At 37.4% G+C, this 141,333-nt stretch overlaps 4 protein-coding genes across 7 annotated transcripts in view; all 4 read right to left on the bottom strand.

Annotated features, from left to right (window-relative positions):
* LOC306870366 (kremen protein 1-like) overlaps positions 1-28,330 on the bottom strand; it is a 61,409-nt gene extending 33,079 nt beyond the window's left edge. Inside the window, exons 1-2 of one of the 2 annotated variants that reach the window (XM_079417599.1) lie at positions 28,067-28,330; positions 1-11 (exon numbers count right to left, since the gene is read on the bottom strand). The exon at positions 1-11 is cut by the window's left edge and continues 152 nt beyond it. In XM_079417599.1, the coding sequence (XP_079273725.1) occupies positions 1-11; positions 28,067-28,142 (87 nt within the window). In that variant the 5' untranslated portion in view covers positions 28,143-28,330. The remainder of the gene's footprint in view (positions 12-28,066) is intronic. The other variant, XM_079417598.1, reaches the window with a different exon arrangement.
* Positions 28,331-50,978: 22,648 nt separating this feature from the next.
* susd2 (sushi domain containing 2) lies at positions 50,979-79,748 on the bottom strand. Its single transcript, XM_079416710.1, has 15 exons — positions 79,577-79,748; positions 79,248-79,446; positions 77,869-78,017; positions 77,574-77,741; positions 73,445-73,619; positions 71,900-72,101; positions 71,626-71,711; positions 70,544-70,812; positions 68,075-68,218; positions 67,846-68,004; positions 66,880-67,128; positions 66,116-66,394; positions 65,072-65,248; positions 58,440-58,536; positions 50,979-52,553 (listed from the first exon to the last, which is right to left on the bottom strand). The coding sequence occupies exons 1-15, from the start codon at positions 79,653-79,655 to the stop codon at positions 52,493-52,495; spliced, it is 2,493 nt and encodes an 830-aa protein (XP_079272836.1). The 5' UTR covers positions 79,656-79,748; the 3' UTR covers positions 50,979-52,492.
* Positions 79,749-80,852: 1,104 nt separating this feature from the next.
* slc39a14 (solute carrier family 39 member 14) lies at positions 80,853-111,052 on the bottom strand. Of its 3 annotated transcripts, none has more exons than XM_079417793.1 (9): positions 110,878-111,052; positions 97,478-97,772; positions 95,043-95,214; positions 89,233-89,402; positions 87,526-87,648; positions 86,805-86,990; positions 84,925-85,144; positions 84,637-84,821; positions 80,853-83,501 (listed from the first exon to the last, which is right to left on the bottom strand). In XM_079417793.1, exons 2-9 carry the CDS (start codon positions 97,745-97,747, stop codon positions 83,349-83,351), a joined length of 1,479 nt encoding a protein of 492 aa, XP_079273919.1. In that variant the 5' UTR covers positions 97,748-97,772; positions 110,878-111,052; the 3' UTR covers positions 80,853-83,348. The 3 variants fall into 3 exon arrangements, with proteins under 3 accessions (XP_079273919.1, XP_079273921.1, XP_079273920.1); XM_079417795.1 differs by having other exon boundaries at positions 80,860-83,501; positions 86,811-86,990; XM_079417794.1 differs by having other exon boundaries at positions 80,860-83,501; positions 110,710-111,030.
* A 1,485-nt stretch (positions 111,053-112,537) lies between these two features.
* On the bottom strand, positions 112,538-137,658 carry LOC306869554 (piwi-like protein 2). Its single transcript, XM_079416310.1, has 23 exons — positions 137,569-137,658; positions 136,505-136,963; positions 136,176-136,272; positions 133,400-133,511; positions 132,813-133,013; positions 132,264-132,374; positions 130,310-130,427; positions 130,108-130,232; positions 127,205-127,285; positions 126,841-126,954; positions 125,164-125,352; positions 124,887-124,971; positions 124,119-124,208; positions 123,510-123,650; positions 122,415-122,528; positions 120,604-120,792; positions 120,365-120,466; positions 119,349-119,465; positions 118,715-118,803; positions 114,956-115,061; positions 114,582-114,835; positions 114,321-114,428; positions 112,538-112,901 (listed from the first exon to the last, which is right to left on the bottom strand). The coding sequence occupies exons 2-23, from the start codon at positions 136,934-136,936 to the stop codon at positions 112,745-112,747; spliced, it is 3,132 nt and encodes a 1,043-aa protein (XP_079272436.1). The 5' UTR covers positions 136,937-136,963; positions 137,569-137,658; the 3' UTR covers positions 112,538-112,744.
* Positions 137,659-141,333: the final 3,675 nt, after the last annotated feature.

The following is a 141,333-nucleotide window of genomic DNA, read 5'->3' as shown; positions in this document are numbered from 1 at the left end:
TGTATAACACTCTGAGAGACATGAGAGAAAAAATCCTTTTAATCCAAATGTTCAGACGTAAATGCAACACGTTTTATCCAGAAAACTGTGGGTAGCAAGTAGAAACTGACAAAAATATTCAGAAAACTTCTTACATAATTTGATAGAGATCAATTTATTATGATTTTATAGAAACAATTCGGAAAATACAGTATGTTGGCAGACATTGCGGTTATGGTAATCTTTTGAGTTTGACACTCAAATTGTCGTAATCAGATGTTAGTGCATCTGTTAGCATGCGAGTCATGACGCTGCGGGAAAGGGGTGCGGGTGAATAATTATAACGGAAGAAATAAATCAATTATGATTCAGGTTAGTGATTCCAAAATTACATTTGTTTGGTATGACCTGTCTGCAAACTAATTCCATAAGCGTGCCACACTCAAGTTCAAAGACGATATTGTCACTAAACCCCTAGCAAAAAGCTAAACTGCAAAAAGGAACAAAAATTCTGGACGGCATATGGACCTTTTTCTCAACCAAAAACAACAGAGACCCATGACTTATGCACATTCAAAATAAACAAGAGGGTAACTATTCCATCAAAGGGTATCTGCTGGTATTTCTAAGCTCCAGACTTCAAAGCATTTCATTTGGACTGAGTTCTGGTTTGAATGATGGAAGATGGTATGTGGCGAGAGCGTGGATTTAAACCCTGGCTTTCATATGTGAGGTACCTCAAAATCTGATAACATCTCCATTCTGATCTACTCTCCAAGATCTCCAAAAGCCAACAAAATGAAAATGTGCAAAAATAGCATCTCATATGAATAATAATAATATTAAGTAACCTAGATTTTCCATTTCCATTATTATGCGGCCATGATGTTCTGGATGGTTGCTTCCTAAAAGCCAAGTCAAAATTAAGAGCCCAAATTCTTGTCCCCAGATATTCTACACTTGAAAAATCAAGGGGAGTCACAGAAGAACATTTTTCTTAGTATAAAGAACATTTAAAAAATCTAAAAGAACCTTTTTCTACTAGAAAGAACCCTTTGAATAATTGAAGGGTTCCATGGGTGTTAAAGATTCATTATAAAATGACAATAAAGAACTTTTGTTTTTAAGAGTTTATGGACATTTTCACTCATTTTATACGAATATACTTAAAGGGGTCATCGAATGCAAAATTCAATTTTCAAGTTGTTTGAATTCTAAATAAATAAATGTGTGTTGGAAGTGTGTGTACACATCCATCCTATAATGATAAAAATCCACCCAGTGGTTTTTTTTTAAATCCCTGTTTTAAAATCCCCTTTCTCAAATCAGGCTGTTCTGAGATTCCTGTCAGAATTACGTAGTTCTGTACAGACCCCTCCCACGATATTTGATTGACAAGACCGTCTGAGTGAGCTGAGTGAGCTGAGAGCTGTCCACCATTGTGTCGACTCCGGTGCAGGGGAGGACAATATGTCTCAGATTAAGCGACTGAGGTGTTTAGATGTTGGATGTAATAATGAATATAGCAGTCGTCATTTACTCACGACATCTGAGCCGCTGAAGACACAGAGGATTAACGTTACTTTCACTTTGAAGTGAATGCGCAGATCCCCGACCTTAGTGATCCAGCTTTATCTACAGAAGAAGTGAGTAAAAGGGTTTTTATGAATCTTTGCAAATCGCCTTTCCTAATAATGTGCTAGTTAGCCAGTATCGCAGCTGAAGTTTGGTATGCTCCATAGATATACTGTATATACATAGATGCCTCATTATCGACTGTTTCTATGGGCTGCGATACGTAAGCCATCTGCCATTTTTGGAACGATCTTTGAGTGCATTTACTGTGTGCGTCTTCAACAGAAAGTTATACACTATCTTTGAATATTCATTGATTATTATGGTGAATGCGAGATGGCTGACAACATATCTGGAGCGGTCGAATAGGAATCTACACATATCTATGGTCTGCTCGTCACTCCACAGATAAGAGGGGCGGAGTCAGCAGAGCTCACTAGCATTTAAAGCAACATGGACTAGAACAGCGTGCTGAAAACAGAGCTGATTTTGACAGGGTAAAGAAGGGTTTTTACACTACCATTGAGAAATTTTTAACCAAAGTATGTTATAGCCTTTTCATTGAGACCCTAAAGCAGCGGTCGGCAAGTAAGTCTGGCATCGGGCCAAAAAAAAAAACACCACTAAATGGCGGGCCAGAACATAATCAAAGGATAATTTAAGATAGGCTATTAATTGATGAAAAATGCAAGCAGAATTGCCTGTGACTGACTGTTACAGTGTATTTTGTAACTGGTAGTGAGCTGTTACTCTGTGTAAAATCCTGCGACAGTCATTAAGAAAAAGCCACATTTGTGTGGCGGTGTCCGATCAGAGTATGTGAGCGGAGTGGAGCGTCAACAATTTCCCCTCCGCGCTCCAAGCATTTAATATTCACTCCGCTCCCGCTCCACTCCACGCTCACTGATATCAGAAACACCGCTCCGCGTCTAAAGTATTTCAGTATGTTTGAAATATCCCAGTTCTATGGAAGTCCGTTTCTGCCACTGAATAAAAAATAAAAAAGGTTATTGCGACTCTTTATCTCACAATTCTTTTTTTTTATTTTTATAAATGTTTAATATTTTATATAAACTCGCAATTCTGAGAATATATCAGTCTTTCCCCCCCCTCAAAACTGGAGGGTTTAAAAGCTATAAAGTCGAGTTATAAAGTCAGAATAGCGAGTTAAAGTCCAGTTTTGAGGAGGGGGGGGGGGGGGGGCTGATATGTTCTCAGAATTGTGAGTTTATATCACGTAATTCTGAGAAAAAGAAAAGTCTGCTGTCAGATGAAAATATTCCAAAGGAACAAATAAATTCCTTGAGAAATATAACTTCCCGCTCATGTCCACTGCAGTCATCATAGCCTTCACATTCTTTCTGATTTGAGTGATCCTTTTCGATCTAGCTAAATGTGTCTAACATGTGAATTCTTGCTAAATATGCAGTTTTATTACGGGTCGTTGGCATGACTTGTACTCGTGATGGAGCGGTGATGGAGCGCTCTTGGAGCGAGTGAAAACCATGACACTCCGACTTTTAAAAAATCCGCTCCTCGCTCCATTCAAAATCACACCGCTCCACTCACATACTCTGATTGTGAGTAACTGTTGCTGTCATGACAGATCTATTTCAGAACCAGCCGCTATCAAAATATTCTGGCTACGGACGCGGGACAGATATTATTGCTGGCAGGGCACTTTTGGCCCACGGGCCGCCTGTTGCCGACCACTGCCCTAAAGAATCATATCAACTTGTATAAAATGGGCATCTGATGACCCCTTTAACAAATGATTGAAGTATTGCCGATATTTCCAGTGTTTTGGAGCACAGGGAAGATTCAGAGATAATAAGCCTCTGTTTTCCATGCAGAGATGTCTAGATGTACAACTGATGTGGGTCAAGCATTTCCTTCAGGGAATGAGTAGGGCATCATGTAACAAATAAAAAACCCACACAGCTTCCCTAAACAAATTTCCTGAACACCATTAATCAAATGCAATTAACATACCTCAGGCAGGACCGCCTCAAATGAGTGCTCACCGATAATCATTTTAATTTGTGTGAGGCTTGCTCGCCTCAAAAAGGGCAAATGCTTTCCGGTGGCTGGCTCTGAAAAAGGCACATTTGAGCAAACGGACGTAGGGTGCAGCAACATATGTGGTAGGGCATTTGCGCTGTTGCTCACACAACCGAAACAGTTGTATCCAATCAGAAAATACAGCCCTAAAAGCCGCAAAACACTTGGACAGTGTCCAGGCAGCACTGTGGAAGTCATGCTCGCTGGAATCAAGAAGAAAGAAAACCAGGCCTCATTAAAACGTGAAATCACAGGCTTTGCTTTTTGGGTGTCATGTAGATTTTAATTAAAGTCATGCAGGTGGCAAGACTCAGAAACAACCCCTGGGACAAGAATACTGTTTGGTTTCTGGAATTACGATGACCATAATGTTTTTTTTTGTTTTTAACTAAACAGTCTGTATGGTCTCAATATTAACATGTGGTTTGCTCACCTTGTATGAATTGATATGTGCACAACTTATTATTTTGGGACATATTTATTCATTTATTTGACCAAAGCAAACAAACAAAAACTTTAAAAGCATAATGTGATCATTTAAAATAAGTGTTTTATTATTTAGTGTCACTTTTAAACATTTTATGTTTCCTTGTTGAATAAAAGTACTCATTCATATATATATATATATATATATATATATATATATATATATATATATATATATATATATATATCATATATCACAGTATAGTCTTTTTTTCTCTAAAGATTCAACAAAAAAAATTTTTTATATTTTAAATAAACATATATATAGGTGATACATATTTGGTTAATTAAGTTATTTAAATCTTTTATAAATTAAAGTTACTCTTAATTAATTTGACTGTTTTTCTTTTTATTTGTAACTTAATGGAGGCAAACCAAAAATAAATATGGCTGTTCAAAACAAATAAGTCATTTTTGCAGAAAATTAAAGCAATAAAAATGCAAATTCAGTGAATATTTAAATATTCAATTAAATTAAATATATATTTTTAATATGTATATATATATTATTTTTTTGTGTCCGTGTGTTGGTTGGGAAAATGGAAAAGTGCAGTCAGGATATTCTTTAAGAAAGTCTTACAGAATAAATTATGGGACAATATGACAGTGTAAATGATGACTATTCCTTTACGACAACTTTATGGCAACGTTCATCCAGACACACTTGCAGTGACGGGCTTAGGCAGCAGATTGACATTCATAAAGGATGGCAATAAATAATGCCTGACTGGATGGTGTTGTCATTCCGTCAGGAGTCGGCCGACGTAAAGCTCAGGGAGTTTACAGCACACTGGAGAGTCACACATCTCCCAGAGCAATCATGATTTCCTCCTTGTAATCTTGGACAGAGTTACTGCCTGCCAAACATGCATTACTAATGGGATGGACGTCCTTCATACACACTCTCTGCACAACATAGGACTCATTATTCTTATTTATGCTCACCTGCAGAAGGCAAAAGTCACCGGAAGAGCAACTTTGCTGCCTCTGTGATGAGAAATAACTCTCTGCTGCATATCGCAGTTACATCGGGCCACAAGCCGGCAGATATCTTGCTGCTGTGGCTAACCTCGGCAGAAAAGGTTTCCAGACGGGATGGCTGAAATAAGAAGGGCCAGAGGAAGGGTAGCAATTAGCAGCAGCTTAACTTGATGTGGTCGGGAGCCATCGTTAAGTTGCGGCAGTGTAGGGAAGCAGTGAGTAGACTGGGAAGAACCAGATAAGAAGGTCCATCATCGAGATGAATGGGTAGTCAAAACCCAGTGTGGGTTGCTGAGCGACGTTCAAAGAACATCTTTTTTTTGTGGAAAAAACGTGATCATTTGCACTTGTAGGTTCCTGAGGATGAGCTTTCCCCCCTCATCTAGCCATAATCACATTACCTCCAATCGTTCCCCACTCCGTCATCAAGTTTCCCCCTGTATCGCCATGTGATGCCTTTGTTGTGGTTGGATCACAGGCCTTGATGGGAAACAGAGTCTCGGCCGCATGAAAGAGCAAATGGAAAAAGAAAACTATAAAATGCAAGTACATCAACAGAAAAAGAAGCTCGGAACAGGAGGAAGGGAGGAACCGCCCCACAGAGCCAGAAACAAGAGGGTCTTAAAAAAAAATGGACAGAAGTGGATTATGCACACAGAGTTAGCTACCCTGTTATTATATGTGAAAGTTGTTAATTGCTTCCTTATTGAGTTTGCAGATGTGCTCATCTTTGTAAGGAACAGAGAACGACTATATAGCAAAGTGATCATATTTATTAAAAAAATAAAATAAATAGACTAAATATGTTGTGTCTGTGACAGCTGAAGGCACCAGGATTCAGCAGGGACACAATTCTCAATTAAATGCAGCAGAAGTGCTGGAGGAGAATACAAATAGTCAATTCTTTCTTATTAAAGCAACAGTTCTCCCCAAAAATGAAAACTGTCATTTACTCGCCCTAATATAATTTCTAACTTTCTTTAATTTGTGGAACAAGTGTAGCTGAATACCTTAAAACAGTGGCTGGGATCCACTAGGGGGCCTCAGCAAACTCCTAAAGCCCCGTTCAGACTACACAATATGTTTTGTCGGTTACGACAGTATGCGATTTTGACTCATGTCATGTCAGACTATACGATGCTACCCGAGCATGCATCGCATGCCGTCATTAACGACGTGCATGATGTCATTGGACAAGACAGAAGGTGCTATGAGCGTAAACAAACAATGGCTGGCAAACAGGGTGTTTTGCCCTGTCTTGTCATCAGAAAAGACCAAAAAAGAAAGAAAACCTGACAATGGACACAAATCTGGATGACATGAAGATTATGGTATGGACTGTCAAAGAGAACTGAGGTAAAATAGTTTTTATTTTACCATTTTTCACTCAGTAGTCCCTCATCAGAAATGCAGGAGTATTGTTGCCGTAGCTCCACGAACATTTCCTCCATTGTAAAAATGACACCTAGCAAGACCGATGCCATTGTCTCTCTTTCATTTCGACATGTTTGAAAGCTTGTTCAAAGGCGCTTCTGTGCTCCTATTGGCCAGTGTCACAGATGTGATGGAACTTGTCGTGTATACAGCGGATTTTTTTTTAACATGCTAGTCTTTCTGTGTTGACGTCGTGAAGTGTCGCAGAGGTGTCGTGTACTATGACACACTAATCGAGATGAAACAATTGAATCGTGCGTCCTGACGCCCCTTCTCATTTATAAAACCCCACGACCCCCTACATCAAGCAGATCGTGGCAAAATCGGCTAAAATCGTGTAGTCTGAACGGGGCTTAAAGAAGCCTCCAGATGACTTAAAATCATTTGAAATAATAAACAAACATTCAAATAAGCCAAAAGAACTTGTTCTTACCCCCTCAACAACTGTGTTTGAAAAACCTGGATATATGAAGAAGCCTAATTTTATAAATCTGATTTCTAGACCTATTGGAATCCTTATAAATAATAACAAACAACTGGAAAAGTGATGGGCCTTGTGTTACTAAAATTAGTAAAATGTGAAATAAAAAAAATACTATTTATAAGAAATATAAAAAAAGCACATAAAATTACTGAAACTTTCAAATGAAAACTGAAATATAAAAATAATACTAAATTAATGGATACATAGTATATAAAGAACACTAAAATAACACTTAAGGAAAAGAGCAGTCTAATTAATTTAAATCAATTTTATATTATGTTCCACAGAGATTTTGGATGACATGAGGGTGAGTAAATGATTTTGGGGTGAACTAACTTCAGCTTTATAGCTGTTTAGTTAAAAAAGTAAAATAGATTTAAGATGTCAAAATCTTTCTGTGGTTATTTGCATATTAAAGTCTTGCAGGTATAGGCTCTGTGTCTTGATGATTATAATGCACTGGGAGGGAGGTGAGGTAATTCAACAGGACACTGTGCTTCCTTTGGGTCTCGTTCTGTGTCACACTGAATGGAGTGAAGAGACAATTGCAGAGGCTAAAACAATTTCTCACTCCGACTAGCTTTAGCCAGCCCTGGGCTCGGCTGAGAAAGTGGCAGGCCTATGAGACAAGCAGAGAAAATGATTATGTATAAAAGTGACAGTGCCAAACCATCTGCTCATCCGCCACATCATATGAAACACTCACCGAGTCTGTCTGCCTCAGGGGATGCGCTTTCAAAACGAGCCAACAACAACTGGACAAACTTCAACAACAAATAACCACTTTAGGTCTGGATACAGAAGCCTCTCGACTATATTATCAAAAGCAGATCCCATTAAGAGAACATGATTTGAAGAGATGTATGTGTCATGATGCATCGCGGCTGACATGGCCCCACCAAGGTGGCCTGATAGAGTACCTAAAAATGTTCTGACAGGATTGGAAAAAAACATGCCTAATGCAAATGATAAACTCCAAGTAGCCATGTAATCATGCATAGTTTTGATAAAATAAGTAGGTTTATTTACATCCACAGTGTTCTGGCACAAATGGTCACTTGGTAGAAGCTATACAGCCAAAGTAGACAGTTGCCAACAATGGCATTGTGCATGCATGGCAAGAAATAAACTACACAAGGTTAAAAAAATAAAGAAAAATAGATTAATAAAAAATACTATCTTCAAACGAAATATTGCCACGAGTGGCCATTTTTCTGTTAAGATTTCTGTTTGGCTGGTGTCAGAAGCGGGACTTTTATTTTGACATCACTGAGAACTTATTTGATAAACATTTAATGCAACTTTAGTGAATCCATCTGTAAGACTTTCTTATTATATGTGCATAGACTGCATAAATATGCCACAGTCTGTCCGTCTTTATTTGGGAAAAATTCTATAAGAGGATTACAGAATCAAGAAGTTCCTATCAAAACTGTCAACTATCAATTTGATTGATTTTAAAACTATTTATTTCTAAGTGCACAAAGTGACATGCATGTGTTATTTACTATTTTTAAATGAAATGGCCCTCTTAGTGTGAAGACCAAAGAGTGTAAAGACCATCGACTCTACCGGGCTAGGACACCGGCAAAGGATCGCTTTTCATTTTTTTTTTTATTTTATTTTTTTTTCCCTTTTTATGTTTACTATTGAAATGTTGTTGTATGCATTTGTCAATTTTATTTAAATGGGTGTGTATAGAGTGTTAACTTTTAGTTTTAGTTACTTTTTCTTATTTGTAAGTCACTTTGGATAAAAGCGTCTGCTAAATGACTAAAAGTAAAAGTAAAGTAAATAGCACACTATATAGGTCTATATCAGCTTTATGTCGGCTAACTGCCACCCTGCTCTCTAAGATGTCAGCACCAGCCATCAAAAAATAAATAAAAATCCATATCATTTTGTACAGCATAACTTCATAGACCTAAATCAAAATCAGTACAGGACAACTGGTGAACTACCTTTACCTAGAGCTAATAACTTCATAACTAAAATTAAGTAGCACCTTCCCAAGTAGTTTTCATTCACAAAACCCCAAACTTCAGCAGGACATCCAGTAAAATCAAGCAGGTTCAGAACTGCAGCATCTCAGCGGTGCTCTTCAACATTAACCTGGTTGAACCTTCTCTAACCTCTCCATAACTCTCTTATGCACTGCACATGATTCAATCCTGTTCCCTTTAATGGGATAAGTGAGCAGTGTGTGCTGCCATGCACTGCTTTTGAAGAATATAAATAGAATAAAAAACGCCTTAAGGCAGCCAACAATTTTAAGGCAATTTTGCTTGTTGCAACTTTCCTGGAAGGTGAGAATTAATTTAAACAGTCTTTATTAGAGGTTGGAAAGGCATATGGTTTAAGGGGATAGTTCACCAAAATAATCACCCTAATATCATTCCAAACCTGTATGACGTTCATTCTTCAAAAACAAAAACATCTGAAACATTGTCCTAGCTACTCTTTTCCAAAGCAAATGAGTTATATGGATGTTTATATAAATTGCATGAAAACAGCGACTAACAGAAAAATAAAGTCATGCATGTCTGGAATCATTACGAGAGAGAGTAAATGATTTCTGGACGAACTGTTCCTTGAATGTAAAAACGCCACAAGAGCTTCTCAGAGAAAAAAATAAGCCAAATGGATGCATATGAGTTGGCTCTGGCTGATGAATAATACAGGTCTTGAATGAGCAGTCAAAGAGGTTTAGCTGGTGTGCTGGCCAACACACACAAGTGCCTGACACTGTGAAATTGTTATTTCATGCGTAGACATCCTCTCTTGCAGCGGGAATCCTCCAACGCTACATCTGGGCCCGCAGAGTCCAGCTGAATGAAAACTGTGACAGAATCCACAAGGCTTAGCTGCAATATTTCATCTTCACATTTCGTACGGAGAACAAAAGCTTCATGGGCTGCGACGTGAAAGTGGGACCACAAGAGGTCTAACTTAGCACACTAACTTAGCACACGCCACTGACACCACCTCAAACCGACCCTGACAGGAAAGTAAACAACGGGGGAATATCACAGATGAAAGCAGAGAAAAAATGTAACATTGTACAGTGATGGAATCACATAATACCATGGTAATGTCATGCAGTATATACCACAGTCCATTTTCATATATTGTACTATGGTATTTATGTCCAAAAACATGGTATTACTGTGGCATCAAGTAAGGCTGGGTGGTATGACTGTTTTGAGGTTTTTGTTTGTAACTCAGTTGTTATAAAATATGAAACAGTATTTATACTGATGTCAGCGTTATGTATTTGTTATGAACAATCATAGTTTCCCCCCATCAAGTTCCAAACAAAAATAAAAAATTATCAAATCAAAAACGTGTACTAAATCACTCAAGTAGCCAAAAGGTAGATATTACTATGTGTTTCTTTATTATTGTCAGTCATCTGTCGTGTGTGTCATGTGTTCCCGCCTCATGTTTCCATATTTGGTTTGTTTCCTGTCCTTGTTAAATGTAATCATTGGTTAATTCTTGTCCAGCCGTGTTCGTCTCATTATCTATTATTTACCTGTGTATATTAGTCCTGTCTGTTCAGTTAGATTTCGTCTGGTCTACTCGTTATCCCCGGTGTTCTTGTCTGTGTCAGCCCTGCCTTGTCTTGATGTCTTCATTAAAGACTGTAATTATTTGAGTTACATCCTCGGCTGCGTGTTCCTTGTTCCTCCTAATTCCTCTCTAGTAATTTTTATAATCATGTGACACTGAAGACTGGAGTAACAGCTGCTGAAAACACAGTTTTGCAATCACAGAATAATATCTTGGTATTCTTCTGTAAAAGTTGTAATAAGGAAAGAGTAGTTGATTAGTTGAGGTCTAAAAGCTTCAAAATGAGTTTGTTTGGGTCAGATACATCTGAAATGATAAAGCACAAGTTTCGGCAATACACAAAAGAGAAAGAAAGCGAACTAAACAAAGAAGGAATGGTCTTATTGCCATCCTTCTCTCCTCAAGTGCCCCAATTTTCCCCACAAATTGAGTTGAGTTGACCTTGTGAGGTAACAGCTGGTTTAATTTACATTTCCTTTTGTCATGGAGGGGGTCACAAAGCCAAGACTCGTAAAATTAACAGCAAAACAAAGAGATAGCGCCCACGCTAGGGTCATGTTCACTTTCCAAAACTGCTCAAGCCAGCCTTTGAAGTGCAACCCTAACTGCCAAATGAGCCTGCATATAAACACACAACGGGAATCTGAGACATGTGTGGGTTGTGTAAGCCTGTACTAATGTACACCGGAGAGCTAAAATATGCCGTATAACTCGTCAGCTTTATCAAAGCTTGTAGATAGTTGCGGTCCAAACGTCCTGAACTGACACCGGTGTTGAGATCCCTCGTATCCTAGCTCAGTATCCGCACATCTCAGCATGAGCAGGATTTTCAAAGCCGTGATAATAAACACGACTCTCTAACACTAAAGTTAGTGGCAGCATGTGGGTGTATTCTTATTGTATAAAAGCATGCTTGAGTAAAACAACTCCTACGAAAGCTAGCATACAGAGACCTCTGATATAGACAATGTGGCAGAAAAACATGCATGAATTAGTTTCTTCCCACAGCATTCCTCCCTTTTCAGCATCATCCTCTGTCTCTGCCTCTTGTTCTCCCCATCCATTCATGGAAAGAGTGAAAGAAAGCTGTAGACTGCCGTCATATTGTAGGATTTGTCTGGGAGGACACTAGAGCTCATTGTTCCCACAGGACCTCATAATGCTTGTGTCATTTGCACGCTCTCTCTTACATCAAGACCTCTCAATGGATATCCGCCCACAGATCCTTGATTATTTTAAGCGCTATTACCAAAGAAACCCCTTCGTCTGGAGTTCAAGGACACAATTCTGGAACTAGAAGGAAGCTACTAGAATTATTCACTTAGATTCTAGACTTTCTATTGCAGTGAATTTAGATGTATTACATGGTCATATGATCATTTATTGATATAACAGTTACATGAAGTATATAGGCGGCAAAATTAATGCATTCTAAAAACACGGATTCGTTTAAGAATGAAACAAGTGTTTTTAAGAGTGAATCATTGATTCATTTACTCAATCGAATCAGTTACACAAGGTGTCCTCTCTGTGCTGATAATCACACACCTTCAAACACTACAAGCAACATTCCTTTCATTCAAATGATCATTAAAAGGGCAGATTATCAATTAATGAAGATTTGTTTGAATGCAGTTCCTTCCATAATATTGTGTTATGACCTCAAAACGCTTTTACCATGATGTATGATTTGTCCGCTTTTCAGCATTTTGACATGCATCGCTTAATTAGCTCCTTATGTATGGCTTTTCAGATGTAGTAAACTTGCTCGGAAGCTCACCTGGTAAAGCACTGCACAGATGAGCTACGAGTCCTGTGAAACACAAGTCATGATAAAAGAGTTCAAAACTTGTAGAAGCAAGCTAATATGGAATAGCTGCTTCAGGTTATGCGTTTTATCGCAGGTTTGCGTCACTATCAGTTACGTTTAGCGTAAGGTTTAATAAAGGTGGTACGTTATTTTCAAATTTGATATGTGCAACAACCATAATAAAGCATTGCCTTATTCATGTTTATCTGTTTTGAATAAACTCATTGGACATTTCACTTTGTAATCTGCATGAACCAACTCAATATAATTTTGCAGAAATCTCATCACAAGCACGTTTTCCAGTGAGCCTGGGTTGATACTTAAATTTGCATTATGTTTATATAGCATATTAGCATTAAATATTTCAAAAGATTAAAGACAATGGGATTTTTCATGACTTAAGTGTAAAACACAGGCTACATCTCCAACTTTGCCCTTCTGCGCAGCATTACAACACCCACATGGCCCTTAAAAATATTTAGAGCATGATTTATAACGGGGTGAAGCATATGTTTAAGCTGTTAGCAAGAGAGAAAACAACTGAGACGATCAATAATCAGTGCTGTCAGCTATAGATTCTGCTTAAACTCTGAGACTCAATTATTATAAGATTATCAGCCAATGTTCTCTGGCAAAGGCTGAACAGCCAAAACTGGGTTACTAGATCAAGGTTTTATGCATAATTCAAATCGGGACGGTGTCAAATCAGAATTGGTTAACTTTGAGAAATGAGACATGACTATGTTACCACATCTCTCCTCTGATGGGAGCGCAGTTGAATTATAGAAACGCAAGCCGCCCTGACTGCCTTTCGCACAGGCTTTAGGTTTGGCCAGAACAGAGCAAAGCTGGATCAAAGTTTGGATCCACTTGCCTGCAACACCTCAAAGACCTGTGTTGTATTTTATTACACATGCACACATGAACTCACACCTGTTTCGGATCGCCCTGTTTTTGCTCAGGTTTATTGGTATGGCAAGAATGTTAATTATATGTGGTTTTAGGCAGGCAGACATGTGTCGGGTGATTTGAAGGGCATGTGTGTGCAACGTTAGACCCTCTGATACTGAGAAACAGTGATTACAGGCCACACCACAGCACAGTTTCTGTCTCATGTTACTTTAGGCCAAACAAGCCCAACACACAGAAATACTACAGAACAGCACTGTTCTTCACTGTTTTTGGTAACTGTCTTCAAAGAACATGTACATATAATCAATGGTTAAATCAATCAAGGGTATATAAACAGACGTATACTTCATTCCTTCCCTAAACTCCACAATTTTGTCCAAGAGAATTTGAGCTTGAGTCTAGTTGCATGAATTACAGGCAACAGGCCACACCTGTCTATCTTTCAACAGCCCTCACATACATACACCCTTACATCCAACTTTGATATATACCACTGCACTGAATTAATATCAAATTTTACCACTGCATTTACATGCCACTCTATAAGGTACTTCAAAAAATAAAAAAAAAAGGAGAGAAAAAACATTATGTTGCATGTGGATAAAATAACAGCACTAAAATTGTACCGTGCCAAGAAAAGCTTTGTAATACCATGGTATTAGATATTAAGATTATTCAAAACTCATATACTGATGAACTGACTAGTTGGTGGGATGTCAGACATTAATCAGACAGGAAGCGTTCTTGCATTCAAGCTCAATGGAGCACAGCACAATGGAAAAAAAAGGTCTCAAGATGTGGCTTTTAACTTGAGCGTCAATGAAATATATTTGGAGTCCAAATTAACGTCTCAGAGAGGGTTTTAGCATCACAGTCCACTGGTTACTAATAAAATGCTAAAACATTCTCTGAAAAGTTGTGCCCTCAAATTCATCCACTTTAAAACATACAAAAAAACCTAGCAAACGTCTAGAAAATAAGTAGGCCTAGTTGACCATCCTGACCCAATTCTAATATTAACTTATAAAATTTGCACAAGCCTCCATTTATAGCAAACATTGAACTCTATCCAGGATTCCATTCTTTAATCTTGCTAATTAGCCATAATTAACATTAACAAAGAGTTTTTAAACATAAAAGAGATGAGTACATGATGACAGCATCTGAGAATGGGGGGTTTTGGGCACTGTGGTTTTCAATTGATGCAACATGTTCAATGTGTTCCTGGAAATGTTATATAATGTGAGAACAAAAAGTGTACATTATAACATTTAGAAGGATTAACCAAATAAAATGCAAATAAAATGTGCAAATTAATTTCTTCCTTGGTAGCGCTGCCTGCAAAGCCACTGTCAAACCTATGGAGTGTTTTCTTGCTCCACTGAAGCTCCAATTAAACATGGAACGAGGAGGTTTGGAGGGGAAATACTTAATTTCATTTTATTCCATTTTCTAACATGTCTGAAAATCGCTCCCAGCCATGTGTTTTCATTAAAACTAATTACACTGAATGTTGTGTGGGACTGATTCACTTTGTAAAAAGGAAGACAGGGGTTACCACACACAGCAGGTACAGACATTGCCCTAAAAAGCTCACGACTTTTCGCGTTTTCCCTCAGGAGAGAGTCAGCGCATGCATGCATGTTGCACAAACATCCACCATCTGTGACCAATGTTTCATGCAAGCTGTAAAGTAAGAGCTGCTCTGAGAGCAATTATGAGGCTACAACTACTTAGGATTGAAACAATAAATTATAAACAAAAAGAGATTTTTGCAAGTTCTAAAGAAAATATGAGTGGTACTTGCCTCTGTAAAACTCATCTCAAGGTTGCCAGGGTGTTGCTATGAGGTTTCTACAGGGTTTTAAGTGACTGAGTGGATTTGAATGGACTGCTGGGTGGTTGCTACATAGTTACTTATGGGTTTAAGTCAAAAGAGTTCAACTCGCAAATATCTATGATATTCTGGTGGATACACATCAATAAAGGCTCAGGTCCTTCTTTCAATGTAAATAATAAGGATTTTCCTTTGCTAGGTGAAAATTATAAAACACCATTTTTTTTCTTAACAAAACGCATAATTAACCAATAATAATATTTAACTAAGGACTGGGCAAAGCAAGGTGGCAATAGATCTTAGAATATCTTTTAGATATTCTGTAATATTAGATCTTAGAATATTAGAATTATATTTGAATATTTAAATGCCCCTTTAAAATATGTGTATATATATATATTTATATATAGTTATTTGGAAACAATAATATTTTACATGGGGAGTTCAAAATATGGAATAATGATAGAAATGAAATTAAATGTTAATTTAAATTAAATTGTTAATAATTTACCATCAAATTTAAAATACATGTAAAAAGTTTTAACATTTAATGGTAAAAAACAAAAAACAATAGCAATATCTCACAAGTGAACATTGGAAAATTGGAAAGATTAACATCAAATACTAATTACATTAATTAAAGTAAATCATTTGCCATATAGATTTAACTGGCAAAAATGTTTGGGAACCCCATCTATAAAACACTATATAACATTATCCTTCTTTACACAACATATCTGATTCGACCTGACAAGTCAGCATTGTTCACTTCACCATTTTTTCCTCTTCTTTCTTTTTTGTTGGATAGATGGTCTGATATTCGTATCATTCTCAGTTACCCCATATCAGGTCGGCTTTCTCGACAATCCCTCGCTTAAGAAACACATTATGAAATGTGCCTTTCACAATCTGAAACAAAACAAAAGCTGCCACACAAGACATAAAACATCAACATCTTGCTTTCTCCCACTGCCCATAATAAAACCTGCTCCAGTTCAGCTGCTCAAAGATACGAGGAAAAAAACAAAAGAGCAGAGAAACAGATGGAACAGCGAGAGAGACAGAAGGCGTGAGAAAGAAAGTCCAGGGCATCCCTGATGTCCTTTCTGAGAACGGGATCGCTTTCATGCATCTATTGAGGACTCGGAGATCCAGTTACATGGCACTAAGAGTGACCTGCTCGAATTGGACCTGAGGAAGCATTCTATGAGTCCGCTGTTGAATAGGCCTCATTCATCTCTAATACAGAGAAAGAGACTACGCCAGCTTTCAGATAAGATAACCAGACACTGAACCCTGTTGATTTCAAATACTCACAGAAAAACTGTAAAAGAGACCAATGCAGAAATTGAAATGGCCAAACTGAAGTATTAAAGTGATAATTCACTCAAACATCCTCATAAGCCATTGAGTGTATCTGGAACTGTCACTGTAGAGATGTGGCATAAGGACAGCTTTCTTTTGTTTTTGGACTAGTTCACCTAAAAATGATCTGTCATCAGTCACTCGCTCTCAAAGATATTCTGAGGTTTTTACTGTTTTTGTCAATATAATGAAAGTCAATGGGGCCCAAACAGAAGTGGACCTCATTCATTTTCATTACACTGAGAAAAAAAACAAAAAAACTGAACCATTTTTGGGTGAGTAAATCATGACAACATTTTTATTTCTGGGTAAACCATCCCTTTAAATCAAAAGGTCACGACTCTGAAATGAAACACGGTTGAACGTTTCCAAGATGAATAAAATAGCTTAAATCTCATTTAATTGTAAGTTAGCCTTAACTGCAAAACACAAAGTTATTTCATCCCCGCCACAAGTATCTGACCCTCCACACTGCTCTTCCTGTTGTTCCATGTCACAGTTTCCCGCGAAAAGAAAAGGGAAGGTGACAATTTGCTTCTTTGCCACAAAAGTCTTTCTGGGCTCTCGAGCAAGTGAATTCGGGGAAGGACAGCCCGACGGCTTTATTTTTTGCCTTTTTCTTCTTCCTTCAGAGCTCTCTGGCCAGTGGCGGAGAACCAAAGTCAACGTTCGCGTAAAACTGAGGGAGTTCACAGGACAGGTCACGTCTCTCTCCGTGGCAATTCAATATCCTACCATTATGATATATGGCTTTTGAAATCATAGCTGTACAAAACACCACATAAGTACATGTTTGCTTGTTTGAAAGGGTTCAGATTTGGTCTTCAGAGATGTGGGAACGTTAGAGGACTTCCTTCAGATAATGGGCAGTTTCCACAAAGTCAACTACAATTGGTAGCATCTTGCCGAGCATCTGCTGACTTTACCGCCATTTAAGAAGCCCTGGTGAATAAGTTCTAGTACTGCTGCATTTTAAATGTTCTCGGCTCTATTACACGGCCGGACAAAGATAAAAAGCCCCTTGAAGACTTTCAAAGCACCGCCTAATCTCGTTCTCCCCTAGAGAGAACTGGAACAAGCCATTACAAAAAAAAAGCGAGCATTTGCTTGGATCAGCAGTGCAGATAACTAAACTCTAGGCCTTGAGCCGCCCGACAGATGCGTTTGCATGCTGGTGGCACTATTGTTTGTTTTAGCTCTTCAGCTTTTTTCCTAAGCACTGCAGATACTGAATGCAATTTAGCCCTACAAACCAAAACACTCATTATCTCAAACAATTTTCATATGCTTTTTTGCATGTTTCCTCGAGCTCTCGCCAGGCACTCCCTATGCAAATGTATACAATTTCGATTATAAACCAATTGTTTGCTTCTCTGATATGAATTCAGTGCACACAAGACTTTTTTACTCTGTTAGTCGAAGAGAACGTGAAAGAGCGAGAGAGGAAGAGTGTGAGGAAATTCCAATTGAATATGACAAGCTCTGTCTCCAGGCATTTGCAAATGTCAGAGAGAAGCAAAGAAGCTTGTGAAGCTTGTACAAGCGTAACAGTTTTCAGCTCGAACCTGCAGAGATGTGTGTAAAAGGGAGGACAGTGACAGGGAGAACAGGAGAGCTACAGAAATAATGAAGGGAAACACTCCTCTAATTCTGATTCAGCTTCCATTAGTGTTGGTTATACTTCTTGGCATTTCTAAAGTGAATACAGTTTACAGGGGGTATAGCAATAAACCACAAAAGGCAGTGTTTTACACTGATTTTGCCATGGGTAAGAGGTGTAAAAGCACCTTTAAAATAACTAAAATGCACAGACTCCGTAGCAACAGTAATTCAAAATGGTAAAAAAAAAAAAAAAAAAAAAAAAAAAATTTCAGTGACTGTTTTCATTGATATAACAAGTAAATATAATTTAATATATAAACCCTTTCTCAATTTTATTAAATACAATAAAATATAATACATTATATCAATGAACAATGGTTTATATATTAAATTATATTTATGTTTTATATCACAAAATTATTTATATATTAGATTATATTTAATTACAATAATCAAAAATATTTTTGATATTAAATGACATTTAACTCATATCACTGAGAATCAATGACATAATAATTAAATATAATTTAATATATAATATTGATGAAAAATAGTTTACGTATTAAATAATATTTAATTTTTATGAGTGGAAAATGTTTTATATTTTAACTGATATTTCATTATTATATCACTGAGAAATGGTTAGTAGTTAAATATAATTTAATATATACTATCAATATTTATAAAATCAAGTATCATGTCAGATTGTTTATATATAATAAAATAAATTATTTTATCCCTAAATATGGTTAAATTATATTTTATCACTGTTAATAATAAAAAATGTATAAATCAAAATTCAAATATAATATATAATAATAAAATACCAATGATATTTATCATTTATATTATTAATATGATTTATGTGTTAATTAAATTGAATTATTATACCACTGTGAAAAAATCAGTGCTGTCAAACGATTAATCGTGATTAATCACATCCAAAATAAAAGTTTTTGTTGACCTAATATATGTGTGTACTGTGTTTATTTATTATGTATATATAAATACACACACATATGGTATATATATATAAAAAAAACATGTATATACATTTATATATTTAAATGATTAGATTTTATATTATATATAAATATATATTTAATATATAAACAACATATTTTTCTTAAATATATACATGCATGTGTTTGTATTTATATATGCATAATAAAAATACACATTATCATATTTTATGTAAACAAAAACTTTTATTTTGGATGCGATTAATCGTTTGACAGCACTATTAAAAATTTTATAAAATTAATTATACTAAATTATATTGAATTATTAGATCAATAAAAATCCAAAATTTCCATCAAAAAAGATAGCAATTGGCTCTGTGTGCATGAATAAAGAGGCATAGATCCACAGACAGTTTGTGACATGGATGCAGCTTCCACTGCTTCTTTGAATTAGACAGGGCTGATATGACAAACCTAACCAAGGCGTCGCTCTCCCTAGATCTCTTTCTCTCTCACTCCCGCTCTTCACATAGATATCACTCCTGTCAGGTTTTATCAGCTCATCCAAAGTCAGACAGGAGTTACTCACTTTGCCACTAGGTTTTATCGCACTGCAGGCACTGAGCAATCACATCTGACAGCTGTTTTCTGGACAGGTGACGAGTGATAGTATGCATCAGACAAGTGTAAGCCTTCCAAACTCTCCCAAGAACATGACACGTCTCAAAGAAAGCAATCACATGTGTAATCAAACACACATGTTCCAAGTTTCTCAATGCACTGATGTACTGTAACATCATCAATGGCAAACATGCGCTTGTTCCTCGAGGACCTGTAATAATCAATGTCTTCTCTCATTTACCTCTCTTAATCATAGTCTGGATTATTTTTTGCATTAATTGTCTCATGATGCCATTTTTCTGTGCCTCCGGATCGATTAGTCATACTTGTCACTCAAAAAATTACAGAATTCCATATGTAGCATTTTTCATATAATTATTTAAATTAAGTTAAATTAAATTAAATGCCTCTTTAAAAGTTAAAAGTCTCTTTACTCCCAAAAAGCTGCATTTTTTTCATTTAAAAAAATAAAATTAAGTAAAATTCAAACCTTTGTGTGAAACGTGAAGGCAAACTTTTACAATACTATATCTTCCTATCTCAGCCCTTCTACTGGAAAATTTCACATTTAATTCAATGTGTTACTTGCCGTTTCTGTTAAATTTACTAGCAATTTTTGAGTTTAAAAAGTACCACTTTTTTGTGTATGTGGGAAATTAATTTGTTACAAAAGTGGTGCTTTGATGACTAAAGGACATGAATTTAGAGATATAGCTTCTAGAGAGTGTTTTAATATGCTATGTTACTGTTAGTATGCTAAAACAGCACAAATACACCGTCAGCATGTTAAGAGAAGTTTTTACATTCACTACCTACTGCTCAAAAATACTAAAGCTAAAAAGAGGAAAATGGTCACTAATCAAGCTCACTAACGGCCTGACGACTAGTCGATCATCTCTACGTGACAGTAGATAGATATAGCTGACCTTTTGACCTGTACAGACTCCACAGGGCGCCAATCAGAGGTCAACAGGAAGTGGTGAGTGGGTGGCATGGGCTGTTACATCCTGAGCCAAAACAAATGGCCACAGACAGAAAACGGCAGCATGGGAGGCGGCTGAGGTATTCTCTCTCTCGCCAACTTTAAACAAGCACATTCCAAATTCATGTTTATAAATATGGATATTTTTCTAAACTAGTCATCTGACATATCTCAGCATGTTGGATACCGTGATGGTGGTTAAGCAGATCTCAATCTCTCTCCTGCTGTCTGTCTCTCTCGCCTCTTACTGACCTTTGCATACTTCTGAGAAAATAACAGTGTCTCATATAGATTTAACAAAACGCAAAACGTGCTGTGCAGAGTACAACGAGGGAAAAAAATGCAGATTTGAGACTAGTTTTGCCTTTTGCCCTAAAGGTGATATGTCATGTTATTTCTAACTAAACGAGTGGTAGTGAAGTCATTAACATTGAAGAAAGCATACATTAAAACTGTCATTAGGCTTGTGTTCATTGTCTATAGACAGCATGTTAAATCATAGCCTAAGTTTAACAGCCTAAAGGGAATGATTTGTGCTTTGGCCAGTAGGTGAACTGGTTTGAACAGGTCTGAGCAGGCATCAGGTACAGAACAGAAGCTCCTAACTATCCATAGGTCAACTTAGACTTGGCCTTTGACCCTTGGTGTAACATCAAACAAAATGAGATGGACACAGATGACCATCATAAATCTCTCCGCCTACCATGAGCAAACTTATTCTACTCAATCAAGCATGTGTTAAACTATAACAATAACTATAAACATTATAAGCTTAAGGATTGTGATTCACAAGATTAAATTAATCAAAATAACATTTTTAATGTATTTAGAAGATTTGATTCATTTGGAAGGTTGATTCATTTCTGAATCAATGAAATAATTCAGTGAATCAATCCAGAACGATTCAATGATTTGTCACTCAAAAAGTCACCAAATTCCGTGTGTAGGATTACAAACAAATAAATACGTAAACAAAAGGGTTTAACATTTTTATACGTTATATTTTTATTTTATTGTTTTAGAATCAAGGCTCCCAAAGGCTGCATGTATTTGATAAAAAATACGGTAAAAGTGGTAAAATATTATTACAATATAAAGCAAATATTTGAATATATTTTAAAATGTAATATATTCCGGTGATCAAAGCTGTATTTTCAGCATCATTACTCCAGTCTTCAGTGTCACACGATCCTTCAGGAATCAATCTAATATCTAATACATGATCCTTCAGGAATCAATTTTTTACGTATTCTTACGAATATAAAGTTAAAAAGAACAGTATTTATTAGAAATATAAGTCTTTTGTAACATTATAAATGTCACTTTTGATCAATTAAACACATACTTGCTGAATAAAAAAATATATATTTCTTAAAAAATTGTATTTACTTTAGTAAATGAATGAATATATATATTCAGTTCCTAGAGGGTAGCAAAGCTTGGATAATGATTTCATCTTGGTAGAAGTGGTTGAGAAATGTTTGAGTTCATTTAGCCTCTTTTGGCGCCTCACATCCCAGCCGAACTTGGCACTCAGGTATTGTCATTAACACATGACGTGTTGTCCGCTTATTTTCTGCTTAGTTTCCCATAGAAACAGAGTCAGAAACAGGGATTGACAGAAGCGACCACAGGCTGTGTCTCTGTCCAGAGGAGAAGTACGGCCTGTATACTGTGTCACTTTTGGTTACAGAGGCATCTTTGTGTTCCATGTTCCTCGGTGGTTAGTTCTGGATCGGATCAGCTGGGTGGGTAATTACAGCCTGTTGTGTGTAAATGTGAGGATATGCTGGCAGGAAATGGGTGGAAGGATTTCTGGGAAATGTAGGGACCAAAGGAATGCCAGTGCCCTCTGAAACGACAGTCTCTGATGTGGGTATTTCTGTTGCTAAATTAGAAGAAGCACTCTCAGCGAACCACCTCTGCACCACAGATACACAGAAAGATATGTGAGTGGACACATGGTCTGTGGTTAGGATTTATGAGGGCCACTGTATTGATTCAAAATCACTATCGGTTTATTTATATCAGAAATATGCATTCTAGTCGAATCAAACCAAAGTCAGACATCTCAAATGTTTGAAAACATTTAGTAACTAAAAAATATTAATAACTAAAAAAATCTAATAAATAAAAATAAACAAAGAAATGTCCTATGCTCACCATTTAGTTGCATGTATTTGATGTTTTTGATGTTTATTTGATGCATTTATTTTAAAAGCAGTTGTTTTCTATTCGAATATATTTTAAAATGCCATTTATTGCAGTGAATTTTCAGCAGCCATTCCTCCAGTTTTCATTTGTTGTTATTGCTCTCTTTTTTTTTTTTTTTTTGCCCTGTTTTACGGTTGAAAATATTCTAAAAAGATCAATTTTCTTGATCAGCAAGATTAATACAATTATTTTTATTTTATTTTATTTCAAGGTTATAAAAAAAAATATATAAATAAACAAAGTTTATTTTTCTTAGTACGTTGGCAAATAATTGTTCTGAATTTAAGCATAAACTTCACAATGCTTTATGCTTAAAACAAGAAAAATCTATTTCCCAATGATGTGAGATGAACACTTAATTAAACTTAATACATACAATAAATTTCTCAAGTCAACATATCTTGTTTTAACAATATGTAGACTTTTTTTAAACTGCGAAACAAGACAAATATAATGATCAAGAGCATTTATTTTACAGTATCAGACAGTTGATAAAAGCTACTAGATAGGCTACTGAATGAACTGCTAGTGTGAGTTGGTAGACATACAATTTTAAATGTTTTCACACAAACACACGCACACATAACTCACATATATACATTAAAGCAAACATGCCACGACAAGCGAGTTTCACAGGAAAAACTAGTCAAGGCTTCAAAATGTTCTTGACAGCATTTTATGTGGATGAACAAAAACAAACAAAAGCAAGAAAAAAACTTTAATCCCTAAAAAAATAAATCATACATTTACAGTCTTGAGCCATGAACTCCAAAAGGTCAATGCAACAGTACTTTCTAAACAAGTCCGCATAAACAGAAAAATAAAAAAAGGGAAGTGGTTAAATGGATAGAGAAAAAGCACAAAAGTTCTTCCCCTGCCCACGTTTCCGACCACCTGGCTACTGTTTCCCTCCCAAACCATACTTCACTGTCAGAGCGGCTTTGAGTGAAGACACAAGACAAAGCACAGGCGCTTCACTCCAAACAGCCCTGGCAAGAAAAAGAGGAGGAGAACAAGAGGGATAGACAAAGATCGAGAGGGAATAAAGACGGAGGAGAGAGCTAGCCAGCGATGGCAAGCAGCCGAACAGCAGGAGAGAGAGGAAGGATCTGTCAAACAGACACTAATGCAAAATGACAACAAATCTTTCTTTAACACTTTCAGCAATGGCAGCATCATGCGGTTTTATCATGCTTTAACTGACTGACAGCAGAGTAGTCGACTGATTGAGATGACAGTTTGGATGAAATATCAACCAGTATTTTGATGCTGGATCTTCTACAGCCAAACTGGATTCCCCTTTTCAAGATGAGATGAAATTTAGTCAGAGAGTTAACTAAGTGTCTGCAGATGAAGTGCTGATTCAGTCGATCACACGCTTTGAGAAACAGAAATAACTCTAAACGGTGCCGATTATGATCAGAGATCTCATTTTAGATAACTCCATGTTAATTTCTCACGATTGGCCGGGACCAATAAGCCACATGGTGCTTGCTTCGCCTTCTGAAGTGAGATGAAGGACGGAACTATTACGACGGACAAGGCATGACACGGATTTAATAACTTAAGCAAAATTGCCGATGCTTTGAAGTCTTTAGTTTGCCCTTCAGCTATGACCATTCCATTCATTTTCACAATCAGCACATTTTGTTTTCAAAGCAAAACAAGTATCACCATGCCCACGTTTAAGTGCAAAAATATGGGGGAAATAACCATGCATCTGTCTTTGCGTCTGAAATAAAATCGTCCACAGAAATGAGAACTACATCATAAATTCATCCTGGGAGCTACTCAATAACATCTATCAACTAACCCAAATCCACTTTACACGAGGCGAGCTCCTGTCTGGACACAGATGCACTGCTTCTTCTCAAAGCTCATGAATAATTCTCTATTCATTTAATACATCATTCATCTGAGGAAATACAGACATGATCTCTGGACTGGTCGAGGTGCAGAGGTACAACCTCCTCGAGTCTCTTAGATATAATTAAAGGAAGAGTTCACCCAAAAATGACAATTTGTAGAAAATGTACTCGCACTCAGGCCATGCAAGATGTGTATGAGTTTTTTTCTTCATCAGATTGGGAGAAATGTAGCATTGCATCACTTGCTCACCAATGGAGCCTCTGCAGTAAATGGGTGCCATCAAAATGAGAGTCTGATAAAAACATCACAATAATCCACATCAGTGAAGTGACATACGGCCAAGTATGGTGACCCATGCTCGGAATTAGTGCTCTGCATTTAACCCATCCAACGTGCACACACACAGCAGTAAACACACACACACCGTGAACACACACACACAGCAGTGAACACACACACACCGTGAACACACACCCAGAGCAGTGGGCAGTCATTTATGCTGCGGCGCCCGGGGAGCAGTTGGGGGTTCGGTGCCTTGCTCAAGGGCACCTCAGTCGTGGTATTGAGGGTGGAGAGAGCGCTGGACATTCACTCCCCCCACCTACAATCCCTGCCGGCCCGAGACTCGAACTCACAACCTTTGGATTACGAGTTCGACTCTCTAACCATTAGGCCACAACTTCCCCCAATGTCTTGTGAAGCGAAAAGCTGAACGTTTGTAAAAAATAAATCCATTTTAAACTTCAAACCATTGCTTCCAGCTATACGAGTCCTTCACAAGACATTAACCAATGAACTGGAGTCATGTGGATCATTGTGATGTTTTATCAGCTATTTCATCTCTCATTCTGATGGCACCCATTCACTGCAGAGGATCCATTGCTGAGCAAGTGATGCAATGCTGAATTTCTCCAAATTTGTTCCAACAAAACAAACAAACAAACAATTTTTTTTATTATTATTATCTTGGATAGCCTGAGGGTATCCCTGAGGGTTTTGGGTGAACTATTAGTCTACTTTAAAAGCAAAGGATCAGATGCTTTCAATTCATGCAACAAATAGCAACAAATTGAGGGTTTTCTGAAGACAGCAATAATGCATTTCTCTCTATTAATGAAAACACACAGATGCCATGCTGTTCTTCAAATGCCTCACACCTTCATTTAAGCTGTAAAGCATTTCATCATTCACATGTTTTAATCTGCATGTCTTATCACACATAGACATGAGCAACAGAATGCCTTTCACTCATCAAATATCAATAACTGATTTGCAGCAAAGGAGAACTGAACGGCCTACCAGATGCACTGACTATGACTCCCTAAAACACCTCAACAGAGCAGGAACAAGAATACATGGACTTCATAATTCTTGCAATTAATCAAACTCATAATTCACAAATTGAGAGCAAAGAGTGCAAATTGTCACTGTGACTCATTGCTGTTGAATGATTTTCATTATAGTTTATATGAAAACACAAGGAACATGCAATGAGCCATCAAGTCATTTCATTCGATGTTTTACTGCAACACATTCAAACTTCTGGGTGGATGGACATGTTGCTACAAGCCTTATTAATTATTACAGCACTAATTAGACATAAACCTGTCAAAATTAGTCACAAAATGGCAAATTAAAAAAACTTGTAAAGATAGCCTAACCTGTCATTTGAATCAAAGGCTATAATTAAACAAAACAAATTAAAAGAGAGCGTAGGGGATTTCCTTCTGAGACTTGAAACAACACAAATTACAGCTTATGTGATGACCTAGAACACTTCCATTATAATCAATGCAAGCGGCTTGTGCATTTCAGTCAAGTCAGCTTCATTTGACTCAACTTTTCAACTTTTAAGCACCTGAATCTTACAAAACAAAACATTTTAAAACTATGTTCATATTAACCTTCAAGTTAATAGTAACAAATTTGTTTCATATTTGACAGATTTCCACAAGTTAGCAAGCAGTCAATTATCTTCAAACGTATAATAATAACAAAAGAAAGAGATTGATGATAGGGTTTGATAATAACACCTAATAATTCTACTCTATTTCTAATTTTCTCATTGTAAAAGACAGAAAGATTCTCTAAAATGCCACACTGACTGGTTGATGTCACGATTCCATCCACAAACCTGGAAAAAATGCTGCACTTGCCTACTGTTTATCTGGCAAGATGTTTGCTTTATGTGGTCGTTGCTAAACATTAAAATAAACATTTTGGGGGTTTTGCATAGAGACAATATGCAGTTGATTGTCCCTAACTCCTGATGTTTGTCTGGTGATGCAGATGGATTTATGACACAACCTCAGAGAAAGGTATACCCGAAAGACTAAATCTGATTGCATTTGTGGTTTCAAAGGAAAAATAATATGTTGGTGAGCTTTCAGCTTCTGTATCATATCATATCATATATCATATCATATGAAAAGAACATAACTTGCCTATAAACCACAAGCAGATTGAGAAAAATAAAAGACATCCAGTACAGAACATAAATGCAGAGAAGTAAATCTGTCAGTAAGAGATAGCTAGAGGGGTTTTTGTAATCCCAAGAGCAGTTTAATTAGTCAATGATGACACAAAGAGATCCCTTACAGATATGTACAACGGTAACAATAGTTTCTGCCAAAACAGCATTGTTACTGTGGTTCGTGCTGGTAAAATAAAAGTGTGTGTTATCTTGTGGTTATCAGTTAACATTCTGTCATATAATATATTGAAAGCTTTTTATTCTCTTTGAATGAGATCCCTATTAGGATATTGCAGTAACAACAATCACTGTTGTAACTGCTATTTTGGTGGAAACCATGGTATATATATATATATATATATATATATATATATATATATATATAGGCCAATATATTATTATAATACAGTATTATTTGTATATATATTTTTTTAATAGCAAGCATAAGACCCCCCACCCCCTCATTATAGTCACGCGTAATTACAGATACACATAATATTTAATACTCTCGCCATCACACCTTATGCCAAAACCCACTTGAAGATTCTAAATACCCGGATAAGTAATACCCAGATGAAACATAGTTTAAATAAGTTTCCTTGTTCAAGACTTCATAAGTGGCTCTTACTGAAGAATCATCAGCTGCAAAACAGCGTTCAAAGAGGGTTTAGGAAATGATTTAGCGCGGAATGCATTGTGTGATTCATAAAGCTGAACCAGAGGCGAGAGAAGTGACAGAACGCGCTGCTCATCTCGAGGCTGGAGTCGGGACAATGCACTAGTCTCAGAAACATCTCAAAAAAGACCTACAAGCACCAGAACAGCTCAGAAGAGTTGAGAACTAACCCGTGTCGAACTGGTCTGAAGCTGAGGCGCTGAGGCAGGCGACAAGGAGCAAAGCTGCGATTCTCCACGAATCCATCGCTCTTCTGTAGCAGGCTGTAAGAGATCTGAACACCTTCTCTTCCTCTCTCCTCGCAGGTGAAGTGTTTGAGTCCAGTCTGATGCAGCGAGCAGATGAATGTCAGCAAATCTCGCGGCGCGTCTGCGTTAAGAGCGTCTCAACTTCTAGGCAGATCAGCGCTGCCCCCAGACACTCACACACAAGACAGATAGCAGAAAAAGTAGGGATCCTATTTCAAATCATGTGACAGGAAATCGGGGCAATAGATTCAACCTGCCCCATGCATGGGGGCATATACCTGTTGCGCGCTGTGGGCTGGCCACAAATCTAATAGCTGTGAGCCACAGACAACACAGAGACTTAAGAAAATACAAGTAGATAGATAGAGTGTAAATAGATAGATAGATAGATAGATAGATAGATAGATAGATAGATAGATAGATAGATAGATAGATAGATAGATAGATAGATAGATAGATAGATAGATAGATAGATAGATAGATAGATAGATAGATAGATAGATAGATAGAATTATTTGTAGGTCTGTTATAACCTGTTAAGGAGTAATAACTGTTCATTTAAATATCTTTAAAGTATACTGCTTAAAAAAATGAAAAAGAAACGACTACAAAATAAAATATTTACGATATATACTAAATATTATTAATAAATAATAAATATTATTTCTTGTGTATTTTAAGACTTGCTTGTGCAATTAAGACAGACAGACAGACTTCTACTTCTGATTTACTTCTGATTTAATTGCATTGTATTTACTGAAAGAATTAAAAGAGCAGTGTTATGTCTATCCTTGTATGGCCAAGATTGATATTAGATTTAGAAAGTTAGAAGTAATAAGTAATGCAATACTTTTTAGAGAGAGTAATTAGTACACTAATCTGATTACACTGATAAAGAAGTAATTCGTATGATCATAAAAAAAAAATATTAACTTACCCAATATATATATATATAACAATTTATTTATTTTAAAGCAATTTAAAGTACACTTTTTTAAAATAAATAAATACATGAAAAAATAAATGACTAAATTAGAACTTTATCATTCCAAAGGTTCATAAATTAGTTTTATGATTATGTGTATTATTCTGAGTTAATATTTGCCCTCTTTCTGTGTTTACATAAATGGGTGGAATATAACTTAAATGTAATTTAAATCCTGTCAGCCTTCTGTGGTAAATAATGACACTGCTCACAGGAACATAAGCCTCATTTCAATGTCATACATTCCAGCCCATAAAACAAGCAGCATCACTTGTGCAGAATGTCTCTCTCTAGTGGGAGAACACATGCATGGAGGATCCATTACCTCAGTCTCCAGACCAGAGCATGCAGGGGACAGCAGTGACATCATTCACCGCTCAAATTAAAACCAACTCACCCAAAACCCTAAACGGCTTGGTAAAAATAACACTCGCTGCCTGCTGCCTTTTTTAAAGTTTGAAAGGATTCGGTTGGATACGAAAGTGACCATAACGCAGTGAATCATCTGCAGGATGGTCAGCACACTGTAATACAGAGCTGGCTGGAAGATGCCCTAATTTGTCCACAGATGATATGTAAGGCTTGATCCAGTAAACTTACAAAACCCAAAAAACACCAAACCAGCATGATTAGATTTGTCTCGTGCACCAGCGAAGCTCACAATTACTATTGCTTACAGTTCACTCTATAAATCATTATACCAATCTAGTCAATGAGCTCACTTAAAAGAGCATGTGACTACATCAAAATTAGACGGTCGAGACCAATCTAGTCAATGAGCTCACTTAAAAGAGCATGTGACTACATCAAAATTAGACGGTCGAGCCCAAACAAGTTACTCAGGTGTATTCCGGGTAGTTAGATGTGTCAGAGTCTTCAGCCTTTGTCTGATGTTTGTAAGTATATGATAATTATAAGCATTCGCGAGAGAGAAGTCACACATCCCATAGGGTCGTCCTTTACCATTTTGATTGATAGGATTTGTTAAATTGATAGAAACGGTGATAGTAAAGAAAACACCTCTACTTTGAATAAATGCTGTTCTTTTAAACTTTTTATGTATCAATGAACCCCAAAAAAATTATCACAGGTTCCAATAAATAAAAAAATAAAAATAAGCAGCACAACTGTTTCCCACACTGATAAAAAATCAGCATATTATAATGATTTCTAAAGGACCATGCATTGAAGAATGGAGTAATGATGCTGAAAATTCAGCTTTGAATCACAGAAAAAAATGATATTTTATTCAAATAGTATAAATGTATATTAAAACATTCTTTTAAATTGTAATAATATTTCACAATATTAGGCTACAGTTTGTTTTCTATATTTTTGATCAAATAAATGCAGGCTTGATGAGCATAAGAGATTTTCATAATGCAGCATAATTATCAAAAATGGTAATATAATAAAATCCTTTCACGTCACCATTTCGCCAGCCTACACTTCACATAATAGGCTTGTAGGTGGCACTTGGGCTTAAATAACTAAGATAGTTTCATCAAATAGTAAACGGTGTATATATCATACATAAATATAAGTGAATTGAATAGCTTACTGATTACCATTATTGCGTGCTTTTGTAGTCATTTAGCATCCATATTCTCAGCGATATAATCCAGATTCACATCGCTCCACAAATAAACTCGTCGGTCCCATGTCATTTTCAACCGATTTATGAATAAGAATGGAAAATAACCACATATTGTCAAATGAAATGTGAACTTCTTGTGCCAGATCATGATTGGTACATGACTAATGGGCATTGGTGTTTAGCAGCAGAGAGCCGTCAGCGCAGATGAAGAGTTCAAATACACGCAATAGGCTGAAGCTTGCTGCAAAGCCCCAGCAAAAGTAATTACCATGAATGTGTCAGGAGGAAATAGTAAGGAGATATTTGAATTGTTTACTAATAAACTAATGTTTTCTGTGTCAGTGTTGCAAAGATGAAGATGATGATCCTGACTCGCCATCTCCTCTTTAGAGAGAAGTGGATCTTCACGGATAATAATGAAAGAGTTTTTGTTTTCGATTTAATTTATTTTGTTAAGTAGTAATTTAAAGCTTTCTATAGATATATTTATCATGTCTGTGAGGCATGTATTCGCTGACTTTTGTTTCATTTTTGGGAAGCGCTCCTGTTCAAGAGGAGACGGCAGAAAGCGCATCATTTTCTTTATTTTATAAAATTATTTTATATATTTTATAAAAAGTTTTGTTGATATTGTGAGTGCACACAAATAAAAGTAGACCCTTTACAGTTACGAAATGGCAGCTTAAGTTGTTTCCATTGAAAAAAAAAATGCAATTGATTGCGCCGGCGCAACATTATTATTATTGCAACATACAGTATTAAAATACAATGCAATACTGTATAAGCAAGATGCATGGTATGTGAATTAAAAGTAGAATGAAATTAAGTATTCAGTGAAGTATCGAGGTTGATATTGGTTTAATATTGAACATTTAGAGGATTCAGTAGCCTGATATTTGACATGCTTTATAGTTTTGTCGTGAGATATCTAATGCAGTCTTTCTAACTTGTCAGAACATGTTAAAAGCCGGTTACTGGTTCACTGGAAAGTCCAGGATTTTATCATTACACTTGCTTCTTTAGAGCTTGTACGGTTCACACATTTGCCAAGATCTATACAGATTTGAAGGCCTCTGCTTGTTTGGGGTGGATATTGAAACCGAGAAACCAAGCCAAGGTGTCATTAGTGAGGCTGTGTCTCTCCTTGATTTCACATCTAATCTTTTCATCACTGTCAGTGCAATTATTCTCACCTCACTGTGCCGGTTTAATTTGATTTATTAAGCAAAATACATGCGTACGCCCATCTACAGCAAACATCATGCCTGCTCCTGTCACGCTTCTGACAGACAGACAGACAGACAGACAGACAGATAGATGAAGAACAGAACAAACATCATGTATAAATAATTGCATTTTTTTTTCCTGTATTAAAGTAATGAGAATTGGAGGAAAACATGCTTAATAGTTGTTTGCTTAGTAAATAAAAGTTGCGTCTTCTCCCTCCAGCAACACATATATACACAGGTAATAGGTATATGTATTCTTTACCCTTGGGGTTTTAAAGCCTTTGCATTCTCAAACGAAAGATGAAAGTGGTGTTCTTAACCATTCTTAACCTGGAAAAAACCACCTCACACACACCCAGCACACACACACTCATCCATCTCCCTGTGTTTGCTTTGAGCTCTTTAATTAAAGCACAATGTCACCCAGAGGAATGGTTTGTGTTTTTACTGCCTCTCATCTTTAAGGCCTTTGAGCTACATCCCAGCACAAGCAGAACACCCACAGCAATAACACACACCTGCTTGGGACGTTCTTCATCGCACCCTCTGATCCTCCTCCTCGCTCTACAAACCTGCAAGAGGAAGAACACCTTTTCACCTGCGGCACAGAAATGAAAGCTTCGCTCAGGCCTGGTCTGTCAAGCGATTAACAGAAGCTTGAGTATTGCGTAGATTAATGAACCTGAGGTTATACATAGACCTACATTTGCCAGGACTTGTTTGCATGGCCAGAGCACAAAAACTGTATTTGTGCATTGAGCCTAATTACAGGGTGATTGTTACTCTGACAGCATTGGTGTGACTGAGAAACCTCAGAGGTTTGTTGGTGGAACAATCTTTTGCTTTGGACTAATTACATTTCAAACAATGTAAAAACAACCTCTATGAGGAATAAGTGAGAGGAAAACACCACTAAAAATGATTATACTACACTAATATAAAAACTACACTCTATACCATTCAAAAGTCTGAAGTCAGTAAGATTTTTTTAATTCATGCTTTTATTCAGCAATGATGTATTAATCAAAAGAGAGAGTAAAGGCATTTACAATAGATTTTTATTACAAATAGATGCTGTTCTTTTGACGTTTCTATTCATGAAAGAATCCTAAGCAGCTGTTAAACTGTTTTTAACATTGATGATAAAAATATTAAGTGTTTCCTGAGCACCAAATCAACACATTACACTAATTTCTGAAGGATTGTGTGACACTGAAATATGGAATAACGGCTGCTGAAAAATTTAATCTGCCATCACATGTATAAATTACATTTTAAAATATATTAACATAGTTAATAATATTTAATAATATTACTGTATTTTTATCAAATAAATACAGACTTGCTGAGCATAAAATACTTATTTTTAAAAAACATCCTGACCCCAAACTTTTTTAATGTTATTGTTTATAAAATGTTATTGAGTCAAAATCAAAGACTTAGAGCTGATATGTGCTCCATTATGAACACCTGGTGCTGATGGCAACGGTTATAATGCAGCATTTGTATTGTTTTTCAAACATATTGCATTTTAACAACGTGCCTTTTCTGATACCGACACTTGTAGCAGGTGCGTTTCAGCTTCTGGTAATTTCATATCCACTTCAGATCCACCAACATCCCTTACCAAAGCCATCTGGAGCATATCTGTATACGGTCACTGCTGGGATGGAGATTTTTCAGCTATGAGTTGGCATAAGGAGAGTCAATGTCATTTGCTTTTGTTTGCTTGGAATAGTTCATCAAAAAAAGGACAATTCTGTCAAATTCAACCTCATGTCATTCCAAACCTGTAGGACTTTCTTTCTTCTGTGAAACACAAAGGAAGATGTTTTGAAAGATGTTCAGGCTTCATACAGTGAGGGTGGATGGGAACTGTCAAGCTGTAAACACACAAAAACTAAATTAGGGTCATCTGGCCGATCTTGACGATCTTTGATCACTGGTAACTATTCACTTTCATTTTATGGCAATAACCCTTTTTGTGCATAAATGAACAAATCATGCATGTACTGAAAAACATGAGTGAGCAAACAACATTTTTGGCTGAAGCATCTCTTTAAGAATGGAAAACATTCAGATAATGTCTTTATGGTTCAGGGATGAGTCTTTGAGTCTCTCTCGATTTACAGTCATAATGTAAAGTGAGAGCTGAAATAGAGCACCGTTTCATAGGAAGTAAAGCCTGTAAGATTTACTTCCTAATATTATTTAAATGTGTTACATTTATGTGCAACTACTTTCATTCAGTCCTGCAGTGTAACATAACATTAAGAGATATTTTCATCACTGATCAGCCTAAAATAACGACAGCATTACTCTCTGTACATGTGTGGATGCAGCATATCTGAGTGGAAACTGTTTTTAAAATATTTGAATACCTTTAAAATTTAGAGATTACACAGTCATTCAAAAGTTTGAAAGAAATCTCTTCAGATCACCATGGCTGCATTTATTTGATCAATAATACAGTACTAAAACTGTAATATTGTGAAATATTGTTTCAATTTAAAAGACCTGTTTTCTATTTTAATATATTATCAAACGTAATTTATTCCTGTGATGACAAAGCTGTATTTTCAGCATCATTACTCAGTCTTCAGTGTCACATGATCCTTCAGAAATCATTAGAATATGCTGATTTACTGCTCTATTATTAATAATGTTTCTTATTATCATCATCAGTGTATTATCAAACAGGACTAAATAAATTACACAGAAATATATCTTAAAGTGTATCAAATTGTAATAACGTTTCACAATATGACTGATTTTACTGTATTTTTGATCAAATGAATGCAGCCTTGGGAGACTTCTTTCAAAAATAAAAAAAAATATTCCACTACTTTTGTAGCGAATATAAAATATTTGTTACATTTAAACAATCAACACAACATTTGTCACAGCACATAATTAATAAAATCAACTAGTGAAATCATAAAATCAATTGGCATAAAAAAGACACATTTTCATATAATACAATATACATTTCCCCCCTCAATAAAATACATGCATTTATAAAACAAATGAAAAAAAAAAAAAAGTTAAGGCCCATTTGTCAACAAAGTACTGCAAGAGCTCTGATTACAGTCTATCATTCAACTGGTGACTCTTAATCATGTCTTATTCTTACAGAGTGTTAAAGTTCAATAAAGCAAACAGTCAAAGGCAGGAGAAACCTCTTGACCGAGACAGATGAAATGAAGAAATGAGGTCACACAGCAAGACAGGCAAGGAAAAATGAAATCGAGACTGAGATGCCAGACCAGTATGTAGGCAGTCATGTGTCTGTTCCACATGTGACATCACTAAACCTTCTCAGTCTGTTACTATAGCAACACTTGTAGAAGCACAGAAACAAACCAGAGCGACGGAAGAGAAACATAATATTTCAGTTTTGACACTAATAAATAGTCATTTATGGTTATTTCTTTGTCAACCTTAAGAATGCGAACGTCAGTTTCATATGATGCAAATAATGTTGTTATTATTATTAATATGCTAAGAAAATTAAATATTATCAGGTAGCTGAGACATCAATAGCTAACTCAACATTATTGATAATATTTATAAATGAACAACAAAATCATAATTTGCTCTATATTGCTGTATTTTAATGGTTTAAAACTATTTATTTTTCTATAGCGTATGTTTAATTTTTGTCATCTCACACAACTTAAAGTTGACTAACTAAACTCCCTTATCTGATTAATATTTTATATGCTCTACTACTATAGAGAATTTTTTTTTTTTTAATGAGACATGCATTTGATTAATAGCTGAGATGGAGAAGGGGAAACCCTTTTTTTTGTTCTCTCTCTCTCTCTTTTAACTTGCTCTTGGCAGATCAAACCTATTCAGCCCAGACCATTACACTTAATCATCCATGCTGGGTCAAAGTCATTATCTGTAATGGCAGGGACAAAGCTCTCCCAGATTTGGGGGGATTCTGGGATGGATTTAGATTCTCCTTTAAAGAGAGAGCGGTTCCAGCCACATCAGTCGCGTAAATCAACTTTCATGTGTAAACGCTGCCCATCTTAACCAGACTCGCTGGGTTTGATTAAGACTTTCTAAGATATGGTTCATCTTTAATGTTTTAAAATAAATCTGAGATATGGAAAAACGAGCAAGTAATAGTGAGAAATTAAAGGTCTGATGTCTGAGCACGTCTGAGTTAAAAGTGCAACCTGTAGGGATTGAACTCAGACGGAACAATCTAAAAGCTTCTTGAAAAAACAGCGCTGTTTAAGTTGGCAGGAGGGTGCAGTTGCAAAGCTACATGTTCATGGTGGTATACGAGGGATGGAAGAAATATGATAGGCCTTAATTGAATTAAGACACCAGAGATTGCATGTTGTCTTCAAGCTTGGTTGGCAAAGAGAAATGAGGAGGGTAAGGAAGAACATCCTGCAGTCGATGAGAATTTTTGCATGCCCTCAAACGATGAAGCTAAAGCAAAAACAAGTTTGAGATAATGTCCAGGGAAATAAAGAAGCGTTTACATATTTATTATTCCATAGTTTCCATAAGGAGTAGATGGTTGTTGAGCTGGCACGTCTCTGCAGCTGCCAATTCTTGGAGCTTTACCTCAAAACAGTGGCAGATTGATGGGAACTCTAATGGTTTCCGTTGTAATGGAAAGGGGAATACATGTGCGAGGGAGGAGTGAGCATGTTTTTTCTCCACTCCCGCTTTCTGTGGTGTAGTAAAGTGAGGTGCAGGCCTTTCCTGTGGCCTCCACAGCATGACGCTGAACGTTAAAAACAGAATTGACTCAGGAGATGATGAAAGACATGCTGTCTTGCCCACTCCAGAAGTTCTGGAAAGTTCTGGTGAGGATGTGACTGAGTCAAAATAAGAGGTTAATAGTCTCATTTCATTTGTCATTTTTCAAGTTTATGTAAAAGCAAAAGAAAACAACCTCAGCCCAGCTCATGTACTTGCATACGAACACCAATTGTTCCAGTTTCACTCTTTTATACGTTTGCTTTAGCAGTAGTGGGCTCTATAAGGTGGTGAGATAAAAACATTTAGGGAATAGTAAACTCAAAAAAGAGCTCATGCATATTTACTCTTCCTCCAAACTTTAAACATTCATGTTTATGTTGACCCAAACACTTGCACTGAAAATAAGCAAAATGCTCCTCACAATAGAGAAAAAGCAAACATATTTTAACAAATGTTCGAGTGTGCAAAGTTAGAGAAAATACTTTTTTCACAATCTGCTTTCAAGAACTGAAGAAACACATTGCTGATCAAAAGTTTGGAGTCAGACTGAGTTTATTGAGTTTTATTTTGTGGAACAGTACTACAAAACAAAAATCAGCTGTACAAATTTAAAACCCATCCCACCTCTTGGTAGACTTACCAACGGTTGACCAGCAATTGTCTTGCTGCTGTGAGAGCATCTAACAGTAAAGATCTTTGTTGGACGGACAAGTTGAAGTCCCAAGAAGTCATTCATGAAAAAATGGAGCGGAGTCAAACATATCTCAGTGCCCAACAAATATGTGACAATAAAAGTGATTTGATTTGATTTGATTTGATTTGATTTGATATGATAGGTCCAGTGACAGCTGAGTCCAAAAAGATGAGAGAGAGGGGCACTCCCAAAAAAAAACAAATACGTGCCTAAATCTCCTTGGGAACAGAGATTACACTTAGGAGAAGACGACAGATTCATATAAAAACGTTTCATTGGAGTCAAGTAAACCCTATGCAGCAATTTCCAATGAATCATTTGGTGATTAGGGTTTTTAGAAGACAATTTAAACATACTCAATAAAACATGCACATCCTCATTAAGATCCTTAGCCCAAACAGTAGTAATAGATAGAGGTTCGTATGAATGCTCAAGAAGAAAGAGATAGATGACTGAAGAAGAGGAGGGAGATTCCTCAGAAGGAAGGATTAGTTTGTGTAACGGGTGAACAGGCAGTTGAGAGATCCAAGGCACCCCATATGCCCGTAGGGACGATCTAATACGCAAATACATAAAGGTGCCTGGCAGATTATATTGACTTTTAAGATTCTGGAAGGATTTTAATCCACTATCATCATAGATATCTCCCAGAGTGTTTACTTTACTATGAGTCCACTGTGGACAATGAAATGGAGTACTGCCTGACAAAAGGCTATTATTGTGGAAAATAGGAGAATGACATTTTGTAGCTAGTTGTGAACGTCTTTCAATATCCCTCCATTTGGAGAGGAGATGGGTTACAATGGGACCAAACTGAGATTTACACTGCCTAAGCAGAACTCCCGAAAAAACAAGATGCATCAATTTATACGGATAAACAATCGATTCCTCAATTGCTCTTCAAGACACAGAAGCGTCAGGATAAAACCAAACTGCTCAAGGGCAGAGGGAAAAGGCTTGAGCATACAGTCTAAAATTAGGGAAAGAAAGACCTCCATTTAATCTACATCGTTGTAAGGTAGTCAGTTTAATACGAGGACGTTTCCCATCCCATATATACCGTGAAACACATGCATCTAGTTTGTTCCAGTAGCCAACCGGTGGAGCGAGAGGAATCATGGAAGAAAAGAAATGAATACGTGGGAGAACATTCATTTTAATTAAAATCATTCACATTTTTTCCAAATCTGAGGATACTTTGGCTAGAATACCATTATAGTTTTTTGAGACGATTTCCTTTAGGGAAGGAAAAACATATATCCTCAAGTAAAGTTTTGAACCAATGGAATACATATAGAAACGGACATGGAATCAATTTTTGAATTGAAGGGAAGTAACATGTCTTACTCCAATTAATTTTAAACCCTGAGAGAGATCCAAAATGGTCAAATAAATTCAACACGAGGAAGAGAATGTGACGGCTTCTCCAAAAACAATAAGATATCATCAGCAAACAAAGAAATGATGATGAGTATTCTGTATATTTATAGGAGAAATAGTTTCAGATTGTCAGACCGCTTGAGCTAAGCGTTCCAAGGATAGGGCAAATAACAGAGGAGACAGCGGGCAACCCTGACGAGTACCTCGATGTACAAAGAATGGGTTAGAGCGAACAGCACCTGTGAGAACAGTGGCTGCTGGATTGGCAAACAGAACTTTTATCATATTTATGAAACTCGATCATAACCGCCCATAAATAGCTCCATTCTAGCTGGTCAAAAACTCTCATCGCATCTAGAGATAATACTGCTCAAGGAGAGGACAAACTATTCTTTGAATTAATAATATATAACTTGCATAAGTTATCCGAAGCTGAGCGAGATCTAATGAATCCTGTTTGATAATGATGAACTAGCCTATTCATAAATTTCTCTAGACGACGAGATAGTACTTTAGCATATAATTTAACATCAGTCCCTATCAAAGAAAGTGGCTGGTAACTAGAAAAGGAAGTCGGATCTTTATCTTTTTTAACAAGAGAGAAATAACAGCTATATTAATGGATGGGTGAAATGAGCCTTGAGTAACTGAAAAATGTATCATATCTAACATGAGGGGGCCTAAATCCGACCAAAAAGTAGCATACAGTTCGATTGGAATGCCATCTATGCCGGGGGTTTTCCCCTTGTTCATAGATCGAATTGCTGACTCCAGCTCCTGAAGAGAGATTGGTTCAGCCAGGTATTCTGAATCTGAATCTGACAGCCTAGGTAAATCAAGGTTGGACAGAAAAGATGCAAAAGAGTCAGGGTCACCATCAGCCAAAGAAGTATAGAGGTTAGAGTAAAAAGAGTGAAAGGCGATATTAATGTCTTTTTAATCTCAATGTCATTATGTCTGTCATAATGAGCCTACATTGGGATTTCACTGATGAAATATTAGCAAACTTTTCATTGTTGTGTAATCTTAGGGCTAAAAGGTGGCTTGGTGTACTCCCTTGAAAATAGTAATTCTGCCTGGATCTTTGGATCAGGAATTCTGCCCTGGATCTCAGTAATGAATTGAGCTCGGACCTAACCACCATGATTTTACTGAGTGTATTGTCTGAGAAACAACGCTGGAGCTGTGATTCCAGTTCAACTATCTTTTTATGGCGGTTTTTCTGAAGGAAAGAGGCATATGAAATTGAGTTATTCCTTATAAATCCTATAACTGCATTACAAAGTGTTCGAGGATCATCCACTGAACCTTGGTTAATTTCAATAAACTCAGCAAATTTATTTCTGAATTGACTGCAAAAATGTTCATCCTGAGATAAAGAATACAGTTAAAACAAATAAAATATCATAATCAGTAAGCGATGCTGTATGCACAATGAACTATGAATTAAGAAGTGAACATTAAAGTGAACAGTGAAAGACACAGTCACCTAACCATTTAGAGCATCTCTTCTCCGATTAGACAGCAAATGTCCAGCTGGAGTTCACTGAGAGTTGGTGGATGAAAGGGATATGAGAAAAACTCTTGCTTTTTCTGGGGTATATAGCATTTGAGGTTCGCCTTAATTGAGAATGACCTTCAGTGTTGCAGGAAAAAGGAGAAAATTCTGGATTCCAGTGTCTCTCATCTCCTTCCTAATTGGCACAAATGCACTTCTTCTTTTTGCGGTGACTGGAGAAAAATCTGGAAAGAAAGACAGCGTTGCTCCATCAGACGTTTTCACCGGGGCATGAAGACTGGCGGCCTGCAGAATGAGCTCCCTGTCCGTGTACTGCAGCAGTTTAAAGATGGAAACCCGTGGTTTAGCGTGATCTGAGGAGAGCCTTGTGTACATGTGATGCGCTCGCTCCACTTCAATCTCTTTGCCCGCCAGAGACGGGAGCCACGTCGGTAGCCATCTTTTAAAAAAGTCCATAGGGTCGTTCCTTTTCGGAACCTTCAGGCAATCCGACCAGACGCAGATTGCTGCACCTATTGTGATCCTGTAAGTCCACAACCTGTTGCTCGAGTGCGGCTACTCGCCTATCGTGATCTGCAACAACTTTCTTTTGTTCTCTCATCTCCCCTGTAAGAAGATCCAGTTTAGAGCATAGCGACTGAACAACTGACATGTGAGAAGCAAATTCGTTCCGCAATGCCGTCAACTTGGTTCTTAGAATATCCTCAAAGTGTGTAACAGTGTTCGCCATCTTGTCCATCATATCGCTCGCGGCCGGTGGCTTGGATTTCTTCTTAATCGGCAGGGGCGTGTCTAGAGCATTTTAAATGGGCGGGGGGGCCAGTCTGGGGCACTGCCTTAAAAGAGGGTGGCCGGGGGGAGGGGTTGGAAATCCGCTTGGGAGTGGAGAGATTCGTGCTCGCGCATTACATGATCGCGTAACATTATGCGCTCTCGACATCTGTCATTTAGATCACGCTAAAATGCCTAAAATTAATAAAGAGATGCATTATATGAATGATTGGCTAAAGAGATGTCTTTAATCTAGATTTAAACAGAGAGAGTGTGTCTGAACCCCAAACGTTATCAGGTAGGCTATTCCAGTTTGGGAGCCATATGCGAAAAAGCTCTACCTCCTTTAGTGGACTTCGTTATCCTAGGTACTACCAAAAGTCCAGAGTTTTGTGACCTTAGGCCGTGTTCACACTTGGCGTCTTTTTTGACTAGAAAAAGTTGACAAGAGCTTTTTTTTAATGAAAAACAAAGCTGGCAGCGTCTGTTACAAATAGCAGCCGAGAGCGTCTTTTGTTGTCATAGCAACAGCTGTAACAGTAGCCTAGCGCTGCTGTGTACTGCAGAAATGTCAAGAAAGAGTAAAAAGTTGGCTCTTCCGTTGGCTTTTGAAGTTAACGGGAAAGAAAATGTCTTTTCACAACGACGTTTGTGGGTGCACGACATTATACGGGGAAGGAACCAATATTATGATAGAGTTTTGTGCTCATGCTCCGAAACTAGTACGAGCAGTCTATCTACCGGCACCTTCTCCATTTTTCTTCTTGTTGTTATGGAAACGACAGATCTCGCTACTCGCTTGTCATTGGTCAGCTGTCAAAAAGGCGCTTGACGTAGGGCGTTTTTTTCAGAAAAGTTGAAATTTTTTCAACTCGAAAAAACGCTCTGAGCTGCAGAAAAAGAAGCCGGTGGTGGCGTTTTAAAAAGCGCTCAGGACTTTTTTGAAAACACGGTTTACTCCATAGGATTATAATGTAAAACAGACGCCGGCAGCTTCGAAAAAGACGGCAAGTGTGAACACGGCCTTAGGGAGCGTGATGGATTGTAGCGTAATAGAAGACTAATTAGGTACGCAGGAGTTAAACCATTAAGGGACATATAGTAGGTAAATAATAATATTTTGCAACTGATCTGGAACTGAATAGTGACTATCTGTAGCTTGTTTATTGAAGATGCAGGACAACCAGCTAGCAGTGCATTACAATAGTCCAGTCTAGAGGTCATGAATGCATGAACTAGCTTTTCTGCATCAGAAACAGGTAATGTTTCGAAGCTTGGCAATGTTTCTAAGGTGGAAGAATGCTGTTTTTGTAACATGGGAAATATGATTTTCAAAAGACAAGTTGCTGTCTAATATAACACCCAGATTTTTTCAAACTGTAATTCTGTGTACTGTTTTTGGTCCAATAAGTAATATCTCGGTCTTATCTGAATTTAATAGGAGAAAATTATTGGTCATCCAATCTTTTAAATTTTTAACACACTCTGTTAGCTTAGATAATTTACAAGTTTCATCTGGTCTTTTTGAGATATATAGTTGAGTATCATCAGCATACTGTAACAATGAAAATTTATAAGAGTGACTAGCTGACATGAGCTTTACGGACTGTAGGTGCCAGGTTTGGGTTGATGTCTTTTATTTTGAAATGTATTTTTTGGTTTGTGACGTCACTTGTTTTAGGTGTATATCATCTGTTAGTTTGCATGTGGTTGGCATGGAGGAAGGGGGTGAGTAGCTGGGACGCTCACTTTCTGTTGACCGTTTTCATTTTATCTAGATTTATTTTATTTCATTTCTATTTTGTTTACTTTACCGTCATCATCATGTTGCTATTCTTTCAATGTTATAATAAATTATCACCTGGATCAATGGAAACGCGTCATCTTTAATCCCTCTACTCAGCCTCTTAGCGGCTACAGGCTGCCGCTATATTAAGTCAACAGAAAAGGCTACTGTTGGATTTTGATTATCGTGGATTGGAAAGGATTTCTTCGCACACTGCACGCGAAATGTTGACGCACACACTGAATTGAGATCGCGCTTCTGTATCCTGACGGCAGAAGAGGTATGTGAGCGGTTTTGCTGTGTTTGGCTGCAACATTGCTGTTTATTGAATGAGAAGAAGCTATTGTCGCAGGCCGTGTAGTGTCTGGACGCCGCTTATTGGATGGATAGCGGTCGTGTAATGTTGTGGAAAGTGCAAGTTTACTACGCACTCGTGTTGTGGTGTTGCGCCCATTCATGAAATTGTTGGCTTGATCTACGCGTTGAATACAGCGCTGTTGGATTACTGGGATTGCGTTGTGAGAAATGGACGCAGATGAGTCTGCGCACGCTGCTATAAGCAGTAAAAGAGAGCCTAAGCTTACGGCAAAGGCCTTGGCGCTTAGAATTGAGTCATTGCAAAAGGATCGCAAGTCTAAGGTGAATCAAATGAAGAGCTTAATTTCATCAATGAAAGATCTCATGGAATGTGATAAATGCTTTACAATTGTCTTCAATGGTGGGATCCTTAAAATGTTTGAAAGATGATGCATCTGTGTTGCATAAAGAAGTACTTCCTTTTCTTCCTCCTGAGGAACAAAACAAACAAAATGAGTGGTTTGATGCAATTTCTAAGCACAATGATGGATTTGTGGAAGATGTTGAACGATGGTTGAATGAAGCTAAGAATCTGAAGAAAAATGGTCAAATATCAGAATCAAATTCTACTCAACGTTATGCAAATCCTTGCCTATCACTTTCTGTCATTCATGATTCAAGAGCAATGGATAATTTTGCTCAACCTCAACTAAGCTGTGATTCTAATATTCCACCTTCTGCTGAACCAGTTTCATCTCATAATATGCATATTCCAAGTGAACATCCGAACTGTGATATGGACGATGGTGATGTGCAAAATCAAATACAGCCAACCGATAGTGTCTCTAACGTGGGCAGGAAAACGACAACAATTCATGGATCTCAAACCAGTCGATCTTCCATTGTATCTGCTCATCTTAAAGTTAAGGCCGAAATGGCAGCCTTGTTAGCACATCAAAAAATGTTGTCACGGAAACATGTATTGGAGAAGGAGGAGGAGGATTTGAGGAGGAGAAAAGAACAAATGGAACTGGACACTAAAATTGCTGTATCCATGGCTAAGATGAAAGTGTATAGCGACGTGAGATCAGAACAAAGTGCTCGTATAAATTCTTCTGATGCCAGTGCGCTAAGGGCAAGAAATATTGGAACCAGTTCCTTTAAACCAAATGAGGAGCCATTTTTTCCTTCGAGTTCACATTCAATGCCACAACAGCCACCTGTATTTTACACACAGGCTCAAGCAGCACCAGAGAATCCAATGCGTTTTCCAACTCAGTGCGCTCAACAACAGCAACAGATTGTAAATTCTAATACAAGGTTGATACATTCTGCATTACCCAGCATCAGTCATGATGGTGGACATGGACCAGGAATGCAGGGTGCACAACATGGATCGAGTTTGCAGGATGGTTTGGAAGGAGGAAGTATCCTTAAGCTTATTGACAAGCAAAATGAAATTGCTGCCCTATTAGTTCAGCAACATAATTTGTCTTCGCTTCCATCAAGGGAGGTCCCATTTTTTGATGGAGATCCATTGCGTTATCATGACTTTATGCGAACATTCGAGGAGGTGGTGGAAAAGAAAGCAAGTGGTCATGCAGATTGCTTGCATTTCTTAGAACAGTATACTAGAGGGCAATCTAAAGAGCTTGTTCGAAGCTGTCAACTGATGATTCCTTCGCAAGGGTATATGAAGGCTAAGGCTTTGCTCAAGGAGCATTTCGGTAATGAGATAAGAATAGCCTCAGCTTACATGAAAAGAGCGCTCTCATGGCAAACGATAAGATCGGAGGATGCTAAGGCTCTGCAGGACTACAGCTTATTTCTTAGGAGTTGCTGCAATGCAATGCAGAACATTTGTTACATGAATGAGTTGAATCTTGCCTCTAATATGCAAATTGTTCTTGCAAAACTTCCTTATAAGTTCAGAGAAAGATGGAGAACGGTGGCATATGATTTACAGGAAAGACGTAACCATCCAGCTTGCTTTTCTGATATTGTGGACTTTGTAGAAAGACAGGTGAAAATAGTCACAGATCCGGTATTCGGAAACATTCAAGATGTTCTACCTAGTGGAGGTAGAAACCTGAATACCAAATTGCCTTATTCGAAACCTAGAAGTAGTTTTGCCACTACAGTCACTGCAAGTGGTATAAAGGAGTGTGTTAGGAAGGCTGTGAATAAAACCTGTCTCTTCTGTGAAGGAGCGCATATATTGGACTCATGTAAAAGGCTTATTGAAAGATCCCATGCAGAAAAGATTAATTTTCTGAAGAAAAGGGGGATTTGTTTCGGTTATGTACAGGACATTTCAGCCGTGATTGTAAAGAGAGAAGCATATGTAAAATATGTCAACTCAAACATCCAAGTCTTCTTCATATTTTTCCATCAGAAAGAAAAGACATTCAGTATAAGGATGAGTCAAAGTCAACAGTGGAAAGTACTTTGGTCTCGCTCCAGTCCAGTGCTCTTACTGGGGCTGGTAAAGAAACTTGTGCATTGTCTATCGTTTCTGTATGTGTGAAATCAAAGAAAGGAAGTAAAGTTGTGACCACCTATGCCTTTTTGGACTCTGGGAGCTCTGCAACTTTCTGCACAGAGAGTTTGATGTCCAAGCTAAATCTTTCAGCAAAGAAAGTTAACATTCTAATGAGAACCATGAGTCAGGACAAATCCGTTTGCTGTTATGTTTTGAAAGATCTGGAAGTGTCAGGATTGAAACAAGAGCATTTCTGTGCTTTACCAGAGGTATACACACAGAAGACCATGCCTGTAGGTAAAACCAACATCGCCACACAAAACGATCTTGCTTGTTGGCCTTATTTAAGTCATCTATGTTTGCCTTCAATTGATGCTGGTGTGGAGTTATTGATTGGTGCTAATGTGCCAGAGGCTTTGGAGCCATGGCAGATTATCCGCTGTCAAGACAGTGGTCCATACGCTATTAAAACCATGTTTGGATGGGTAGTTAATGGACCAATCAAGCCACAGGAAGAGTATGCTGTTAAGGAACATTCTCACATGACGGTCAATAGGATCACCGTTATGAAATTGGATGAGTTATGGGAGCAACAGTTCAAGGGTGACTTTCCTGAATGTGTTCAAGAGGAACAGCAAGGATTGTCAAAGGAAGATCATCAATTCATGGACTTTGTTTCACAGTCATCAAGACTTACCAATGGGCATTATTGCATTGGTCTTCCACTTAAAAACGAAAGGGTAGTCATGCCAAGGAATAGAGCAATCGTGGAACAACGTGCTCTGAATCTTAAAAGAAGGCTTCAAAGAAACGCTTCTTTTCATGCTGACTATACTACCTTTATGGAGAGTGTCATCGCTAAAGGCCATGCTGAAAGGGTTCCCACAGCTGAACTGGAACGACTTGATGGACGCTTATGGTACATACCCCACCATGGTGTTTATCACCCTAAAAAGCAAAAGATCAGAGTGGTGTTTGATTGCGGAGTATCATATCAGGGAACATCATTGAATGAACAACTTTTGCAAGGTCCAGATTTAACAAGTCCGCTGATGAGTGTTCTTGTGTGATTTAGAATGGAGCATGTTGCCTTGATGGCTGACATAGAAACGATGTTTCATCAGGTTAAGGTAAATCCTTATGATTGTGATCTCTTGAGGTTTCTTTGGTGGACTGGAGGAAACATTGATGCCAATCTGGAAGAATACAGAATGGTTGTGCATTTATTTGGAGCAACGTCATCTTCAAGTTGCTCTAGCTATGCATTGAGAAAGTGTGCAGAGGACCATAAGGATCTGTATGATGAAGACCGTGGACATTGTTTTTAATAACTTCTATGTAGACGACTGTCTTGTATCTGTGTCTACAGATTCAGAAGCTGTTCGATTGTACCAGAAGCTCACGGAAATGTGTGCTAAAGGTGGATTCCGATTAACTAAATGGATAAGTAACAGCCGCACTGTGTTAAATGCCATCCCTGAGGAAGACAGAGACAAGAAAGTTAAGAACTTGGATTTGGAACATGACACGCTACCTTTGGAAAGAGCATTGGGTGTGCAGTGGTGTGCGGAGTCTGATGTTTTCAAGTTCAAGGTGACCATCAAGGACAGACCTCTTACTCGAAGAGGAATTCTTTCTATCATTAGTTCCATCTATGACCCTCTTGGCTTTCTGTCTCCTGTGATTCTACGTGCCAAAATGATACTTCAAGATCTGTGTAGAGAAAAAATTGGGTGGGACAGCACTATTCCAACAGTGTACATTCAGCGATGGACAAGTTGGTTGGAGAAACTTCATGAATTGGAGAAATTCGAGGTCCGCAGGTGCTTAAAGCCGGAAAATTTTGGAGAAGCTATATCTGCCCAATTGCATCACTTTTCGGACGCCAGTGAGAAGGGTTATGGCATGGTGTCGTATTTACTACTTCATAATGATCAACAATGTGCTCATTCCTGTCTTCTAATGAGTAAAGCCAGAGTGACACCTTTAAGACCTATCACTATTCCTCGTTTGGAGCTCACAGCTGCCACACTTGCTGGTCGTATGGATAAGTTGTGGAAGAGAGAGCTGAGGATGAAACTTCAGGATTCGGTATTTTGGACCGACAGCACCTCTGTCCTCAAGTACATCCAAAATGAGACTTCTAGATTTAAATGCTTTGTAGCCAACCGAGTTGCTGAAATTCGGAGTGTTTCTGAAATCAGACAATGGAGGCATGTGAATTCATCAAACAATCCAGCTGACCTAGCATCCAGAGGTCTAAAGGTTGATTCATTCTTAAAGAACCAGATATGGATTTCTGGTCCTCCATTTCTTGTTCAACCACAAGAGTTGTGGCCTGTGGATCCTACTGATGTAGGTGTGATGTCTTCTTGTGATCCAGAAGTGAAAAGGAGTGTTCTGGTGAATACTGTGCAAGTTCATCAAGAGTATGATTTTATGCCATATTTTAATTACTACTCTTCATGGATGCGATTGAAAAAAGGCGTAGCTTGGATCCTTCGATTCAGGAACATTCTAGTTGATCTCAGCAAGGAAAGGAAAAGGTTGATGACTGCATACTCTGATATGGACAAGTTGCAATGAGAGACTGTTGTTAAGAAAGAGATACAAAAACTTAGATCCAATATGCCTGCAAAATTGTTGTCTGCAGATGAGTTGGAAGGAGCTGAATTGGAGATTATTCGTCTTTGCCAAAAGAAGAGGTATTCTGAGGAACTGGCTAGTCTACGGAAAGATGGATTGGTAAAACGGAATAGTGAACTCTATAGACTTAATCCCGTGCTTCAATCAGATGTCATCAGAGTTGGTGGGCGACTGGACAAGGCTATGATGCCTGAAAAGGTTAAGCATCCAGTAATACTGGCCAAGGATCTACACATTTCAGATTTGATTCTGCGGCAGATTCATCATGACATTGGACATTGTGGACGAAATTACATGCTGGCTAATTTACGGCAGAGATATTGGATCCCTGGTGTTAGCACGGCTATAAGAAGAATTTTGTCCAAGTGTGTGGTCTGCAGACGTCTTCATGGAATCCCGGGTTACCAGCAAATGGCAGATTTGCCACAAGATAGAGTCACACCTGACAAACCACCATTCACGCATGTTGGAGTGGACTGCTTCGGTCCCTTTGAAGTTAAAAGGGGAAGGAGCATTGTAAAACGTTATGGAGTGATATTCACATGTTTAACTATAAGAGCTGTTCACCTTGAGATAGCGAATTCTCTTGATACAGATTCTTTCATCCATGCATTGAGACGATTTATTGCACGTCGAGGACAAGTTGTCGAGATCCGTTCGGATAATGGGACAAACTTTGTTGGTGCCCAACGTGAACTGCAGGAGGCTATAAAAAACTGGAATCATAATCAGATCAATTCATTTCTGCTTCAAAAAGGAATTAGGTGGAACTTTAATCCTCCGGCTGGTTCGCACTTTGGAGGAATTTGGGAACGGCTTATAAGATCAGTAAGGAAGATTCTAAATTCTATCCTTAGAGGGCAAAGTTTAGACGAGGAAGGTCTTTACACACTTCTTTGTGAAATCGAATCAATCCTTAACAATCGTCCAATATCCAGAGCATCTCTGGATGTTAATGATTTGGAAGCCCTTACTCCAAACCATCTTCTCCTCTTAAAAACAAAACCATCTTTATCACCTGGACTATTTAACAAGGACGATCTGTATTCACGACGACGTTGGCGACAGGTCCAATATATGGCGGATCTATTTTGGAAGAAATGGATCGGGGAGTACCTACTTCAACTACAAGAACGCCAGAAGTGGCTGGTGAAGAAACGCAATTTTCAAGTGGGAGATATTGTGCTTGTAGTGGATGATACTGCTCCAAGGAGTTCATGGATAATGGGCAAGATTATTCAGACCACAAAGGATAAAAAGGGATTGATACGTCAAGTAAGAATCAAGACCAAGAGTTCCTGTTTGACCAGACCCATTACTAAAGTTTGCCGCCTTCTTGAAACGGAGGATTTTAACTAGGCTATTCTATGACTGATTGACTAATTGACTGGCTGACTTGTGAGAGCTCTCAAATGACTTACTGAAGACTTGACTAAATACCGTTTTAATTGACCTGTTTACTTGGACATTTACATACACACACACACACACACACACGTGTATACATTGTTTATTTGTGAAATAAAACTTTGCGATTTCTATGTATGCGGGTACGTATTCAACGATGTGTAACTTGTATGATTGTGTTGTATTATGATTATTACAGTTTTGGGTGTAATAATCAGGGGCTGGAGTGTAGGTGCCAGGTTTGGGTTGATGTCTTTTATTTTGAAATGTATTTTTTGGTTTGTGACGTCACTTGTTTTAGGTGTATATCATCTGTTAGTTTGCATGTGGTTGGCATGGAGGAAGGGGGTGAGTAGCTGGGACGCTCACTTTCTGTTGACCGTTTTCATTTTATCTAGATTTATTTTATTTCATTTCTATTTTGTTTACTTTACCGTCATCATCATGTTGCTATTCTTTCAATGTTATAATAAATTATCACCTGGATCAATGGAAACGCGTCATCTTTAATCCCTCTACTCAGCCTCTTAGCGGCTACAGGCTGCCGCTATACGGACATTTACACCTGCACAAAAGTGTCAGACAAACATACGAAGTGCTAAATCCCACAGTTTAACAGGATAAAGGGGTAATGCAATGAGAAATTCAGGCTTTGAAGGTAAACAGGCCAGAACAAATCAGAGAGATTTACCTGCATTTCACTTCAGTTAAACTAATAAAGCAAAAGCACACTGAAAGCTTTCACAAAGAACGCATTCATCTCATTTGAAGTCTGACTAACCCCAAATGAGCCCTGCTCCACCGCATCTCCTTCCCAACACAGACTAAGATCTGAAATTGGAACAAAGTATGATTAAACATCTTATCTGTGAGGACCACCGGTGTAGAGCTCCAGGACGGTTGTGTGTTTCAACATTTTCAAGTAACTCCTGCAAACGAGTGTTTGGCAAAAGACACGTTCCACATCTGCAAATGGGACAGAGCGCTAGTTCAAATCACCTACACAGTGGAAACACTTCTCGTCAAGTGGTGCAGATCATTTTAATCGGGGTGAGCAGTGGCCGCACATGCTGACCATCTATCGCTCAGTCATCGGGGCATGGGCCGCGCATTCCTCCTGTTTCCCATTCTCTTCCCTCGCTTGTTTTCAGAAGGAAAAGTTACATCAGTGCAAGTGCTGTATGGGGACCTGTGGTTAGAACATGGATACGTTTTAGTGGACATTTGCCCTTGTACACTGATCCAGAGCCAGCTTCCGTTACGCCAGTGCTTTCTGTGGTATGTGTGTGTGTAAAATGAGACAAAATGAACACAGTATGAGGCTTTATTTCAAAATCAAACTGGAAGAAATGTAAATGTAGACAAAAAGATGGTAAAAAGACTCGAACATGAGCTCTGTTCCAAAACCTAGTGAGCTGCCTTGATTGGTGCTGCCTACTTAGGCAACTGCCCTATAAACTATTATGGAATCTACGTCTCAGGCGGAATCTGCAAAATGGTCAAATGTGGTATCTTAGAATACAACATGCTCGTTGGAAGAAAAAAAACACCACAAGCCAGTCCCCACAATGTCAAAAATTTCAGGTTTTACCATCCTTATGGAGACATTTGGTCCCCGCAATGTAGCATAAACAAGTACACACATACACAGCGCTCTCACAGGACTCTAAAAGCGAATAAATGCAAAAGAGATTGACATTCATGTGTCTTAAACCAATCTAATAATCAAAAACTAAATGTGCAGAAATATTGGCGACAATAGTGCATTTCAAGAACGAATGAATATAATATATTGCATGCAAGTGTTAGTTGACATCTGTATTTCATTTTGGTACACCCACACAGCAAAAATATCAAACAAACAAACAAAAAAACATCCCTAGATATATTTTTGCAATACATTTTCTTATTTAAAGGTTTAAGCGAAATATATTTGGAAAATTTTATTTCAACTTAAGTTCAGTTACTGCCTTAAATTTTTAAATGCAACTGAATTGGCTGTGCAAATCTTTTCAAAGTATATTAAACTGAGTTGAATCTTACGTAACAAAAAAATTAAGTTCAAAATTAGTTAAATTAATTTGACGAGTTAAAGTGATGGAAAAACACGCTGACGCGATTTACTGATATTATAATTCTTTACAGTGGAAAAATCAAAAGTTGAGAAAACTTAAAAGTTTAAGGCAACCAGCTTCAGCAGATTTTTGAGTTTTCTCAAATTATTTTTGTAGGAAATGTTTGAGTTCTCAACTTTTTGTTGTATAAACTGAATACAACAAGTTGAGAATACTCAAAAATCTCCTAAAGCTAGCTGCCTTAAAGTTTTCTCAACTTTAGATTTTTTACAGTATACTTACATTTAGTAAAATACATTTTTTTTCTTCACTGAACATAGTGCATTGCATTAACTGTGATTTTGTTCTGTGATATTTTATTATTTTTTTAGAAGGCGTCATCATTTTGTTTTCAGAAGCGCTTCTATGATGCCTTAAAATGGTCACCTGAATAGGTTTTAGAACATATCTGTTGTTTACTATCCTCAGGACGTGGTGGAGTCTCTCATTTGTTAACTTAACGGCATCAGCAGTGGTATAAGTCAATGTTAAAGTCCAGACGGACCATTCTAGAGGCAGCCATTAATCATCAGATTTTTTACAATATCAGCAGACACATCAGTCAAGACACACACTAAACTACTGTCCACAGACAAAAATTAATGTTAAAACAAAGAATGTTAAATTAAAAAAAATAAGACTTAAACAAGTATAATCCTGTTAATAAAATCTTTTTACAAATGTCTAAGGATGTACGCTTCTGATGAACATCACAGATGTGACCCAGGCTGCTGATAGGTCACCTTGTCATGTTCCTGTTTCCTCGCCTCTCTGAAAAAACAAAAAAGAAATCATGACTGTTAGGCTATTAAAATGAATAATCATCAAACATCAGAATGGCTATATTATACATCAGAAACACATAAAGAAGTGCTGAAATCGCATGTTTGCGCGTACACACACACACACACTGTCTAAATGGGGACATTACATAGACTTCTATTGTTTTTATATACAGATAATTAAAGATTTTATAAGATAATCCTAATCCTAACCCACACAGGAAACTTTCTGCATTTTTACAATAAAAAACAAAAAACTAAACTTGTTGTTTACTTTATTTTTATATCCCTTTTACAAATGAGGATGTCCCCAAAGGGATGTTTTTGGAGATTTTGTCAGGTTTAGCTCACTTTTGGGTACAAATTTGTCCCCAAAAAAGGTTAAGTACACACACACACACACACACGGGTCTCCTCCCTTTGGTTACCCACAGGTGTACAGAGAGTCCTGGCTCTTTGGATCCGTCCGCACCATTATGTTCAGAAACATCCTCAAGGCATTTTCTATATGGCATTCCAAGAGCTCATTAAGACTGTCACCTTTTTCTTGCATGTATAAATCACATGCGCAACAGACCACGGTATGAGAAGTAGTTAGAAAGCAGGGCCGTGTCTTTTATATGTACATCTGGAGCACCCCAGCATACAGACAGCTTCAAACCAAACAAAAATGGAGCAAAATAAAGTATCTAGTAACTAAACTTCAGGTGCAGAAGAACCGATTTATCCATTTAGAAACAATTCTTTTAGATACAAGCGATTTGTCTTTCTGACCCAAGCCCAAATATTTTGCGTGAATTTGGCAGCACTATATAAACTAATTTCCATGAGTCTTCATAATCATAAGATACAGTAAATGTTCAGTGGGCAAAAGTGTTTAGCGATAGCCATCTCTCCTGTGCGGGCCCCGGCCCCGGCTCTGACTTTGATGTGTGATAGGACCAGAATGAGGAACCGTAAAAGCACATCAGAGAGTGTGTGTGTGTGTGTGTGTTAATGACTTTGCAATGGGAAGGAGAAAGGCCTGCTGAGGCCTGCTGGGAAACCCAATCGCTGGAAAGTACCAGGGTGTCTGGGTCAGGTAAGCACGTAACTCACACACGTGCACACACAGATGAAAGGAGGAACAAAAGATTGCAACGATGCCGACACAGATACATACGTGGCGACATAAAGACAGACACACACACCACACACACACACACACACAATCACAGTATGCAAATGTCTGCACAAAGGAGGAACTGAAGTGGAAGTAACAGACAAATGTAAAAAAAAAATCCAGAACTGTCTTTTTATCTGTGATCAAGCTAAAACACTGTTGACCCATCTTTAAATCTTAACATGCCACAAAACCTGTCCCTAAACTTAACTGTATCTTACCTCAATAGCAGTAAAATTGTTTAGAAATACAACATGGATACAATAAATACATTGTATATAACTACTTTATTTTTATTTATTTATTTTTTACAAGCAGTAGTCAAAGGGATAGTTCACCCAAAAATGAAATTTTTCATTTAAAATTTTTTTCAATTCAGTGTACATGTTTTGCTATCCTAATGGGGACAAATATTTTCATAGTAAAAGAGTGTTTTACACTTATGATGACCTCTATTGTTCTTAAATTAAGCTAATAATGGCAGCAATACAATAACCTTCACTGTACCTCTGCCCCTTACAGATTCTTTCATTTGTAGATTTTTCCCATAATTTTAGTGCATTTATTAACCTACAGTGCCCTCCATAAGTATTGGAGCAGTAAGGCCAATTCCTTTATTTTTGCTGTAGACTGAAAACATTTGGGTTTGACATCAAAAGATGAATATGAGATGAGAGATTAACATTTCAGCTTTTATTTACAGGTATTTTCATCTGGATCTGATACACAACTTAGAAGATAGCACCTTTGGTTTGAACCCACCCATTTTTTCATCTTACCAAAAGTATTGGAACATGTGACTGACAGGTGTTTTGTTGCCCTGGTGTGTCCTATTAACTGATTATTCAAACAATAAATAGCACTAAATGCCTGCGCTCAGTTTCAGATCCGTGCAGACTGCATTTATAGTTAGTAACCAACATGAAAACCAGAGAGGTGTCTATGGGTGAAAAACCAGCAATTGTGAAGCTGAGAGAAGATGAAAAATCAATCAAACCATTGCACAAACACTGGCAATAGCAAATACAACCATTTGGAATCTCCTGAGGAAGAAAGAAACCACTGGTGTACTAAGTAACACCTCAAACGGGTAGATCAAGGAAAACATCTGCAGTTGATGACAGAAACATTGTGACCGCTGTAAAGAAAGACCCTAAACAACTGTTAGTGAGCAACAACCTCCAGAGGGCAGGAGTGAAGGAATCGCAATCTACTGTTCGCAGAAGACTTCATGAACACAAGCACAGAGGCTACACCAGAAGATGCAAACCACTCATTAGCAAGAAGAATAGGAGACGAGCCTCAAAAATTCTGGGACAAGGTTTTATGGACAGATTTTATGGACCAAAGTGATGGCTAACTTTGGCTAAAGTTTGGAGAAAGAAAGGATCTGCTCATGATCCCAAACATACAAGCTAATCTGAAACACAGTGTACACAGGTGTACATTATAGTACACATTACACAAGTAATGCAATGGCTTGGGCTTTCATCGCTTCTTCTGGGACAGGCTTATTAATCTTCATTAATGATGTAACACATGATGGCAGCAGCAAAATTAACTCAGAAGTCTACAGAAATATTCTGTCTGACAATTTACAGAAAGATGCAACCAAACTGATTGGGAGATCCTTCATCATGCAGCAAGATAATGACCCAAAACATAATGCCAAAACAACAAAGGAGTTCATCAGGGGCAAGAAGTGGCAGGTTTTAGACTGGCCAAGTCAATCTCCACACTTAAACCCTGTAGAGGATGCATTTTACCTGCTAAAGAAGAGACTGAAGGGAGTAACCCCCCAAAACTGAAAGAGGCTGCGGTGAAAGCCTGGAAAAGCATCACAAAAGAAGAATGTAAAAGTTTGGTTTTGTCAATGGGTCACAGGCTTGATGCAGTCATTGAAAGCAAAGGATTTGCAACTAAATATGAAGTCTTTTTCACTTTAATCTATGTTAATTCTATCTGTTCCAATACTTTTGGTAACATGAAAAATGGGTGGGTTCAAACAAAAAGTGCTATCTTCTAAGTTGTGTATCAGATCCAGATGAAAATACCTGGAAATAAAAGCTGAAATGTTAATCTCTCATCTCCTATTCATCTTTTGATGTCAAACCCAAATGTTTTCAGTCTACAGCAAAAAGAAAGGGATTGGCCTTACTGCTCCAATACTTTTGTAGGGCACTGTATATAATGACTGATGATGAAATGGTTTAAAATGGTTTACGAATATAGTTAGCAAATATAGAAAGAAAGAAAGATAAAAGAAAATAAACAACACAAACAACAGCTCTGTTCCAAAACATATCACGTTGCCTACCTACTAGACACCGTTACCAACACATTATAATCCTTTCCAAGATAGCTCTTCTAATTCTGTCTGTAGAATAGGACATATTCAGCAAAAATAATTGAGTTTTTATGTGACAGTTTCATGTTATTTTAGCAACGCTGTAATGCCAAACTCTAATAGAATCAATTGCGAGTTGTGAAGAGTGCTATTCTAATTCAGTCACCTATGAAGTTCCACTTAGACAACAAGGCAACTCGGGTTTTGGGTGAAGAGTTTACATATCTGAACACTTATTTAAAGTGTCCTAGCATGAAGAAAAACTAGAATAAGTAATGTGCCCGTGACGCATATACCTGCATACAATGATAAGCCCTGATTACTTGCCTGTATAACTACAAATATAGGGGTCGGTGATGGTGTGATGGCGTCACAGCCTTGAGTTTTATCAGTGCATTTGTAAGGATAGGAGAGCGGCGGTACATCTCTCTCCATACAGGTGTGCACTCTCTGATTACCTTCCCCCACAGGATGAAAGAGGGATGGGTTTATGAGGGGCAGGTGAGACATATTACCCCCCATGGCTGAAACTCTAGACATGATCTAACTGACAGCTAGAGGCTTTACAACCGAGGGAAAGAGGAAAAAGGAGGGGAAAATGACTAGAGTGGGGGCAGAAAAGATTAGCTGAGAAGAGTCGGTTAACGTCTATTTTTTTTTTTTTTTGAGAATAATTATGTAATCACTATTTAAACTGACTTGATTTAAAAAACTAATTTAAACAGAAATATATATGCATCTCTAATAGTAAATCTCACAAGATTTGCGTTTACACTGGAAAACAGTTGAATTCTATCATGTCTGGGGGTTTTGTTCCTGTGAAGAACATATATATATATATATATATATATATATATATATATATATATATATGAGATGTATCCGGCCCAGGTGAGCTTTAGAAGTTCATCTTTATCATATATCAAGATTATATATGACATGAGCAAACATTTCAGTTGGCAAGTTCAAAGAAAATGTAACATGACACTTCTGTGTGACATTGTCACATAAATTACTCTCAGAAGAAAAAGCCAGTTTGACTGCAGTAACTCAAGTTTTCTTTGAGACAACTCTAGAAAATACTGACTGACACATTTAAAGGAATAGTTAAGCCAAAAAAAGAAAAATGTGCCATAGTATTTATGCAACCTCGTGGTCTTTGAACCTAAATTAAATGTTTGTTATGTTTTTTTACACAAAGGACTATATCTTAGAGAATTGTACTGGACATTCTTTCATTTATATTACATTTATATTGTTACAAAAGATTTCTAGTTCAAATAAATGCTGTTCTTTAAACTTTTTATTCATCAAAGAATTCTGGGAAAAAAGTGCCAAAAAACATTAAGCAGCTGTTTTCAATAATATTCAATGTTTCTTGAGCAGCAAATCAGCGTATCAGAATGATTTCTGCAGGATCGGATCATATGATGCTGAAGACTGGAGTAATGATGGACATTTTACAGGAATAAAGGATCATTTTAAAATATATTCAAATAGAAAAGAGTTTTTTTAATTGTAATAATATTTCACAAAATTACTGTTTTACTGTATTTCTGATCAAATAAAGGCAGCCTTGGTGAGCATAGTAGTTTATAATTTTAGCTATTCACAGGAGATTTTGGAGCACTTATGCTTCCATCTGCTGACAAGCTTTATGGAGATGCTGATTTCCTTTTCTAGCAGGACTTTAGCACCTGCCCACACTGCCAAAACCACTTCCAAGTGCTTTGCTGACCATGATATTACTGTGCTTGACTGGCCATATGCCTGACCTGAACCCCATATTGAATCTATGGGATATTTTCAACAATAATATATTGCTCAATAGTGCCTCAGCAGAGCCACAGGCTGATCGCGTCCATGCCATTCCTCACTGATGCTGGAGTTTGTGCTAAAGGAGCCTCGACAAAGTACTGAGTGCATAAATGAACATACTTTAAAGAACTTGAACTTTTCTGTTTTGCAAATCCTTTTTTGATCGATCTTAGGAAATATTCTAATATTTTGAGATACTGGATTTTTGACTTTCATGAGCTGTAGTCTCTAATCATCAAAGTTAAAACAAACTTTAAATGTAATGAATCTAGAATATAGGAAGGTTTCACTTTTTGAAATAAGTAACAATATAAAAATGAACTTTTTCACGATATTCTAATTTTTTGAGATGCACTTGTAGTTACTTATTGGTATATTTAATAGTGAACTAGGAATATTCAGACTCATCGATAGGGTTTGAATGACATGCAAATGAGTAAATGATGACAGAATTGACTTTTTTCCCCAAGTATTTTTTAAATAGTTCAATACATATTCAAAATACTAATACTAAACACATTTGAACAACAAAACACATTTGTACTCACTTCTTCTGTTTCTTTGTGTACACAACAATTGCTATCACCATGACAACCAACGCCAACACCGCACCAACACTCCCCAAGACAATGGCCAACGTATTATCTGTAAATAAAGTGTCAATGCATATTTGTTAGTAATTAATAATGAATCATTGTGAGAAACATTACACAACATTTGCATTCTGTTCATTTACATTTGGCAGACACCTTTACCCAATGCAATTTGAAGTATTACATACTTCAAGTTAATTACCCAATGCACCTGAAGGAATACAACAACAGGCAAGCCGTATCCAAACCTGCTTTGCATTTCAGTGCTCTTGATAAATGGTTAAATAATCAGTGAAGCTTTCCAATGCAAATGAAACTGTGTTCTTCATTAGAACCACAAGTCTCTTCTGGCCCCAGGTTAAATTCCTGACATGTCAAACAGGACGGATGACATGTTTGGTTAAACGATTTGTGCGCGTTTTCGCCAGGTGCATTTCGCATGTTGTTCCGACACTGGAGACAGCTTTTGACAAATCCAAAACAAGCTGAAGGACACATGCACACAAACAGCCTCTGATGTCCCGAGATCTTCCTGAAGTTTCCAATGAATAAACCCATATGTGGGTGATTCTAGCTTTTGCTGACATATTACTGCAGGATGAACGTGTTTGTACCCCCAGAACACGGGTTGATCAGAACCAGTCCCATTGAGAGGAATGTGCAAGAGTTATCTCATAAACCTGGTTGCTATGGCACTCTTAAGGTGGTCTTAAGGACACTCTTTCAGTAGAAGTCTTGGAAGTTACTTTTGCTTGTTTTATTATCAGGTCCAAGTGTGCAGCAAGCGTTCTGAAAAGTAAAGCCAAATGATTTTGATGGTCATCTGGTGATCAACAGATTTTGAATTTATGTTGATTTTGATGGTCAACAGATATTGAATTTATAAATGTGTATTCAGATTTGCCATCACAATAATAAATTATATTTCAAACTATTACAACAGAAAAGGATTATATATTTAAAAATCGCAATAATATTTCACAGTAACACTGTTTTTACTGTATTCTTAATCCACCAAATTCAGCCCAAACTTATGAGCAATTAAAAGCAGCACTAATAATACTCAGCATTTAAAACCCACAGCTCCTGCTGGCCTCACTTCATAATGTTTACAGTACTGTCTTCGCTGCACTGCAGTCGAAGTCGACAAGGTAGTGATGTCAACAGTGCAGACCTCATTGCTTTTGCACATGTTTTACTAGCCCCTCAAATGCAGTTGGGGGCTGCAGGTGACCTGGGCCGATGCTGATGACACGTTGCCTTGGGAACAAGAAAAAGAGCAAGTTAGCGGCTAAACTCACGCTGTCAGTTCTGTTCTGTCTCATATTCCTACTCTCTCTGCAGCAGAGTTCAATCTGTCACAATGCATTTTCACTGGTGGGTCCGTCATTTCTCTGTGCCCTCTCTCGTCATGCCGTTCTGCATCCTCCCAGGCCTGTGACTGTCTCATTGGGATGTGCACTCATATGTGAGTGTCCTCTATGAATAAATATCTCTCTCTGTTCTTGGAATTTGGAGAGATGATTTCTTTTTCACATCCACTGCTCTTCCTAATCGACTTCTTTGCTTCCCTGTAGCCTCCTTTTTCCCATCTTGTGCCTCTTTACGGAGAGAGTTATAACCAGTGTAATTGGACAAAGCGGTACAGCATCAGTGCCATATGTAGAGACTCAGGGCATCTGCAGAGCAGTGACGCACACTTATACAAACACAGAGTCCAGATGGGCTTCATGAGGTCAGACCCAACAAAACAGTGCTATTAACTCTCAAAACTAGGGCTGCAACATCAATTCAATAAAATTGGTCATCAAGTTTACGAAAAATAAACCTTAAATTTCATTACAGATTAGCTGGGTCCTTCAACAGAAACAATGCATACCATTTAAAAAAAAAAAAAAAAAATTGTCGTCTTGTTGTTAAAACGTGTGTATTTACAGGTTTTAAAACCCACTTCTAGTTGGATATATATATATATATAATCAATTGAACACACATTAGTTGAAGTGTTATATATGTGTGTGTGTGTGAGAGAGAGATGAAAATACAGTTAAAAATGCTTTAAACTGATCAAAAGTGACAATAAGATGTATAATATTACAAAAAAATTATAGCTCATAAATGCTGCTCTTTTGATGGTTTATACAAAAATATCAATCTGCAAAAAGTGGCATTAATTTGTAAAATTACATTACATTTTAAATGTATATACAGTAGATATTGTCATAGCATATTTGGTGTACTTTATGTACTTTTAGAAAAATTGCAAAAAGAGCACTAGGCAGGTGAACTCTTCTCCTCATAAAACAGAAAATTTGCAAAATTAGAAAATATTTTAAAAAGATTACGGTGGAAAAACAATCAAATTCCAGAACTAAATAATTTGATTATTAACCAGTTACCAACATTATATCCATCTAATCCGGAACAAGAGCCATGTTTGATTACATTTGCAAAAAACAGATTTTGTTTCATTTCTTTAACTAGTTAAAATCACTGATTTATATTGGAAAAATTCTACACACATTATTTGGGAGATGTTTGAAATGATGATTGATCGAGGAAATAATTGACAGATTTTTTAAATAATTGTTGGTTGCAGCCCTGCACATGATACATGATTGTCCTTTTGTTAACCTGCACTTTTCACTTGATTTCACCCTCACTTTGCTGCTTTTTGCTCCTCTGAATATGAACTCTGCTAGAATGCATGCAAATAACTAACCGTTGAGGGTTATTTGCTGGGGGTTCAGAGCGCTTAATGGGAAGTCAATTACAGGCCCGGGCAGCTCTTTGATCCCAGCGCTGCTGACATGCTCGAGGGGTATGTGGGCTAGAATGTCAACCTTTATCAACCAGTAGCCAAAACAAAAGAAAGAGAAGGAGAGAGCGAGAGAGGGAAAGTAGAGGAACAGATAAGAGGGAGAAAGATCGCTGAGACCCTACATTGTCTTGCATCATGGGAGTAAACAGAGGTTTAGTGCGACTATCAATTCAAGTGGAGGTGGAGCCCTGAGCTCACTACGACACATGTCAGCTCTTAAGAGCACCAGTCTAGAAGGCCGACCTTCAAATCAAAGATAAAGACTATAGACAAGCTCAAGAGCAACAGATATGGCCATACCGTGAGAATGAAAAGATGTACATGTATGGAGGGGGGGTTATCTGTAGGTTGTGCTTTCATGCTAACTACAGCAGATCTGTGCGAATCCTTTATGACAGCTGAAAAATTACTTTTACAAATTAAAAAAACCCATCAAACTGGTCCCATGTCATTCTCATGAACAACACTGTGGATGTTAGTAGCTGATAATACACATTCATATTCAGAGAAGAGAGGGGAAATCCTGCGAGATGTCCTGCGTGTTTCAGGGTGAAGCGCGGCACTGTGTTCATTTACATGCAAGCAGCATGATCCAGTGTTTCTAGTGTCTCAGAACGACTCAGTTTGCACTAAATGCTGCTCCACATGAACTCCATCTCTACATCTGCTCTGAGTTTAGGTTGCTCATAACATGTATTTAGGAACCCAACATGTGCCAACGATCTTTCCAAAATTGTAATGAGATACGCTTATAATAAACTAGCTGCTGTCAACAACAGTGAAGCTTTAAGGGCTCCCTGCAGACTTCCGCCAAAATGAAACCTTGACAGCTTTACCTTTTAAAATACAAACGTGCAATTTTACTGTAATGTAAAAAAAAAAAAAAGGATTATATTATTTTTCTTAAATGCAGGTGGAGAGAAAATAAAGAGAAACATGTAGACAGAAAGAGAAAGGTAAAAGCGAGCAAAGCAGGTAAAGAGGAGGGAAATACAATTAAAAACAGAGAGACAGTTCGGTTGAATGAACTTGTACAAAGGAAGGAGAGACAAGTAGGACGACAGGTGAAGAGAAAAGAGAGTTAAAGCGGAGAGAAAGACAGGAATAGAGAGAATGAGAGAGGTAAGATGAATTATAGACATGTAAAGACAAGCAAGAAAGAAAGACAGGTAAAGAACAGACATGACAGACCTGTTAAGAGGACAGAAAAATGGCAGAGATGGTAGGGAGAGAGACAGGTGAAGATGAAAAAGACACAGGTGGGAGAAATAGATGCATAAAAACAGACATTTAGGGAGAGAGAGATATATAAAGGAGAAAAACATGTAGGAAGAGAAAGACATTTAAAGAAGAGAGAGACAGGTAGGCAGAGAATTCAAAAATGAGTATAAGTATGAAATGTACATATAAAAGTGAGAGAATTATTTGTATAAGTGAAGGAGAGAACGGTAGGGAGTCAGAAACACAGGTGAAGAGAAACGAGACAAAGGAGAGACAGACAGGCAGGAATAGAGAGAATAAGAGGGGTGAAGATGAATGTTAAACAAGCAATGAGAAGATAAAGGTAAAGAAAAGAGAGAGGCAAAGAGAAAGACTGAGAGCACAGAAAAATGGTAGCAAGAAAGAGGGAGACATTTGGGAAGATAGAGAAAAAACAAAAGAGAAAAACATGTAGAAAGAGAAAGACAGTTAAGAAAGAGAAAGAGACATTTCGGTAACAAGACAAAGGTAAAGCAGAGCAGAAGACAAGTAAAAAAGAGAGAGACAGGGGGTAAGAACAAATTAATAAGGTAGGGAGAGAGAAACAGGTGAAGAAAAAAAGAGAAAGACAGGCAGGAAAAGACAAATAAAGAGGGATGAAAGACATGTAAAGAAGAAACACAAGCACAGACGAGAGAAACAGGTCAAGAGAAGACTAAGACATATTAAGACAGAAAATGGTAGTGATAATAGGGAGAGAGACATTTATGAAGAGACAGATACAAGGGTAAAAACAGGAAAAGAAAGAAAAGAGAGGTAGGGAGAGAGAGACAGGTAAAAAGGAGTGAATGACAAGTAAAAAAGAGAAAGCTCGTGGTGAGAGTGAACTGGTACAGACGGGTAGAGAGAGAGCGAGAAACAGACAGGTGAAGAGAAAAGAAAGAATGAGACTGGTGTAGAGGGATGAAGCACATGTAAAGAGGTGAAGAAAAGAGGAGTGAGAATAAGTAGAGAGAAACAGGTAGGGAAAGTGAGACAATAACCTGCTAAAATCAGTGTTTGTGCCAAAAGTTTGATAAACCCCTGAGCACACACTCTTTCCTTCACAGCGATGCCATAGAAGAACCCTTTTTGGTTCCACAAAGAACCATTCAGTCAAAGAACCATCTCTTTCTTACCTTTTTATAATCTGAAGAACCTTCTTTTTGCCACAAAGAACCTTTTGTGAAACAGAAAGGTTCTTCAGCTGTTAAAGGTTCTATATGGAACCATTTAGACAAAAATGGCATCATGAAGCACCTTTATTTTTAAGAATGTAGTCTGACTGCAGCGGTGTGAGCAGTGCCCTGTCTGTGACCAAACATATATCAGGAAAAATGCTCTCCTACAATTTCCCGATGATAATGAGTTGTGAGTGATGGCGGCGGCCTGCAGTAATGCTGCGGTAATAAAAGAGCGCCTACACAAACCTGTGAGTTCAATGAAAATCCCTTATCTGAAAGTTTCACAACTGTGATTATCAAGTTGGATAATAAACTCCATGATCATTAATCAATAAAGCAGATAATGGATGCTTTATTGATTTAGAAAGTGCACTGTACACAATGTTCTTCTACTACCAGCTGATCAAATATCTGATCAATATCACGTTTGACAGACGACAAGCTTCAAAGCAGTGGCTGAACACCAACACTACCGCATTTATTTATTAGTTTTCCCCAATATGAATTATCCAAAATGTTCATAATAGCGTGCATTCAGTAAATTCAGCGCGAGATGATTTTGCTTTGGTTTGTTTTGGCTCTCGGGTTACACAGTGAACCCCAGAAAGGCCAGCGAGCCGGCGGGGGATGAATTATCTCACGCTTCATGTGTTTGATGGAGAGAGTCCAGATCAGATTCGTAACAGATCCATCCTGAAGATGCCTATCGAGAGGAAGTACGCCGCTCTGCTCTGATGAGAACGAAGAGTTAACAAACGCAAGTACATCCAGGTTTGTCTGTATGACTGACGGATCAATGCACCGACCGGTCTGTTTGACCAGACGAGTCTCTTTAGACACCTCTGGAGGCCTTGGACTTCTTTAGAACTTTCTACTCACCAAATAATATTCATAATGGAATATGGAGGAAAAAGTAAAAAAAAAAAAAAAGAATCACCTAGCGTTTTGTGTCTCTGGCTCCACACTCTGGAATTCTATTTCCAAACACGTTTTTGATGTTTCGTCGAAGATTTCAAAACCCACCTTAAACCATATCTTCTTCTTCTTTCTTGTTTCTTTGATCTCTGACTGTATGATCTGATTCATGCCATTGATTTCAAGTTTATCTGTATTCTGTCTGCTGTCATGTTTATCTGTTCTGATATTGTAAAGTGATCTTGAGTTTGCCAAAAGGCACTATATAAAATAAGCTAATTATTATTATTATTATGACCACCTACTAAAGCCTTTTAGTATCTCAAGAGGATATGAACTTTAAAAAGGGAAACACTGCCATCTAGTGGTTTGCAACAACTTGTCTGCGAGTCATTCATCACAGGATTTTCTTTTTCACTTGTACCTACCAGCCACACAGTGTGTATCTTCTCCAGACCACTCGCCGCCTGCTTGACATGTGCGTTCTTGGGACCCATAGAGACTGTATCCACTGTTACATGAGAAAGTGACCGTTGCCCCTTCCAGGTACAAGGTTCCTTCCTTCTGACCGTGGTTAGGTGGTGACAACCAACCACAGGATTGCACTGAGATCACAAAATCACAGCCGTTACAAAACTATACAGAGATATTATACAGATAACAGATGATATGCAAGTCTCCAATGCTTTATAACTGAGATATGGTCAAAGATCATGTTTTTAATAGTGTGCCGCTGGTATTTAATCTGCATACGATGCTGTTAAATATCAGCAAACAGCTGAAGGTTGTTTTGACGTCACTATGTCATGCTGGCATTGGTCTTTATCCTCATAACCAGTTATAATTGCATAGCATTTGATAAGACTTATATGAGCATGTTGTAAAAATCTTAAAAGCACTAATACAAGCTTCAGTTGACCACAGTATGCTATTTAGAAGAAATACAATAAAACAATTTAAAATCTAATTTTAGATTTTAAATGAAAATTAAATATACCACAGAATTTCTGTTGTAAATTTAAGCATTAGCCACAAAAGGCTATAGTTGCAGTAATTTCATCATGTGTATTTTAGGCTTAATGCAAGAAAATTAAATGCAATATTAGCCAACATGATCAAATTATTATTATTATTATTCAATCAAATGTGCTTCATTAGTCATTTCATTGACTTTATCAGCTGTAGGCGGTATGTGGTGCCATTTGATGTAGAAATAATCGATGCATGAATACATAATTCATCTGATGAGTACATAAATAGGTTAAAAAACAACAACTTGGACCGTGGCTCATCCAATTTGATTTTAGGGGCAGAAATACACGGATTATAAAATGTATTTTGGTGAGATGGAGCATAAATCACACACATAAAAGTCTGGGAAAGAAAATACAGTAATTACCAATCCTGCAAAAAAAATTAAATATACAGTATATGAAGCTTTTTCACAATAGGTTCCCAACTGCTCCCCTCACCAGGCTCCAGAGCTTTCTTGGTGGACGTATGACTCCGGTAGGCCAGCAGTGTGGCATTGCCTTGTTCCAGACTGCGCATGCTTAGTGCGTCGTATTTACAGAACGAAGCCCCCTCTCCGGCACAGAGGTTCAGCACCGGCTCCAGCAGGGGGTCCTCTGGGTCTTCAGTCACGGAAAAGTTTGGGATGAAAGACGGATCGTGGTTTGGGGCATAGTAATATTCATTCAGGAGGTAGGTTGAGTCGTAAGTAAAGAGTGAAGTCTCATTCGTAACGGCCCCTGGAGAACAAAAATACATGGCATTTTGTGAAAAAATTAGGAGGATGATATTTTACAAATGACTTTGTTTCCTCGTGTTTTTAAAACAGTATTAAATGAACTCCTGCTCTCAAAAACAGAGCAGTTTTAATTGCTTCCACTTGTACTCTATTAAATCTAATACACCTAGTTTGACAGAACGTCAATGTGATCATTAGCTGATCCATTTAAAATCTGATTTTTATAACAATATTTTATTCATAGACAAAAATTGTAGACAGCAATTGGAAATTATTAATTAAATATGAAACAGCTTTGAATTAGCAAACTGTAGCTTTACATCAAATGGAGCCTTTCTTAAATAGAGCACATTTATCAGATGATGTTCATAAAGTAAATTATATCAGATGACAAGCAGTATAAATTGTAATTTCGGTTGCATTCAATTTCATCACGCACTGACTGAACTGGCAGTGAAATAATGTACAAGTGCCGCAGTTACTCACATCCAGCACAATAGGTGAATATGTCCTGTGCACTGCTATTGAGAGGGATGATCTCTCCATTACTAGAGGTCAGATCATCTTCAGGGTCGTCGTTCATTGTGCCGAGCAGCCCTAGCGTGTGGTTCTGCAAGTCATGTGGCAGTAAAACGGTAAGGGTCATGACCCCATCACCTGCCCTGACCTCTACCCCCGTCCCCGACGGAAACATCACCGTCACATTAGTGGCTTTAGGGGAAAACACAAAAACACCTGGAACAAGAACAACATAAATTAGCCAAGCATAACAGATCATGATTTTTCGTCATGTACATTTGCTGAAATAATATTAACATTAAACGGTATTAACAGAAAATATGAAGGTCAATGATTACATTTATGCAAATGATAAATTATGTCAATATTTTAATACATGAATTTGCTTTGCAAACATTGTTTATAATAAACTGAAAAAAGAGAGAGAAAAAAGAAACATACCATAAATAAATAATTGAAAGATACAAATATTTTATAATTGTTGAAGAGACTAATTAAAATGGCACATTTTGCTCAATTATTTGCCTAATAAGTATGCATTTTACAAGAATACACTACTGTTCAAAAGTTTGGGTTTGTTAAGATTTTTCTAAAACTTTTTATAAATTTCTTATAAAAAAACAAAAAAAAAACAAGACTGCATTTATTTGATTTGAAAAAATACAGTAAAATCAGTAATGCTGTAAAATATTATTACAATTTAAAATAACCGTTTTATATTATATATTTTTAAGTGCAATTTATTACTGTGAAGGCAAAACTGAATTTTCAGCAGCTATTGGTCTAGTCTTTTGGGTCACATGATCCTTCAGAAATCATTCTAATATGCTGATTGGATGCGGAATTAAAAAAAAAAAAAAAAAATATTTTGTACTTCTGCAAAACTGTGCTTAGGTAAAGCTGGCTTTGAGAGGATAAATAAACTGGTCTTACCCGTAAGGTCGATCCATTTTTGCTCAGAGAAGGAAAGCACCTGCTGGTTCATTAAGACCTGCAGCTCATCTACTTGGTCTCCAAGACGCACCTCGATGACATCAGAGTCTTTCTCCCTCATGGCCACCGAACTGAGTCGTGTCGCCATAGCAACAGTACCTGGAAGAACAGTTTTCTTAGACCAGGTCTGATTCAATCCATCCTTAATACAGAAGATCACAGAACTCACCATTCTCAAATTTCATTGGTTCAGTCCTGCCTTGAACAGACAGCTCATAGTCTGAGGAGTGAACCAGAATGTACTCTCCTTTCCCATTGAAGGTGAAAGTCACACCATCGAATGTCATAAAGTGGGGGTCACCAAGCACAGCAGCTAATGAAAAGAAGGAATTATTAAAATATAAAATTAAATTAAATTAAAATAAAAAGCGTTAAATAAAACTATAAAATAAAAAATATAATTAAAAGCATGAAATAAAACTACAAAATAAAAAGCATTTAATAAAACTTCAAAATAAAAAAGGCATTACATAAAATTATAAGGTAAAATAAAAAGCATTAAATAAAACAATAAAATGAAATAAAAAGCATTAAATTAAACTATAAAATAAAAAAGCATTAAATTAAACTATAAAATAAAATAAAAAGCATTAAATAAAACAATAAAATAAAAATACAATAACATAAAAAGCATTAAATAAAACTATGAAATAAAATAAAAAGCATTAAATAAAACTATAAAAAAACATGAAATAAAACTATAAAATAAAATACAATAAAATATATAATAAAAAGCATTAAATAAAACCTCTAAATAAAATAAAATAAATTAAAAAATAAAAAGCATTACATAAAATTATAAAATAAAAAAGCATTAAATAAAACAAAAAATAAAATACAATAAAAAGCATTAAATAAAACTATAAAATAAAAAAAACATTAAATGAAACTATAAAATAAAATAAAAAGTATTAAATAGAATTGAAAAAAAAAAGCATTAAACAATAAAATAAAATAATTACAGATATTTTCTTTATGGAGGGCCAAATTACTCAAAATTAAAAAATTCTATAAATGTTGAAATATATAAATAAATCGTTAAATAATTAAATACATAAATAAATGCAGAAATTAATTAATGTATTTATTCGTTAATTTATTATTTATTCATTCATTCATTTATTTATTTGTTCGTTTATTTCTTCATTTATTTATTTATTCATTCATTTATTTTTTATTTCCTCCCTCCACATTTCATTTTCAGGGTTATGGTTGTCGGCACTTCACTCAGTGGGCAGCGTCACCTTTCAAACTCAATTTCTTTGGTCTTTCTAATTTAGGAGCCTTTTTCTTGTGCTTTAATACTGGCAGCTGAACCGCGGCTTGTGTAAATACAGGCGAGTATCATCAATTCTGTCGCATTTTCCAGCGTTCTCCTCTGAATGTGTGCCATGTGCTTAGATGTATGATATGGCCAGCATACTCTGATGGGACGCCCCTCTTTAGGGTGACCATGCATGCCATTTCCCCCGGACGTGTCCTGGCCAGGATTTGTATATTGCCTAAAATATCTAGGTTTTGGCTTTGTTTGCGTTTGCAGACCAATCGGTGTATGACATCAAAGTACCATATGGTTCCTTATGCTTTTGAAACACTCTCGAGGTACTTTGATGTCAAACACTGATCGGTCTGAGCCACGCCGCTTTAAGTCAAACACACTTTGTGCGCGTATTTGCATCGCTTTGACCGTAGATGTCCCTTCTCACACACACCATGATTGGTCAATTATGTACAATGCTTGCATGCTATTGGTCAAACTACTTTTCGATCATTACCTTCAGCAAGCACGAAAACAAAGCCAAAACTAATCCTGGCATGGACGTGTCTGGGAAAAATGGCACGTATGGTCACCCTACTCTCTGTCCCACACACACATGTAAATAACATGCTGTATATAGTAGTTTACATGATAAAAAGTACAAGTAACAAATGCCTCTAGTTTTATTAATTTAAACCTTGTGGAAGTGATGTGTTTTCGTGAATATTGTTTTTTCATATGGTGATTGTGCATCACGAATGTATTTATTACACGAAAATGTGTTATGTTTCAAGTTAATCAGGTCAATTTTGATCAAGAACAATACACTGTGGCTTTAATTCAGCAAAACTAGACTCGGCGCCGAAACGATCACGGCACTGCTGCTTCTGCTCCGCCTGCGGTGTGAATACTCTGTTTACACGTACAGCCAACATCTCCCGATATTTTCTACTTTAATTAAAATTATGTCATAGTCAACGTTTTGATTGACAACTTCATCTGCAAGAGTCAATAACAGATCTTTTACTGTACCATACTCAGCCATAACACGTGATGCAAAAAACAAGAAAAAGGCGCCTAAATTAGAAAGACCAAAGAAATTGAGTTTGAAAGGTGATGCCACCCACTGAGTGACGTGCCGACAACCATAACCCTGAAAATGAAATGTGGAGGGAGGAAATAAGTAAATAAATGAATGAATAAATAAACGAACAAACAAATAAATAAATAATTGAACGAACGAACAAATAAATGAATTAATATTTATATATTTATTTCTGCATTTGTGTATTTCATCATTTCATTATGTATTTAACGATTTATTTATATATTTCAACATTTATTTAATTTTGACTAATTTGGCCCTCCATATTTCTTTACCGGCTCTAGGAGGATGATATGTTCTGCAGTCACTGGACGGGCGGTGAGTGAAGTAGTATTTGCAGTTGTCTGACCACAGGCAGCAGTAGTAGAAGCTGATAACATCATACATCCAGTGAGAGCATCCTGGAACTCTGGGTGGTTTCTTGTATGGCGGTGCGCCCCAGTCGTGCCCTCGATCCGGGGTGCTGCCCCCGATAGAGTCCCCCGTGAGCACCTGAGCTCCAGTGCTGTCATAACAACACTGCTGACCCGCACCATACTCAGGACTGCAAGAAAAAAAAAAATATCAACAGACTAAATATGAAACACATATTTAAATGTATTTATATGAATAGGAATGTGCTATAAAAGAGTTTTGGGCATTGTCTACTTTGTGATTCTATTATTGTCTAATTTACACACATTGATATCCACATAAAATAATAATAAAATTAGTGATAGCCACAATGTGCCCCACACACGCACGCACACACACACACACGCACAAAAAGATTAAATAAAATCATAGCTGTCATAGGTAATTACAATAATGAAATAAGCATAAATCAAATCACTCATAAGCACAAACCAAGAGAACATCAACTTGCATGGTTTGCTCACATATTTTGCGCAAACAACCATTTGAAAGACAAAAATATACATTTGAGAATACATATTTGAGCAGAATATTTCAATAGAGATGGCTAATCTCCAAATTGTTTGCTGGTGTTTTCAGATCATCGCTTTTTCCATAATGTTTTGCCAGGTAATTAAGTAAACCATTGGGCAGATTTAAGAGAAAGGCTTGTTTCAGGATAAATAACCAATGGGCAAATATCGCAGATGATTATGCTTAATATATCGCGAGAAGCAGAAATTGTGCTCATAGTTACGTGTGATATATCATGTATGCTGAACTGACTCGAGCTATTGTTCTTGTACAGCAGAATTTGCTGTATCTCTATTGTTAAGTCTATAGTAAGTAGTTAAGTTTCTATACTTGATTCTGCTATTTTCCTATTTATCACTAAGCTGCTTTGACACAATCGGTGTTATATAGAATCTGTGTCTATAGAAGTAAAGGTGACTTGACATATTACCTGCCCTGAATGGCTCTGACGCAGTGAACTGCACCTGGATGGTAAACACAGAAGCTCCCTGCCTCGATATCACAGCCATAATCAGTCTGAAAAATAAACACACAACTCATCAAAAGGAGCTCTAATACAGACACTTGAATATAAACAATGCGTGACAATGCATCTATGATTACAAATATAAATTGGTGGAATTCTCCAATAATTATGATTTTGCTATTGTTGCACACTGTGGTGTCTAAAGCAATGTAAGATTAATTTATTGCTCTACACCTACATGAAATCTTCCAGTGTCAGCACGGGCCTGGGCCAGTGTGCAGGGGCAATCGGTGATCTCAGTCAGGAAGTTGGGCATTGCTTTCTCTTCTTTATCCCAATTGATGCACTTCTCCAGGGCCCAGCCTGCAGAGTCCTTCCTGAAGGCCTCCTCAAGATGCCAAGCGATCGCATGAGCTTCACTCCACAGGGCGTTAACATTCCTGCACACACACAAAAAGATGTCTTTGTTCAAACATTTGGATACTGGAACCATAATATTTGACACCATTTAATTATTCAACATAAACTCAGCACACCTGAAAAACGATAGGTACGTAGGAAGAATAGTCCAACAACACTGTTGAATCAAAAATATAAAAAATGTGATCCCGCACAATATCAGTACTTGCTAAATATTAAAGTTTATTATCACAAGAACAAGCAATGTGGAGCGAAAACATTGCTTGTGCTTGTGATAATAAACTTCAATTGTGCGGGATCACATTTTTTATATTCTTTTACACCATTTAATTATAAAAACAATAAAAACAAATACTAATACTGTTGGGGAGTAACTAGTTACATGTAACAGAGTTACATAATTTAATTACAAAATAACTGGGTTACACTTTATTTTAAGGTGTCCTTGTTACAATGTAATTATACATTTAAGTACTGAGAATATTAATTCACTACATGTACTTACTATATGATTAGGGTTAGGATTAGAGTTTGGTTTAGGGTTACTTGCATGTAATTATGCATAACTTATTGTTATTATAATAGTAAGTAGATGTAACGTGTAACAAGGACACCGTAAAATAAAGTGTTACCAATAAATGTAACTGTAATATGTTACAGTTACTGAGAAAAAAAGTGTTATTAAATTACAGTTACTTATGTTAACGATTACAAAGGGGGGTTACATCTGAATATTTTTCCAACATGCAGATTTGATTGATTTCTTTCCCAAATTGCATTGACTGCTCTAAAATATAAAACGCCAATGTTTCAGGAGTTTAGGACACGTTTATTTGATAACGATTTTAGTTACCATTTGGAATTATGTATATGCTTTATTTTTTAAGATTTTTTAAGACACTGATGCCAGTGTTTCCTGTCATAGTTATGCAAAGATTTGATATTTCAAAAACAGTATCATAGCTATTAAACCAGGTCTTGTTACGATTTTAAATCTGTATTTAACGTCAGAACGATCGTAAAGTAAAAAGACGTTCTAAAGTCTGATTTTGTTGTGTCTGTGCTTTAAAATGAAATGTTTTATGATTTTAATTCATGTGATGAAGAATTTCAAAAGTGTAAGATTAACCCGGCCTGGTTTAAATGTTTCAAAATGATTAACAGTTGAAAACACACGTTAGAAATTTAGGAAAGTAACTGAGAAGTAATCAAATGTAATCAGTTACATTAATGAATTAATTGCAATAGTTACACTACTTATTACATTTTGAATGGGCTAATTTGTAGTCTGTAACCTATTACATTTCCAAAGTAACCTTCCCAAAACTGTGCATGTCTAATAACAACTAATAAAAGTTCTTACTGGGCTCCATCTGGTTTAGTGCTGGGGCTGACCCGTATGCTCCCTAGGTCCCAAAGGGAGTATGGTTTTTCTGCGATCTGTGGGGTGAAACTGAAAACTCCACTGTTGGGTACATCTCTGCCCACAGTGTACATATACTTCCACTCCGCCTCCCAGTTCGCAGAATACGCCTGTCCTGTTAGTTTATCAGAATAATATATTACCTACTGTATGCATTTTCAATAGACGGTTATAATGATAAACAGACTGTTAGACAGATATATAGACAAAGAAATAGAAAGACAGACAAACAGAAACACCAACAGAACAAAAGATTGACCATCAGAGAGAAAGACAGAAAAGGGCAGAACAAATTACAGACATTCTTTTGAATAGACCAGACAATTATGTTGGCATTAGAGGAAATGCATTGGCATGGTTCAAATCATACTTATCTGACCGCCATCAATTCGTGGCAGTAAATGAAGAGGTATCATACCAATCACAAGTGCAGTATGGAGTACCTCAAGGCTCAGTACTAGGACCATTAACTTTCACGCTCTACATGTTACCCTTGGGAGATATTATTAGGAAGCATGGTGTTAGCTTTGAACGACTGACCGAGAGAATAACAGAATGAAAAAAAACTAACAGACAGGCAACAGACAGAAAGTCAGAGTGAACGGCTGACAGGAAGAAAAACTGACAGACAGAATAATAGAAGGAGCAAAATCAGAAAGAACGACTGACAGACAGAATGAAAAAAACAAACAACCTAAAGAAAGAACAACAGACAGAAATAATACGATACAACAATATTATTGCACAAGTAGTACACAGTTTGTTATAAATAGTAACAACCAGCAGACAGAAAGACACAGCTGGCAGTGGCGTAACTTTGCTTTGAAAAGTGGTGGGGACACCGCACAACTCGTTTTGCTATTTGTTTATTTAATAACCGAATTTACTTGGGGACTGAGTTCAGAGTTGGAAATGCACTTAATTTTCACTTTGATGTACACATGCATCACATTCACAAATATGTCTATAAACATCCAAATAAGCAAACGTAACATTCACAATGTGAATGTTACATTTTGCTTATCACAACACATCCAGGGTAGCTAATATCAATCAAAATACGCAAGATAAATATGGTGAACTTACCATTTCATGGTCAGCTCAGCTGCAGCGTATTCATTAATTGCACAATTGTGTGTGTGTGTGTGTGTGTGTATTACGATTCATTCTACTTTGAATTACTTGCATATGTTCTCTTAATACCAGCCGGACAACTTGCTAAAAGCAGGTGTGATCGATGCACGCGCTGAACATGGAAGAATCAACATTACGTCAAGAGTCAAGACAAGCCCACAAAATGTTTCCTTATCCAATCAAATAATTTAACCAATCCTGAACTACGCAAAACCTTGTGTAAAACATGAATGAGAGTTAATTTGTGTTTAAAATGGTTAAACTACCTTTATTAATGAAATAATTAAATAAATGAAATTGTTTTGACAAATCTTTTTTTTATGACGTTTTTATAAAAGCTCTATTTTTTCCTCCCCCACCCCACATGTAAAGGCTAGTTAATGGTAAATGTTGCTACCTATAGCATAAATGTTAAAACATCAACAACATGTCCAAAAGAAAGTGTGGAAGTGATATAAGAAGCTTTTTAGTGAAGCAGCCACGCACAGTAAGTTACTTTGCTTAACACGAAAACATATTATATTTAACTTACATGAATATAGACATACTGTCGCTAATCATGTTTTTTGGCGGCCACTGGAGCGCACTGTGATTTAATACAAAACTGAATTAAAGGACTATGAACTAAAGTCATAACATAGAATTGTCCTGTTGCCTAAAAGTGCTTTAACTATTATTCAGCCTTCAATGATGGACAAATGCCAATATTGCTTATGATTGCAAATGTAAACATTTAGATCCTGGGTTGAACTAGTAATTTTTTCCCCAGAATCAGACAAATGTGCCTACTGACAAAGAACAAGAACAGGGAGCAGAAAATGTAGAGGTAAGAGTAAGACTAAAATACAGTATTAACATTGTAGACTACAAATAAATTTTAAAAGAGGTACAGGATCTGTAGACTAATTATAGGGAAAGGAAACTACATATCCCATGACGCATATCGCGTATCTTGCGATAGTTTCACAACGAGACTTAATATTAATCTTTGAGGACGTTGAAAAGCTTCTGACCGGCGGAAACATTTGTTAAATGAATGAATTAGATTATGAAGAGTGACGATTTGTAGATGGTGCTTTTCCTTTAAATACATACCTTACGCAATCTATTTTTCAGTTACTTTTTAAAAGTGGTGGGGACAATATCGAGCCTGGTAAAAAGTGGTGGGGACATGTCCCACCCGTAAATTACGCCTATGGCTGACAGACAAAAAGACAGAACAAAAGGCAGACAAAAAGAAGGACCGACAGAAAGAATTACAGAATGACAAACAGAACAACCAACCGACTGACCAACAGAAAGACAGAATGAAAGTATTGGAACAGTAAAGACAAAATTGCTCTGTTGGCTGTAGAGTCAAGACATTTACAAATATGATTAAAAGATGAATATGAGACAAAACTACAGAATGTCATGTTTTATTATTGGGTGATTTTACCAGCTAAGAAGTTCAGCACTTTTATAGTTTCATCCCTCTATCTGATGTGATCATAAGTATTGGAGCAGTTGCCTCACAGGTCTTTCTAAGTGATCAGCTGTGTCCTGTTGCATTAATTCTTCAGATATTAAAAGCAGGGAATGTGTCGTATCAGTTATATCCATTACTTCTGTATTCTGAATCTTGCACTCGATGATGACACACAAACCAGGATGAAGATGAGGGAGCTGACTTTGAGAGAAAAGCAAGCAATTTGGATGCTAAAAGAAAAGAGGAAGTCAATTAGAACCAACAACGATAGTTGATGACAGACCAACAACAGTAGTTGATGACAGACAAATCATAAAAGCTGTGAAAATGAACCCTAAAAGACGTGTCTGTAAAATCACCAACAACTTCCAGTAAGCTGGGGTGATGCTCTGACAATCTACTGTCCTCAGGAGACTTTGACACAGAATTACAGATGCTACACAGCAAGATGCAAACCTCTGACCAGCACCAAAAATAGAAAGGCAAGATTAGAGTTTGCAAAAAAGCACAAAGGTGAGCCAGAAGAGTTTTGGAACTGTGTTTATGGACCGATGAGACAAAGATGAACCTTTATCTAAGTGATGGGAAAGCAAAAATGTGGAGAAAAAAAGGGAACTGCAATGATCCCAAGCATACAGCCTCATCTGTAAAGCATGGTGGAGGTGGTGTCATGGCATGGGCATGCATGGCTGTCTCTGGAACAGGCCCTCCCAACTTTACTGATGACTTAATGTATGATGACAGTAGCAGAATGAATTTGGAAGGGTACAAAACCATCTTGCCTTTCAATATTCAAGAAGATGCCACCAGATTCATTGGGAAGTGCTTCATATTGCATCAGGACAATGACCCAAAACACCCTGCCAGTTCAGTCAAGGAATTTATAAGAGCAAAGAAATGGAAAGTCTCAGATTGCCCAAGTCAATCTCCAGATTTAAATCTGATTGAACATGAATTTCACCAGCTGAAGAGGAGAGTAAAGGCAGAAACTCCCCAAAACAAGCAACAATTGGAATTGGCTGCATTAAAGGCTGGGAAAAGTATTTAAAAGGATGAGAGCAAGAGTCTGGTGATGTCTATGGGTCACAGACTCACTGCTGTGATTGTGTGCAAGGGATCTGCAACTAAATAATAGCTTTATACCTGCCTTATGTTCAACTGTCCCAATAGTTATGCTCACGTCAATGAGTGGGATGAACTCTAAAAGTGCTGTTCTTTTTATTTGGTAAAACATGTATGTGTTGAACCGGCTAATAATAAAATGTGACATTCTGTAGTTTTGTCTCATATTCGTCTTTTAATCATATTTGCAAATGTCTTGACTCCACAGACAACAGAGCAATTTTGTCTTTACTGTTCAATTACTTATGGAGCGCACTGTATATATATATATATATATATATATATATATATATATATATGGATGGATAGATAGATGGATATGTATATATGGATGGATGGACTCACCAGTCTCATTGTAACTCCACAGCTCGATGTTGACTCTCTCTGCCTTTATTAGAGATTTAATCCAGATCATCTTTAAATCCCCGCTGACGTCAGGAGTGCCGTAGTACTGCCACTGTGTGGCATTGACCAGAATGATCTTGTAAACAGCACCCAGCTTACTGTGGTGGACTAATCAATCAGAGCATCAATCAATCTTATCTTAAAAAGAAAATTTCACTGATGAATAAGAAGTATGCAAATAAGGTACACGTTCATTGACTTTCCCTCAGTGTGCATTATGATTTCTGTAGCTCACCTGAGAGCCACCGTCCTGATCTGTCAAAGTTGACTCCATCTGTGGACACCTCAAAAGGGATCCAGCCCGACTCGTAGAGCAGAGGAGTGATGCAGTGACCCACTCCGCTCTCATCCACATAGCCCTCCGTCAGAATCTCGGAGTTAAACCTGTGAAACACACTGTGCTCAGCACTGTAGCACTGATCATATCTGATACACTAATTAATTTAGCATGCACTTGTATTCAGAGCGACTGAGGAATACAAAACAATTCACCCTAAAGTGGCAGTAACATGAGAACCTTTCCATCTTATCTCATTCAGCCTTCACCACAGTCACTTGTTGTACCAAATAAACCTTATAAAACTCAGACTTTGTCCTTGAGGATTTGGGAGGAACAAAATCAAGAGCAAAACCTTAAGCCAAAACTCCCTCAATGCTAAAAAATGATATGTGCTTGCTGAACATTGAGCATGAATTGATTCGAATCATGAACATGATTCGGTTCTTGCGAGTGTATTTCTATATAATATGTGACCCTGAACCACAAAACCAGTCATAAGGGGTAATTTTTTTTTTTTGTAAGATTTATACATCTGAATAAATAATCTTTCCATTGATGCATGGTTTGTTAGGATAGGACAATATTTGGCCAAGATACAACTATTTGAAAATCTTGAATCTGAGGGTGCAAAATTTTTGCAAAGTGCAAAAATTATTATTTTTTGAGAAAATCGCCTTTAAAGTTGTCCAAATGAAGTTCTTAGAAATGCATATTACTAATCAAAAATTCAGTTTTTATATATTTACGGTAGAACATTTACAAAATATCTTCATGGAACATAATCTTTACTTAATATCCTAATGATTTTTGGCATAAAAGAAAAATCGATAATTTCGATGATAGATAGATAGATAGATAGATAGATAGATAGATAGATAGATAGATAGATAGATAGATAGATAGATAGATAGATAGATAGATAGATAGATAGATAGATAGATAGATAGATAGATAGATAGATAGATAAACATAATTGCTATGTGATTAACATGAATATGTATTCTTATGGAAAACTCTCATTTTGTTCTGTTTGTTACTCCAAAACATCATATGCATTTGGAATGATAAGTTATTTCATTATATGCTTAAACATTAAGATTTGTAGTCATGGAAATGACTAAAGTAGTCCAAACTGTTCATAAGAAGGAGGTGTCTCAATACTTGCATTATAGTGTATCTGTTTGGACAACAGGAAATTATCTTTTTTTTTCATTTAACAAATACTTAAACAGTGTGTTGTGACATAAAAATATTTGCAAGGAACTTCAAATGTCTCCAGTGTTCATGAACAGTAGATCTGTGCGCTTCAGAGAACAGATTTCTGGCACTCTTACCTGCAAGTGAGGTTAATGTTCTGCTCAAATGTAGCGTTGAGGATTCTAAAGTCTGTGCCTCCCAGCAAAGATCCAGAGTGTGGCTCAATGTCAAGGCAAAACTGTTTATAATCAGCACAGCAGTCCCTCAGAGATTCACATGTTGCATGACAGGAGCATGTGTTCAGCTTCTCTCCACAGCTCCTGGCACATGACTGCGCTGAGGAAAGAAGAGAAGAAGACACATTGGTGCAATTGCATTTTCTACAAGACAGAACAACAGGTTTCTTTGAAGCCTAATAAGAAAACAACACTTGGTTATTACTCCAGTACATGCACAAAGAACGTACCTGCAGTCCTGGATAACAGCTGAAGGAGCAGCACCATGATCATACAGAGGTGGATTTTGTCCTTATATTTGTACAACATTGTTTCTGGCTAGAATAACTTGAGCTGTTTTAATATGAACCAAAGGCGTCGTATGCAGACACAGTATGAAGCACATATGTGGTTCTGAGTCATGGTGACATTGTGACAAAGGTCTCTCTCTCTCTCTCTCTATCACTTACCTTGTAACTGTTTAACAGTCAAGGACTCGCTGCACTCTGCAGGCAAGAGGCAATAAATGAAACTCCTTGTACAAGAAGTGTGCACATGATTTATTTCTTCTAATGCTGCTATCTGTGCAAAGCATTATCATTACACGTGCACATGCATTAGGATTGTAAAGTTTTGAACTCGTACCTCTGCAACTTTTAGACTTGGGACACACACACATGTTAAGTTTTTGTGGTTTATGGGGACTCTCCATAGGCGTAATGGTTTTTATACTGAACAAACTGTGTGCGCTATTGCCCTACACCGATCCTACACCTAAACTTAGCCCTCACAGGAGACTTTGTGCATTTTTAGATTTTCAAAAAAACACCATTTAGTATGTTTTTTAAGCCTTTTGAATTACGGGGACATAGGCAGTGTCCTCATAAACCACCTTCATATTGTAATACCTCTGTCATACCCATGTCATTATAGAAATTTGTGTACTCATAAACATGCATACATACACACACACACGCACACGCACTCACACACGCACAGACGCGCGCACACACACACACACACACACACACACACGTTGGGTGTGCAAGATGTGACGATTACGGGAATGTCCAAAAATAAAGCTTCAAAATTAAAGTCCTTTGAAATAAAAAAGTAAACAAAAATAAATAAACTTTAAAGATTAGTGAATACATTGCTATACAATTGAAGCATCTTTAAAGTTGTTGTTTTTTAATACTTAATTTACTTAATATACATGGAAACTATTTATATAATATTCATCACCATTCATAGATATATTAAGAATTTAAGGATCCTTTAAAGCAAATTAAAGTGCAAAACTAATGAAGAGTTAATTACTGAGGTCCATCTCAAACTTCAATTAAAAGCATATTAATAAGAAACATGAATATTCATGAAAGTCCCAACAGTTCCATAGAGTTGCTTATATATAAAAAATATTGTATCAATGTAACTATAAATGACTTGCATAGACAAAGTAGCCTAATTCATAAATAATTAGTCTCACTTTAAAGCTCAAGATTGCATTAAATGGATGAGGAGTTTCAGTTTTGGATCAGATTGTATCTTGTTTTTAATTATTTTTCATTGCACAAAAGATGAACTTAAAGCTCATGGCTTAATATTTAAAAAACAAAACAGTTACACCAGCAATTCGATTTCACATGTTGCATATGAGATACAAAACACTTGAGATGTTTACAGTAATTAAAATAATGTCTTCATCATAACAGGTACACTAGCTTCACCCCCCCCCCCCCCCAAAAAAAAACAACAACAACAACAACAACAACAACAACAAAAAAACAAGATGTTGATTTGCTCACACTCACAACAACAAAAACAAAACAGCCTCCTCTTATCATTTAAATACAATGATAGTTACAAAATAGTTTTTAAATATTACTAAATTTAAAATGAGGTGCAAAAACTTTCACCACTGAATGATGGCGTTTAGACTACCTCCTCTCTTTAAGGCATAAACTAACTTCAGAGGACGTGTCGATGCATAGCAATAAGACGCCAGCTGAAACAACGGCTGCACACAAAGCTGAATGCAGCTACATACACTTAAACAAAGGGCAGTATTTAAAAAAACTAATAAATAATGCTTATAGTCTAAATGAACAAAAAAGGCAAATACGACCCTGAAATAAAGTTACACTCAGATCTGTTGACCATACGCACAAGACGCTTCACTTTCAGTTCATACAGAGCTAAATGACCTTTCATGTGATGATGAACAGATTGATCTTGTAATTACTTGCTCAAAAGCATACTGGGGTGTCCGGTTCAACTGATGTTACTAGCAGTGTAATAGCTGATACAGATATATTACTAGCATGAATATTAAGCAATAGAAGCATAATGGAACATTTATTTTATGTGGAAGACAAAAGTAATTAATTTCTGAATAATCTCATAGCTTGTTCTATCCACTGAAATTATATGCTGCTGCATAGAAATTTAACATCTGTATCATAGATATAATAATATTCCTGACTTTAAAATTAGAAATTGACTTCTAAAATTCAAGCCATGTTTAAAAAGTTAAAGTGTCAAAAAAATAATATGCATCTTAATATGCAGATATAATGTTATAAGCAAGTCATTTGATGTTTTTCCCTAAAAGTTTAAACACTGTGAAATTGAAAACAATATTTCAAATATTGAACCAATGGTAGAGAGCAGAAAATCTATTTTAAAACTAAACGGTTTGACTAAACTAGTGGCGCAGAAATTACACACTTCATCTTAAAATCCAACGATATTCATAATGATTTCTGTCAGTCTAGATGATTAATTAGCAAAGAGCTCTAAGAATTGTGCTGTAGTGCAATATGAGGATCGGAAAGGTTATAAGGAATGATCATATTATCGTAGAAACACTACAGCACCACATTTATACACATAAATGCATTTCCTAATTAATTTTTTTAATTTATGAAGAGTTCTGCATTCAGATCAAATGAAAGGATGTGGAAAATAGATGTTTTATAAGAGTAATTACCATAATTAAAGGCAATGATAACTGGTGTGATCATTTTTCTCTGTCAATTAATATGCAATGTTATACACGGTACAAAAAATAGGAGGGTATTTTTAAAAGTATGCACCACTTATACTAGTCACATAAACGGAAAGATAAAAGTTAAAGAAATTTTTCTGGAAGAACCTTGGTCTCTGCTTTTTTGTTAAAGACGTAAAATAAAAACCATCATTAACGAAAGAATGAGTGCCTTAATGTTTCAAGCGTCTATTATGGAATGGCATTGAGGGGGAAATCAAACAGGGATATATTAGTGAACAGACACTGCTTTGTATCCGAACTAAAATCTACTTACGCACAGTACCCTTTGATTAAAGTGACCTACATAATCAGTTTAGCAGAATTATGAGGACCAACTAACTAGTCTATATAGTCTACATCTTGTTGCTAGGCAACTGGTATTATTTTTTTTTAGAATATTACTGTTTTTGAATTTTTCTTTTGAATAAACAAAACCATTTGGTATGAAGCGTAGGAAATAACCTACATTTGAGCAAATGTCAGTAAAACGAGTACAGTTACACACCTGTCAGCGGACAATACTCTAAAGCTCATGGTCAGACCCGTCTCTGAGGGAAAGAGACATTTTGCTGAAAATTAAATAATGAGAACATTAAAAATCAATGCAAAAATGCCCAGATGTGTATGTCGGCAGATCGAATCCACACGGTACAGGGACATCACTGTGTCCTAAAGCTTGGAGGCAAAAGAACGAGAGAAGGCCTACTCTAGATGAACGGCAGCACTTCCATCAATAGGTCCTGGGTTTTGGATGAATCTAAAGCAAAGTTCACAGCTCAGTCAATTCTAGCCTCATTTTAACAGTCCAGGGTTTACTTGGAGCCCAAACTATGGCCAAAACATTTCAATTTATGTCATGACCTAGTCCAGCTGGGCAAATGTTTTAAAGCAAGCCAGCACAGCTGGCTCATACTGAAGTCTGTCTCAGGGTTTAGTCCAGGTCCTTTAGTGTCTTGTATTTAGGTCCTGTGCTATTCAAGCTGTATCTGTCCAGAGTAGATGGTCAGTACAAGCATGATGGCAAACCCCGTGAGCAGCCCTGCGTTCTGGATGGCAAAAGTTACCAGAGAGCCACTTCCTCCGGCCTCCTCTTCCTCACGACTCACCTCATTCATCTCCGGAAACTGCAGAGAGGGACAAAGGAATATGGAGAAAAATTATCAAATCAGAAGCATCAGTTTTGGGATAATGCCATTCTGTTTTCATCAAGGTTCTTATCCTCATGCATTTATTTGATAAAAAATACAGCTAAAAACGCTATTGTAAAAACATTTTACAACTTAAAATGTTTTCTATGTAAACGCATTTTAAAAGTAATTTATTTCTGTGATGGGAAATCTGAACTTTCAACATTATTACTAACAGTCTTCAGTGCCACATGATCCAACAGAAAATATTACAATATACTGATTTGCTGCTTTATTCCTTGCTGAGTAGAATTATTAAAAAAAAATTCAAATTTGTTAATTTATGTATTTTTTTATTTTAAGCTAGTACTAAATTATTTAATAGAATCATTAAATAAAAAATAAGTTTTAATAGGTTTAGCAACTAATAATTTCTTTATAAAAAATTAAAAATCTGTCACTCAGTCAGAGTTGCTACATCGCCATCTGCAGGTACAATGTATTTTCCCACACAAACGTGCAAGCTAAACGATTTTTTTATTATATTATTGTAGTTTTTAAGTTTAGTTTTACATGTACATTAAATGATTTAATCAAATAATTTTCTTAATTTTAATAAACAATACAGGGTTTCTGCAGGTGAAAGAACAAATATCTGCCAGTGGGCTTGGATTGGAAAAGTCAGTTTAATTCACAATGAGAAGCAATTTTCATACCGCACTGACAGACATTTGTTTGTTTTCTAAGAATAAACTCATTTCATTTTGATCAATTTCTCAGAAAACAAGACTTTATTTCTTCATTTTATGTCTCAAGTAAATGTATCTTGATTTAAGAACATTTAGATATTTGTACTGGAAATCAAAAATACTGAGGAAGATATTCTCTTTTTTTTTTTTTTTTGCAGTGCAAGTAACATTTAATGCCATGACTTGGAATTTAAGACTTTACGCTCTGATTTTAGACCTTTTTAAGGCCTTCAATGGTGGAAGGGCAAATTAAGACTTTTTACGACCCGCAGAAACCCTGCAAAAGCACTAGTAATAACCTCTTTCACACTTCAATGATCTTAGAAACTCACCCAATACCAAGCCTTTCAAAAATCAGCAAATGAACAGCATCCCATTCTTACCATATCAGCCAGTGCAATGTAGAGGAACATGCCTCCGGCCAGAGCAAAGATCCAGTTCGGAGAGAAGTTGTTCCCGGCCAGGATGCCGAAGCCCATGCCCAGATAACAGCAGCACGCTGACAGGAAGTTAAAGAAGAGCGCCTGCTGGATGCTCATGCCGGCGTTTAGCAGGATTACAAAGTCACCTGGACACACAGATGCAGCAGAGCATTTACATAACGACAGACTCGGCATGATCAGGGCCACTTTGGATCGGTCACATGATATCACAGAGACGGTAACACCCACCCAACTCGTGTGGAAACTCCTCACACAGAATTGCCACCGACGTACTGACGCCCTGAAACACAGAAGCAGTGAAGGAGGCTCCGATAGCCAAACCATCGATGAAATTATGCAGACCGTCGCTCAGAGTGATCATCCATGCCAGAGTGCCGATGTCAGAGTACGCCCTGCCCTTCAGCCAATAACATCCACCCGTTCCAGCACCACCTGAACTCTGAGAGTCCTGCGGCAGGGACACAAATACAGACTAAATGAAGACACACTTCCTTTCAAAAGTTTGGACTAAGACTTTTTCAAGTTTTTGAAAAAAGTCTCTTATGCTCACTAATGCTGCATTTATTTGATCAAAACCGCAGTAAAAACAGTAATACTGCACAATTTAATTACATTCAAAATAGCTGTTTTCAATGTGAACATACTGTAAACTGTAATTTATTCAGCATCATTACTCGTCTTCAGTGTCACATGATCCTTCAGAAATCATTCTAATATGTGACCCTGCAGCACTAGACAAAAATGCATTGTATGGGTCAAAGTGAGAGATTTTCTTTTATGCCAAAAATCATTAGGATATTAAGTAAAGATCATGTTCCATGAATATATTTTATAAATTTCCTACTGTAAATGCATCAAAACTTAATTTTTGATTAGTAATATGCATTGCTAAGAACTTCATTTGAACAACTTTAAAGGAGATTTTCTCAATATTTAGATTTTTTTGCACCCTCAGATTCCAGATTTTCAAATAGTTGTATCTCAGACAAATATTGTCCGATCCTAACAAACCATACATCAATGGAAAGATTATTTATTCAGCTTTCATGCATACATCTCAATTTGGAAAACAAATGGACCCTTATGCTGGTTTTGTGGTCCAGAGTCACATATTCTGATTTATTATGAATGCTGGAAACAGTTGTGCTGCTTAATATGTTTTGGAACCTGTGATCATTTTGCAGGATTCTTTGCTGAATAAAAAAGATTAAAAGAAAAGCATTTACTCAAAATAGAAATATAACAAATATACAAACTTTGAGGTCAGTATGTTTTTCCTCTTTCTTTTTTTATTGTTGAAAAATTATATTTTTATCCAGCAAGTATGAAAGGGACAGTAAAGACTTATATTTGTTACAAAATATTTTTATTTTCTCAATTTGTACCCTCAGTATCCCCTTTCAAAAGCAATAGCACCCAGATGAAACAACACTGATTTTTGAGTGTAATGTAGTCTGGTACTTAATTTTATCCACTAGAATTTGATTGAAACATAAAAGATTCTTTGAGGTTCTGCAGGACTCTTGTAGCTCAAATAAGAAAAAGTTGTTTAAGATGGAGATGATGTTGCATTTTAATCAATTTTGTCCTTAAAAAACCTAACACGCACTGATGAATCATATCGCATGAAATTATGGCAATTACAAGAAGACAACCCTGAGATGCTATTCACGTCCTCAGACTCAGAAAAATGTGTTTCTATGGCAACTCTCACGACATGACTGGCTTTGTTTTTGATGACAGCAAAATGACTATAATATTATTCACGTCTATATGCTCTTGAAACACATTTATTATATTTTGGTTTAATTTGCATGACGTCATTAGTCATTATTAACAGATGAATGAAAAAAGAGTTTCCAAGCTGTAATTATTCAATAATGGAAGGTTTTTACAAGCTGGAAACTTATAATTACAGTCATTCTGGCATGACACCAACATGACAAATCTCAATAGGGTCAATTTTGATTTCAAGTAGTTTTTAAGGGATATAATTGTGAGTGAGGCTTATTGTCACATAAGCCTGTCAAATTGAAACTACAGATCACCACATTTGCTCTAAAAACTTTTGTGAACAACTGAAATTTGTAGTTTCGTTTATTCCTGACCTGTACCGTCTGGCCAGTGCTGAGCATTTTGTCGTCTTCTCCGAGTCCTCTGACATCTCCTTCTGTTCTGGGTAAAGATGCTCCTCCAGCCTCTCCATTCTGCAGCTTCTCCATCACACCGTCCTCCAAATCTCCATTAGAGCTGGCATAGCGCTCCGCAGGAAAGTGACTGTGGCCGTGCCCTCCCTAACAAACAAGACAATTAGATTAGAAGAAATACGAGCAGAAAACCGACAACAAAAATAGAGAATGAGGAAACAAGCTGGAAAAGTAAATTCTCCACTAGAGGGCGCTGCATTACAACACATCTCAAGAGCAAAAAGTTCAATTATAAATATTCTGATTCATGTTAGATGATTTGGCTCTGGCCAAACAATTAGAGACTAAAACAAAACCATATTTTTATGACTATTAGGCTTTTTGGGTCCTTGTCTTTTTTCACAGTGTCTTTCAAAGCATACTACGAATGAAGAGTGCAGCCCCTGAGGAGCTAAACCCAGACATGCACATACTGTACATACTGTTCACACATTCCACTGCAAAACCTCATGAGTTTGAACTTTAGACAATTCTAAAAACTAACATCCTTGTGCTTTTTTTTTATTTATTTTTTTCGCAGACGTCACTGCGAACCCATGTCACAATGACAATGTCAGATAAAGCTGTTTGCTAAAGCGACTGTTTCATGGTTTACTCCAACAGACCATTAGTCAAAGCTCACCTTGTCCTTCGGCTTTAAGATCATCTTCAGGACTTTCTCTGTAAAGAAGAACAGGTAGAATCCTCCAAACACGACAGCAGACTTGGGCACATAGTAATCCTCCATGGGGTTGAATCCGAAGGCCTATATACAGGAAAAAATGAGACGTCAAATAAAACATTTTTTCAAACTAATTTTAAATAGTACAACATTTCTTATTATCCTCAAATCATGAAAACTGTTATGTTTTTTTATTATCTGCATAGAATGCTGAACAATACAATTTAAATGTTTGGGGTCAGTAGTAATAATATATAGCAAGAATGCATTAAATTGATCAAAAGCAAGAGTTTTATGCTGTTCTTTTGACGTTTCTATTCATCAAAGAATCCTGAAAAAAACAGCAGTTTCCACAAAAAAATAAAGCAGTTTTCAGTTCACCAAATCAGAATATTGTAATGTTTTCTGAAGGATTATGTGAAACTAAAGACTGGAGAAATTGAATAAATTACATTTTAAAAACACATTAAAACAGAAAGCAGGTATTTCAAATTGTATTTGGCGAGCAAATGCCTTGGCGAGCAAAAAAAACAAACTAAGACCCCAAACCTTTGAACGGTAGAGAAATCTGCATATAATGTGATGTGTGAATAATATACTCAGTATGAATACAATCTAAATACAAACCCCTCATCACTCTCCTAGACACCAGATATAATCAAGAGGGCTTTTTGAACTGTATTCTTACATTTCACACTTGGTTACAAGCTGTCAAGAAGAGTGAGTGGGATTTCTTTTAGATTGGATCTTAGTGTAATTCACTAATGCCTCAGGGCTTCCCCCCATTTTGCTTGGCTTTTCACCTCCAATTTATGATTTTTCACAAACATCCACTTATAGGCATTCATTTGAATAGTTCACAGTCAGATAGTATATTGAAAACTTAATGTGTGCTCCAGTTCCATGCCATCTTGCCTCAAAAATGAGCATTAAATGTTCATTACTAGTTTAAAATAAGGCCTGTGAGAGCTCAAACAGCAACAACAGAGGTTCTATGGATCAATACCAAGATTATTGATTGTTTTATACTATTTTAGCCTTCCAGCAGGGGAGAACCACTGAGGCCGGGAAGAGTTATATTTGTGCTTAAAGGCAATGTTCACCTGAAAATGAAAATGCTGTCATCATTTACTCACCCTCACGTTGTTCCAAAACATGCTTTTTATTAATTAGAAAAAAAAGAAAGGCAGCAGTTTGGGCATTGCACAAGATAGTAAAAAATAGTTTAATAAAAATAAATAAATAAATAAAACATTTAAAATAATATATGGGACAGACAAATAGAATAAATAATTTGCATACAGAAAGATAAAACCTAAAAAAAAAAAAGTGTGTAGAGATAACACTACACTGTAAAAAAAAAAAAAAAAAAGTTTAAAGGGATACTTTAAATATTCACTAGTTTTAAATTGATAAAACATAAAAGTTGAGAAATCTACTGAAGCTGGTTGCCTTAAACTTAAGTTTGCTCAACTTTTTTTTTTACAGTGTAGAAGTTTTCTTGATATTGCATCAAATATTATACATAAAGTCTGGAACGACATGAGGGCAAGTAATTTAAACATTTTCCTGTTGAGTGAACTATCCCTTTAAACGCCAGACTCCATATATATCAATTCTAACAATCTGGAACTGTAGAGTGTCTTCAGTCTGGCTGTGTGGCTCTACCTCTGGGATTAGTTGAAAGAGTGCGTTGGAGTACAGAGTACCAATGGCCAGGGCTATGAAGTACAGCAGCAACCGCTTGTAAAAGGTTTTCCTCATGAAGGGAACCACACTCGCCCCGACCAGTGAACACAGAGAGATCACGGTCACACACAGGAAACCATACCCCCACACTGGCCAAACAACCAGAGGACAGAGAGAACAAGGGAAGTGGAGAAGAAAGGGGAAAAGAAGAACGAATATTTGAATTAATCAGCAGAACAATTAATCCTGGGTGAAAATTGATATTCATAATCTCAAACATGAGATTTACTCCCTGAGGGGAAACATTCAGTTCTGTGGGCCACTGAATGATCCAATTAATTCATGCAACCACATTTGAAGAAAATATACGATATTAAATCTTTCATTAATTGCATTTACAGATTTGATGTCAATTTATAGAATTAATTAACATCAATAAATCAAACATTTCATAGTCATACACTACCGCTCCAAAGTTTAGGATCAATACTGTTTTTTTTTTTTTTTTTTAAGTTTCCTATGCTCAACAAAGCAGCATTTATTTGATCAAAAATACAGTAAAAACAGTAATATTGTAAAATATTACAAATTCAAAATATTTTCAGCTTTTGTAGTTTTGCAGGATTCTTTGATGAATAGCAAGTTCAAACCAACAGCTGAAACAAATCATAAATGTCTTAAAATGTCTTTTTGATCAATTTAATGCATCCTTGCTGAATAAAACTATTAATTTCCTTCAAAAACAAATTACTGACTTCAAACTTTTGAATGGTAGTGTATGTTGTTCACATTTTAAAATCCATTGTGTTTCATTCACAGAGGAAGTAGGGGGAGCGGCTTCCTGTTGAGAACATCATAGAATAAACCATGCCTCGAGACATGAGGTCACTGACTCAAAGCTGGTGGGACAGCTCAACATACTCCTCCTCTCATCCTGAGGCAACAGAGGAACTGAAAACACCCGTATTCATGTTGACCCGCCAGTGAACCATCAACAGCTGGCACACAAAAGATGTAGCACCAACAGAGAGCATCCTGGGATACGCAGAACTTCATTAGCTCTTTTAATGAAGACAGGTTTTCCATAACCAGTGAGCCAGTGAATAAATGTAGTGTTAGTGGTCTACTTTAAAATGCAGTATTCAGGTCCAATTTGAAAAGTAGCGAGGCAAATTGAGGCATGGGATACTGGTCATCTTATGGTGGCTTCACAACCCAGAAACAAAAATACTAACTTTTACAGCTCTCAAGCTACATCCAGGCTTTCTATGCTATATCTATGTTCTTTAAGAGGTCATTGTTATTAATTGGCAGAATCACAGAAAATCAGCCCCTGCAGAAATTTATAGAAAGTTATATTTTGAAATGAATTAATTTATACAAGAGAAACTAAATAAAATAAATGTAAAAAATGTCTGATCCCATCTGGGCCATCTGATTCCGTTCAAGGGTCTTAAAGCAATCCAAGTTGCAGACAGCTTATGATTTATTAAAAAACAAACAAACCAAAACACACTTGCAAACACAACTTGCAAAAGGCTAAAGATTCAGTCTTCATTTACAAAATTATAAGCTCTAAAAAAAATTAATTACAATTAAATAAACCAAAAAAAAAAAATTAAGAAGAAATATAATATTATAAATGTAAAATAATGGGTCTATGAGTTGCAAACGGTAGTTGTCATTGGGGGGGGTGAAATACTAAATCATTAGCAATAGTGAAACCTTGAGCACAAAACAAAAGTTTTATCAGATTTTATGGCCTTAAAATGTACCAACAGAAAGATCATGGGAGAAATAAGATGTAAAAGAGAGGAAGAGCTTTGCTGTAGTTAGGGATGTTTTGTTGTGTTAAAATGGGGGAAAACATTGTGTGACAGAGGAAAGAAGGAAAAAGGAGACAATTCTAGACCCCTTTGAGATTAATCTTGATCCGCGGTTGATTGGGTGTGTTTGGGTGGATGGATACTGAACCTCAGGCAGGAGCTGCAGGATGGAGGTGGAGACCAGCGTTCCGATGGACAGAGCGATGAAATAGATGAATGCTTTGCGCATGAACCGCGTCCTCATCAGGGGCACCACAAAAACACCAGTCAAAGCGAACGCACTAATCAGAGTCACACTCAAAATTGAGTAACCCCACACTGCAGGACACACACACACACACGACATTACACCCCAGCAGACACATCCCACAGCTTTTGTGTGCGTGGATTATAATGTACGCACTGCTACCATTTAACCCAGTCAGACTGGAATCCCTGGAAATACAAGACATCTGTCATAAACACACTCCTGAATGGACACGCGTGCAGTTTGAGAGAGCATGTCATTATGTGGGAGAGAACTGCAGCAGGTGCATGTGTGTGTACAGATCATATCTCTCCAAAACCACAACTGTCAGCACTTTACCTACAGAGGAAGAAAATCATTCATTCATTCATTTCATATAACAGCAGTTACATGGACTCACAACCTACAGTCATAAAAATGTGTGTCACTGAGTTTGCTTACATGTAGAACGACACACTGATAACAGACTTCTTCCACATTTACTTCAAAGTCTTAGGGACTTTTCTCTTGTTTCCCGTTTCTTTACTTTTTATCTTTCAGAAAAGATCCTTGGGACAATGTGTACTGTAAAAAGCAATATACAAATACACCTAGATAAATAATACATAAGCTTAACAACTCAAGAAAACAAAAGTTTGCAAGAGCGTTTGAAATGTTCTGGATTGAATATGGTTGTGATGTAAAAAAGTGAACGGATCAGAGAACTGGATGCTATGACCCAATAAAGTACGCCGTTAAAGCATTTAGATGACCTTAATCATAATCAGTGTAAGATTGTGCATGTTAACACACTCAGTTTTCAAGGTTATTTAAAGGAATAGTTCATCCCAAAAAATTAAAATTCAGTCATTATATAATCACTCTCATGTCAACAGTGTTTCCCATTAATGACCTGGACCGTCTAATCTGTTTCATTATAAACCAAAAATATATTTACACTCATAATAACAAAATCTCTCTAACACCGTGTTTTGCTTAATGTGCTAATCAGGCTGTGACATGCACTAGTTACCTTTTATTTTCACATTTACATAATGTTTTTAACATGGAGAGATGATTGAAAGTACAGTAAACCAAAGACTCCAAAATAACACCTGAACGGTTCCCAGTTTTCACTGCAGTGGAAAAGTTGGGACAGAACCTAAAAAAAATTAACAAATAAATAACTTGTTGAAGTTGTGAGATAATGCTATAGAGACACTGAGCTGTGGTGCTTATCCAAATTATGCTGGTTTGGGTCTGGCCTGCAACCTGTCCTAAATTCTCTTCCTTCCTCTGATCATTTAATATTCATATCCCCATCACTGCACCATGGTGCCATACAGTACGATTTGTTAAGACTGAATGGGATAGATTGCATTGAGAACAGGATGCTGTAAGACTCCATCTGTAAAAGCACACATTCCCCTTTTCTCTCTCCTTATCTGTTGAATTACGGTGGGAAGCGTCACTGCGACATTCTCCTTTCATTTCCTCTCCCGCTGCCAGGATGCGCAAGAAGTGCCAAAACCCAGAAGTGCCTTGTTTAGCAGATAAAGCACGGCATGATGCAAAGCGACAGGAAAAATCATGGTGCACAGATGTTGAACATGTTGAGCCACAAAGAGTCGCAAGCTGGTTCAAAACAAGAATTTCAATGAATAAAATCGAAAATGTTTTAGGTTATGAAGAATGCAAAAACTGCACAGATTTGAAGCGTTCGTAAAAAATAACAAATCACAGATTATAGAGCGCATGTGAAATTGTTTCCTGTTCTCCGAATCCATGACTTTCTTTCCTGAAATGTCCCAGACTTCACACACACCCATGAAATTCTCTGAACTCTCCCTGTCTTGGCTTTTTATATCTGTGGCCTACACGAGGAATATTTCAGTTCAGTTTCTGAAAGCACACAGCCTCCCTTCAAGCCTCTCCTGTCTGACCAGACTACTGTGATTGAATCCAGATGTTGCTGGGATCCGATATATACAAGCTTAGACATTTTAAATGTCAAGATGTCTTATTCTGATATAAAAGATTCTTTCAAGCGTTTGCCCGAGTTCTATCTATGCCTGTATAAAGTTACATCAACAAAATTGCCACGGCATTAGATGTGTATTAAAGTATATATCTTCAAACATGACTCTAGAGCTGTTCTCAGTCTATTTTTGCTCAACTATCAACTGGTGATTTTTAAGGATGCATAGTGTAACTACAGCGGTATTTCATAACATTAACTATGAGCATGATCCAATGACGTTTAACTATCTGAAAGGTCATTTTTATATTCATTTTTAAAGTACACCACTGTTCAAAAGTTTGGAGTTAGTAAGAAATATAGAATAAAATGTATGGTTTCCACAAAAATATCAAGCAGCACGATTCTTTTCAACATTGGTAATAATCAGAAATGTTTCTTGAGCAGCAAATCAGCATATTCTAATGATTTCTGAAGGATCATGTGACACTGAAGACTGGAGTAAAGATGCTGAAAATACAGATTTGATCACAGGAATAAATTACAGTTTAAAATAAATTAAAATATTATTATTTTTTTTTACTGTATTTTTGATGAAATAGATGCAGCCTTAGTAAGCATAAGAGACTATATCACATTAAAAAAAAAAATCATACCAACCCCAAACTTAAATGGTAGTATATAGTACATTTGTGCTATAAAATTTGCACTTTGTAAATTTGAAATTTATACATTTGTAAACCGCACTTCATTTAAACAATTAAATTTTTTTCCCATACTTTTACTTCTGTATATAGTGCATTATTTAATTTTCTGTTTTTCTTATATTAGTTATATTCCATCTCTACTGTGTAATTCCTATGTATGTCTGCACTATGTCTGTACTTTCTTCTGCACTGAAAGCTCTTGTCATCAAGTCAAATTCTTTGTGTTTGTAAACATACTTGGTAATAAATCCCTTTCTGACTTCTGATATAGCTATTACTTTATGTGCGTGTGCCATCTTTCAAAATAAATAAATAAATGCATAAATGAATGCCACTTGCTTCAATAATTTGTTTTCCATTTCAATGACGTTTCTACATTTTTCAGTGTTCAGAGTGGACTATTCTTATCACTTTAACTGGAGATCAAGGCTCAACACAAGAGAACACCTGCACTCTTTCAACCTTTTCAGGCAGAGTTCTGCTGAATCATTTTTCCTAGAAGCCTAATTTGCTGGCAAAGTCAAAGATTGCCTACAGTGTACAACAGATATGAACCAAACTAGTCTGCTATAAATATGCCAAGATGTTGTACTTTATCTATTTTGATAAAGTTTAACGGATGGCATCACCTGTGGACGTGCAACACATGACAGTTTATAAGTGTCATTGTTAATAAGTGTCATTGCATTCACAGCGTAAACACATCTCAGCAGAAACAGTGGAAGCATGAGCCCAAAATACGTCACACCCATATTTGATTGTTGAACAATTAATTTTAAAACCATGGCTTGATTGCTCAATGAGGTTCGGGTTTGGAGAGTCAAGCCTTTATAGGCCTTTTGCTTTTTGCACAGGGGAATTGTGTATAAATGTACATATTTAAGGTTTGCATACCTGTATGATTGATTTGTATAGCTGCACCAGCCAAGTAGGGGTGTACATATACTTTTGGCCATGCAGTGTATAATGACAAAAGCATTGTGACTAACAATAAAACTGAAGCATCATCACAGATATGAATGCATTGACTCTCAATGGCTAGTCGATCTTACCCTCAGCGTCAGTGGGTCTGGGGCTGGTCTCGGACTCTTGGTCCTGTTGGGTCTTGCACGCTTGTGAGTCCAGCTGCTGTATCATGGAAGGGCAGATTTCCTGCAGGCCTCGTTCATCTATACGGGACTGTTCGCTCATCCCATACGCTGCCAGAGTGTCTGCAGCCAAGCACTGAGAACAGAGGACAGGACAGAGGCTTGGATTACTGATCACAGAGGAGAAGCTTCAGTTACAGCATTGAGTTTGTGCTGGAGCGCTCACAGCACAGCATAGAAACCACAGATCTGACTTTGAGGTCTAACAGTGTCATATCTCAAGGTCATACTGAGGATAAGGAATCAAAATGTTGAAAAAATATCCTATAATCATCATACTTTTCTTAAGCTATGTCTACAAAAAGCTACATCTGAAGTGGAAATTAACGCGTTTTAAATTTGACATTATGAATCTTGAAATCAAAATAGTACAAATTAAGAACAATTAAATATACTCTTATGACACAAAATTTTAGTATGAATTTTTGAAAACGAAATATTTACAAAAAGGAGTCATTCATTAAAAAAGTTAATTTAGGCAACTATTCAGTTGCTAAAAATAAGCTAAAATTCAAGAAAAAGCCGGGAAGCATGTTATTTTTATGTATTTTATGTACACTTATGTACAATCTTTATGGAAAAAAAGACATGCAGATATTCCACTTGCAGTCCTTGTAAATGTACCACAGTTTTATAGACTTTTAGCGTAACAAATGCTATCTGTGGAGGAGGAAAAATAATGACTCAATATGGCCTTTTATCGTTGTGGACAAAGTGATAAAGTACAACGTGTTACTCTTTTTCTAACTTACACCTTGAGAGGTGGCACAAGAGATAATGCCTCTGATAAAACACTTGATGACATGAGTACACAAATGCTAAACCTAAGACAAATATTTCTGGCTTTGCACTTACTCAACGCTCAGGCAGTGAATATTTTAATACCAAGGATTTATGCACTACATGGACACACACACTTAAGCTACTGTTCAAAAAGTTAATAGTTTTTTTTTTTAAAGTATTTTTAAATATTATTTAGAAACTTATTCTCCAGCCCATGATTGAGCAAAGAAAATAGTTGGCGAATTGAATTGTACCTGGTATTGAAAGTGGACTCGACCCTCTGTTTAGCAGTGATATAGTGTATCAGTCTAAATTACATTTCACACTAGTGTTGTAGGAAGCCAAACAATAACCTTACAACAATAATAATAATATTTTTTTACTTTTTGCCACACCTGCCACTGACTGTTGACTGGACAAAAATGACCAGTCAAATATTTTTTTTCCTGGCCATGAAACTGATTTAGCAGAAACTGGCAGTTGCTACTACTACAACTAAACGTAAAAAGTAAATAAATACAATCTGTAGCTATTTAAAATCAGAGGCAACCACTGCATTTTAATCAGTATATATTATAGTATATTAATAGTTTATATACAGGTGCTGGTCATCTGGTTTCCTTTCGCGCAGCACAAAAATGAACCGAAACTCTGCATAGGTTAGTATTTTTAACGGGGCACAGACACTTATTCTAACGGTTAATAATAGGTTAACGAGCGTTGGTTGTCGGTTAGGAAAAATAACCGAAATGACCATCACTAGTGCCTATTCTGATTCTTTTCTTTTACTCTTCCTTCTTTTGCATTCTTCTTATTTCATCCCGTAGATATAATAATGTGGAAAACTCTGCACTTTAGTACAAATTATTGAATAAGATGGATCTTAATTTTGCATTAGTTTTATTCTTTTATTGTATAATTTTTTTTTTATGTAATAAATGTGTTATTCCTTCTAAAAATTATCTCTGACATAGCCTAGTCATTACTCTTCAGCCTGGATCTCACCGCATCGTTAATTTAGGAAAAATACCTTGTGTGCAATTTAAATGTTTGTACTGTAGGCTATACAACATTTTTTTTGAGAGTGAATATCATAGGCTATATATAATACGTAGGACTTAAACATTAAAAGGTATAAAATTAATATTATAAAGTATCATTATCATAATTGTAATATTAATGTGAGAGGGATCCTTGTATAGTTTCCAGCATTAGTTTATCTTTCAAATTTTTTTGAGATAAATATTTTATCGACAATCTAGAAACAGTTCACTACAAGGATAAAAAACAACATCAAATTAAAAACATAAAATAGGTTTACAAAATGCAGTAAAAACAGAGTGGGAATTTTATTTCCAGTATTTCTAAATGTTGATTTTCATATTCAAATACATATATGGAAAAGAAGTCATTGCAAATGAAACAAAGTAGGCATGTGCTTTTGTGTGCAATAAGCAGCCAATCAGAGGCAACAGAGTTCAAGAGCCAGTTAGACGTGTGAAAATACACCCTGGGCAACAAATGCCGTCAAATCTTCTGTCGCCTTCTTGACTCACCTGAGATGCATTGGTTTTGGCGGGCTGTGTTTCTGCATCATGGTCTCCACTCTGGCCTCTGTTTAAGTGCATGAGGAGCGCTCGGAGCTGAGGGACGGAGATGCTGGTGTTGTCACCATAGCGTGTCAGCAGCTCCTGAAGGACTTGCGCAGGAGACGGTCCATCCTGACCACTGACATCTCCTATTGGCCACTGCAGCAGGCCTAGAGTCAGGGTCAGGCCAATGGTCAAGGTCAGCTGTCTGCAGCCATTGGCTGGTCTCAGGGTCATGACTCTACCAGCAACACGTCCAGCTCTACATAGACATACAGTACACAGAGACATGAGAAAATTAGGCAAATTAATGAGAATTACATGTCTTTAACCATACACAGCCATAGTCTATCTTTCAGAGAAAGATATAATCGTCATACGGCCAATCAAAACGAACATGATTTACTTGCTAAATAAATGTTCATAAGCACACATTGGTATAGCCAAATAGCAATCAGGTATTGTTTCAGCAGACCTGCATTTAAATTGGACTCCATTCTATGTACTAGAAAAAGTACAGTCAAATATTTTTATGCTTTAAAAACTGAAATAATTAAATGGATGGATAAATGGATATATAGAGAAATAAAACAGAAACTTTAACCACTGGACAGAATATGAAAATATGAGTCTACTGTGTACTGTCCATGACAGGCCTTAACCTGTGTTATTGTTAACTAAAACAAATATTAAAACAAAAAGTGTTTATTAATTGAAATAAAGCAGAAATAAATGAAAATGTAAATGTTACAAAATTTTAAATATTGCCTTGGCAACTAACTGAAACAAATTAAGTACTAAAACTAAACTGAAATAAAAACAAATTAAGTGAAGTAAAAATAATTTAAAATAAAAGCTAATTCTAAATATAAATAATTACTATAATAGTATGTAATATGAAAATAACACTGGCCTCAACCACCCTCAATACCAGCTAAATATTTCCACAATATCTCAGTGTGTGTTCTATTTTTAATACGGCAAAATCAGAAAGCATAACATGAAATTACATTTTTTCTTGAGTACATGGGCAACTATTTATCAAATGTAAGCTGCTAATAGTTTAACCAGCCTTTGATAGCAACACCAAGGTCATGGCTTTGATTGCCAGGGAAAGCAAGAACTGATAAAACGTGTACCTTGAATGAAATTTAACTCTCTTTGGACCATTACAGAAGGTCTCCATCAATACGCTTGTTTGTCAAGTCTCACGTATCACTGTTTCCGGATGCGAGCGCTCTATCAAATGCAAAAAGCCAACAGCATCCACTGCTAATATACACTGAAATTAATGACACTAAACTTTATCACCATAATGAAATATCAGATGGCCAGACAATGATTTTTCATTTATAAATCATTAATATTGGTTGTCTGAGGATCCCTGAGACTATAATGTGAGCTTTTGAAAGCTTAACTTAAAAGAATAAAAACTTCTCATAAACAGCTATCAAGATATAGTCTTCAAGATTCAAGATTTTTATTTGTCACATACACAATTATACAGAGTATAACCAGCAGTGAAATGTAGGTAGTCTTCTCAATGGAAATGGGTAAAGGCTGTAACCGGAAACAGTTTTCCTTACGTCAAGATTTAACGAGCGGTTAAGGAGCTGATGCGAGGCAAACAGAACACAGGTTTCCTTCAACAGAGACAAATTATTCAAGCACTTCTTAACAGACACTGGGACTCTATGTCTGCGAATGTCCTGATGCATGAAAGGCCAGATGTTTGTTTTTTTTAACCACGAGAAGCAAAGTCCAATTGTAAATGAATGAACTCTTAAGATTGGAGTCACAAACACTGGATAATTGGCCCCAGATGGGGCCTTTCTGAAAAGGTCTCAAAGGGCACTGTTGCAGAGGTACAGAGAGTAAACCCAAAGAACGTGAAGACAGGAACAATATCTAAATTTACTTACCATCACTGAACCCCCTAATGCTAATGACTATCTTTGAGATTTACACAACAGCTGGTTTCCAGCAAACCACCACAAAAGCAGTTTTGAATGGGGATGGTCTTAAATTTCAGCCATGTTTCAACCAAAAAGATATTTAAAAAGAAAATGTCACTTCCAACAGTAAATCCAACAGCATCTTTGATTATGTATCATATAAAGTGTTACACATCCACCCTCTATGTACTGAATACAGAGATCTCATGGTGAAATGCAAAAGGGCAAGAACAACAGCACACCAACCATGCATAAGTCTGGAAGCATACCGCTGTCAAGATTAATCAATATCCCTGGATGCGATGGGGATGTTCTAAACAAAATAAATCTAAATTAATAAAGCATTTATCATTTTCAGCCCTATTCAATATTTTTGGCCACAGCCACTGAATATTCATTATGATGCATCATGAAAACATTTTGTGTAAGATTAAGTTTTTTGTATGTTTCTGTCCACACATACATTAAATATTCTCACCTGCTTAAATTAATAATTACAAGTTTTGTGAAAATAGAAAAATCAGACAGAAAAGCAGCTTTCACCAGATGCCACTTCTTATTCTGAAAATATTCATTCTTTTGGATGGATTTCGTCTAATATATCATATATATATTTATTTTTCATGATGTTATCGATATAATTCCAGTTACTACAACCAAAAGAGTCACAAAGTTCAAATTCCAACAATATGGGTAATTTAGTCAGATTCCTCCGTTTACTGTATAGTGTTATGATTAAGACCCATAAACAAAAATACATTTGAATGAACTTCACAATCATGCCTTTGTATTGAACTTTGTAGTCTGTCTGACACACATGGCCACTCCACGTCTACAGCAGGGATAAAGAAAGAGCCATTTAGCCTTCAAGATCTTGCACTCAAAAACCAGCAGAAACTTACCTTGCTTAACCTTGACTGGCCAGATATTTGGGTGAACGTGAAGCCAAGAAGAACAGAAAACAAAAACAGAGAGCGTCTTCGAAAGATCAGACTAAAGCGTGCTTGTGAAAGCGAAGTAAAACCTGTTGATTAATGTTAATACTGATTGCCATCAAGTAAATATGAGGAAGTAAATGACAGCTTTTTATAATCTGATTTCATGGACGATTTCTGGGATAAGTTCAATATTTATTCTCAAGCATTATGCGCTCATAATTCCGACTCACGATCAGGGTGTAAATTACAGTGTGGGTGTAAAAGAGCATGAGAATGTTTATCAAAAACAGCAGGGTGTGTGAAGGAGAGGTTAAACACACCATGCTGATGCCGGCTGTGGTATGCTGACTACGCTTATGCACGTGGTTTGGAGAGACAGAGGAAATATGATCCTCGCTGCCTTATTGATAATATGTGAGGGCCACCAAAAGGCAAGGTAAGCTTTAGTAGAACAGCACACACCTCTGATCAGTAGACAACTCAACTGCTGTTATTTACAACTAGTCACAACATGACGTTCAATTATATAGCAAATTAAACCTAAAGTGTGTCATTTCTGTGCCACTAGCATCACTAGATGCCTTTACAAAATTAAAATAGCAAAAAAAGACACTGGTAGCAGAATAGCATAACTTGGACTAATAAATAACCACTGACCAAGAACCCAGAACACACTTGCACAGTAGCAGTGACTATTTCCATCTCATAATTCACAATTTTTCCTCACACTTTTTCTGTCAAATATTTTTTTTTATTCAGTCATCGAATAACCTTACTATAATCACAAGTTCCAGGATTACATTTTCTTATATGCACATAAATAAAAAAAAAAAAAAAACATTCTCACACTTTTTGTAACAATATTGCAATTCTGAGATATAAACTTAGAATTGCAACATACAGTATAAACTTGCGATTCTGTGAAAAACAGTCCAAACTGTGTGATGTTAGCTTGCACTTGAGAGAAAAGTCTAAATAAATTACCTTTATTTTTTAATTCCGTTTTGAAAAAATAATTTTGAGAAAAAGTCAGAATTGCACAATTCTTAAAAATGTGGGTTCTTATCTCACAATTCTTTGTGTAGGGTTTTTTTTATTTTCTTTTTTAGAAAAACATGCAATTGCAAGAAACAAAGTAAAAATTGTGAGAACTATCTTTATTCTATGGCGGAAACATATCTTGCTAGTTTGGCTTATATACAAAACTAAATTCTCAGCCCACCTGAAAGCAGCATTTATATTGGAGCAGGCAATCACATCTCGCCGCTGTCACAACAATACACTGATATGATTTCCAGCAGCGGCATTGTATCTCAGATAATGGCAGAGGGTTATAATGACCCCATCTCAAGAGATCCTTGTGGACTGCTGCTATTTCAGGAGACATGATAAGTCTCAGAGAAGAATGTCTGGTATTCAGTCTACAGGCAGACTGTCTATAGCCATTGCATCTGCATCAGGAAGGATCAGTAATCATTGAGCAGGTCTTTGATGAATTTATAGATTGATCACATCTCAGAGGTCACTCAAAGCTTTGAGAGAAAAAAAATGGTTCAACAATGGCATTATTAAACTTTGCCACACAAAGCAAAACTTTGAGATCCTGTGCCCAAACCAGCATAAAATCAATATAATGCAAGTTTATGATCATTACATAAGACTAGGTGCGGAGCATCAGCCTGAGCCCACCGATGACGGAGAGCCATTTCCCGCCGCGATGTGCGAGCCAGCGCTAAGCCGAGCGACTGAGCAGATGATCGCCGGTGCGATGCCCCGTGGGTCTGCCATCCTCCAGCGTCGCCGGGGCTGGAGTATCCCTTACCTCCGCCTCCAGCCTCCGAGGCCCGGACTCCGCCTCGGTCCATTTCCCCCAGTGTATTTAAGTTGTGTATCTTTCCCTTGTTTCCCCACTCGGTTTTTTGAGTCTTCGCCCTGTGTTTCCTGCCTGGTCTCGCTAAGCCTCTCTTGCTACCCCCAGTAAGGTATCCTGAGTTCCTGTCTTTGATTGTATTTGTTATCTGACTTTGTTTTCTCCCCTCGTGGAGTTTTTATTTTCTCTTTTGGTTTTCCATCATTTTTGATGTTGTAATTCCTCAATCCGAGAAGAACTTTTGTTGAGTTATCCTTGCAAAAATTTTTTTTTTATTAAATCTTCGTTTCCGTGGCTCAGTGGTAGATCTCTCAACCATCACACCAGAGACCCGAGTTCAAGCCCGGGTCGTGACACCGTCTCCACCTCGGGCTCCTCCACCACCTGCTCCGCCGCCGTTGGCGGCCATCGCTCCTCCATGGCTCCTCCCTCCGTTGGCTCCACCATGGGCCATCTTCATGGCTGTGGCCTGGGTCCAGCTGTGCGCCTCCTGCTCTGGGTCCCTCCTGTCTCTTCCCTGGCTCCTCCCTCCTTCGTCACCACCTTGGTCTCTGTCTGCCGGGCCCCTCCTGGATGTCTGTCCCTCCTCCTGAGCCGCCTCCCTAGTTCCCACCCGCCCCTCCCCTTTGGCTGTTTCAACGGTGCGAGGACACACCTTCTGGGAGGGGGGCGACATGTCAGGATCATGGACCTGTTTTTGTTGTGTTTTGCTCCCCATGTGTTCTGTGACCCAGTTTTTCCCAAATGTTAATTGTTAATTTGATCCCAGGTGTGTCTCCTTAGTTCCCTCGTTATCCTGTCTTTAAAAGCCCCAGTCCTTTCAGTTAGTGTTTGTCGGTCCTTGAATTGTCTTCCCTGCCTGTGATCTGTTATCTTCTGAATATTAAAGACCCGTGTGTGAATTCCTCGTCTCCTGGCTTCCGTGTTCCATGCTTCCCGAGAGTTGTGACAAAGACGAAGTAGCACTGAGGTCTTTGAAAATTTACTTTCAAAAGAGCTGCGCTGAGGTAGTTCAACAAATAATTTATATTTGTAAAAAAATTGTATTAATAGATTAGTCATTTATATAAAATGTTGAATTTGTTCAATAATTGAATAATCGTTCAATTGTCTTAATTTACTTTTATTATACAATTTAAGATAAAGACTTTTTATGACCTTAAATTTGATGTAATTGGATTTAAAATATTTTAAGACTCTAAGGACCTGCAGGAACCCTGTAAAAACAAAACAATAAAGGACTTGGGCTAGTCATGTGTGGTGAGGCGATAGCTACTGACCAAATAGAGAGTTTCTTCAAGTTGCATTACACAAGTTAAGGCTCATTTTTGAAAAATATTATTATTCATGTGTGCTCAGAATACATTATAGAAGCATATTTACAAATTAACATTAATCTAGACTGAGAAATGCCATACAATTGTTTCTCACTGTCTATGATACCTAATGCATTCATTGATTGTTCAGGTTTAGCTACTGCCTTAACTCATTTTAAAGATCAGGGCCCGTATTCACAAAACATCTTAAGGCTAAAAGTAGCTTAAAAATAGTGGGCGTGTCAGTCCTAAATTTAGGACTCCTTCATTTTTGCTCTAAGAGTATTTCACAAAGCGTTTTAGTGCTAAAACTAGTTCCTAAATCTGTAAAACGTTAGGAGTAGTGAAGAGGACTCCTAAGTCACAAAGACCAACTCACAACTATCCTAAAATGGCTGTTGCCGGCAATCAGAATATAAACATTTTAGAAACATTTGACGATAATGAGCCTTTAAAATGGTATCACCTTTAAGGTTTGGAGGTTATCCCAACTCCAAATTTTCCTTTGATTATATCCTTTTCATTAACCAGCTGGGCAAGAAGTAACAGATATTCTTGGGTCCAGTTTGGTTTTCTTCTACGATTGCATGTCTTACTATAAGCCATGATTATTCTACTCTGTTAATTAAAAGTCGGTTTATATGCATCCGCTACAAGAAGCATACATGTAAGAGGCTGACAATTAGCTAAACATATATTTGTTTAATTAGTGACACACTTAGCCTGCATGTTAAAATCTTTATTTGAATGTGGCAATTAACAATTTTTTTTTTTAACTATTTGGATATGGCAACAGAAATATTGTAGAGCACGATATTATATGAATAAATCTCTGACAGAGACCTCTCCCCTCTCCTATTAGCCAATCACTGTGTGCATAGTTAAAGCATATAGTAACGAGATCAACCCCGTCCCCTTACTCTTAGATTAAGACTTCTCTCTATTCCTTAGTAAAAGTTTGTCTCAGCAGCTTGTGAATAGGTTTTAAGAGAAAACTCTTAGCTAAAAACTTTTACTGCTATTTAGGAAAACTCTTAGTGGTAAGATCAAAGGTTTTGTGAATACGGGCCTGAACCTTATTGTTAAGTTTTACCATATAAATTAACTTTGTCAGACAAAGGTTACTTAATTTTATTGCTGAAGTCTTGAAATTTAGACTCACAACTGTACAATGATGCAAATAAGCCAGAGGCTTTTTAAACACACATTCCATTAAATGTCCACAGAATGTCTCTAGATTAGGAATGCAGACTAACTTGCACACTAGTGGAAAAAAGAGAGCAAATCTTTCCACTTGACAGACATATTCGCTCTGCTGATGTGGCAGCTTTTATAGCATGACTCAGGTGAAATTCCACAAGACAGGTCCTTATCAACAGCTCGGACCTGTCGTCAAGCAGAATACACAAAAACAAATCGACAGAAAGAGGTTATGAAGGAAAGCATGTGAAAGCCCTTCCAAGTTAAGCAGAGGAAGTGCGTACTATGCCTTTAAAGAAGCTGTACTATAATACTCTTTGCTATGAAACAACCCGATCTAGCCAAATATCAGAAAAGCAGTTTAAGAACCAGTGTTTTGAGCATTGCTGGACACAGGTCCGGGTCATCGAAGGCAAGGAAGCTCAGCCTGCCCCCCATCCTCTCCCGCACTTCGTGGTCCAAAACGGCCTGCTCTATTGTGTCGCCCAGCGGAGGGGGGAGGAAAAATTATTGTTGGTGGTGCCACGCATGAAGACAGAGACCATACTGGAACTGGCACACTCCCATCCCTTGGCAGGGCACCTCGGAGCCGCGAACACCATCCAACGGATCCGCGACCGCTTCCATTGGCCGGGCTTGGAAGCCGAAGTGAAGAGGTTCTGCCAAGCCTGCCCAACCTGCCAAGCGATGTCACCAAGGACTCCTCCTCCCAGTCCGCTGATACCGCTGCCCATCATCGAGGTGTCTTTCGAGTGCATCGGGATGGACCTTGTGGGGCCGTTCCCTAAGTCTGCCCAGGGACATGAATACATCCTGGTGATTGTCGACTATGCCACCCAGTATGCAGAGGCAGTTCCCCTCCGAAAAGCCACCGCCAAAGCCATCGCCCAGGAACTCTTCCTGCTCTCCAGACGAGTCGGCATCCCAGCGGAGATCCTGACCGATCAGGGTACCCACTTTATGTCCCGACTAATGGCTGACCTCTGCCGGCTGTTGCGGGTGAAGCAGTTGAGGACGAAGCAGTTGAGGACCACCGTCTACCATTCCCAGACTGACGGACTGGTCAAACGCTTCAATCAGACTCTGAAGCAGATGCGGAGATGGGTGGTCGCGGAGGACAAGCACGACTGGGACATCATGATCCCCGACGTCCTCTTCGGGATCCGCGAAGTTCCCCAGGCCTCATCTGGTTTCACCCCCTTCGAGCCTCCTCTTTGGCCGACAACCCCGCGGCCTCCTGGATGTGGCGAAGGAGGCCTGGGAACAACAGCCGGCAGCCCATCCCTCAGTGATCGAGCACGTGAGACAGATGAGGGAGAGGATCGACCGGGTCATGCCATTAGTCCGGGAACACTTAAACAAAGCTCAACAGGCTCAACAGCGTCACTACAACCGGGCAGCCCAACCACGGGAGTTCCAGGTCAGTGATCGAGTCATGGTCCTAGTCCCCAACGCGGCTTGCAAGTTCCTGGCCACCTGGCAGGGGCCCTACACGGTACTGGAAAGGATCGGGCCGGTTGCTTACCGTGTGTGCGTCAGCCAGGAAGGAGAAAAGCCGAGCAGCTCTACCACATCAACCTTCTGAAGAGATGGGTTGGGACTAGAGACCAGCTCGCAGCCCTCGCCACCTCTGATCCCGTGGTGGTGGATGTCAACCCACACCTTTCGGCTGCCCAGAAGGGGGAGCTGCAGCACCTGATCGTCAGTTTTCTGATGTGTTCCCCCCTCTCCCCGGGCAAACCAGCGTCCTGCAGCATGACATACGGATGCCACCAGGGGTCGTCAGGCAACGGCCCTACCATGTCCCTGAGGCTCGTCGGCAAGCTATTGAGGAAATACAACAAATGCTGAAGTTAGGGGTGTTAGAACCATCTCGCAGCCCGTGGTCCAGCCCAATCGTGATGGTCCCGAAACCAAACGGCACCCTCCGTTTCTGCAACGACTTCCGTCTCCTCAACGAGGTCTCCGAGTTCGACGGGTACCCCATGCCTCGGGTGGACGAGCTGTTGGACCGACTGGGAAGGGTCTGGTATATCTCAACATTGGACCTCACCAAAGGTTACTGGCAGGTACTCCTCTATGAGAATACCAAACCTAAGAATGCTTTTTCCACCTCTAGTGGCCACTGTCAACCCTCGCAAGTGCCACATTGCACTCTCCGAGGCGAAGTAACTGGGTTTCCAAGTCAGACGGGGCATTATTTGACCACAGGAGAAGGTGGAGACGGTACGCTCTGCCCCGAGACCCAAAACAAAAACCCAGGTACGAGCCTTTTTAGGGTTGGCAGGATATAATCGCTGCTTCATCCCTAACTTCTCCTCTTTAGCCGCCTCCCTGACAGACCTGAACAGGAAGGGGCAGCTGGAGAAGGTACTGTGGACACCAGCAGTGGAGGAAGCCTTCCAGAAGGTAAAAGGGGCCCTCACCGCGGTACCAGTCCTCCGAGCCCTGGACTTTAGCTGCCCCTTCCTGCTGCAGACGGATGCCTCCGATACGGGACTGGGAGCCGTCCATTCACAGATCCAAGAAGGTGAGGAGCATCCTGTCATTTATATTAGCAGGAAGCTGACCCCGGCCAAGAGAAACTATGCTGCGGTGGAAAAGGAGGCCCTGGCCGTCAAGTGGGCAGTCCTGGAGCTGCGCTACTACCTCCTGGGCCAGAAGTTCACCCTGGTCACTGACCACGCACCCCTTCAATGGATGGCTCGCGCTAAGGACACCAATGCCAGGGTGACCCGATGGTTCCTCGCACTCCAGGACTTCCACTTTGTTGTGTGTCATCGGGCTGGAGCCGCGAATGCCAAAGCTGACGGTCTCACTCGGATCTGGGCAGCTTTCGCTGGTCTGTCGGGGGTCACTCCCTACCAACCCCCTAAACTTCCCTTACTATCTCACATTATCAACAGGACCAGGACGACTTGGGGGGGGGGGGGGGGGGGGGGGGGGAGAGCATCCCGAAGCTTCATCAGCGTCGCCCTGGAAATGAGCGAGGAACACCTGCCCATCCTCATCACAGGCTGATCGGTCACAGCTGCGGCTCATCACACGGCGGCTAAATAAGCCACGCAAGCCCAACACACAGGGAGATTTCTCCATGAGACCAAGCACTTAACTCGCCCTCTCATTTCTCCCACAGACAGCAGCGTGTGACCGACCAGCCCCACTGGAGCACAGCACGGATTCACTGCACTGGGAAAAGAAGCAAGAGAGCACTCACCGCACTGGAGCACCCATAGGAACTTTTTCCCCTTTGTTGCACTTCTCCCCTTGTGAATAAAGCCACCCTCCGGGGCATTTAACCTGCCTTCCCTGTCGTGTGATTCCTCACCCCGTGGCAGTATGTAGTAAAATATGTCCTCATAGTTCAACCACAAATGAAACATTCATCACAAAATAAGATACTGATGATATCAGACCCTACTGAACCCAGTTCATATTAAGAAAAACAAACAAACAGTTTTTTTTTTCAAAATATCTTCTTTTGTGTTCAACAAAGTTAGGTTTGTAATGACATTAGAGTAAATAATTATAGAATTGTAACTTTTAGGTGAACTACATATTAAGGATTAGAAAAACCCAATTAGACCAACACTTAAATAATACCCCAAATCATGTGGTTCATTGAGTAAACTGTTCTCAAATGCTGAAGACATGCAATACAACCAAAACTTGTTATGATGCAGAAAGGCAAGATACTACTTGTACTGCTGAACAAACCCTCTTGAAGGTTATGAGGAATTTGAGAGATATGACTGGTCAAGTAGATTTGCTGACAGCTGACAACTTCAATACTGTTGCTGGCAAGACCTAGACTCCTTCTGCAGACAGCTGCATCATTCAAAGCAAATATTAATATTTTTGGAACGGCCACTAACTCTCATATTCACACAGTTAATCAACTTTGTTGAATGCATAAGCAATGTTAGAATCAGCTTTACCTGTTGCTCATCTAATTTCTACAGAAGTTGTTCTTCGGCCCTAAACAGCTGGCTCAGCTGACACACAGTCCAGGACGCTTCAAATGTCCAAGGCCTCAGTGATCAAAGCCCCTTTATACAATGAGGTTAACAGAGGCACAGTAATTGAATCATCAGAGACCTGTCATTAAAGAATACGACGTAATGCCAGAGAGCACTTCCCCTCAGCCCGTGGGGGCATCCTCAGAAATAATTACCACCAACAAACAGCATTAATTATACCCTCACCTAACCACTAAGCTGGAAAAAAGGATAACAAGCAGTTTTGCTGCTTTCCACACTACGTCAAACCTGACAGGCCTCCAAGGATTTTGTGAGAATGTTTTGGCCACTAAAGATACGTCAGAGGAGTAATCAATAAGGTGATTACTATAATCACTGTTATCTTTATTTTTATATCAGAGAACAGATAATACACATTCTTTCTTGTGTTTCAATATAAATCAAGAGTTTTTAGTCACAAAAAGTTATTATATGATCATTTTATTATTATAATGGTTCTCATACATTTTTGACCAATGAATTTACAAAATTATTCCAGTTGCTCATCCTGATAAAATATAAAAAAAAAAAAAAAAAAAAAAAAAAAAAAAATTAGATGGATATATATATATATTTTGTAAATATTATTTTATTTTTTTCTAGGAGAAAAAAAAATTCACTGTAAAATAAAAATCATTATACTCTTTACTAAATTTTCAAATTAATTTTTATTACAATTTTGTATTCTGTGACCTCAGGAAACATGTTTTATTATTATTATTATTATTATAATCATCAATACTATATGTCATAGCAATACTTCAAAATATTAGATAATTATTGATATCGGTCAGGTGAATTATTTGGTGGAATTTCACATTTGTGAAAAGTTGCACATTTTATATAATTTTACTTTTTAAGTGCACATTTTTGGTTTTCATATTTTTATGAAATATAAGAATGTTAAATGTTCATTAATTGTACATTTTAAATTGTGTCTGTCTTATTTGCCACCATTAAATTGCTTTATATTTACATTATATAACCATCTTCCACCTCTATATCTATCTGTTTTAGCAATAGCCACAGAAAAATCTACATAACACCATTAATAATCATACATTACACTGCATAACGCTTAACAAATTAACGGTTATTGTACAGAATTAAAGTAACATTACTATTTTTATTATCATCATTATTGTCATTATTAAATCACACCATGGAAAATCCAAAATAGCCAAACAACACACTTCATATCTATACTGCATGTCAGAGGGACAGAAATAAAATCTCAACATGACTGGATAAAGCTAGCTAACTTTCTAAATATTATCATATTACATCAAACAGACATGATTCATCTATTTAAGACAACAAATAAATCAAGTTCACAACAATGTCTGACTCTTTTATGTGACCCTGGAGCACAAAAGCAGTCTTAAGTCGCTGGGGTATATTTGTAGTAATAGCCAATTTGTATGGGTCAAAATTATACATTTTCCTTTTATGCCAAAAATCATTAGGATATTAAGATTATGTTACATGAAGATATTTTATAAACTTCCTACCATAAAAATATCAAAACTTCATTTTTAATTAGTAATATGCATTGCTAAGGACTTAATTTGAACAACTTTAAAGGTGATTTTTTCAATATTTAGATTTTTTTGCACCCTCAGATTCCAGATTTTCAAATAGTTGAACCAAATATTGTCCTATCATAACAAACCATACATCAATGGAAAGATTATCTATTCATCTTTTAGATTATGTATAAAAATAGACCCTTATGACTGGTTTTGTGGTCCAGGGTCACATATAATAATAATCAGGACTAACAAAAGAAGTGGAATAGACTTTGGCTGATAGATAGATCAGCAAGATGCAACGCAGGACCTAAAAAGACGCGATTAAGTACTGACGCATGTCTGTGCGGATCATGATAAACATCACATCACCTCTGCTAACAACAGGCCAGTGTCTGTCTCCAGCATCAGACCCGGTCCTCACGGAGCTGATGCGCTGCCTCTAACACGACTGAACCTCGGTAAAAGCAGCACACTGACGTGGTTCGTGTTTAATGGTTAGCCGGCTAGCCGAGTTCATGAAGAAAAGATGCCGCTCACCAAATTTGAGAGTTCTTGATCTGTCGGCGCGTGACAGGTCCGTTATCTGACAGTCCAGAATGAACGGAGGGACGTGAGGTAACCCGTTTAAAAACGAGACCGGACGGCTTTCTCTTTTTTCTCGTCTTGACCCATTCACAAGACAGCAGCGTGGAACTACACGCAGGGCGGGGGGAAATGACGTCATTAGTCAGCGCCGCCCAGATAAATTACGAATGCTACTTAATATTCAGCAGCCAACGCTTCCATTGGAAGCCGAGAACGTAACTTATTGAATATTCATTAGACATGCATTTTTTTTTTTTAGCCTTTGCGAAAGTACCAGCCTTACAAAGGTCAAGAGAGTTTGGATTATATTTTAATACTTTGATTCGAGGTTTAAGCGAGCTCTTCAACGCTCTTAATATTTAGTAAGTTAGATGTAGTTAGATTAGAAAGTACAGGTCCATCTAAAAAAATTTGAATATCGTGAAAAAGTTCATTTTTTCAAAATCAATATTTTGAAATACTTGATTTTTGACTTTCATGAGCTGTGGTCTCTAATCATCAAAATTAAAAAAAAAAAAAAAAAAAACTTTTGAAATATTTTACTTTACATGTAATGAATCTAAAATATGTTTAATTATTTTAGACAAGTTACAAAAAATAATTAACTTTTTCACGATATTCAATTTTTTAGATGCACCTGTGTGTGTGTATATATATATATATATATATATATATATAATTATTATTAATATTATTTCTGACTTATTCAAATAAACATTCTGCTGCTAGTTTTTGCATTTAATTTTATCCAGTTTAAAAGTGATCATTAAAACACTGACATCTAGTGGAAACAAATATATCGCTGTTAATTCCAAATTTATTGAAGCCGGGGGACATACAGTATTGAAGGTTGTTTCTGTAGACATTTGTCATTTTCAACTTTATTCCTTTTTCAATGCATTACTCCTCAACAGATCCTTTGTTACTAACTGCTCAATTGGAGTAATGCAATCTTGAGACATTGATGTGGAATTTTGATGGTTTTTTTGTACTTATATTGAGTCAGCTGCTCAGAAACAAAGACTGTTTTTAAAAATAGAGAGCAGCATTTTTCTGTTCCTTCGGCCTTTCAGAATGAGGATGAGAATGGAGGCCTCATTTGTTAACCTTAATTAATGCATTAGCCAAAATGAACCAACTATGCACAACAGAGCTTATTTGCAAAAACCTGTCTTAATTTTCAAAAATCATGTTTTTGTGTTAGTTACTTAGTATTTAGCAATTTTGTACCTAATCAAAATAACCCAACTGCAGTTAGATTGAAATTAATTGGAATGCACAATGAAAAACCTTGATTTTTGAAAATGGTTAACCGTTTTTGCAAATGAACTTCATATGTTTACAGCATTTATTAAACTATTAATATACAATTGTTCATTATTTGTTTGCTAATTGTGCATTAACTTTTAAAATGTATTAGTAAATGGTGAAATTAACATTATGATTAAATGCTGTAGAAGTATTGTTCATTGTTAGTTCATGTTAATTGGTGTAGTTATCTATCCTAAGTGTTACCAAAAGGAATCTGCTCATACAGAATGAATACGGCTCTGAACCACAACACACCAGAGCATTATTTCAGACTATCACTGATGATGAGAGAGACGCCGGGGAAAGTTAAAGTGTGACATGCACTTTATTCAGTAATGCTTCAAGAACGAACAACGAAGAGTTACCAAAAAAAAAACACTTTTGAAGAAAAAAATGTTTTGGAACATTCATAACAGTACTTTTAAGAACAGCAATAAAAAAAAAACAAGAACGAAAGAGGGAGATTCGATCCCTCTTGGGTCAGTTTGAGACGCTGAACGGGTCTCGTTTACAGGAAGAACAGTTTCTCTGAGAGCTGGATGGCAGGCTCTGAGTGCAGGTACTGGCCAGACAGGAAGGCCAGTTTGTGGGCGTACTTGCACGGTGCAGGAACACGTATCGTTCCGGGCCAGTTCCAGTACAGGTGGCACATCTTGAAGGTCAACCTGTGTGAAAAAATATAATGGTAACACTATTTTAGGGTCTCTTAACTAGTTGCTTATTAGCATGCACATATTAATGCCTTATTCTACATCCCTGATCCTACCCAATACCTAAACTTAACAACTACCTTACTAACTATTAATAAGCAGCAAATTATGAATTTATTGAGGGAAAAGTCATAGTTAATACAGTGAATAAGTGTTTCCTATTCTAAAGTGTCACCAAAATAATAAATAAAATAAATACATACATTAACTTTATTTGTAATAGGTTATAGAGCATTATAACTGCACATTATACGTAATCAAATATTTTCACATCGAATCTCCAAATTAACGTAGAAACAAGATGTTGTATTTTACATATAATTTTTTTTACAATTTATATATATATATATATATATATATTTCTTTTACTGCCTTCTTTTACCAAGTACTCCTGTTCGTTTTTTTTTTTTGGGGGGGGGGTTTAACACCAATTTCTGTGGATAAAATGTGTGGATATAGCCTATCAACATTACAGTAAAATGTGTCATCGTTTTTGAGCATTTAACTGTTTCCCCGCCAGCGTTTTTTTGGAAAGTGTATTGTGCCCCCGGAATATTTTGGTCGTATCAGACTGTTTTATTCTAGCTTCAAGCATTGTTTTTTTTTGTACACCTGAATGTAGGAGGGTTTCATAAAAACAACACTGAGCAAAAAGCTGAGAAAAATTTAATTTTTATCAAATACTACATCTGGATGATATTTCGTAATATTATCAAAGCAAAGATGCAGAAGTTGGCTTCCATAAGTACTCCCAAAGCTCACACAGGCCTTTACCGCTTTTTGCATTGACATTTCAAGTCAAGTGCTTTTTTATTGTCATTCCTCCCTACAGGAAGAAACGAAACAGTATCTCCGAGAGCATCACAGTACAAAAATAGGGACATATCCAAAAATAGCACAATACTAACAACATGGTGCAACAGACAATATGTGCAGCATTTGCAGAGTCTGCAAACATTGCAACGTGGTACGTCATAGTGTGCAACAATAAGCAGTTAAATGTTAATCCTTAGAGTAAAGTGGTGCCATAATAGGCATTAAATAAATTGTGCAATTCCTGACCATTACACAATGTCCAGTATCCATCTCTAAGTATCCATTTCACTCTGTAACATTAGGCAGTTTTCATTTATATGCTGTTTATTGTTGATGATCGCATTATTTTTCATATGCTTACATATGAGATTGCTCGTTTCTGTGTCTTCCTCATCTGTGTTTTTGATTGAGTGATTCTAAACTCATTCAGGAGATGCGTAATAGCTCCCTCTAGTGTATAAAAGCGAGAACGCGGAAACCCAGAAAATTCTTATCCTTGTTTAAAGAATTAAAGATCACATTTAGCTGTTTCTTTAAATCAGTAATGTTAAAACGAACCTCTGTAAGTGGTCAGGGGTGAGGTTTGCTGTGTTGTACACTGCTATATAATGAGTGGGCAGGCCGCAACCCTGTCGAATCGAATGTGCCATTAGGTAGAAGTCCACCCTGAAGAGAAGAGAAACATGTCAATTCATATACCACATTTTAGTTCCTCATGCTAATGCACTTGACTAGATCTCATTTCTGCAGAGCTTTGCACATCTAGTTGCTAAAGACGCTTGCAGAATTCTAGGCTGCGCTTCAGCTCTTGTAACCAACCAGTCTCTGTTTGTGACCGTGTGGTCCAGTACGGTTCCTGGCGAGGGCGTGCCGAAGTGGTTGGATCCGTAGGAGTACAGGGTGGTGCTGATCCTCTTCTGTACCACGATGAAAGCCAGCTTCGGTTCGTAGTTCGGGATGGTCTCAAAGCATTTCAGAACCTGAGGGATCTCATAAAGCTCCACGGTCTTGAGCTGTCCATCAGACACGCCATCGCGATAGATGACGATCTTATCAGGGAAGGTGTGGTTCACCTGTTTGTAAAAAATGGGTAAAATGGCTAGCACACACCCCTCTACAATTCATTCAGGAAACGTATGGAAGCTGTAGCATTTACGAAATCGTTTGACAAGTTCACCTAAATGCCTCATTACCTCGTAGTATTTCTGCAGGGCAGCCAGCAGACAGACCCTGAAGCCGTTGATTATCTCCTCGTGAGGCATCTGGAAGGTAACCCTGGAGTACCATTTGGTCAGCATGCTGCACCAGGACAAGAAACAAAGGGTTAGGCCTGATTCACAGAGCTCAAATCTGATGCGTACAAGCAGAACATGTTCATTTCTGCGCTCATATTAACAACTCACAGTATTCACACTGTTGGGGTTTAAATTATTTTAGTTAGTATACATCAGCTACTACATTTAATAATCTAACATTAAATCTATTTTCTAAATGCATGTCAGATGCTTTGGTGAATAGCTCATCCATGCATGTGTTAAATTTTTTCTGTATTTATTTTTCTGACCTAACAATATTTAATCAAAATGCCACTGGATTTTCCAGACTTTTCGTGACATACAGTATGCAGGACTTCTCCGATCTATCGATTAATCTGAGCAGCTTCTTCAAACCCAAATACAAAGATCTCAATTAGCACGAACGCATTCAATTTGACTTGATCAATGCACATAGCGATAATAAAACTAGGAAACACTTTTTTGTTGGAAAAACATCCCTGTAGTAAATATTTTTATATTATTAAGAATAGACGAAATGTTGCACAGGGGTTACTGAACAGATACTCAAATGAATCAGTAAATCTTTTGACCTTGTTCATTTAAATGACATGTCAGAATAAACCAATTCAATAAAATTAATTAGTCTCTGTGTTGCAGCTCAGTGCACATGTCAGAGAGTCACCAAAGTCACCGCAATCTCCACCAACGACACTCACCAGATCCCAATCCCCTGATTTCTGATCACTGCCAGCTGTCAGCACTAATCAGCAGCACTTTATCCCTGCACTCCTCCCGTTCCCTCACTGTCTGGTCTCAAACGTTCCATGTTGACTAACCTGACCCACTTACCTTTTGGCTACTTACCAGTTGCTCCAGTGTTCCTATCCCTGTTCGCCACCGTTTCCACTGTCACGGTCCTGCTGGTGTGCCCTGGTTGGCCACCAGATGTCACTGGGTGTTTGTTTGAGCACATGGCTTGTTGTTTGTGGTTTGTGCCATGTGCTCTCCTGTCTATTGTCTGACCCAGCCCTCCTTGTTATCTCATTATTGTTTCAGTGACTTCACCTGTGTCCTCCTCGTTTGTCTCCCTATTTATTCTCCTGGTGTCTGCAGTCCTGTGCTGTTTCGTTATTTCATGTTAGATGTTTAAAGTTGTGTGTGGGTATGTTTGCAGGTACTGCAGTTCTCTGTCTGCCTGTTTTTCCCCTTCGGGGTGGTTTTTGTTCATTTTTTGTTCTCTTTTATTAAAAGACCCACTTTTCGCCAGCATTTGAGTCTTCGTCTCTCCCCACCTGTGACAGAACGAAACAGCCAATTGAAGACTCAGCGGCGATGGGAATCTTTTTATTCCCAGCTCCCGGTCGACAGAGGAACCAGACCCAAGCCAGTGGGCCGCATCCCTGCCCACAAGACAATCGTCCCTTTGGACGGTATGCCAAAGACCTCTTTTATGCAGGCCAGGGGCTAGGGATTGGAGAGAGCACCCTCATCCACCTGTTTTTAGCAGGCCTGGACGAGCCTGTCAACTGGGAGGAGCTGGGGGAGCTAGATACGTGGTCCTATTGGGAGGTGGTCGACCACGTCATCTATTTGAAGGAGGTGGATCTGCTAGAGGGTGCCCCCCTCCCAGTCTGGGCTGTCCTTCCAGAACCTCCTCGGCTCGTGCTAGCCGCTTCCAGATTCTCGGATTCATTCTTTGGGCGTCCTGGGCTGAGACGCAGCGTGGAGGATCCTCTGCTGATGTCGGTGAGGGAGGCGGTGGCCGCTCACGGTCCACCCAAGGTGGTGGTGGCCGCTCACGATCTTCCCGAGGCGGCGGTGCCTGCTCGCTGTGTTCCCAAAGCGGCGGTGCCCGCTCACGTGACGCAGGTCCTACGCCAACTCAGGAAACACCACCTCTACCTGAAGCTCGAGAAGTGTGAATTTCACCGCCCCACGGTCCAGTTCCTCGGCTACATCCTCAGTGCAGATGGGATCCAGATGGACCAGGGGAAGGTCCAAGCCATCCAGGACTGGCCCCAGCCTCAGTCAGTAAAGGAACTCCAACGATTCCTCGGCTTCGCAAATTTCTACCGGAGGTTCATTCTGAACTTCAGTCTCCTCTCAGCCCCCCTCACTTCCATGCTCCGCCAGAAACCCAAGTCTCTGTCCTGGAACTACAAGAAGCTCCAGGAGGCCTTCTGCACTGCTCACATTCTCTCACATCCTGAACCTCAAATCCCATTCATAGTGGAAGTGGATGCCTCCACCACCGGCGTGGGAGCAGTGCTGTCTCAATACCACGGAGAGCCTCCCCGACTCCACCCTTGCGCTTAGTTCTCCAGGAAGCTTTCCCCAGCAGAGCGGAACTACGATATTGGAAATCGGGAGCTGCTCGCCATTAAACTGGAGCTGGAGGAATGGAGACACTGGCTGGAGGGAGCTCAACACTCCTTTACGGTCATCACTGACCATTAAAACCTGGAATATCTCCGAAATGCTAAGAGGTTAAACCCCCAGCAAGCTCGCTGGGCCCTCTTCTTCACCTGGTTCCAGTTTTCCATAACGTAGATTAGAGAGATAAGAATGTCAAGGCAGATTTCCTTTCATGTATCCATGCCCCTGACGAACCCTCCACACCTGAACCCATACTCCCTCCAGCTGTCCTTTGTGAGCCCCATCCGGTGGGCCCTGGATGAACAGGTCCACATCGCCTCCATCACCAAACCCGCTCCGCTGGGGGGCCCAGAGAGCAAAACCTACGTGCCCACTTCCTTGAGGACTTCCCTTCTGGGCTCCCTGCATGCTTCCCCGGGCTCTGGACACCCAGGCAGCCAGTGTACTCTCTCGCTCCTCCAAGCTCGGTACTGGTGGCCCAGTATGGCCCGGGATGTCTCCCAGTACATTCGTGGATGCTCAGTCTGCGCCATCTCCAAGACTCCACATCACTTACCCGCTGGAAAATTAGTCCCATTACCCATTCCACGTCGCCCCTGGTCCCACGTTGGAGTCGACTTCGTCACAGATCTCCCCAAGTCAGAAGGTTATACCTGCATACTCATTGCAGTTGACAGATTCTTCAAAGCCTGTAAGTTAATTCCCCTCCGGGGTTTACCCACAGCCTTCGAAACAGCAGAGGCCCTCTTCCATAATCTCTTCCACACCTTCAGCATCCCGGAAGATGTCGTCTCCGACCGTGGGCCACAGTTTGTCTCCTGTGTCTGGAAGGCATTCTTCAAACTCCTCGATGTCACCGTCAGTCTCTCCTCAGGGTATCACCCCCAGACTAACGGTCAGACTGAGCAGAAGATATCTCCGGGCAGATGACATTCTGCTCATCTCATTCTCCTCTGCTACTAATCAATAAACCTGTTGATTGTATTGCACTTACCTCTGTGACCTGTGTCTATCTGCTGACAGCACATGCCTTGATGTTTGCAAATGTTAATAATATCTACTATCATTAAAACATTTGGGATCAGTAAGATGTTTTTTTTTTTTATAAAAAAAAAGTTATTTTGAACTTTATACTCAAAGAATCCTGAAAAAAGTAAAATATTTTGAAGGATCATGCAAAAGATATTTTCAATTGTAATATTTCAAATGTATATTTTTTCTGTATTTTTTTATCAAATAAATGCAGCCTTGGTGAGCACAAGAGACTTGAACTTTTTATTTTGGGTGGTTTTATTTTACCTGTTGAGACTTGCCACAAAACCCATGACAGATCTGCTCTTCTTGCTTACGTCATGGTGTACATCCACCCCAATCACCATCAGGGATTTCTGTTCAAATCAAAACTACAGGGGTTAGAAGTTATCCTTTTATTTAATACCATTTGCTGATATTTACTTGCTGCAACAATCCAAAATCAATACTATTCAGAAGGAACAATGCATTAAGTTAATTTTAGGATACCTTTTCTCTTCATGCATTACATCATATTCAATTTATTACAGGTTATTTAAAACTTGTTAACAAATATAATTAAAGTTTAAAAAAGTTGTTTTCAAAGAAAAATTGTCTCCCACCAGCTCAAGCTATTAATGAGTTTGTTGCGGCTGGTGTCAAGGTAATAAAGTCAAGATGTGAACCTAGGAATAAATATTGAAACTTGACCATTAATGAGTAAAAAAAAAACAAACACTACAATTTAACAAAATATATCACACCTAGCTATCGTATATAAATTCTAACTGTGCAGTGACCATTTTTAGGTTCATTCCTGATACTTCATATTTACTTAAGCATTTTTTAATCAAGAGTGAGATACAGTAGGGTAACTCCAGGGCCACCAATGGGGAAAAAGGTCTGATTAGCACACACTCACCAGAGGAACATTTACCGTCCACAGCTCTCCTCCCAGTTTGCAGTTGATCTGCAGAAGGATCTTTTGAGCGATGCTGCGGAGCTTCTGTGGCTGGGAAATGGTTCGCACGTTGATGGCCTGGGGATAAGTCACAGATGTGAAATGTCTAATATGAATACAATACGCAAAGCAAACAAAAAACAGCTAATAGTCCCCAGGGACAGTCCACACAAAGATGAAAATTGTCATTAATTACTCAATGACTATTTTAACGATGTCCTTACTACTTTTCCAGACCTTGAACTTTGTAGTTCCATTGCTGTCTGTGCAGGGTAAAAGAGCTCTCCGATTTCAACAAAAATATCTTAATTTGTGTTCCAAACATTAATGAAGGTCTTGTGGGTTTAGAATGACATGAGGGTGAGTAATTAAAGAGAATTTAAATTTTTGGTTGAACTAACCCTTTACCAACTAAATTCCACTGACATGGGATAAAAAAAATTAAAAAAAAGTATAAAATAACGCATTGAATTTCAGGACAAATGAAGTGGTCAGGAGGTATTATCTTTCAGGCAAAACATTTAAATAACTTTTACAACATCGTTTTAAAGGCTGAGGAAATTGACTTTTGTCCTGCAAGAATGCATTTAACTGAACAAAAGTGAGAGTAAATACATAATGTTAAAAAAAGAATCTAGTTCAAATAAATGCAGTTCTTTTGAATTCTCTATTCATCCGCAATAGTATTAAGCAGAACAACTGTTCGCAACATCGATAATGAGAAGTGTTTCTTGAGCAGCAAATAAGCATATTAGAAAGATTTCTGAAGGATCGAGTAATGATGCTGAAAATTCAGCTTTGCCATTACAGGAATAAAATACATTAATATATATTAAAATATACAACAGTATCACAATATTACTACTTACTTAAATGTTAAGATACTTCTTTCAAAAACATATAAACATTACAGTAGTGTGCGTTAAATAAACAGCAACTGAACAATGAAATGCAAAGGAATTGTGTTTCGATAAAACCTGTGATGGTACAGGACTCTGGATGCAGCAGAGCTTTTTGATGGCACTGTACAGGTCGTCTCTGTTTCCGGTGATAATGCACACGACCAGCTGCACACGGGGCTGAAAACCAGGAAAGACAATATACTATATACTATGGTAATACCCCAATGCACTACAAAGCCAAAAGAACCATGGCGAGTGACATGCTCTTTGAGAGAACAGTAAATCTTTCAAAGCTCTTTCATTCACTTCCCCACCTCACTGGTGAGTTGAGAGTGAATGGTCTTGACGAAGGTCTCGGTTCGATCATCCCGTAGCTCTACACGGATGGGCCGCTCGATTCTGATGCCCATTGGTCCGGCTACCCTCGTAAAAGTAGTCACCAGCTCCTCTGCCTGATCGGTTGCCCGCCGGGGATAGAAAACAGCCCAGCAGTTCAGAGGAACCTGACAGAGAGCAATCAGGAGACAAATACAGTAGACAGGAAGAACTACATAAGAGCAATGTGAGAAAATGAGATCTGGGCTTTCAATTCTGTCAAGTTCAAAACATCCAAAGATAATTTTTTTTACAGTATAATGATAATCTTTTTGCAGTTCAGTCAGAGACTAATTTTGTAGATTCACCAAAAAAAAGAAGAATCATAAATTTTTGATTAAAAAATAAAAAATAAAAAGTTCACAAGAGTCATTTTGCTCAGGAATCAGAAGACACTGGTTCAGTTGTATGTTTTGATTCACTAAAATAAGAGTTATTTCATTCAGAAATCAGACTTAATTGGTCCAGCTATGTGTTTCTAATTCACTAAAATAAACCATCTCATACTGCAAGAGTCAGTACTTCGAATACACTAATTCAGCTGTATGTTTTTGAAGTCACTAAAACAAACCAGATCATAAGAGTCATTTAGTTCAACAATTATATTCAGTGTTTTTCCAAAGCCTCATACATTAAAGGGGTCATGAAACGGAGAAACCAAAATGTTTATCATGTTTTCACATATAAGAGTTACTCTAATAAAAAACACCGTTTCAAAACTCAAAACTATTTCCCCAGTTTAAAATGTGAATTATTCTTTTCTGCTCTTCTGAAAGGCCTGGATTTGGAATCGTGTAAAGTCTAAATATGCTAACTGTTCATCACGACTTCAAAATAAAAGTCCCTCTGAGTTTACACGTTTTGATGTCCACATATTGAAGAAATTACGGTGGTTGTAGCATTTCTGACTTAACTGTCCAAATATTAAAGATTAAGCAGACATTTGAATTTAATGTTGTTTAGTCAATATTAAACTAGGATTAGATCGCAGGAAAGTGTAAAAACCATCATCAGTCCTTTGGTGCCTTCTGCAGACATCTGATAAAATACATAATGTAGATAAATGTAATCAAACAATATGATCATAGCTTATGTATTAACTGTTGTTCAATAAAAACATATGAGTACTTGTTTTTGATCATTTATTTGAACCAATTGCCTCATTGCTATATGTATTTTAAGTCTTTAAAGTCTATTGTTTGCTTAGGTCTATTTTTATTACCCCCAAAAAAAAAAAAAAAAAGTTGCATGATTACTTGTCTAAATAATGTACTGATTTCTTGATTACCAAAATAATTGTTAGTGACAGTCCTACTTATTTCATGTGCAAAGATGTAATCATACCAGTGGGCATTTACATTGAAGTCTCACAGCAGACTTGCCCTTTCCAACAGAGTGCTTAAATCATAAGGGCCAAAGTCATGGTACAAAAAGACCATTTATATTAAAATCATTACTGTATCTGATGAACCATATTAAGATAAGTGCACATCTGGAAACAAAATCATTTTTTTTTTAATGCATTTCATGACCTCTTTAATACCTATGTGTGATGTGCCTCTATTCAATCCACACATTTTTCACTCAAGCCAAACAAAGCTGTTCTCTTTCTGTGGTGCGAGACCTCCTGCCTCCAGCCCACCTCCTCTGATCAATCTGACATGTGCCCGCTGCACGTGTGCACTCCCCCACAAACCAATGACTCACAGTGGTTTCGTTCAAACACCCTAAACTGATTGTACTGACTCACGGTGCTGATGGAAGGGTCTCGAACCACCTCTCTGGACCAGTCTACTGACGGAGACGTGACAAAAGAAGCTGAATGCAAGCAGATGGTCTCGCTGGGCAGAGTTCTTCCTTGAGTCTGTGGAGAAACAAAATATTGAAGTTATTCATGTTAGCTACAAACACACCAGTGTATCATGAACAAAAAAAGATGCATGCGGGGTGGTGATGGTGCAGTGGATAAGACACATGCCGTTGGTGTGAGAGACCCGGGTTCGAATCCACTGTGAGACACCTGAGCAAGACACTTAACCCCTAGTTGCTCCAGAGGCGTGCGACCTCTGACATGTATAGCAATTGTAAGTCGCTTTGGATAAAAGCGTCAGCTAAATGAATAAATGTAATGTAAATGTATGCAAATCACCACAGTTAATACAGGGTTCCCACTCTTTCATGAACACCAGATTCAAGGACTTTTTAAAGCACCCTTTATTTTATATCAAGCATCAATCAAATTCACACCCCAGCATATGTAGTTTCATGAATCACCTTACAGTACTTAACATTTCACTTAACATTTATATTAGAAATGTCTGAATAATAATGTTTTGAATGTGTAGGTTTCATAAATTTAAACTGTTCTGCTCAACTGAGGAAAAAATCATTACCATAAATCGTGTTACCAACGGTGATTTAATATAACGATCGGTTAGCTCATATCACATCAAACTGTGCAAAGTTTTATTATTGTTATACTTTATTCTCAAATGTTCTTTTGAACAGCTTTGATCACAGAAATAAATTTAAAAATAAAGAAACAAAAAACAGTTATTTTAAATTGTAATAATATTTCACAATACTACAGTTTTGATCAAATAAATGCAGCCTTAGAGCTTCTTTTAAACTAAAAAACAATTACCTAGCCCAAACTTCGGTAGTGTAGATGCATAGAATAAAGCAATTTTATAGGAGCCATGCAAGTGCAATACGAATTGAACATGTATTTATTTCTGGTTTGATAATGATGGAGGAGCTGATGGAGCAGTGGATGCACCAAATACACAAGTTCCCTGAACTACACTGTCAGGTGCAGCATCGAGGTGCGTGTTTCCATTCTCACCACTAGAATCTCTTGGCTGATGCTGAGGCCCCAGAGGGCCAGCTCTGAGACCGCTTCGTTATTGCTGTTGATGTTGTGCAGCAGTTGTTTGAGACTCTGGGTGTGCTGCTCGGCTCCCACATTGATGTGCATGGTCAGATCCTGAAACACAAGATGAATAACCACGTGTGTCCCTGGAGCACAAAACCAGTCATCAGTAGCACAGGTATATTTGTAGCAATAGCCAACAATACATTGCATGGCTCAAAATTATACATTTTTCTTTTATGCCAAAAATCATTAGAATATTAAGTAAAGATTATGTTCCATGAAGATATTTTGTGAATATTTCAAAACTTAATTTATTAGAAATACTCAACTTTCAATATTTAGTTTTTTTGCACCCTCATATATTGTCCTATTCTAACAAACCATACATCAATGTAAAGCTTTTTTTATTCAGCTTTCTCAATTAAGCTAAAATTCATCTAGATTCTTTATAAAATCTCAATAATAAAAAATAAAAAAGACCCCTGTGGTCCAGGGTCACGTTTCTGAACAGTTTGCAAAATAAAGAGTTCACCAACCTGGCTGTGTTTGAGACCGGTTTGACTAGTAACTGATTCGTACCTTCATGACTCTGAAGTCTTTCCTCATTTTTTCAGGGATGCCGGTCATGAAGGACAGTTCCGGCAGCAGCAGGATTTCCCCCGTTATAACCTGTTATGAAACGGATCAAATTCACATCTTCGTGTTAAACATAATAAATTCACATCCTAGTATTTTGGAAAAAGATTATTTATGTCACTCACACAGGTATGATCAGTGCAGCCGTTTTGAGAAAAGGAAATGAGATACATTTCTAGCCTCAACATTATTTGTTATTGAGATATTCTTCTTTAAATGAAAAGTAGTATCATCTGTATGCAAAGTGACCCACATTTGGTTTTTGAGCACTGAATGTGTGTCCAATTTAACAATTTACTTCTGAGGGAAAGTTTGTTAAGACCAAATATCTAAAAGAGAATTAAGATATTTTTAAAACTTCTTGAGTTACAGGCATGAAGACTTTGGACAAAAATCAAATAGTAGCTCAAATAGTAGAGCATGGCACTAGCAACGCCAAGGTCATGGGTGTGATTCCCAGGGAAAGCAAGAGCTGATAAAATGAAAAAAACTGTAACTTGAATGCAATGTAAGTCGCTTGTCTGCTAAATGCATAAATGTAAATTAATCAGGCCAAATGAACCACTGTTAAAGTACAGTACCCAAAGACACGACTAGATAGCAGCACTGAGCACATTAGGTCAAGCCCATGCTATTATTCTGCTGTTATTCTAAAGCTATTTAATAAGCAAACAAAACAGCATTCCAGTCCATAAATCCTGATTTTATCACCTTTCCTCCAGGTTTGGACCTCTCTTTCGGTCGGTGGATGAGCAGTGGTTGGTCCAGTTCCTTTATGGTGATGCCATAGTTCTTTCTGTGCATATAAAACGCCAATTAGAAAATTGACTAAATAAAATAGTAATTTGTCACTTTAAACTAGCATATATCTGTCTCTGCCATTATAATGAGCTATCGTATATATACAAGTTACGGTCCAGCTGTTATGCCTTTTACATGCATTTGAGTCTTAAATCAGAGAAGTGGGTTCTCCACATAGCAGATGAACCTGTAGTAATCGACAAACGTGGTCACGGTCCCATCAGCCAAGGTGAAAGTGTCTTTGGGAGACTTGGACCACTCAATGTCATCAATACGGTAAGTGCGGTTATTATAGCGCGTGATGACGATTGAGCCGATAAACTCCTTTGTGCATTCGTCCTGAAAGCTCTCACGACTTCCCTGGTAAATCAGGTTCCTACAGAAGACAAATGGTTATTCAGACAGCAGGGTTAAGCAAATTACATTGCACTGATTTTGGCATACTGGTTTCAGCCTAAAATTTAGCATGCATATCAAACATTTTATAAAAGATGAGTTCTGATCCAAAACCTATGAGCTGCATTGCTGTCTAACACCAGCTGGAGATCAGACACAGTCTCTGAGCTCCTGGCTGCTACTCTGTATTAGGGCTGCACGATTATGACAAAAATCATAATTGTCGATTATTCCCTTGAGATTGTAATTGCGAACAGATTTATGCCATTATTTGAAGCTGCATGCCATATTTTTTATATAAAATATATATTTGAAAAAGGCTGAATACACTCTTCCTGAACTTTTATTGCTTTTGAGTTGAGATGTATATTTGACAGTACCATTGAGAAAACTGTAACAGCCTCATCTTTTATACATAACCAAAAGAACAGCACCTCATTACCATGGTAAAAAAAGTAGCCTAACTATATGGTTTCTATGGTGTTTGCATTGAAGAACAGTAGCCTAACGACATTCAGTCAATTACAAATCCACATCAACTGATAGAATAATTAACAAAATAATGCAATTATATTACTCCTTTAACATATTTAGTATAATAATAATATAATAATACTCAATATGAATATCCTACTTTTCTGCCACCGTACCATTGTTACCGTTAGTGTTGCTACAGTAAAATTATGGTAAATGTGGGTGATTTGTGGATTGAAACGTTGGATCGTTGTTGCACTGTTTCTGAAAATTAAAATTAATGTTACACAGCAGCATCTTAACTGAAGTGCAACTAAATATGCAGATCAATTTATTATTTTATTTCAAATAAATTTTTGTATGCCATGTCAGCACCAAACGCAAAAGCAGAGCAATGACAAAAAAAAAAATTTCTGAAAGAATTTAGAAAAACCATATAAGATCTTTCAATCTGATATTTCAACCCAGTTTATGAAGTTAAGATGCATTAATTCAGGAAGTGCATAGTACACATAATGTTTGGGTAAAATAGTCAATCCTTAATTAAATAAGATTTTTAAAAAAAGCAAAAATCTGCTTTACGTTGATACGCTTACACTGCAAGTGAAACAAGCAATGCTCAATGCTGCACTAGAATTGTAAATTTTTAAAACTTTAATTAAAAAAAATTTAAAATATATATTTTTTATTAATTAATACTATAATAAGACTACAAGAATATCACTGGTAAAATCATTTTGATAAGCAAAAAACATAAAAACAAAATGCTAAAATCTGCTCTAGTGATGCACTTACAATTGAAATGAAACAGGCTATGCTTAATGCTGCACTAGAATAAGTTGTTAATAATCTAAAAATAAACCTATTTATAAAAAAAAAAAACTCACTAGATATTGGAACAGCTTTGGAGTGGAACGAAGCATGCAGCTGACAAAATGTTTCTGATTTCATACATGTGGGCTTGTCAGAATGATTGATTACGACTGAAACTCACATGACATCCAGCACAGAGTCATTTCGCAGAACCTTATGTGAGACGTCCACAATGAGGTAGAGGCCGCCGTCAGTGTGCTTGATACTGGTGGAGTATCCAGGCCACACCTGAAGCCTGACGGACACGCATTTACAAACATGGTTAGGTACAAACTACAACAAGAACAGATCCTGAACAGACCATCAATATGCAAAGCATTATTGCAAGTGGTGCTAAGACGGTTCAAATATGTCCGGTAATCATAGGTCAGGTGGAAAAATACCGAATCTTGAGTCTGGATTTATTTGGTGAGAAACCAAACAATGTGGAGCACAGCAATTTTAGTTGGATTGCAATCACAGACAATCAGGTCAGTGCAAAATACCTGTGTTTGCCGAGAATCACAACAGCGTTGGGGTCGTAATGGTTTCTGCCCACCAGCTTCAGCCCCAGTAATTTCATCACTCTAGAGCGGAGAGAAAGAATGAGTGGAAAGCAGCAGGAAAAGTCAGATGTCAGAGCTGACTGTCAACAAGCCATTATAGCTCAGACTTCTCTCCTAAACACAGAAAAATTGGAGCAATACTCCACAGGGCTCAACAATATGGCCTGTTATGCAGCGCAAGCTCATGTGGTGCGTAAGCGAACAGCTTAACTACAGCGGCTGGCTCACGTTGTGTTTTCACGCTGGCAGCGTTTCCCAATACCTTACAGAATATTTGCTTTAATAATGGCCATAAATTATCCAGTGGTTCTTGGTAGTTTTTGAGAATTATTACAAACTTGATTGTGTCAATCTAATTTACACGAAGAGCGCGGATAACATTTATATCGAAATTCATGTGCAAAATCCAGTTTTGTTACTGTCAACTACAATATTAAAAATGTTTCTTAATGGAAATAGAGCTAAAATAAAATATGAGTCTTTAATGAAAAATGTTGCCTTGCCAATAAACGGAAACAAACGAAGCTTAAGTGTAAGTAATTAAATTACTAAAACTAAAATAGTTAAACATATGCAAGATAAATGGCAAAAGCATAGAACTACTAAAAAACAAGAATTTAGTTTTTTTTCTTGTTTTTTTTTGCCATGACAACCTAATGTGTGAAACTTGTACTGCTGCAAAAACATCAAATTTAAACTAATAATATAAGAACAAAATCAAAAGCATCACATTTCTGCCTTTAAACTCTCCAAAAAACCTGCCCAATTAATTTTCGATTTTAAATAACCTCGCTTTTTACCTTTTGAAGTCGAAATGAATTTTTGTGCTAATCAACATTCTGCCACATATGCTGTCGAATGAGTTTAACTTGTACTGAACCCGTATTGCTTTAACACAGAACGGAAGTCACAGTCTTCACTCCTCTTTGTGTTGTTACGTCACACAGCCCGTAATGCGATTACACATTTAATTTTCCAAAATTGCTTGATGAGCCCATCTCCGATCTTTAACGGACGCTGTGGAGGGAAATGGAGTGAGGCAGGCGCAGCTGAGCGGTCTCTCAGGAGCATGTTTTCACTCCTGGCTATCAAGAGCAAACAGGGTGTTCGGTCCCCACCGAGACCGCAGCTAATTGTAGATTTCAAACATGGTTGACTTCAGACAGACTCAGTGCTGAGACTCCAGGACATCACACGAGGGAATCCGCTGAGCGATACGACTGCTAAGGGTTTTGTTTTACAAGAGACCTGACTTGATTTTGGTTTATTGCCACATCAGCTTCACAGGCTATTTCATGGCAAACAAAGATTATACATTAGAAAAACAATACAGTAGTACACCATACAAAATACAAAAACTATAAAACAAACTTTTGCAAATAAAATTCTTTAAATTTACTTTTCAAAGAAATTGGACGTTTTTCTGGGTCCATCTTATAAAACAAGTCCTTAATGGAACACTCCACTTTTTTTGGAAATAGGCTCAACTGCCCAAGAGTTAAACAATTGAGTTTTACTGTTTTAAAACTGGCGGTAGCACTTTTAGCTTAGCTTAGCATAGATCATTGAATCGGATTAGACCGTTAGCATCTCGCTCAAAAATGACCTAAATGAGTTTTGATATTTTTCCTATTTAAAACTCGACTCTTCTGTAGTTACACCGTGTACTAAGACTGACGGAAAATGAAAAGTTGTGATTTTCTAGGCTGATATGGCAAGGAACTATACTCTCATTCCGGCGTAATAATCAAGAAATTTGCTGCCGTACCTTGGATGCAGCAGGCGTTAAATATTACGCAATGCCTGAAAGTAGTCCCCAGCTAGGCCAGATATAGCTGGGGACTAGTTTACCGCCAGACCCGGAGATCGGCTGAATGGATTCGAAAACGGTAAAACTCAACAGCCAAATATTGCCCAATCCTAATGGAAAGCTGATTCATAATAAAAATTTACCCTTATGACTGGTTTTGTAGTCTAAGGTCACATATGGTAATAGATTTGAACTATATTTAGTATAAAATAAAATGTATTTTAAATGTATTTTAATTTTTTTTACTAGGCACAGCTGGATTATTATGTTCTGCATTATTATTGTGGTGATGCTGAATTCAGATATGCACTACCGTTCAAAAGTTTAGAGTCACTTATTTTATTAATACTTTTATTCAGCAAGGATGCATTAAATTGTACACTATTGTTTTGGACTGTCTATTAATCAAAGAATCCTGAACAAAACGCATTACAGTTATATTATAGTACACCTATATTCAGCACTGATAATAATAGGAAAAGTAAAAAAAGCAGCATATTATTATGATTTCTAAGGGACACTGAAGACTGGAGTATTGATGCTGAAAAAAATCTAAATATTTTAATGTCTTTGTGAGTCTTTTTGAAAACATTATAAAAAAAATAAAAAAAACAGAAAATCTTGTCGACCCCAAACTTTTGAATGGGAGTGTAAATGACCTGTTATAAGTGACTAACCTTGATGTAACGACATGGTTCACACACTTTCATTCAAGGCGAACGATTCTTCTCATGGTTCTAATGTCATAACCATTTCTGACTCACCTGTTTTTGCAGCTGAGTTTCTATAAATGCTCTGGATGAATGAGGGAAGGAGCTTTGAACTGTGAACATTACATGATGTCAACATAATACGTCAAACCCTTTTCAAACCATTAATAGGGTCATACATTAATGAAAGAGAGCACGTTATTTTTCTCTCAGAGGAGGACATTTCAAACCACGAAAGAGCCAAACAGGAAGAACAAGAATCAGAAACACATCCAACCTTTGGTGTCTTGAGAAAGCTTATATTATACATGGAGAATACACACCTCCTTAGGACCACGCTGTAGAACGGGATACACAGATCAGAGCTGGGCGGCAGAATCTTTGTCAACTGGATCTTGATGTCAATCTCTTGATTGTCAGTTTTTCTCTCAGCTTTAAGATGAACAACCTGTTACACAGCAAAGCCAAAGTAAGGCTGGGTAATTACATGTGCTTAAAATGATAAACAACTGTGCGCACATGAACCTCTTCAAGACGTTTTGGCAGATAGAGGATGGATCCATCAAAAGCCACCACCTCTCCTGTAGTAGGGCGATGCTCCTTCATCATACCGAAGCGCATACCGAGAGACTCAATGTTCGGCCTGAAATTCAATAGTTGATCATTAATGCCATTAATCATGTTTACTCTAAAAAGAGATGCAGCTAATCATAATTATTCAATCAATACTGGTTACTATATGATCTGCTTTATTCTGACAGGCAGAAGCAAACGACATGTTCCCATTAAAAAATGCATACGAAAAGGTGCACCAATTTGTTCTTGTCATGGTGATCGGCCGATTCGGATGCTTCAAGCTTGATATAACATGTAATAATTTTGTATAATTAATCACAAAAATTATTCCTTATACAGTGAACATTTTAATATTCCTTTAAAATGGTGTTTATGCATAACATTATGTATATCAGGAATACTTAATATAAGACAAAAATAAATGCAAACAAAATGTGTCTGATGCAACCCAAGGCAGAGATGAGCTCGGACTGGAGTCGCATATAGCCTTCAGACTTGACTTGACCTGAAATGACTCCAGACTTTACTCGACTCGAGGAAAAGGAACTTGAGTCTTTTATCCTTAAATACTTATATAACTGATTTTCAAAAGGCAGACCACATCCGCACCCCGGGATTCATCCGGACCACGAGCCGTAACAGCAGCACCATTTTAAGTGAGCGGTGCATCAAAACAGCGGAGCGGATCACATAACAAGCGCTCAGGGTCGTTTATGGTAAATATCTTTCAGCGCTATATCCTCGTATTTTTATCTAAAGCCAAACACACTTTATTCAAGCCCTTTCAGCTCCGTGCACGCTCTCTCTCTCCGGACGCACGCCAGCGCCAAGTTCAAGAGCTGCTGCAGTTTTTAATGAAATATTAACTACATTTTTTTTAAATACATTTTTTCATTAGGCAGACGATGTCATTGCTTGTGTGTGTGTGTGTGTGTTCACCTGATCAGGAAGCTGCAGTGACAGAAACTGACATTCCAGATAAAGTTTAAAAGGAGTAAAGCCTCTTTTAATGCTATTGAGTAGGCTAATATGGCCAAAGAAGATATTTTGTTTTATAAATAAATGTTCATAGAGCAGCCACGGTCAGCTCCAGTGCCCGTGGAGCCGTAAAGCCTGCGCTCCGCAGACGTGTGCAATGATGTCAATGAATCAGCTCTAAGGTCACTGAATCTGCTGTTAAAAATTAACCATCCATTCATCATATCATCATGTAAAACATACACGAATTAGCTCGAAACGTCATAGCATTTCCACACCGGCGATGACTTGCAGCATCCCACGCATATATACGTCCTCACGCGTTTATGACCGATCGAGTCATACAATGTTATTATCGGCCGATACCAATCTCCGGCCGATCGATCGGAGCATCCCTAGGTAACACCTGAAGTGTGTTTGTTTCCATTCTTCCATCTTCATTTGGCCCTTGAACTCTACCACTCTCTATTTTAATTATTTTTGTATTTTATTTACTTTTTAGTTATTATAAAAAAGACCCTCTATCACAAGCAGTCTCTATTCTTTTGACCTCTAACACTAGCGTTTCGTATTCTTTTTCTATTCAATCGATTTGCTTTCTTTTTACTTATTATTTTTATTTATTTATACTTTGCTGTGTGCGCTGCGTTAGACGAAACGAGACTTGTCACAGCATTTACATATTATTGCTCGTGTTGGTTTTGATTGCTCCTATCGCCCTCATAAGTCGCTTTGCATAAAAGCGTCTGCTAAATGACTAAATATAAATGTTTCCAATGGGATAAATAAGTGCCCTACTGTGACTGTGATGTTAACTTGTTTAAAATAATCTGGTACAATAAAAACACATCTGGCCATGTACAGTAAATTAATACGGCAGCCACCAAAGACTTGAAAACAATTTTTTAACTATATACTGACTCACGTAAAAGTAACATGGTACTGAAACACAGCTTCATTTTTGCAGCAGATGGGGATATAGTTTGACCCGATGGAAATGGGACTGCCTTTTGTTCCCATTTTCTGCAGGGGCTCCCTGTAGAAACACATAGTAGAGGAGAAACATTAGCCTGTACCAACTTGTCAGATCGATTCATTAATAAGAACAGCACCAATGAAACAAATCATTTGCAAATTAGGCAAATTATTGTGTCATAACTCAGCTACAATGTATATAATGTACACTACAGTTCAAAAGTTGGGAGTCAGTAAGTCTCCTGTGCTAATAAACAATGCATTTATTTAATCAAAGATATTGTGAAATTTTATTATAATAACTGCTTTGTTTAAAATATTTAAAAATGTAATTTATTTTGACTCCACAAGCAATTTTGTCTTTACTGTTCCAATATTTATGGAGGGCACTGTATATATATATATATATATATATATATATATATATATATATATATATATATATATATAAAAAAAAAATTACAAACAGGACAAGACATGACTGAAAGAGAATTCATACTTCACTGTCTCAATTTTCACTTCAACTTTTGGGGGTGTTCCTGGAGGAACTGGGGCTTCTTCAGAGACGGAGGCAGCAGAATGCAAGGAGAACGGGGCCGCAACGGGAGACACGGGGCCCGACGGGCCAATCAGTCCACGACCTACACTCATATGAGGCAACGCAGCTCTCCCAACACCAGCAAATCCTCTGCCCAGGAAACTGCAACACAAAGCAATCAGGGTGTCGAAATGAATAGTTCCTATGGTGCATCGCGACGCAGACGAGGACGATTCGGTATCAGTTCAGTAATAGACCGATAATACCGTACTAATGCTTTTCTGACGTCATTTGTCGCATACATGCTTTGTCACGGTAGCATACAATGGCAGAGGGAGGCGAGACGCGAGTGCGATATATGTGACAAACACAAACATTTGAGCTGTTATGCACTCACAATCTTCAGTCATGCAGGTTTAGGATGACATGTAGGCGAAGACTTTTATTTTGAGGAAAACTATTACTTAAAGGTTCACATGTGCAAAAAAAGATGCAAAGAATTAGCAAATCCAAGACACTACACTAAGACGACAAGCAAGACACAACACCTGATGGCTTCTTCTAAGCCAGCTGCTTCTCTTTCTGGAGTCAGAGCGGCTGCCCCAATGACGGTCGGCTTAGACTGGACATCTGCCCCCAAATCGCCTGCTGCCCCCCGTCCTGAATTAGGACAGAAAAAAAAAGGTGGGTCGCACAATGCCACTTGGCGGCAGCTAAATTACACACACACAGTTCCTGGGGCTGGACGATATACAAAGATTAATTACGAATTGCGATCTTGCTCAGTGCGTATTTCGAATTGCGAAGGCCGGGATTTAAAACATGCATTGCGTATTTTGAAGCACGGGTCTCAGAGCAACAGTTCATTATTAACATGCTCGTTCCGCTATGGCAAGCCGTTTTGACTTTTATTCCTTCTCAGCATATGAATTCTTGATATCCACAATTCAATTTTTACTAGTTAAAATGCTGATTCTTGATATCAACAATTACATTTTTGATATCAAGAGCAACAGTGCTTTATTTACCCTTGTAAGATCACAAGTACCCTTGTAAGACCCCCCCCTCACAAAAACACTTTCTCATTGGATCTAAGCAAATCTAGGTGTCCTATTTTGATCCCAAAAAAGTGAGTTGTCACTGAAAGGTGAGGAGTTTGCATCTATGAAAACACCTGTAAACAAATCAAATCATGATATGGACTAGAGTCTGTGAACATTAAATCACAAAAAGTCTGCAATTAAATAGGAAGTCTACATATTCTGTGCGCATGGGCCTGAACATCATCTCCACAGCTGCTCTGAGAGTCACTTCACCAGCATTTCCCCATTTCATTTGAGAAAACAGAAGCTAAATTCAATCTAAATAAAAGTTTGGTGTAACCTGAAAGTATAAAAGATATATGTTATTGCACAGTAGAATGTACTTCTCAAAGCAATAAGAATTAGCATTTTCAAATCTTAACTGTTTAGATATTTAATAGGGATGCACCGAATGTTATGTTTTCTAATACACGCACGAATTGCATGCATTTAAACAGCGCTGCACGAGCTCGCAGCACCAGGGTTCAAAGTCCAAAGCGTGAGGAAAATCTGCACTAAAACACTGTTACTTGTCAGTTGCTCAGTAACATTTTTTAAATGTATTTAAAAGACATGTGACAATGTGATACGTGCGATAAACATCTTCCCAAATTCGTAATGAGAATCATTTAAATATCTGCATGCTGTTGTCAACTCCATCAACATTCATAAATGTTAGTATTGTAATTTTACTGTTATTCTGTAAAATAAAATAAAACAAGACAATGATAATAATCACCCTACAACAGCATTTATTATAACATTCACACACTGTTCAAACTGGGATCTATAATATATTCTAATGTTTTTAAAAGAAGTCCCTTCTGCTCAGCAAGGCTGCATTTATTTGTACAGTAAAAATAAATAAAAATACATGCCTGATTCAAAAATATCTTAGTAACTTATTAATTTTAAGTTAAATTGTGCTTTGTTGGTATTATGTCTGATAGAATGCGAAAAAAAGTGTTCAGTTTCAAATAAATATTTTTAAATTGTTTTTTTTTGTAATTGATTTTTTTTTTTAAAGCAAGACAAAACAATAAAAAGCTATTTAATTTATGAAATGGTGAAAAGAGAGAGCAAAAAGGCGAAATAGGCCTACATGGCCAAGAATTTTCATTTCGGTGCATCCCTAATATTTAATACGTTTTATGATATTAATATTGCCATCTGACAGTGTGTGCCAAATTTATCAAATGGGAACAGCTACAGATTGGCAGATGTCGGTTCAGACAGTTGATTAATCCCTGAACCGGTGCATTAGGGACATAAGAAACACTGACAATGAGCCATAGGTTGTTATAGTGCTGGAAAATGTCATGTGTGTTGAGAATTTTTTAAGCCAGTCAGGTTAAGTGCTGCCTGAAAAAAGCAGAGAGTCCCCAAGAGTTGTGCGTAAGACAAAGAAAGGTCACTGTTTCAGACTCCAAGGACTATTTCAAGCACTAAGTCCTTACAAAGAAAAAAAAAGCTCATAAATAGAAGTTTAATGGGCTGATGTTCATCATTTGTATTTACACTGCAGAATAAGTTTGTTTTAATTATTAGCTACTTGCTGTCTTCAGCAGTAAATTGCACGTCTAAGTAGCGACTATTCAACTTTGCTGGTGTTGCCAAGGATACAAAAATGGCTAATGCCCACTCCAATCAACCTTGTGCTGACATGAATAAAACCGGTATGAGTTTGATAAAAATGCAGTATACAGCAGGGCTGATTAAGACGTGAGGTACAGTATAGGCCTTGCTCCTTATGATGCCAATATGCAACTTTTTACAAACCAAATGTTGCATCTCAGCCTAAATGAAAGCGCAAAAATGCTGGCATAAATGTTCCCCACCTTTCAATGGTTTGGGGTTGGTCAGGGTTATTTTTGTCTCTTTTGCTCAACCAAGGCTGCATTTATTTGATCTATAACCATAGTAAAACTGTAATATTTTGAAATATTGATACAATGTAAAATAACTTAATTTGAATTTTAAAACAATTTATTCCTGATGACAAACATTCCTGATGATTTTCAGCATAATTTCTCCAGTCTTCAGTGTATAGAATATATAATACGTTTTTAAAAAATGTGGTGCCAATCTCTTTTGTCCTTTTTTGAGTAAATGGGGGGGGGGGGGGGGGTAAATGATGACTGGACTTCAATTTTTGGGTGAATTTAAAGCAATTCCTGAAAATCTAAAGATACACACACAATGAAGCAAAGATTAAAGCTTTTCACTTTTTCCTCACACATACCAACAGGTGTAGCTCCTCTTCCCCATGTCTTTCCCGGTTCAATGCCCAGGCCCCTGAACATGGACATCAGCGATGACCCCGGTCCAGGAGCCTCAACCTAAAAGAAAGCCAAGCCGGAGACTTTTGCATAAATCTATTGCTAAATCAAATGTGTTTATCTGGAACTTGTATAACAATAAACACTTATTTCACACTGCTTAGAAACACATCAGGGTTCAAACACCAAATAAAAGTGAATTTTGCACAATAAGTCCCCTTTTAAAATCCCAATCTTTATCAGAAAAAAAATCACAATTTTGCGTGCAGCCCTAACCGCGTCCACCATTTACCTGGGCAATCGCTGGAGCCACCTCGGTTCGCAGCTCAGGCATCTTTTCCTGTACATCTGATTTTTTGATGTCCAGTGTAGGCACAGGTCCCACAGCAGCCCCTCTCCCTATCCCAACACTGGGCACCGGAGTGGGCAGCAAAAAACCTCGGGCTCTTCCAAAACCTCCCTCGTCTGTCGGTAATCGCACTCCTCTAGGAACGCCCACCACAGGCTCACTTACAGACGGAGTTATGCCTCTCCCAAACATTTCTCCAGGCACGCCTAAGGCTCTACCTCGTCCAGGAAGAGGTTCATCTTTAGGCAGAACCAGACCTCTGGCTCGTCCCAATGGGGGCTGGTCAGGCAATTGGCCCTGATCTTCTGCTGACTGCATCCATGGCATGCGGGTGACCCCTGGGGGCCCCGGAAAGGGGGGTCGCTTTGGATCCATTTCTTCCTCTGCTACACTTCAATGCAACTGACAAAAACAAAGCACAGAGATCAATGAAGGTTTCCTTGACATGTCTATCTACAACACTGTCAAAGCACTGCAGAGCATTAAGGCATTAAATCATCATATTAAATCATATTAAACTCACTGCGCTTTTTCTTAGGTTAAACTACTCAACACAATCAATTAATGGGTCACTGTGCAAGATTTCTGAAGCACAAAAAGAAACATGCTTCTGTACGCCCAAAATGTCATGTTAATTGCTGTAATCGAGGCTAATGTCATTTTTGCAAACATTCAAAATCTTTATCTCAGTCGACATGAGCACGTGCCTGCCTGACAAGCGTCTAAAACAATAGCTGAGATTATTTCACTTTTTAAATTTGATTAGCAAATTAAAATTAAATGACATTTTTGGGATGTCTAGGGGAATATAACATTACGGACGTGTGTTTAGTATTTCTGTGCTTTGCATGCGCGCGAAGCCCATTCCATCTGATTATTCGACAGAACGACGCGCGCAGTAACAACATGCAATTCTATAATACAATTAGTATTCGATTATTTTTGAAACAAATTAGGTTGACGCATGCCTAAAAGCGTAAAATGGATATTTTTTAGGGTAAATGTACCTGCAAACGTAGTCGACACTTCTGTAAACCCGAATTGGAGAAATACTGATTCAGTCGTGTTGAGCGATTCGTGATTCGTTTTAATGATTCATTTAAACCAATTCATGACTCATTCGTAAGGAAAAGAAAAGTTTGAGCACACTTTTGAGTTAGCTGTAACTCAAATCTGTGAATGTTTTAATTTAATAACATTAGAAAATAAAAAAATAAAATATTGTATGTTCTCTGTAGACAGTGATGAGGCGTATTAAAATGACAAGCAAAAATGATGCCTATTATTAAACAGTCAATTTTTAGCTGTCCTTCTAGTATATCTGATATAGGCTATAAATGTTGAAAAATATTTTTTTTTATTTTTTTTAGAAGATGCTTAGATAACACTTTATTTTGATGGTCCCTTTTAGATTAGATTCAACTTTTTTGTCATTGCACATGTGAGGTACAGGGCAACGAAATGCAGTTAGCATCTAACCAGAAGTGCAATAAGCAGGATATACAGTGCCTACAATATATTACATATGTACAGAAATATACAGCAGTACTATGGACATAATTTAAATTTTTTTTTAAATACTATCAGTATGATATACAGATGGGTGATATGAACATACTATACAGATGGGTTGTGCAGTAAATGTATGTACACTATGAGCAAAAACTATGAACATAATTCCGAATGGATATGAATAAGCTATACATTAAGATATATAAACACTAGTGCAATGAACACTGAAAGTGCATAGAAAATAAACATTTCCAGTACATAGTACTCAGTGTGTAGATGGATTTTTATTTTAATTTTTTTAAACCGATTTAGTGATGGGGAGGGATGAAGAGTTTGTAGTGGTGTGTGAGGGGGTATCATTGGGCAGTTTTGAGCATTCTGTTGACAATAAGTAGTGCACCTATACAAACTGTCAATAGTGTATTAGTAGACTGTCTGATTAATATCTGCTAACTCTGTGATTATGTCCCAACAGACATTCTACTGACTATAAAGTACATGTCAACTTAATCCATAACCCTATACAAATACTCGATTAACACTAATGAGGGATCTGTAGGTGCATGCAACATTAGTCAACAGAATGTGCTAAAGGGACCATCAAAATAAAGTGAAACCAATGCTTATTTTTGAATGCACACTTATGCAGTTTGTATAAAAGGAAATTATGCCCCAATTAAAAATTCTCAAAAGTTTTCCAGAGATGTTTATTTGAAATTCAATGCCTCCTCTCCTTGTGAGATATTTCCAATACTATCAGATATTTGTAAAAAAAAAAAAACAGGAAAGGGCGCTGTCATGGACAAACTGCTAAATTTAGTGATGTCCTCTTTATGACACACCACTTAGAACAGTGATGTATGTGGTCTCACAGAAATGCATGAAATACAAATGTCCTCTACAGAGAACAAAATTCAGCTGTGCCCAGGAGATTAAAAATAAAAAGACAAAACTTTAACCCCCTTCATATTTGGGCAGTTCCATTTCATTTTAATGAAGCTAAATTCAGAATATAAGCAAAAACCGGTTTTAAATGCAAGCTTCAACAAGCTTTTAACCAAGAATAAATCTGGAGCTGCATGAAACATCATCAGAAAACTTCAGCTGGAAAGAAAAATAGCATAAGGAATTGTTCATTTTGAATAGTGAACACTTTGAATAGTTCAAGGTGTTCAACCCCCCCACCCAAGCTGCATGAGAATTCATTTTCTTGCCACTACCAAAGTTCACAATGTCAAGGCAAGAAATATTTTCACAAAAAAAGATGCTGCAGGCTTATGTGGAATTCTCCAGGGATACTGTATACAATATCTGTATCACCAGTGAGATAACAGATAAAAAACTCAGACTTATCTGGTGCTGTTTTCCATATATATTTCCCTGTTATTGTTAAACTTATAGCTCAGAAATTTTCTTCAGGTTTGTTTTCTGTTCTAACATTCTGCTCTGTGTAGTGATAGAATAATAAAGATTCTGAAAAGCTCAACAAATGAGCACAAATGAACTTTGAGCTCAACAGACATCTCAATTATTAAAATGTATACAGAGAGAACAAAACTACTGGAATGAAACTTAGCTCTGCCACATGATCAGGTTGAGATTAAGGTGATCCGCTAAAAGGGAAATTCAGGATATCTCTAAAGCAACAAACTATAAAAAAAGGCTCAAAACTGTTGTGATTAAAAATCTTTAAAAAGTATATCAAGCGCATACAGCCCCTTCACAAGTGACTATGCTGAATGCGAAGAAAAGGCAGTAGAGAGAAAAAAAATATTTCATACACTGAGAAAAAAGTGATGTGGAATTTTCTTGAAAACAATTTTCTCTCAGAAATTGCTGGTAAATTTATCAAATAATTACAAAATTAAATAAATTTAAAAAAAAGCACCAAGTAGCACATTGAAGTAGAAAGACTGAACTAGTATTTTCTAGTAAACCCACACTCAGAAAATCATTTGATTTATATTGACTGGTAAAATGTGGCCTTCAGTGATCTGATATTTCCTATTTTCATGTTCCTTGGCATTGCTGTATATCTGAAGGCTCATTTGGGACTGAGTAACTGTGTCTCTCGTATCACACCACAAACTCATGCTCTCATCTGAAAGATTTTTAATTTTTCAAAAGTTCTGTCCATCTGTCATTTTTACACAAACCTTTTTCAATGAGGAACAAACTATAGTTTGAAGTATACTAGTATACTTTGTGCACCAGAGATACTTCAGAGATTTAGTTTTCTAAATTAAATGTCAATCATAAAAATTTTAATTAGAATTTAATATATAATTATTATGTTTATCAGAAATGTTATTAAATTATAGACATATACATATGAGATTCGTAAGTAAACAAACATCGTTCCCAGCTGTACTGACTCACTATGGAGGCTCATAACTGAATTGTAGCCTTTCAATATAAACAAGGTAATTTCAGCAGCAGTCAGTGTCGCTCATCAGAAGCAAATCACTGCAATGAATATTAATTTAATCTGACACTCATCATCAGCACTCTGCAAGTCAGGCTACTCTGAATATTGACCAATTAGGCTTGAGGGAAGCAGTGAGCATGCTGGGTCAAAGCAGCTCCTTGGCTTTCATCTTTCTAGCAGCACTTGACCCAGGTGCTTTGACCTTGAACATCAAAAGAGAAGCCAACATATTTTGGATCATAGGATACAGCTACTTTACTGGCATGTGACCGGTAACTGGCACACTGACCTTTCTAGCAAGCGTGAAATGAGTTTAAAAGGACAGTCCACCCAAAATGAAAGAGTTTTGGTTCCCATTGACTTTCACTGTAATTTTTGTGATCACACTGGAAGTCAATGGTTACCAACATTCTTAAATATATTTTCTTCTATGTAGAAGAACGGAGAGAAAAAAAAAAGTTTTGGAATGACATGAGGGTGAGTAAATGACAGAATGAAAATCACACCATTCAAGATGTAGACAAGTTTCTTTCTTTATCGGAACAGATTTTGAGAAATAAAGCATTATATCACTTGCTCATCAATGGGTCCTCTGTAGTGAATGGGTGCCGTCAGAATGAGAGTCAAAACAGCTGATAATAACACCACAATAATCCACACCACTCCAATCAATCAATTAACATCTTAAGTGAAAAGCTTGTAATAATTCCATAATATTGCTTTCTCCAGGAAAAAATTAAAAAGTTGTCTCATCTGAATCAGGAGAGAAATATGCACAGATCAAGCGCTATTTACAATGGAGAAGAGTTCTAAAACATGTCAGTGAAATTAT

This window comes from Barbus barbus (genome assembly GCF_936440315.1).
Source record: "Barbus barbus genome assembly, chromosome: 5".
NCBI classification, from domain to species: Eukaryota; Metazoa; Chordata; class Actinopteri; order Cypriniformes; family Cyprinidae; genus Barbus; species Barbus barbus.
The sequence above is the reverse complement of the archived record's forward strand: the minus strand, read 5'-3'. Positions and strand labels throughout refer to the sequence as shown.

Bases quoted from the DNA above. Each gene is read 5' to 3' on its own strand.
- susd2 (XM_079416710.1), bottom strand. From the start codon at position 79,655: ATGTTGTACAAATATAAGGACAAAATCCACCTCTGTATGATCATGGTG. The intron at 77,742-77,868 runs GTGAGCTACAGA...CTGATTGATTAG, and splicing joins ATCAGGACGGTGGCTCTCAG to TCCACCACAGTAAGCTGGGT. The intron at 65,249-66,115 runs GTGAGGGGAGCA...TTGTGATCTCAG, and splicing joins CAAGAAAGCTCTGGAGCCTG to TGCAATCCTGTGGTTGGTTG.
- slc39a14 (XM_079417793.1), bottom strand. From the start codon at position 97,747: ATGACCCTGAGACCAGCCAATGGCTGCAGACAGCTGACCTTGACCATT. The intron at 87,649-89,232 runs GTAGAGCCACAC...TCCTGTATATAG, and splicing joins TCTTTCAACTAATCCCAGAG to GCCTTCGGATTCAACCCCAT. The intron at 84,822-84,924 runs GTGGGTGTTACC...CTGTGTGTCCAG, and splicing joins GGAGTTTCCACACGAGTTGG to GTGACTTTGTAATCCTGCTA.
- LOC306869554 (XM_079416310.1), bottom strand. From the start codon at position 136,936: ATGGATCCAAAGCGACCCCCCTTTCCGGGGCCCCCAGGGGTCACCCGC. The intron at 133,512-136,175 runs GTATGTGTGAGG...GTCCTAATTCAG, and splicing joins AAGAGGAGCTACACCTGTTG to GACGGGGGGCAGCAGGCGAT. The intron at 126,955-127,204 runs GTATTTTGCACT...CGTGTCCGTCAG, and splicing joins GTGATTCTCGGCAAACACAG to GCTTCAGGTGTGGCCTGGAT.